Raw genomic sequence first — 140,266 nt, 5'->3', positions numbered from 1 at the left:
TTATTACCTGTCTAATTGAAGATCTGGAATCCATGAATCCCTGTAGCACGGTGTTACCATGGGAAGGATTCCTATTCCGAAAGCCTTGGTTTTTAATCTAAAGTCAAGGAATTTTGTCATCAACTGTTTAATAATTTGAAGGAAAATAAACCTTTCCTGGCAAGAATATATTCACTCACAGGAGGCCTCGGAGGTCTTTTCCCTTTAGCAGCATTTTTCTTCGACATTTTAATAATATCATCTACAATAAATGTGCGAGTCGTATTAGGACTAAGTTATTCAGATAGAATAACTTCAGATGCAACGGGAAAAAGTTCTCGGCATACCTAAGCTCATGTTCATCTTCTTCTCAGTCATTGCAATTGCCTCTTTCGTTAACGCCTTCATTGCCATCTGCACATCCAAAACTATGAAATTAAGAAGCAATGCCCCTCCAAAATATATAATATGTAGAATCAACCATAAAAAAAGAAATTACTCATCAACAAAACAATTGATAAAAAGAATTAACTCAAAGAAAAAGTCGAAAGTTTCAAGTTAGGAATCTCCAGGTATCAAACAACAAGAAAAGAAACTGTAACACCAAAACAAACTAGGGCTAAATGCATCGCAGTAGAATTGAAGGAAAACTCACCAGATCGGAATTCCTGAAGATCCGTCGATTTTGGCGACACGAATTCTAGGGAATACGGTGGAGACAGCACGGGAAGAACTTTAGGGTTCGGTCTCTTCCGATACGGGCTTTTATAGGAAGATATTGTTGCGAGTCGGTTCCTATAAAAAGGCTTACTTAAAATCGGGTCCACGTCAACCGAATCAAAATAACTTGTTCCTTATGAATATTCCCAAAAATTCTGGTTTTTTAGGAAAAATTTCTTATTTCTTTCCTAATTAAGCCGAATTACTAGATATTAGTTGGGATCTTGCAAAAATTTCTAAATATGAGACCGCTGCATAGCAAGATAATTGATTTTTTTCCTTAATTAAAAAAATATTTTACATATTACAATAGGATATATAGCGTCTTAGTTACAAATTATATATAATTCTAAATTCAATAAAAATTTGAAATGCCGATATTTGTTGTGATAAAATTTAGAGTTCAATATATATATATTTAAAAATTGATTATAAGTATCGAAACTCTATAGCACAACACTTTGAACAAAACTGGAGAGCAATGCAAGTTTATGAGTGCTAAACGGAGGTTTTTTGAACTTGGAAACGACTTTGTTAGTAAACATCAACTGAATCAGAATTGAGCAACTGGGTTGAATGTAACGTGTAAGACAGTTTGCTTAGACTGCACTCAGTTTTCTAAAACTCGTTCTAGACGCTACCTAGGCATTACGTGTCCATCACCCGTGTCGAAAACCTGCAATACGGGTGACCTAGGCGGCCCAGCCGCATAGGCAGATCTCGACGGCCATGATTTTGAGCTTTTAATTAAAAAAAAGTTTGTTTGTCCAATAAAATATTAAATTTAAAATCCCTAAATTACTTATTCGAGACGTCTCATGTAGCATCGGACACATCATAGGACGCATCTATACGGAAGGGTCGCAAGACGCGTCTTCCGGTGACATCTCGCGATGCTTCCAGCGGCGCTAGACATGTCGCACAACTCTTCCGACGCCGCTGGACACGTCGGAGGCATCGTGTGACGCTTCCGGACGGCTCTAGATGCCTCCCGCGGCATGTCCCGTGGCTCTATGACATTGTTGTAAGTTTTTAGTTTTTAGGGTTTAAAAATATTTGTAGATCTTAATTAAATCAACCAACTACCAACTAGAATAATTTTAATAATAGACTTTCATAAAATCTAATTAAATTATCTGGATTAAATATATAAAAATATATTTAAAATTTAATTTTTTTAACAAATGTTATTAATTTATATAAAACAAATTTAAATATATAAAAAATATATTCTAATAAATATATTTAAAAATATAAAAATATATTTAAAATTTTAAAAAAATTAATAAATATGATTAATTTATATAAATCAGATTTAAATATATATAAAAAATTTTAAATTTTAATAAATATTATTAATTTATATAAAGTAGATTTAAATATATAAAAAATATTTTTAAAATTTATTTTTATAAATAAATTGTATTGATTAAATTAAGATATATAAAAAGATATATTCGATTATTCTGAGACTTATTAACATTTTTGTATTGTATAATTATATTTTATATATATTGTTTTCTTATTTTGTATTGTATAATTATATTATATTATATATATATATATATATATTTTGTTTTCTTAAACTTGTTAATGATTCAAAAGTTCTTGAATTTATTCTTAAATTATTTTTAGGCTATCACAATAATAAACAATTCATCTTCGACAGCATCTGTCACTCAACCTGAATTCGAGATTCTTAGGAAAAAGTTAAATGCCATCGGATGGGAGTTTAGAACATTGATTAATCTTAAAAACCTCGACAAAATTAAATCTAAGTTGTGTAGGAAAATGATATCGGGAGAAGTGTATAGGATTAGAAGTACATTGGAAATATACTTGGAAATGTATCCGGTTGTCGAAAAGCATCTCAAGAAGATAAAAATGTTGGACCCTTGGCGGCCAATTAGAGAGGGGTGAATAGTTATGCAAAAAAAAAAAAAAAACAAACTCTTCTCAAACTTTACAGCTTAATTAACTAACACTTGCAAAAAAAAAAACTAATTAATTAGAGACAAAAAAGAGGCAAAAAGAATTATTTGGTTGAATTCAGAGGACTACTAATCCAAGGTAAGAGAAGTCCACTATGAAGATCTCCTTTGGGCAAAGTAACCTCTTACAATGTTGATGGCTCACAAACAGTAGTAGAACAAGAAAGAAATGATTTACAAGTGTTGTTTTCACTACTAGGATCAGGGCTATATTTATAACATTGGTCGGGACGCCTGGAAGGGTTCCAGTCGCCTACAGGGAGATAAAGTTTATCCCCGTCACAACTGAATGTGACACGTGGAGTTTCAAATAAAACTCTAGTCCAGGCGCCCGGACCAGAAAGTCAACTTTTAGTTAACTTTTTGGTCCAGGTCTTCCGTTCTGGTTTTGCTCAGTTGGCTCCGGGTCTTCCTCTCCGACTCTGCTCACTTGGGTGATTTCGGTCATCCGGAATAGGGTTCACTCAAACCCATTTTCCGGCCTTCAAGCAGTCTTCCGCTCTGGTTTCTCGTCTCTCAGAAACGTCGCACGCCTCCTTCTCATCCGCCAGCGTACTCTTCCGTAGTACCTCGTCCCTCGGACGCACCGAGCCCGTCAGCTCTCTCCCGTGTCATCCTTCTCGCTAGCTTCATCTTTCTCTCGACTTTCTACGCTCCTAAGTTCCTGCACACTTAGACACAAGGTATTAAAATAACAACAGGACCTAACTTGACTTAGTTGATCCTATCAAAACTATCACGGAGTACTTACAATCTCCTCCTTTTTGATATAGATCAACCCAAGTTAAGTTAAGGTAAACAAGATATTAAATTAAAGAAATTGAATGAAATTGCAAGTTTTTTAATATTAAAGACATTAATATTAAATTGCAAGTTTTGAAAATATGTAATATTTTTGAGAAATATATACCTCCCCTTTAACTTAACTTCTAATTCTTCCTCTTGATCACATTAAAAAACTAGAGGTATACCTTGATCACATTAAAAAACTAGAGGTATTTTAAAATAACTTGAAAAAAATTAAAGACAAACTATAAAAACAGCGCATTATAAATGATTTTTCAGGAATTTATTAAAGTTTAAGTTAAAAAAAAAACTGTTTTTCAAATTTGAAAAAAAAAATTTAAGCATTGAAAATAAATCTGAAAATTTTAATAGGGTTGAACAGTCATTTATAAAAAAAAATTAACTTAAGCAAATGTTTTTTGTAATATTTTTTTATAACAATTAACTATTTAATAGTTAGTCAATTAAACATTCATTTCAAAACTTCTAGACTATGACAAGACACTAGACCTTATTAGATATTGGAACAATGACCATTTCTAAACAAAGCCTTTTAAAGAAATTAAATATTTAATCTTCTTTATGCCAATTTTAGCTTTCAAAAATATTATAATTTATTATATATAGGATTTGGGAATCCAATATATGTTTCTTCCTATTAGATTGATCAAGTATCTTTTAGGAACATATTTTGGTAATTGATAGTCGTCGTTTTGCATGTCACTAGGCACTTCAAATTAATAAAATAGGGAACTCAATTGAACTAAAGAATAAAATTGTAGCAAGGAGTCCTAAGTCGTATTTTTTTTCAAGGATAACTAGTGAATGTGCATGAATTCGAAAATTGATTTAAATCGAATTACTACATCAACAAGATCAATTAAGCTTTTCCATTTGATTCACACTTCAAATTGAATTTTTCTACAATCACAAATAAGTTCAAAGAAGATTCATTCTCATCTAAACATGATTCAACTCCGCCTCATCAAGCTTACAACAACTAATTCGGATTTAAATGCACCATTGAAGCTAATTCATTAACTAACAAAACTTCAATTCAAAACCTCAATCAAGATTATTAATAGAGGTAAACAATGAGAAGGTTAAGTAATTCATTCAACATTCACACTAGTTCACAGTCATTAAGATCTGATATCTAAAGCAAGAGTTTCATCACACATTCAAGAATTTAAACTAAACACTAGCTGGTATAAACTGAAATAAGGAATTCAAAATAGAAAATAGATTGCAAAACTAAGTTAATAGCTGAACATGGTTGGAATTGCAGAAATTCAAAGAAATCAGAGTTGCAAGTAAGATATCAGAAACGAAATTGCATAAAAAATTCAAACAAGAACGAAATGGTAAGGAAAGGAATCAGATCTAATGATCTGAGCAAGGTAATGGAAAATTCAAATATAAATTGCAGGAAAAGGTAAACGTTCAACAACCACATATCCAAGCCGCGTGCTTCTTCCCATTGCCGTCACACAATGCCTCCTCTAGGAACGTCATTCGGGAAATCTCCGGAAATCAGCCAAGCTTATAGCTAGCACAAATGATGCTCATAGCCTCTGGAGAACGTCCCTTAAAGCTCGCATTCGCCTGGCAACGCAACGCGCGAGGAACAGAGGATTCGAACCTGGTAAGCGCTTAACTCGATCAATTGAACAATCGATTTGAGTGTCACGATGAAGTGTTGGTCGGAATGTATTCGGTAGCTTCTGGGAACGCCCTTCGAGCACCATTGGCTGATGGAATTCACGGATTAGGGAACACCCTCAACTCCGTGTGTGGATGAAATTGCAAAATCCAAAATCGCAAATGGGGAATGCCCTCTATCGCACTCCAATACCCTCAGACGTCGGTCGTCGGAAGCTCAGAGATCACCGACGATGAAGAAAGCTTGCTCACAGATTTGGGTTGCGGACGGGAGCATCGGAGAAGATGATGAACAGTGGCGTAAAATCGCGAGGAATGACGAGCTCAAAGGGCACTGTAGCTTCTCGTGGTTTTTAAACTCTTCTCAAATCTAATCGGACGATCCAGATTAATTCAGGTCTTGATCAACGGCTAGATCGTCTTGGATCTGGATCAAAATCTCTGGATCTTCATCAACGGACGAGATCTGCTCCTCATTAGGTTGGATGGACCAAATCCTTGACAGATGGCTCAGATCTCTCTAATCTTCAATGGACGGTCCAAATCATTCTAAGGCTTGATCATCTCGTTTAGCCCTAGATTTGACCTCAAATGTGGTCTGATCTGATCGGGTCCATGACCCTTTTGATGCCTATAAAATAATAATCAAATATTAGCATCAAATACCATGATAATAAACTAATTGCAATTAAGTCCAAGATCGAATGCAATTTGTGAAATATAAAGTAAATATGAGTTTAAGTATGAAAAGATCATTAAAAACATGCATTATGAATCAATATAATGTAGCAAAATCATGGCTATCAGTAATATCTTTCTATTTTGACCTTTATGGTATCTAAAATATCAATTTAGTCCTGAATGATATCTAGAATATGAGCGCTCATATAGAATTTTTTTAATTTTTCTTTTTGTTCCTTTAACTTAGTATTTTCAATTTTAAATTTATCAAGCTCCTTTATTGAGCATGATTTTGCTAAGATTCCTTTTATTTCTAAATTTTCATTCTTTAACTTGTCTTTTTTAGTTTTCAATTTGCACATTGATTTTACCATTGATTTAATGTCAAAGTAAAGTTGACTAGGTGATAAGAGCATACCTCACTTATCATATTAGATCTGAAGCTTGATTCTCCCCCTGTTTCGCTGCATTCGTCTAAAGTCACTCCCCCTTCATCGATGCTAGCTTCTGAGATGTTATGTTCTTTGTGGCTAGCCATCAGTGCTAGACGAACGTATGCTTCTATTTCTAACTCAGATGTTGAGCTTTCGTTCCAAGTAGCCTTGAGAGTCTTGTGCTTGTTTTTCTTGAGCCTCTTGTCTTTTTCCTTTTTGAGTTCTGGGTAATCTTCCTTTATGTGTCCTTCTTTTTGATATTGGTAGCATCGAACCTTTCTTCTGTTTCTCGGATTCTTTCTGTTATGCATTTCTTTAAATTTGTTAGATCTAAAAAAATTCCTAAATTTTCTTACCATGTAGGCTTCTTGGTCTCCTTCCGAATCTGAATCTGATTCGGGTTCATCCTTCTTTGTAGCTCTGAGTGTCAGGTTTTAGCTTAACTCTTTACTTGATCCAGCACATCTGAATTCGTGTAATCCAAAGTCAAAAATAATTCTTCAAGTGTACTTACCTCCAAGCTCTTTGAGATATAGTAGGCATCGATTATCGAAGTTCATTCTGGAGTCCCGGGAAAGACATTGAGTGCGTAGCATACCGAGTCCTAGTTTGTTATCATTTCGTCGAGGTTGACTAGTCTGGTGATCAGTTCCTTGATCTTCACGTGTAGTTGGGTTGCCTTCTCACCTTTTTCGAGACATACGTTTGTTAGTTGATTTCGAAGAAGGTCTCGTCGTACGAGCTTCGTTTCGGATGTGCCTTCGTGGAGTTCCAGAAATTTCTCTCAGAGGTCTTTGGTCGACGAGTAACTTCCGATGCAGTTGACTTCTTGAGGCGATAACACACTCAGCAGATGATATTCTGCTCTGCTGTTGGCGACGAAATCACTTTGTTCCTTCTTCGTCCAGAGATACTCATATTTCTTTATGCCTTGTTGATCTTTTGGAACTACAAAATCGTATTTAATAATTAAAAGAATTTCAAATTCAATTTTTATAAATACTTCCATTCGGCGTTTCTAATGCGTGAACTCCCCCTCGAACTTTGGTGGGACAAGGCTTGGTCCGACCATTGATTTTGCTTCGGTCGGGGATTAGTCCTTCTGAAGCGAACCTTGCTCTGATACCACTTGTTGGACCCTTGGCGGCTAGCTAGAGAGGGGTGAATAACCCTGTAAAAATAAAATGCAAACTCTTCTCGAACTTTACAACTTAATTAACTAACGCTTGCAAAAAAAAAAAGAAACTAATTAATTAGAGAAAAAAAGTGGCAAAAAGAATTATTTGGTTGCAATCAAAGGACTACTAATCCAAGGTAAGAGAAGCACACTATGAAGATCTCCTTTGGGCAAAATAGTTTCTTACAACGTTGATGGCTCACAAATAGTAGTAGAACAAGAAAGGAATGATTTACAAGTATTGTTTTCACTACTAGGATTAGTGCTATATTTATAGCCCTGTTCGGGACGCTTGAAAGGGTTCCAGGCGCCTATAGGGGGATAAAGTTTTATCCCATCGCAACTGAATGCGACACATGGAGTTTCGGATAAAACTCTAGTCTGGGCGTCCAGACCAGAAAGTCAACTTTCAGTTAACTTTTTGGTCCAGGTCTTCCGCTCAGTTGGCTCCAGGTGTTCCTCTCCAACTCCGCTCACTTGGGTGATTTTGGTCATCCGGAATATGGCTCACCCGAATCCATTTTCCGACCTTCGAGCAATTTTCTGCTCCAGCTTCTCGTCCCTCAGAAACGTCATGCACCTCCTTCTCGTCCGTCAGCGTACTCTTCCGCAGCACCTCGTCTCTCGGATGCACCGAGCCCGTCAACTCTCTCCTATGTTGTCCTTCTCACTTACTATGTCTTTCGTTTGACTTCCTATGCTCCTAAGTTCCTGCACGCTTAGACACAAGGCATCAAAATAATAACATGACATAACTTGACTTGGTTGATCATATCAAAACCATCACGGGGTACTTACAAAAAATAAGTGCAAACAAGCTATTTTAGAATAAAGGAATAGAAAGAAGAATAAAATAATAGAAGAACAAAGTTGTAGAGCAGAGGTGACTATTTCTCAAGATGAAGAAGAAGGTTCTGAAATTAAAGGGATGAATGGAATTAAAAAACCTCTTCCACTTGGCCCCCATGGATAGATATACATCGTTAATTGCTCCAGAAAATATATGTTCAAGTGGGAGTAAAGTGCTTCGTCAAAAAAATATAAATGAGACACTTTTTAAAGAGAGAACTCAACAAGTTCAACAATATATTAGAAGATGGGTTTATAAAAATACAATTCCATTCAATGTTATTGATAATGATAGCTTCATACAACTAATGGAGGCAGTGGGTCAATTGGGACCAGAATTCAAGCATCCAACTCAATATCAACTTAGGGAGCCACTATTGAAAGCCAAAGTTGAAAGAATAAAGCAACCGTTGAAGAAACATAAAGAAGAATGGGCAAAGAATGAGTGTTTGATCATGACAGATGCATGGGATGATAGAAAAAGAAGAAGTATATTAAATTTATATGTTAATTGCAAAGAGGGTACTACATTTTTAGAGTCTAAGGAGTAAGGAGTCTTCAAACGAGGCATATAGCTAAACTTATTTTTGTGTATACTGACAAGTGTAATGAATAAGTAGAAGCTCAGAATATTATTCAGATTGTCACAGATAATACCACTAACAATATGGCTGCATCTAAATTGATGAGAGAGAAAGTGACCTAGAATCGTTTAGATTTCATGTACAATTCATACTGTTAATCTCACGCTTGAAAGTATCGACAAGCTTCCACGATATAAAAAGATTATTGAACAAGTCAAGTATTTTACCATTTTCATTTATACTCACCATAAGACTTTGTTATTGATGAGAAGTTTCACGGAGAAGAGAAACATAGTACAACCAAGAGTTGCTATGTTTGCATCAAATTTCCTAATATTGCAAAGTTTGATTGGAAGAAATTCTAGTTTAAGTGTCATGTTTATAAGTGATATGTGGAAGAAATGTAAATAGTAAAAAAAAACAAAGGAAAATTGACTTACTCTATTATGATGAGCATGAATTTTTGGAAAAGTATGACATTTTGTTTGAAAATATTTGCTCTATTAGTGATAGTTCTTCGATTGATAGATGGAGATAGAAAGTCATCTATGGGGGTTTCTATATGGGGAGCTTCTTCAAGCTAAAGAAGATACCAAGGTGACCCTGAAGAACATAGAATCAAATTATGAGCCTATCATAGTGATTATTGAGTCAAATATGAAGGATATGCTTGATACAACATTGCATACTACTGTCTTTTTGTTGAATCCCTACTTTTACTATAATGATAGTTCTATTGCTCTTTATAAGGAGGTTGCGACGAGGATTTTTGAATGCATGAAAATTTTGTATGTCAATGAGTTAGATCTACAAGATACAATTATTAACAAGGAATTTGTAAAATTTAGAGACAAGACTAAGTGTTGGTGCAATTGACCTCTAGGGTTTCGATGTTTGACAATGCACCTCTAGGGTTAATTCAAACAGGACTTGATGTTTGGAAGAGAGTAGTCTAGTCAGGACTAGATGACTAGCAAGGAGAAGTCCTAACTGGAGGTTAGATAAAGTGAAAGTTCTGGTGAGTGAAGTCGGACCCTAGTGAGTGAAGTTAGACCCTAGTGAGTGAAGTTAAGTAGTGGATGGAAGTCCTGGTGAGTGAAGCCGGACCCTAGTAAGTGAAGCTAGGTAGTGGAAGTCCTGGTGAGTGAAGTTAGACCCTAGTGAGTGAAGCTAGGTGGCGAAAGTCTTGGTGAGTGAAGTCAGACCCTAGTAAGTGAAGCTAGATGATAGAAGTCTTGGTGAGTGAAGTCGGGCCCTAGTGAGTGAAGCTAGGTGGAGGAAGCCCTAGTGAGTGAAGTCAGGCAATGGAAGTCCTAGTGAGTGAAGCTAAGCAATCATATGGAGAGATAACCCTAGGTTATATGTGACCGACCAGTTTTCGATCAACTGTGCACAGTCGACCGAACCAGCGAATCTTGAATTCTATTAACACTATTTTACCTTACCATTTTTATCTATTGTGCTAACTCAGCATTGCAAGGAAGTTCAGCTAGGTCGACAGGTCGACCGGATAACTAGCACGAAGTCCAGACTGGTCGACGGGCTGACCGGATGTCTGGCAAGAGGTAAGTAAAGATAAGTAACTAGAGGAGAGTGACTATGAGGATGCATCCCAATTGAGGGATAGTAGACGTCAGTCTAGTTTAGGTCCATTTGGGATCCTTAAGCTGAGACATTGACTAGTTCTTGGTCTTGGGAGGACAGGAACTAATTACTCTTTTTATTATCTGTCTATATTTGTGCTAACACTTGTCTTGTAGGGTATTTGGACTAACACATATTTGTAGGGCAAGAAAGCAAGCAAATATGCCTTCGGATGAACAGTACCCGAAGGCGTCTTTCATGGCTATGGAAGGCACCTCGGTACTGTTCATAGAAGGCGCCTTCCACGGCTATGGAAGGCGCCTTCCACGGATAAAATTTGACCGGTTCACAGATAAGGCGCAGCGAAGTCGGGATAGATTTTATCCCATTGGAGGCGCCTTCAAGGCCTTTGGAAGGCGCCCTCCAAGCCTTTTATAAGGCAGTTTCGAGGAGGCTTTGCAACAACAACCATATACAAGTTACTGTGTGCACATTTGAGTCTCCGACTGCTCTCGATTCCTACTGCAATTCTACTGTGAAGCTGTTGAGCCCGATGACTGCTCAGAGGAGTTCCGATCGCACCCCGCAGACAAACATCAACACGAAGTACCTCATTTCAATACCTAAAGAGTATTGGTAACATTTATTTTCTGTACTTAATCTTTATAAAAGAGAAAGTACAGTTTGTTGCACTTGACCTAATTCTTTTGTACTCGATTGTCTCTTTCGAGGGTACCGAAAGAGATTTTTAGTGGATTGCCCATTGATAGGTCCACAGGACCTGAGCCTTGGAGTAAAAGTCGCCGAAGGCTCCGAACCAAATAAAAAATCACTTGTATTCTTCTCGTACTTTCTTATCTTCGAACTTCTTACTTTCTGCTGTGTACTCGTGTTTTTAAAACAAACAAAGAAGTGTTTTTGAAAACCATGTGATTCACCCCCTCCCCCTCCCAAAACGTGCGTCACGATCCAACACTAAATTATTTGACAAAAAATTGACAGCAAAAGCATTTGAAAAGAATAATGATACATTTAATCTATATGCATGATGAAGTACATATGGTGCTCATACACCTAATTTGCTAAGAGTGACATTGAGGATACTTTCATTAACTACAAATTCATCCGGATGTGAAAGAAATTGGAGTGCATTTGAAAGGATAAACTTTAAGTCTTTAATTTGTTTTAAAGTTTATATTCATGTTACTAACTATAATATTTACTTTATTTTTTTAATATTCACACAAAAAAAAAAGGTTGGATGTTAACAGGTTGAACAATCTAATATTTGTCCAATTTAATACTAGATATTTGAAAAAAAAATAAAAAAAAATGTCAATGTCCTTTTTGCAGAAGATGCTTCAAATGCACAAGATTGGATTGTGGATGGTGGGAAAGATGTTGAAGTTGAACTAGGTTCCGGGCTCATATGACAAATGGTTGATGAAGCAAGTAGGGCAAATGATAATTTACAATCCCGAAGAAACTCTAGAGTGCGACAACTTCACGAGAATGATTTTGCACCCAAAGAAGAGGAGGAGGATCATGACGATATTGAATTTGTATTCGATGGAGAACACGTTGTTATAAATTATGGAGAAGAAGAAGTAGAATAAATGTGATATTTTATTAATTGTATAATTCTAAAGTTTGAACTTGTTCTAAATTTAATGTTTTATTAGTTGTGTAATTTTGAATTCATTTTAAATTTAATATTATTGTGTTGAAGTTATAGTAAATGATATATTATGTAATTTATATGGATACCGTAGAATTCACCTAACGACACCTAGTCCCTGCCTAGGCGCTAGGCGCTCGATGACGCCCGACTAGCGCCTAACGAATTTTAGAACCTTGATTGCAATGTTAAAGCATGACTACTAAATTCAGTTTGAGAAGCAAAATAAAATTAAATGAAACATAACAAGCACAAATGTAACTAATGTACTTGTCTTTTAGAATATGTATCAATTATCTCGAGGCAGAATTCACCACATTTAATTGAAAAATGCTATTAGTTTCTAGTACAAAACTCTGATAATGAATGATATAGAATTGAGTAGTTACTCACTTGGAATTCAACTAACTTCTTGACCAGCTAATGGATGAAATCGCGTGTAAAGAAAATCAGAAGGAAGGAATTCCGATAGCTCAGCTACAAATGAGAGATTCATCACCTGATGGTCATTCAAGGTGCACCAGTGTGCGGCACCAAACACATTTTCCTTCTCTTTCTTTCAGATAAGTGAAAGGCAAGTGCACTATACAACACCCTTTCAATGTAGCATTCATGAAATGACAGTCATGGAGTCCAAACATAATTTTTACACTATGGAAATAAGCTGGTGTGTGTGTGTGTTTTTTTTTGTATGGCATTAGATGTCTGTATACTAAGAGGCCACTACGGGGACTAACTCGTACGATTTAGGCTCTATCGACTTTTTAAAAGGAGAAATACAAGCACCACCAAACCTCTGTTGAAGGAATATTAGCACTGAAAGAAAGATTCCTCCACAAGGAACAAGGATATCCCATACCAGTGAATAAAAACCCTCATATGGACTAGCATATATGTAGGATGAGTTCAGAGGAGGAACATAATAACGACTTCTATAAGCATCATAAGCATGAGGCAGTCCTCGAACAACAGTAGTTCCAATATAGAAGGAAGGGGCAAGAGCCTTTTCTCTGGAGCCCGAGTATACGTTGAAGATAACTTGAGGAAGCAAAAAACCATCAAGTATCAAGCCAGCATAGGATATTAGACTACCCCAAAGAGAATCATGGAGCTGCTTACCATAAAGAGGTCTTCTTCCATGAACTTGGTTATGAATGATGTGAACCAACCAGGCAATCAGTCCTCCAACCAAATACAAAGGCAAGCATGTTTTGATAGTATTCTTCTCAGCTGACCATAAATCCCACCAGGCCTCATTGCTTGATCTTGCAGTCCATGAAAGTTGAAGGAAGCGAAATTGCAGTAGGAAAGCAACCATCATTATGACCCTTACTATCACCTCATTTACCTCGAGCCATCCACCATTCCCCGATAAAACATTCTGATTGGCACTTGTTTTAAACAAAGCCTGAAAGTTCAGCACCAAAGGAATCATATTCCCCAAAGTGAGAATGACGAGCATAATAATAGATATGGATGGAAGTACTTCTGGATTCTTCTTCACATGGAAGAGCTGCAATCCAACAAAAACACATGACAGTGTGAGAGAAATCATAACCATGATAATTTCTATATCCATTCTCCATATTGACTGAGTTGCCTGCTCTGTATAGATAGCTGATGATGTAATGTCAAACGGTTCAAAGAATAATGGGTCCATCTTGTCTCGTGTGCTCCTAATTGTGCCAGTGATTTTATCCCCTGCCCTGCGCTTCAGAGGAGCAAATTGGATGCTAATAATAATTCCACAGTCCATTATCTCACCTCTTTCCATTTGCTGCTTAGCAACCAAAGAAGTAACATAGCCACAACCAACCATGCAAAGCAGTCAGTTTGAGCATTGTATATTCCTTCTGCTGAGATTTTTACAGCTTCATTCATACTGAAAGATGATAACATTAATTGTATCTCATAGCTTATGTTTTGGAGACTGTGACTTTCAGAATCAAATGGCACAGGTAAAGATGCCCCGTATTGTCCAAATATGTTACCGTAGACTGTCTGTCCTATTGAAACCGGGTTAAAATAGCTCCTTTCCCTTTTTCCTTGAGAATTTGAAACAGATGCACCAAATCTAAAATCACGAAAAGTTTTCCCATCAGGATATTTCTCTTTACCAGCACTTTTAGAGTTGTCACTTGCACAAGACTCCCTTGCATCTTCCAATCTAGTGTAATTGTAATTCAAACCTGGAAGAATACCTATATAATTGTCAGTGCTCCAAAATGAAACTGGCTCAAAATATCCTGAATATTTCTCATTGCTGTTGCTCCAAATTCGCCCAACAGCAGTTCTGCGATTCTCAATCGACCATACAGCAGGGAACCACAAGCAAATCCTAATTGTGCAAGCATCAACAGTAGATTCGGCCGGCAAATGTTCAATGCTCTGTATATGACAAGCAACAAGGCAAAGCTGCTGTTTTGTAAAATCCCAAAACCCTTCACTAACTAGCGCCTTCCCTGGGATCAAGCGAGTTCCCAGATAGAAGCTGCTCAAATTTGAGAAGCCAACGTAGCCATGCACCATTCCATCATCCATGCATTGCGTTTGATGGAAAGTCATGGTGTACGGAGTATAATTTGAACTCTGAGCAAACGGGCCACATGAGCTCAAGGAGCAATTCTTTTCATAATGCAACTCAAACTGCATCCTCGACAGGCTCCTCAGATAGTTGCATGAAGAATGAGATTGAAGTCCTAGAGACTCAGCATTCACTCGATTGCAAGAATTCTTTGCGTGAGAGATCTGTGTGTACTCATATTTACTAGGAGCATATGCCAAAACTGAAATTTGATCGAAATGATTCGAGCTACCAGAAGCATCTAGACTCTCCAAATTCCCCTTGATCAAGCTCGAAGTAATGTTCATAATCTTCGGGTAATCGAGCTTAAACAGAGCAGAAAGTTGGAGATTGTTACCTTGAAACGACCTTCCATGGCCGTTCCCCACCATACAAAGCTTTCCGGTGGCCTCGGACCAGTAGCCGGAGAGATCGAATCTGACCATCCCACGCTGGAGGAAGGTAGTCCGCGGGAACCGAGGTCGGACCTGGTGGAAGTGAACATCAGAGCGTTCGATCACGTGCCTGCCACGGACGGTGGATAAACCGCCTCCCGAGCGGAGAATGAGAGTGGCGGCGATCTGGAGGACGCCGGGAGTCTGTGTGGGGAGGACTAACTGACGGCGGAAGAAGAACGACGTAGGAAACACAGAAGAGTTTCCTCCGAGGAGGGCGTCTGCTCCGAAAACGATGCCCAAGGAGAGCTGGAAAGAGGCGGAGGAATCCAAGGCGCCGTCGGAGGGGGCGGATTCCGGGACGGAGGACGAACAGTGATCGGAATAAGGTATGTCGAAACAGGAAGTGGAGGAGGAGAGGATGAGGACTGCGGCTAGGGCACAAGCCCAAGAAAGAGGGGACGAGAACGAGGTCATCGCCATGGACGAAGCTGAGAGCTCGATCGAATGGTGAAAATATCGAAGGAGGCGGCGCCGACGGTAACATTTAGCATATTTACAAACCGTTATATTGGATTATAACAAACTGTTTTATCATATTACCACAGAAAGCGAAAGTCTATTCACACAAGTTTATAACAAAAACTATTAAGGAAAATTATATAACCATAATATCAAACTAATAAGAAAATAAACCTAAATATAGTGCATATAAAAGTTTTCATTCTACCTTTCAAAATCTGTTATAATGTTCATTGGAGTTCATTAAAATTTTTCAACTCAAATGATGAAACCATACAATCTGCAGCTCACCAGTATCTAAGGTATTATTTACATGGAAACTAATTTAGATCGTTAATGCAAAAAATTGGAGAATTGGCTTGATTGCAAAATTTATCACTGAATTCCATCACAATGAGCTCCTTTACCAGTGAATTCCATCAGAAGAACGTCAAACAGAGCCTTTAAAGAGTTTTTGAATGCTTCCGGGAAGAGACGCGGGGGCTCCTTGATGACATGCTCTAATCCGACCGGAACACCACTCATGTAAGTTTTGCATGCCAACAAGAAAGCTCGCCCCCGGTAACGGAAATGTCCAGCCACAAAGTCACCAAAATGCTGTAAAAACAAAAATGGCACAAGGAGGATGAGTGTAGGAATAGGTTTTGTAAAAGCTACAGAGCAGCATTGAAGATGATGCTAACATACCATTGGAGGCTTCCTCAGGGAGTACAACATTATCCTGCAGGATAGGAGGAATACGTCTTCATTATAAGCGAGGGAATTAAGCTTACCATACACTGTATTTTCAATTCCTTCATTTCCTGGTTCGTTAAAGAATGGCTTCTCGGTTAGAATTAGAGCCTGAATAGAAACTAAGACCTGCAACATTGTCGAGTTTGATGGTCTCCACATTTCACATTCTCTGCCAGGCCAAGTGTTTAGAAGGCTAAGGCAAACCTTCCCACACTCATACAGGTTTGGGTTGATTCTAAGTCCTCCAGAATGAAAATTAAGAACCTGCAAGATATTAGGATTTTTTTTTTTATCAATTTGGCTCACCTTATGTGATTCTGCAGTAGTAGAGTGAAAAATGGTACGTACTGGAGGTACATAGGGATAATTCGGAGGGAAGTATGCGTCAAAGAAGAAAAGACCATCGTGATATGGAGTTCCTGCTGGTCCAATAATAACAGCCCTCAAAATATCCATCCTATTTTCGTAGACTCTAACATATATCATCTCTGTTCAGTATGTGAAAAACACAAAAATAAGAAAGGCAACATCAGATGAAACAAACAGGCAAGAATAATAAAAGTAAAAAAGACATAATGAAGCTGGATACATGAAAAGTATATGTTTCAATTTTAATTGTCCAGAAATTGTGAGAACTGTTGATAAGAACACGTACAAACATATGAACTCTTCCGCACAGGCTTGGTAAAATTGAAGCTGAAGTCATGCATACTGTAATGAATAATTTGAAGTAGCACTGCAGCAGAATAGACTTGAATTGCCTCTGTGGTACTCAAGAGTCTTTAGTGAATAGTAGTAGCTCAGTGAATAAACATAAGATTTTACTGTTTAATATTAAATTTATAGACGCATGTGCATAGTTAACAACTTTAAGTTTGTTCTTTTTGTTCCCATGATTAAGTACAACCTAAAAATCTAATTGTGGAACTAATTTAAATAGCTATATCCTGTAAATGCATAGAATTCAGCCAAGCACAAGAAAAATAATTGGCAGTAATGGATAGAAAAAGATTTCCCTATTCAGTGAGAGGGAAAGTTTGAATTTTTTAGAATTAATTGTTTATATTATTCATCTTTTAGATTTTGGAAAAACAATGATGCAGATTTTGACTGGAAATTGTTCACAATAGTGTTTCAGCTCAATTTGGGCAGAAGCAAAGTGTGTGTGTTATATTGAAACAATTCCGCAATTCATTCCTTTTGTCCCACCATTTCTGGTTAAGGAAGCAACAAATTTGCATAGTTCGTGAGCAGCCTTTCCCCAGGTGCATTTTCTTCCGCAGGCCGGCCATGGGAATTAAGTTCTTAAAATGCTATCTATTATCACATAGGCTTGGTTATAAAATATCACAGCTATTCGGGATCAAAAAGTCAAGATCTGAAACAATGCCATACCTGATTAGGTACTTCACGTCAGCTTAGTAAGGTTTTTGTTTTCCTATAACGAAACAATGAGGAAAGTTCATTTGTCTCTTGAGTCTTAACTTTTCTGGTGTTTCCAACCTATCAGTTAATACCAATCAATGTGGGCACAAAACAATTAATGCCAGCCTAACTAACCAAATAAAAGTATTTAGGAATAAAAAATATAACCCGATAAGTCTGTATTGATTAAATTCTTACCAGAAACTAGATGGACTTTACGACACAAACGTAATGAAACAAATTGGAAACAAACACAAGAATATGAAGTTGGAATGACATATTTGCAACAAACAATCATTTAAAAAATCAACAATTCACTAAAATGCAGAGTGATAAGGTACCAGGCAAATTTTTCTGTAGAGCCTCCCACTCATACTGAATCCTTCTTACCCACTCTTTTGAATTCTGTTTGTTAGTGACGAATAAGAAAATGAATTAGGGGGTTCAACAATAAGAAATTAATACTACAAGAAGTGAGAGTATATTGATTGTACTTACATTGATGTTCACATTTGCAAAGCCGAAATGGTGATCTGAGTGCCCTTGAACAATGTCAAATTGCTTAAATGATTTATATTTCATATCAATCTCATCTTCAACAGTGCCACTCTTCTTGTTCTTCCCCAGTTCTTCACTTGCAGCATTCTTCAAGCTTGGTAGCGTCAATTCAACTCCAGTTGAAAGGTTCATATCATTAAGCTTGCTGGCCAAACTCTCAACCATGTCAGCAACATAATCAGAATCATAGAAGTCATCTTTATCAGCGCCGTCAACATAACTGATATCCAATTTTGCATCATAATTTTGGCTCGAACCACTATTTGCACCAGAAGCAGCAGCATCAGTGGACAAAACATCCTAGATTCAGAGAGAAAAAAAATCTGAGAAGTGCTTTCATATCCAGATAATTAATGGTATAGGAAGAAAAGACAAGTATCGAGTATTTGTACTTTTACTTGATTTTGCCAGTCTGTATCGTATCTCATAGGTTGTTTGTTCTTGTAGTCTGAAGTGTCACCAATTGTCATAGTATCATTGGGGTCATCGCCATCTTCATCAAGATCCAATACATTATCAAGAACAACCTTAAATGCCAACATGATGAAGGTTCAACAAGTATTAATGTTTTTCCATAGAAGATACACTTGATTATACCAAAAGTTGATCAAGAAACAAGAAGAAAAACAACTTGCAATCAAAATCGATATGCATGGTCACAGGAATGGTTCCTATCCAAGTCAGTTTTTTTCATAAAGATTTAAAATGGAATCGGAAGATGTACTTTGTATAGTGCATCAAAGAAATGCTAGTTCACAACATTATACCAAGAAAGAGGACACTGTTGACCACGCCATGAGAAAGTTAAAGCGAAGGCTAATTTGACGAAACTTAAATAGAAAGAAATAAAGTGTATGCTGTTGCTAAGCTAATGTAGACTTCATTATGCTACAAAAAATTAACAACCACTGACAATTTTAGGCATTCAAATTACGAACACAACTATTTTCTCTGAAAAAGGAAGAGATAGATATCCACTGCGAAATCTAAATTCATATCTAGAAATTAAACAACAGTACTGCAATGCCAGCCTCACTTGTTGTCATTGCATGACAATCTGACTCAATGCTAGACAAGCACGAAGTACAGCATCACAAGCTCTCTAAGCAGCAAAGTTTCCTATCAACATGAAGGTCACTAACAAAACCAATAGACTTATCCACTCGACCATTAGAAAATGCACCACCAAACATGAAAAATAATCCAAAAAGAAACATGATAGCTAGAACAATATCAAAACATATCCTCTGCTACTTTTGAATCAAGAATTACCACATATCTACCTATATGTCTTTCATCTACAGTTCTCATTAGAATCAGAAATCAGATTCATCGAAACAGAGACCAATCGCATTTATACTTTTCAAGATCAACCCGATCACTGAACAAGGAAACTACCGTCCATAAGTTCGCTCCAACAAGAAAGGAAGAGGGAACGCCAAATTCACTTCAAAGTTTTCTAGGGCTTTAGTTATCTGGAGAACCCAATCCTAATCCACCATAACCAGATAATATAGCTACGCCCTAAAATTTCATTCCGCGGGAAAAGAAAAGCACGAGGAGGGAAATCCCACACCTGTTTCTGCTCGGACTCGCTGGCGGCCGGCCCCGACGACGGCGAGGGCTCCTTGACATACAGGTTCTGTTTCGACGAGCTGTCCCCGATGGCGCTGCCATGGCTACGACGAGGTTAAGAGACCGTAAGCCAACCGGTAAAGTGGGAGAAGAAAAGGGTGGGAGAGTGCGGCTCACCGTTCCATGGATAGCAGCAATGCCGTCTCGCGGAGTTCGGGCGGAGAATCGGCGGAGAAAGAAGCGAGAGTAAAGACCGGAGAGGGAATAAATTTATAGGTGGAGATTCGGCGGAATATTTAATTAAAAATATATTCGAAAATTACTTCTTCTTCTTCATTCAAAATTAAAAAGGCATTACTCTTTTTTTCTTTTATAAATATATATAAATATAAAATGGTATTTGTAAAATCATTCCAGATATATAAATTATGTCTACGATATCATTTTCTTACCGTTATCCAAGCCGACCTATCGAATCGACAATTCAAATATTTTCCGTCTAATTTTTTAAACATTTCACAGAAATATAAAAGCTGAAACATTATCTTGAGAGTGTTCCTTGCAATCCATCTCTCAATGCTGCTGCTGCCGTTCTTGATCCCTGGCCACAATGTTCTTCCAGAACCAGTGCTTCTCCCAGAGCTGCGACATCTCCTCGATCGGCACTTGCTTGGTCTCGGGGAGGAGCAGGATGACGAAGACGGACATGATCACGATGAGGCCGGCGAAGAGGATGAAGACGCCGTACCTCAGGTGGCAGAGCATGGCCAGGAAGCACTGGGCAATGGCGGCCGTGAAGAACATGTTGACGCAGACCACGATGCTCTGGCCGGCGGACCTCGTCTCCAGGGGGAAGATCTCGCTCGGAACCAGCCAGCCGAGGGGGCCCCACGACCACCCGTAGGCCACCACGAAGGCGCAGATCGCGAGCACCAGAATCACAGCCAGGCTCTTGGGCAGCTCCGCGCCATGGCCGAACTCCAGAGCAAGAATTACTCCGACGACGACCATGGAGGTAACCATCTGAAACCCGGCCTCGATGAACAGGAACCGCCTCCCCAGCCGGTCCACGACCGACATGGAGATCAGCGCTCCGATCACCAGCATGGAGCTCGTGATGATGGAAGAGTACAGGGAAGCGCCGGAGCCCATGCCGAGGCTCTGGAAAATGACGGGAGAGTAAAACAGGATCGAGTTCATGCCGGAGAGCTGCTGGAACGCGGGGATGCCGAGGGCCCCTATCACGAGCTGCGGCCGGTTCCGCGGCCGGAGCAGGTTCCTGAACGGGTGCTTCACCGCCCGGGCCGCCTCGCTCGCCTCCTTCAGGTCCTCGAACTCGGCGTCCACCTTCAAGGTTCCTCTCACTCTCTCCAGGACCGCCCTCGCCTCTTCCAGCCTGCCTTGCTCCACGAGGCTGTTTGGGGTCTCGGGGAGGAAGAGGCCGCCGACGAACATGAGAACCGCAGGCGCCATGGCCAGCCCGAGGGACAGTCTCCAGCCCCAAGGGTGGATTTTCTCGGTGAAGTAGTTGATGACGTCGGCGACCAGTATCCCCGAGCAGGTGGTCAGCTGAAACAGTTGGTTCACTGCGCCTCTGATCTTCGGCGGCGCTATCTCCGAAAGGTAGAGAGGAACTGCCTGTCCACACCGGAGTTTCAAGCCGTCAGAAAGGATTTCAGACCGTAAATCGATCTCAGGGTTAGCAGAGTACCTGGTTTCCGAATCCAATTCCTATGCCGAGGAAAATTCTTCCGATAATAAGCGTGGGGACATTTCGAGCTCCTGCGTTGATGGCTCCCCCGAGGAAGAAGCTGATCGAGCCGCACAGAATGCTCATCCTCCTCCCTCGTTTCCTCGTCACCAGCGACGCTCCGAACGTCGAGAACAACGCGGCGAAGTAGAGCACCGAGGTGAAGAGAGTCAGCACTTGATCGTCGTACTTGCAGTAATCAGTTTCGTGAAGGTGCGCCTGCTTCCTTCTGTAGACTCTAGGGAAGAATTCCTTCAAGAAATCATCCATGGAGGTCACGCCCCCTGCAACCCCCAATTCCAAACTCAAAAAAAAAGAAAAAAAACAGATCCATGGCAAACACTAACAATTTCCCTAAATCACAGAACAAAACAGAGAGAGCTTTGAAGCGTACCGGAGACGCCGAGGTCGTAGCCAAAGAGGGAACCCCCAAGGGAACCCACCACGCAGGCCAAAATGAAGTAGCTGGTGACTCTGCCCTCGTAGAGCTCCGCTCTCTTGCCCACTTCACCTCCGACGATCCCCCCTGCCATTTCTGTCGAAGAAGGCGAAAAAACGCAGCCTGAATCTGAAGAGCAGCAAGCAAGAACAGTCCTACGCAGACTGCAAGAGTCAACAAGCTAACGATGAAATACTGACATCAGGAAGAAGACGATAAGCACAGATTTTTCTTGGTATCAAGAACAGGACAGGCACGGGAATTGACGAATTGAATAATTGGACAAGTTGAACTGCTAATAATTGGACAGATTTTATTGTATAATTTAATTAGCACTAAAAAGATGATTAACCAGATCCGAGTGATCGGTCCTGTAAAAATTTTACATCGATCATGGATAAATCGAAAAATTTACCATCCTCTTACCGTCACACGATAGTCGGAGAAAAAATTAATTAACATTGATCAGCACTAATTGTTTAGGGAGAGTGTCGGTGGATTAATGATTAAATAATTCATTATAATTAGAGGAAGATTACTTACTTCCTACCTTAATTAGGATAATTCATATTTAATTTATTAAAAATTAGCAGTAATACAGCTGGATGGATAAAGTTTATTAATTTGGAGTAAGAGGAGATTAATGGCCATATTTAGGACTTTTCGTTAATGCAAATATATTTTCTATTTATATATTTTGAGTTTATCCATCTTTTTCATCATTTAGAATAAATATACCCTTGATAGATTTATTTTTGTTGCTGTGTGTATTTCTAGTCAATACTTTGACTTTTCGTATTTTAGAACAGCTGTCATTGACTCTTCTAGTCTGATGTGACTTATGCTGTGAAGACTAGATTTTTAACAGATTTATAAAATAAAAAAAAAGCTCAATAAAAAATTTAAATAAGGTGAGATTTGAAATTTTTAATTCAATGGTAGCAGCTGCATGGAGTCAATGATAGGAGGTCAATAATTAAATTTGGCTTATATATTCATGTTAAATGCTGAGTTTAATCTTCACTGTTTTGCAGAAGCCAATAAATGAATATCATAATCCTATTTATTATAAACAAACTGTAAGCAAAGATTCAGAGATGCACATTAGGAGCGATCAACAAGATTTACAACAACATTTCATGACCAGATCATCTTCTTCCTTTTTCCTAACCATATATCATAGGACAAAGAGTGAATTAGTTGGTAAGAAAGAAAGTCATATTATTTGTTGGAACGGTGTTGCTATTATCATGCTTAATACACACAAAAATCATGTGTCCTTTTTACTTGAAAATAAAACCCCCGTGACTGTTCCAATTAGAGAGGATCGTGGATCGAATTGATTTGCTTAATACAATATCAGGACCTACATTCGACCCTATATCCGGCGGTTATTATGTATCAGATATCCGATTAGTTGTCAGTTATTTGGATATCCGTCCTTATATCCAATGATATATAAAATATAAATATAAAATAATAAAAAATAAAATATTTAAAAATGATAATAGACATTACTCATTACACGTTGTAGTAGCTATTGGCGATTAGCTACTACAACGTGTAGCAACTTATCAGCAGTAGCTACTACAATGTGTAGCAGCTTATCCGCAATAGCTACTATAACGTGTAGCAACTTATTAACAGTAGTTGCTACAAGTAGGGGTGATCGCGGATTGAGTTGGTTCGGTTATTGAGATAAAAAATTATCCGCCCCTACTAGATCGGATAATGTAATATCAGGACCCTACATCCGACTCTATATCTGACGGATTTTTTTTTCGATTCGGTTCAGATCGGTATAAGCGGGTTGGTCGGTTTGACGGGTTGACTGCTCACCCCTAGTTCCAACAACAATGTATTGCGCTATGCCCAACAAATGCGTTTTGCTTTGATTTCAAATTATGAAATATTATTTCAAGCTACAATCACATGAAAAATTACTAGTAACATAAAGAGGAACTGAGTCCGGGTTGAGATGTTAAAGTTTCCATGAAAAAATTTATAAATGTCTGTGAAAATCTTACAAAAAAGTCTATATAATTTCATGATTTTTTTTCACAACTATGTGAGATTCTATAAAAATCAATAAAAATCTATTAACTCCACAAAAATCATCATTAAAAAAAGTCAATAAAAATCATTCAATCTCTTAATTGAATACACCCCCGAAGTAAGTTCGTCTCTTTTGTAGATTTTCTTTTTTAATCCAGTTTTTTGTTCAAGGTCTAGAGCCCGTACCTTGGTTTTTCTGGTTTTAGTGGATTTATGTTGTGTTATTGAGAGCAATTTGGCAAATTTGAGGTTGGAGATTTTGTAGCTCATGCGACTATAGTTAGATTTAGCTCGCATGCGCCTAGGGTTTACCTTTTAGGTACTTCGCCAAACTGATTTATCATTTACTATACTTTTCAATGATTTTTTGGGTAGTATTTACTGAATGGCTTTGTGATGAATATGTTGTCATATTCAATTAGGAGGGTGTTTGGCTGAGCTTATAAGATCTCTAAAATAGCTTATAAGCTGTTTTGGAGCTTATAAGCTCTTTAACTTTGTTTGGTAATTTTTTTTTCAAACAGCTTATAAGCTGTCAAAATAAGTTGTTTTGGAGTTTATAAACTATTTTTAAAAAAGTATGGAAGACCCTACTTTTTTAAAAAAAATCTTATTTTAATAATTTGTTTTTCTAAAATATCCTTATATAATTTTATAAATCTCCATCTTATCCTCCATAAATTTTTATAAGCCTAATATCTTTTTATCTCCGCCGACTTTTCTTCCAACGTTGTGTCATCTTCTCCGCCAACGCCTCTTTCTAATTTTCTCTCTCCCTGTGTAGAAATTCGTCCAAAACCCTCTATTAATAAAAATCTTAAAACGCTCTATTAATAGTATTATACCCTTTTTGATAATTTTATTAATAAAAAGATCTTATAATATCAAACACATCAATATCTTTAAGTTGATTGTAATAAGTTCACCCAAACACTTTAACAACTTATTTTTAAAATAAGACCTAACAACTTATAAGCTCCTAAAATAATTTATAAATTGTATGAACTTATAAGTTGTTTTTAATAAGTTTAGCCAAAAACCCTCTAGGTCTTGAAAATCTTTACTTGTTTCATGTAATTTGTATTAACTGGATCAAAAATGTTAATCACCGTTTCATTTTGTGCTTGCATAATATAGGATGTGAAGGTTTGGCATCACTGTGGGTGTAATTTTGAATTATACTCTCAAATGAGATCTGAATTCGTGAAATGCACTCTCTCTTTTAGATGATCTATGGTGCTTATTGATGAGTGGATCATGAGTTACACTTATCTGAATTTGATTTTTTAAACTCTAAATGTTCTTATTCATCAAGATCTATTGTAGATAAAAATAACAGTCTTGAATTATTAATATTGAATGAGATTTGATTTCAATGATCTGACTTCCTAGTTTAATATTGTTTACATAATTACATTTGATGAATTTGTCTTGCTCAAGACTGTTGAATTGCATCATTATACTTCAATATTCTTTTTAATAGCTGTCTGCCTTCTTTTTGTGTTTATATAAAAAGAGTGTAATCTGCCAACTATTTTCCTGTTTGAGGGAATCGAAGTATCTTCAGAGTTGAGAAAAATTCAAACAAGAACTGTAACCTTTATGTGCTATCTACTTTCCTTATTACAGTTGGATAAATCTGTTGGATAAAATACTCTGTGTCGAAGATTTTGGAGACTGAATTTAAAATTATATAAAATTTAAATTCAATTTACAATAGAGATGACCTGAATGGATAATCTCAAGCTGTCAGTAGGGACTGATTTCTATTAAGTGATGAAGGCAGTCTGCACAGTATTGACAGAACGGGCTGATCGGCCGAGCAGCACGAGCGAGCGCAGCAGATCAGAAAGGCCGACAGAGCAGAAAGGCTGATCGAGCAGGCAGACAGGCCTGGTGAGAGGCAGGTCGGGCAATTTGGTGTCGGACGGACAGACAGGCAAATCGGGCGAAACAGACCGGCCGAGCGAAAGACAGACTGGGCGGACAGATAGGTCGGGCGAAAGGTGTTGAATTATAAAGTGATGTTTTATTTTTTTGGTTCGTAATTTTTTAGTTAAGATTTAAATATTTTATTTTATAATTTGAAAGGTTAATCATTGTCCGAGTCTTTAATTAGAATTTATCTTTGTGATCCTAATTTATAGGATATGGTCTTACGTGATCCTATTTTATAGGATCTAGCGATAGTTTGTAAAGCCTATTTATAGGCTCATTCTTTACTGAATTTGAATGTAAGAGAGTTTTTATTATTCCATCGTCAAGTTTTTTATCTCTTAAAATTTCTTCATATCAAGAGCTTCTTCACGGTAAGTCACTTCGATATTCTTGGAGTGACGGAAATTTCGTCGATTCTGGTTTTCTCTACATGGTATCAGAGCCAGGTTATTTTCGTGAAGAAGGTTATTGCTCTCTCGATATGGAAGGCACTGGTCGTGTAGCGGGACTTGGTTTGGAATTGTTGAATCAGTCCAACTACCGGATCTAGAAGACGTGTATGGAGTCGTATCTAGTCGGTGAAGATTTGTGGGATGTCGTTTCCACTAATGGAGTTGTCGCTCCGGCAAATATCATCGAAAATGCAGAAGCGTTTAAGAAATGGAAGCAACAAAATGCTAAGGCAGAATTTGTTTTGAAGAGATCCATTTCTCATGGAATATTTGAGCATATAATCGGGTGTGAGTCTGCTCGTGAAATTTGGCAAACTCTCGATCGATTGTTCAATAAAAAGAATGAGGCTCGGTTGCAAATGCTCGAAAATGAGTTGGCAGTTATGAAGCAAGAAGGTATCTCTATTTCTGAATATTTTCTCAAATTAAAAAATTTATGTTCAGAAATCTCTCTTATAAATTCTGAAGAACGAATCTCGGAAGCAAGAAAGAAGCGATATATTATTCGTGGTCTTCAACCTGAGTATACTCCGTTTATCACTTCAATTCCAGGATGGGCTCAACAACCATCACTAGAAGAACTTGAAAATCTTCTCTCGTCGCAGGAATCATTGGCCAAGCAAATGGCTACAACGAGTATTAAGGAGGAGCCAAAGAGTGCATTGTTTGTTAAAAAAGGCAATTTTTATAAAGGAAAGGGTAAGATAGAAGAAAGTACTCCAGATCATTCAAATGCACCTAAGAAGACGTTCAAATGTTATAGGTGCGGCAAACTCGGTCATATTAGAAAAAATTGTCGAGTTAAATTAAAGTCAGAAAATTATGCAAATTTGGCCGATGTGGACAAAAAGCTTGAAAAAGAAGATGATTGGAAGAATTGCTTTCTTACTGATATTGTTGATACTCAACGAGGAACATGCTTAGTAGCAAAAGAAACTTCTCACACAAAGCATCCAACCAATAATGAATGGATTGTAGATTCCGGTTGTGGTCATCATCTTACAGGAGACGAATCAACTTTTTCATGCTCTCAGTTACATGATAGCGGCAAGGGTATTATCACCGCTGATAATACAATTCATAAAATTCAAAAAGAAGGCACCGTTGTTATTGATAATAATAGTGGAGAATCAATAACACTAAACAGTGTATATCACGTGCCTGGGATACAAAAGAACCTTTTATCTGTTGCAAATGCGGTGGATGCTGGAAACTTCGTGCTCTTTGGACCGCGAGATGTGAAGTTTCTTCGGAACGTCAAAGAAATTAAAGCCGACGTTGTTCATACTGGTACACGCGTGAATGATTTATTTGTTCTATCTGCATCAAACTCATACATTGAAAAGATGAGTAGCAATGATAATTCCTCTTTGTGGCATGCAAGACTTAGTCATTTAAACATGACTAAGTTGAAGTTTATGATTCAAAGAAAATTAGTTGATAGTTTGCCCAATCTATCAAAAGTTGAGGATGAAAAAATTTGTGAAGGTTGTCAGTTTGGAAAGGCACATAGACTTCCTTTCAAAAGTTCAAATTCACGATGCACAACTCCTTTGGAACGAATACATAGTGATTCGATGGGTCCCACTCTAACTGCTTCTTATTCCGAATGTCACTATATGTTGCTGTTTGTGGATGATTATACGCGGTTCACATGGGTTTATTTTGTGAAACACAAATCAGAGGTATTTTCAAAATTTCTAAAATTCAAGGAAACTGTGGAAGGAGAATTGTGTAGAAAAATCAAGATTTTACGGACAGATAACGGAGGGGAATTCTGTTCAAATGAATTTTTCTCATTTTGTCGAAATAATGGCATTAAAAGAGAATTATCTTGTCCGGAGACACCACAACAAAATGGCGTGGCTGAGCGAAAAATTAGACACCTTGTGGAGACCTGCAAGTGTTGGTTGCATGCGAAGAATTTATCCAAGGCATTATGGGCAGAAGGCATAAAATGTGCAGCTTATGTTATTAATCGGGTGCCACTCAGATCAAGCAATAATAAGGCACCTTATGAATTGCTTTTTTATGCTAAACCAAACGTGAAGTATCTTCGAGTCTTTGGTTCAATATGCTACGTTCACGTGTCTGATTCTCAAAGAAGTAAGTTGGATGCTAAAGCAATCAAATGCATTTTCGTCGGTTATGACGAACAAAGAAAGGGTTGGCGGTGTATGGATCCTACGGCTAATAAATGTGTTGTTTCTCGCGATGTTATCTTTGATGAGATTTCTTCCCATGATTCTGCAGATATCAACAAGGAAGAAAAAATATGATAACTTTGCCATTATCCCATTTCTCAGAAGACATGCCTAAAGAAAATCAAGGAGGAAAGGAGAGCTTGTGTCCAAACCAAGATGATGGCTCTCAGGAGGAAATAACCAACCAACGCCCGAGACGAAATATTGTGCGACCATCTCGTTATAGAGATGATAATTTTGTACAAAATTTTCTTGCTTATTTGCTAATCCTATTGATGATGATGAACCTTCCTCTTATGATGATGCTAAAGGAGTAAAAGAATGGGAAGCTGCTATGAAAGAAGAAATGGATGCCTTGCAGAAAAATCAGACATGGGACTTGGTTCCTAAACCTCCTGAAGTGCAACCAGTTTCGTGCAAATGGGTCTTTCGAATAAAGAGGAAGGCTGATGGGAGCATAGACCGATTCAAAGCAAGGCTAGTAGCTCGAGGTTTCTCTCAAAAGTACGGGGAAGATTATGAAGAAACATTTAGTCCCGTGGCAAAAATGACTTCGGTACGTACTGTTCTAGCACTAGCGGCTAGCCTGGATTGGAAATTGTGGCAGTTGGACGTCAAAAATGCCTTCTTATATGGAGAGCTTGATAGACATATTTATATGGATCAACCGCTTGGATTTGTGTCCGAGTACCATCCGGATTTTGCGTGTAAATTAAAGAAGGTCCTCTACGGATTAAAGCAAGCTCCACGTGCGTGGTACGGAAAAATTGCAGAATATTTAAGATTCTGTGGCTACGCAACTTCTGAAGCAGATTCAAGTCTCTTTATCAAGAAACGTCAAGGACTCATGGTGATCGTTCTGTTGTATGTGGACGACATAATTCTAACAGGCAGCAATTTTGCAGAGGTCACTCGTCTTCAGGAAGAACTTTCGTTGCGATTTGATATGAAGAAACTTGGGGAGCTTAGTAATTTTCTTGGGTTGCAAATTGAAAATCTGGATAAAGGAATTTATGTGTCTCAGTTCAGTTATGCTAAACGACTCATTGAGAAATTTGGTTTGATTGATGGAAAGAAGCGATCTACACCACTTGATGTAAATACAAGACTTCGTTGTGACGAAGGAACATGTTTGTCGGACCCTCGTCCCTTTCGTACACTTGTGGGAAGTCTTATTTATTTGACAATAAAAAGGCCGGATATTGCCTTCTCTGTTGGTATGGTCAGTCGATACATGCAAGAGCCAAGGAAGCCACACTTCGAAGAGGCTAAGAAGATCTTAAAATATGTTAATCCTACTCTTAACTTGGGTCTACTCTATGAGAAGGGTGTAGAGTTTTCTTTACAAGGATTTGCAGATGCTGATTTTGGTGGAGACTTGGATGATCGGAGATCAACTTCTGGTTTTGTATTTCTGCGAGGAGCAACAAGTATATCATGGTGTAGCAAAAAGCAAAGTTCAGTATCTCTATCCACGACTGAAGCAGAGTACAAAGCATCTGCTCAGGCTGCTCAAGAGTGTATGTGGCTTCGTAGACTCTTTGAAGATCTGCACGTACCCATTGATCAACCCATTCCTATTCATGGAGATAATCTGAGTGCAATCAAACTTACGTCTAATCCTATCTTCCACGCGAGGACAAAACATATTGAACTTGAGCATCATTTCATTCGTGAGAAAGTGCTCGACGGAATTATTTATATGGTCGCAGTTAAGAGTGAAGACAACATTGCTGACATTTTTACAAAAACACTTCCAAAGGGTGCATTCAAAGATATGCGATCAAAGCTCGGATTAGTTCTGAGAACATCACTTTAAGGGGGAGTGTTGAATTATAAAGTGATGTTTTATTTTTTTGGTTCGTAATTTTTTAGTTAAGATTTAAATATTTTATTTTATAATTTGAAAGGTTAATCATTGTCCGAGTCTTTAATTAGAATTTATCTTTGTGATCCTAATTTATAGGATCTGGTCTTACGTGATCCTATTTTATAGGATCTAGCGATAGTTTGTAAAGCCTATTTATAGGCTCCTTCTTTACTGAATTTGAATGTAAGAGACTTTTTATTATTCCATCGTCCAGTTTTTTATCTCTTAAAATTTCTTCATATCAAGAGCTTCTTCACGGTAAGTCACTTCGATATTCTTGGAGTGATGGAAGTTTCGTCGATTCTGGTTTTCTCTACAAAAGGCAGACCGGGCGAGTAGACAGGTCTGGATAGGCAGGTTGGACGAAGCAGCCGGTCGAGCGAGAGGCAGACAGGTCTGGCGAAAGGCAGACTTGACGAGCAGACAGGTCGGGCGAACATACTAGCCGATCGGGAAAACTTATCGAGACCTGCGACTGACGTAGTTTCCTTGAAACAGATTCGCCCCACCTCCGGCAGTGTTTCGAGGTTTACTCAGGTCGTCTGTTTCCTAGGATACAACGGTTAACCGTGATTTCACCAAGCACTAGTGTCACGGCGAACTGAGAGACACCTGAATGCTATCACGGGTACTCTGCCGAATAGGAGTTGCACGATAGAGAATGAGGGAATGAAGGTGGAGAGAAATTTGTGTTGTTGCGTGTCTCGCGCCAGGATGAAGGGGGCTGGAGACTCACAATGGATGGAGGAACATGTTTGGGTTTGGTTGCACGCACAGCTGGGGATGACATAGTGCCTCTCGTGATGCCTTTCATTCAGGAAAACATAACAAAACCAGAGTGGAGGCAGAGACAAGCTGCAACTTATGCCTTTGGTTCAATTCTGGAGGGTCCATCACAGGACAAGCTCATTTCCGTTGTCAATGTTGCTCTAAACTTTATGCTCACTGCCTTGATGAAAGATCCAAATAACCATGTGAAAGACACTACTGCTTGGACACTGGGAAGAATATTTGAATTTCTACATGGATCCACTCTAGAGACTTCTGTCATAACTAATGAGAATTGCCAGCAGATACTTACTGTCCTCCTTCAGAGCATGAAGGATGTTCCTAATGTTGCTGAAAAAGCCTGTGGTGCACTTTACTTTCTTGCCCAAGGTTATGAAGATAGTCCAGGATCACCACTGTCCCCTTTCTTCCAAGATATAATTCAGTCCCTCCTTAATGTCACACACAGGGATGATGCTGGGGTCTCCCGCTTGAGGACGCCAGCTTATGAGACCCTGAATGAAGTTGTGAGAACGTCAACTGATGAGACCGCCCCAGTCGTGACTCAGTTGCTCCCAGTTATAATGTTGGAGCTCCACCCAGGCCCGGCCCTGGAGGAGGGTAATCTTGAGCGATGGCCCTGGGCCTAGATTTTGAGGGGGCCTAAATTTTTTTTTTTTAATATTATGTTTAATAATTATACTAGAGGAATGAAAACAGATTAAGGCAAAAAACTTGCTTCTGCCACCTGCGATGGAAAATTGGCCTGCAGCGCTCACTGCGATGCCGCCTCCCGCCTGCACCTACGCCTACGACCTACGAGAAAGAGAAGTTGAGAAGGACTCAAGATATGTCTTCTCCTCCCTTTCTATTTGAAAATATTAGAGGTCCCTGTCGCATCTCTTCTTCTTTCGCTCACGGCCCTTCAACGATTATTTCTGTGATTATGTTGCATCTCTTCTTCTTCTTTGCATCGTTGTCACTTCTCAAGATTTTTTTACCGTTATTTTTTATCCACAGAGATGATAAATACAACCCATGGAATTAGAATTTTCATTGTGAATTTGAGCTTTGGTTCATTGGTTGTCTATTGTCGTTGACTATTTGTGAAAAATTGCTCTCAGATTTTTGTTAGATTTGATTTTTTTGGAGGAAAATTTTGTTCGTTCAACGGTGTTTGGTGACTGGTGTGTGACAGTGTAAGCGGTAAGCCTAGTGGTTTCTGTTTTTCTTTACTCACAGCCTCACAGGTTGCCATCACTGTGCTTCCTCGCTGCCAGAAAACGTTCGTCCGCATCCTCGAATGCTCGCTTGCCTCTGAAGCATCCGGTGTTTCAATGCATAGACAGCATAGTTTAGGTATGCTAACTTGCCCTAGTTTCAATGGTTTCTATTGGCATTGGCGTGTCTGGTTGTAGAACTAGGTTATCCTCCCTACACTGGTATGGTTATAATTCTTGCTTAAAGATGATTGTGTTCCTTTTGATAAACGGGCTATAACATCTTGAGTTTCAATTGTTGTATTTGTATTTGTTGTTGAAGAATGCACTGTCTTGATAATAAAAGAACTTATTTTGGTGGAGAGAGTTTGTTTTAACAATTGAGTCATTGCAGACTTGCAGTTGGCATATTTATACCTAGTGATTTTACACAAAATGGTACAAAAAGGAAAACTGGAACACAATCTCAGTATTGTTTATTATGAAATATACTGCATGGGCCGACTATTTGCACTATCCTTTTGTCTACTTGAATCTTTGTGGCCAGTTTGTTCTCATATTGTAGATAGTGAAAGTCACAGCACTTGAAGAATTGTTATTTGCCTATTTCTTAATAATTTTATTAATTAGTTTCAATTTGATAATGAATTAACTAATCATCTATGATCTATGGAGAATTTAATTGTTTGCTGTAGCATGTGTTTGCTATTTTTTATGTAGTTATTTTTATGAAAAAATATTATTGTTATAGGAGAAATGATGCAGATTTTTTAAATCATGGTTTATCCCTTGTAATTTTGATCGCATGGTGGCCTTAGAACTTGTGACCTTAGTAGCAGTGTAGCACAAAGTAGCTACGAGTCGATTTGTGATAGAAATTTAAGATGAAATGGATTTTTTTTATTAGGTTTTCGACTTCCATAAAAATTGTAGCATGTGTTTATAACTCCAAATTGTTTAAAGTCTTAAGGCGCAAGTTGATTTGTAAATCTGCTTGCATCATGGAGATCATGGAAAGATAACCAATAGTATTGTTGTTTCTTTAAGTATCATAATTTTACTAATTAGTTTTAATTTGATCATGATTTAATTTTCTTTTAACAGGTGTTGTTTGATGAGGTGCTTAACTTAACGACCTAGGGCATTTCCTTTAATATTGAAAACTATCATATTACAGGTGTTATTATTCCTTTACTAGTGAAATAATTTGAATTATCTGTTTTTTTTGTAATTATTGTGGTTTTATACATTATAATATGTTGGCTAAAAAACATCTTTCTAGATGTGAGAAAAGGAAAAAAAGAAAAAAAACTAGAACAAGTGACTGAATCACAAAGAGGTGCTATTAATAAATTCTTTATTAAAAGTTTTCATAGAAATCCACAAAATTCAACTATGACTGTTAATGATGTTGATGAGTGTAATGAGATTCACAATGTTAATGAAAAAAGGGAAAATTTGAGTGAGCATGAAAATATTTTAAATAGGGTAGATAATGAGAATATTGACATTGATGAACAATTTATTTCTTCACTTGATATATATGATCCAAGAAATTGGGATAATTTTGATAGCAATGCACGTGATATTTTAGTTGAAAAAGGGCCTATAAGAGAAATGAATATTGTATATCCTTTGGACGACACTTCTAGGCATTTTTCTTGTGTTCATTATTCTAGACATTTAAGTAATGGAGAAATAAGAGACTGAAAGTGGTTGGTTTATAGTAAATATGTGGATAAAATTTATTGCTTTTGTTGCAAGTTGTTTAAATCTGAAAACAATAGAAGTTCATTAGCAAAGGATGGATTTAGAGATTGGAAACATCTTAGTGAACGACTTAAAGAACATGAAAATACTATTGAACATAAAACTAACATGAACACTTGGAATGAATTAAAAATGTGATCAGATAAAAATCTAACAATTGATAAAGACATACAATGAGAGATTTCCAAAGAAAAAGAGCGTTGGAGACAAGTTATAACAAGAATAATAGCAACTGTAAAATGTCTTTCTAAACGTTGTTTGACTTTTCGAGGATCTAATGAAACACTTTATCAAGACAATAATGGAAATTTTTTGTGGTTAATTGAAATGATTGTTGAATTTGATTATGTGATGCAAGATCATATTAGACGTATTCAAAATAATGAAATTCATTATCATTACCTAGGTCATAAAATTCAGAATGAGTTGATTTATATTTTAGCTAATAATGTTAAAAGTGTTATCATTAATAAAATTAAAGAAGCAAAATATTTTTCAATAATTCTTGATTGTACCCCAGATATAAGTCATCAAGAACAAATGACTTTTATAGTACGATGTGTTAAAATGTTAGATAATAAAGTGAAAATAGAGGAGTACTTTTTAGAGTTTCTAAAAGTAGATGATACATCAGGTTTAGGACTTTTTAACGAATTACAAAATGTGTTAAAATCACTTGATCTTAGTATTGAAAATATTAGAGGTCAAGGTTATGATAATGGCTCCAATATGAAAGGAAAACACCAAGGAGTTCAAAAGAGGTTTCTTGAAATAAATCCAAGAGCGTTATATATGTCATGTGCTTGTCATAGTCTTAATCTAACTCTTAGGGCGTGTTTGGTTCGGGTTATCGCTGATAACCTTAGTAGATTATCAACAATAATCTTGTTTGGTTTAAGTAATTGGTGATTCCTGGTAATGTAATATTCCCGTCACGTCAGCAATTAGGGAATAGATCCAGGAATCAGAAAACCCTGGAAATCTTAGGGGGCGTTTGGTTTGCATTTTCCATGCTGTTTTCTGTTTTCATTTTCTGAGAAAATGGAAAACGCGTTTGGTTTGCGTTTTTTACGTTCATTTTTAAGAAAATGAGAGAGCATTTTCTAAGAAAACGAAAAACGCGGAAAAGTCATTTTCTAAAAAATGAAAAATGCACGTTTTTCAGAAAAATGAAAATGAAAATGGGGCAAACCAAACGCACCCTTAGGTTTTCTACGATTCCGGGGTTATCAATATATTTTTCCAAAATTACCCTTCAAAGAGCAGGAGATGAGCAGGGATGTCCATGAGATCTTCCGCCTCACCCTCCCGGAGTTTCTCGTGTGAAGCTTCGATCACAAGCTCCGATCACGACAGCGGATGGCTCCTCACCTACAAGAAGAGGTTCCCTAGGGATTTCGTCGAATGAATGTGGGAGATGGCTCCTCATAGCAGTGATCATCTACAAGAAGAGGCTCTGTACCTGTTCGTTCTTCGTGGAGATGGTGCATCGGCGGCTTGCGGAGGAGGCGGCTCCGGCGGCTTGCAGAGGATGCGGCGCGCGGTGCCGGTTGTTGCCGAAGGAGGCGGCGTCGGCGGCTTGCGAAGGAGGCGGCGCCGACGGCTTGCGGAGGAGGCAGCGTTGCTGCGGGCAGAAGCGGGGAGAAGATGCGTAAAAAAATTGAGAAGGATTAAAAGGAAAATAAAATATATTAAAATAATTAAAAATTTTAATCACATATCCAAATGTATATAAATTTAAAATATATATAATAAGTTAATTACATATCTAATTATATTTTACAAATATATAAATTTACTTTAAAATTATAAATCAATTTTATTTATTTATTATATATATTATCAACTTATTCATTAATATTATTATAATTATTATTATTATTATTAATTTAATTTAATTTATTCTACAAAATTAATCATATAATTAAACAAGGGGTAATATAGGAAATGTCAAGTTAGATTATACCATTACCTAGTTGAACCAAACAAGATTAAGATTATGTTGTATTCTCCCATAACCTTGGTTATGTGATTACCAAAGGTTATATATGATAACTCGAACCAAACGTGCCCTTAGTGATATGACACATTCTTGTGTTAAAGTTGTTTCTTTTTTTTGGAGTAGTGCAATGCATATATACATTATTTTTCAAGTTCTCCTAAGAGATGGAAAATTTTACTTAATAATGTGAAAGGATTAACCGTCAAATCTTTGTCGAATACTCGTTGGGAAAGTCGTATTAAAAGTATTCAAACTATTAGATTTCAAATTGTGGAAGTGAGAGAAGCTTTACTTGAATTAAATAATATTTGTGATGATGCAAAGTCAATAAGTGAAGCTGAAAGTTTAGCTAATTCAATCGAAAACTTTGAATTTTTACTTGGTATGATCATTTGGTATGATATCTTATTTGCTATAAACATGATGAGTAAGAAATTACAATCAAAATCTATGTGCATTGACTCTGCCATGAAACAATTAGAAGGTGTAATCTCATTTTTTGAAAAGTATAGGAATGATGGTTATGCTACAAGTTTGACTATTGCTAAGAGTCTTGCATTAGATATGAATATAGAGCCAATATTTACAACAAAGCATCGTATTTTTAGAAAAAAATAATTTAATGAAAGAGAAGATGATGAAGTTTCACTATCATTAGAAGAGTCTTTTAGAATTGATTATTTTATTGCTGTTGTGGACATGACAATTGCTTCTTTAAAATGTAGATTCGAGCAAATGAAAACCTTTGAAAATATATTTACCTTTTTATTTGATTCAAAAACATTAAGAACTTTGAATGATGATGAATTAAGAAAATATTGTATCAAGTTAAAATCTACTCTAACTCATGACAACTCATCAGATGTTGAGTTAGAAGATTTATTTACTGAATTAAAAATATAATGTCTGCAATTGATATTCTTAAATTTGTTCAAATTGTAGATTGTTATCCAAATGTTGCAATTACTTATAGAATTTTGTTGACTATGTCTGTTACAATAGCATCGGCTGAAAGGAGTTTTTCAAAATTAAAATTATTAAAAACATATATGAGATCATCAATGTCTCAAGAAAGATTAAATGGATTGGTAATTTTATGTATTGAGAAAGATATCTTGGAAATTCTTGAAACTGATAATATTATAGAAGATTTTGCGAATAGAAATGCTAGAAGAAGTTATTGTAGATAAATTATGTATTATTAGAAATTTATTTGGGATCTCATTTTATTATTTCTCCCAGGGCCTCTTCAGTCGAAGGACGGGGCTGGCTCCACCAAACTCTTAAGGCCCAGAAGCTGTCTTCAGATGAGCGAGAGAAGCAGAATGAACTGCAAGGCCTTCTTTGCGGATGCTTGCAGGTTATAATCCAGAAGTTGGAAGCATCTGAGACAACGAAGTATACTTTTATGCAGTATGCTGACCAGATAATGGTACTTTTTCTCCATGTGTTTGCTTGCCGAAATGCTACAGTACACGAAGAGGCTATGCTTGCAATTGGTGCAGTTGCATATGTTATTGGGCGAAATTGTTGAAAAAATTGGATTATAAATAAATTACTTGTATTATATTTATACTTCAAAGACAATATAACACTTTTGAGGATCACTCATAATTTTAGAAAAAACAAAGAAAAAGAAGATGAAGAATAATTTTCAATTTGAACATGAATACAGGGGGAAGTATTTATAATATTTACCATGCAAGATGCATAGTTATCAGAAAACTAAATTCTATCCACAAAGAAATTTTATCCCTATCTATTAGATGAGAGAATAACTCCTAAACATACATTTTAATTTCTATCTATTAAATTTTATCATTTGAATGAGAAATTACTCTCATCCATGTCTTTATTCTTATCTGTTAACAGGTTGGTATTGATCTTCAACATTCTCTCTCAACACCAACCCTTTGTACTGTGCTGAGTTGATAAAGGAACATCATAAATTTGTTGGCGCTCAATCCTTTTGTGAACATGTCCACAACATGATCATCTGTACTGATTTATCTCATCTCAATTTCTCCTTGTAGAACTTTTTCTCTGATAAAATGATAATGAACTTCAATATGCTTAGTTCTTGTATGAAAGATCAGATTTTCTGCCAAATGAATTGTTGATTGATTGTCACAATGTACAGGAACTGCATAATCTACTGGTTGATGTAGATTATTCATTAGTTATATTATCCATGCACTCTCTTGAGCTGTCATTGCTACTGCTTGATACTCAGCTTCAGTGGTTGATAATGATACAGTTGGTTATCTCTTGCTGCACCATGAGATCATTCCAGAACCAAGTTTGAATACATAATCAGTTGTTGATCTTTTGCTGTCACAATCTCCTACATAGTTAGCATCGCAGTAGCCAACTAACTTGCAGTCTTTATTTCTTTTATATAAAAGGCCATAATCAATTGTGCTCTTTACATATCTTGTTAGTATTAACCCTAGTACCAATTAAGAGATGATTGTAAAGGGCTCCTTTTATATCATATTTCATTATTAATAAAAGACAAAGTTGGTTATTATATTTATTTCAGTTCAGTGCCAAATGAATAAGTATAATAATGTCATAGGTTAGTAGGTTCTAGTTTACAACATATCAATTGGTTGAATTAATAGTGGGATATTGTAGATATACATAGAACAATACTCTTAATTATTCCTAGTCAAACATTAATATACAAGGACAATATTAATACATTAAGACTAGCATGTAGGTCAATGGATGACTTAATCTCACAAGTCATGGATATGAGATATCAAGTTGACACATGAGTATATATTAAAGAATATGTACTGAATGACCCACCATGAGAATGTTTCATGGATCATTATATGAATGTTATAAACATTCTCATGTGACTATTGGTATGAATAGTCTTTAGACCTGAAGTCACTACGGTTCCTACATAAGGAGTTGTGTACTTTAGTATCGACAAACGTCACTTGTAACAAGATAGACTATAAAGTCGATCACTGTATATACAATAAGTTATGCGGAGGGATGTGAGTGATGTAGATGAGATATATTCCTTCCATATGACGGAAGTGATATCTGTGGGCCCCTTGATTAGTAGGACACAAGAATCCATGATCATGCTCAAATGAGTCAATATGTGATATTGAGCTTATTTGATTGAGTGCGTCTACTTAGAGATCAAGAAATACAAAAATTGATAAGATGATAACATGTTCTATGCCTCATTGATCAATCTAGATATCAAGGATAGAAGGATTGAGTCATACAAGATAATAGACACAGAAAGATTAGGTCAGATCTCGACATTCTTATCACTTGGGTAGCAATGATGCATTGCTAGATGTCACTCATTGCTTATGTATCTAAAATGATTTTAGATACATTGTCAATATTACGAGAGTCTATTGGGTCGCACACAAGGAACATGTTGATTTGAAGATGCATTATGGGGTTAACTTTAATCTAAATTATACACATTGAGTTAGACTCGAATGAATTTGGATTAGACTTATTGAGTAATGGGTTAGACTCATTGGTTTATTGGATTAATGACTTATTGGATTAATGGTTAATCCAATATTCTAAATCCAACACATTAAGATTAATGAATATTAATAGACATTAATATATCATTAATTAAAAGGAAGATAAAAATATAAAAATATTTTTATATTTATTGGATGAATACAAAAGTCATTTGTAAAAGTAACCTTTAGATGAAATAACCTTTTGGTGAAGTAACCTATTTGATAAAATAACCCTTTTGTGAAGTTACCTTATATAGATGAAGTGGCCTTTTGGATGATGGTAATCTTCTTGATTTTTGCTCTTCTTCCTTCTTCCACTCTTGGGCGAAACTTCCAAAAGAGGTTGCTAGTATAACCTTTGATTGTTTCTTTCTTCATTTTGTGAGTTCGTGAGACAGACGGAGAACGTGTTCGTGTGGATACTGTAGAGACACGGACGTGCTGATGATGCTGAGATCTACATCCTAAAGAATATTACCGTCAGGATTGCGAAAGGCACGCAACAAAGGTATATATCTTTTAACAAAACTTAGTCTATGGTGTCCTTCGCATGGATCTTCTGGATAGAAACTTATTTTTCCGATATGCTTTTCGGCATGTTTAGCGTTATAGTTCAGTACATGTCTTAGTATTCGTCGAACTACTTCGAAATGAGTATTCTTTGGATTTTGCATGTACCGACTTATTACACTGACTGCATAAGAAATATCAGGTCGAGTTAAGGTTAAGTAGATGAGACTGCCTACCAATTGTTGATACATAGTTGCATCTTCTAAGCTTTTCCCTTCATGTGCATACATTCTGACATTTGGTTTCATAGGTGTCGAGATTGGCTTGCATTCGAGCATTCCAAACTTTTTCAACAAGTCTTTGGAATATTTTTGTTGACAAAGAAATATTCCATTTTGTGTGCGATCAATCTCTAAACCAAGAAAATGCTTAAGTTACCCAAGTTCTTTCATTTGAAATCAAACTAATAAATTCTCTTTCATTTGAAGAATTTCTGCTTTGTTATCGCCTGTTATGACTAGGTTATCCACATATACTAGCATGATAGCTAATTTTCCTTTATTTATTTTGATAAATAAGCTGGAATTTGCAGATATTACTAAATAACCACTTTGAGTTAGAAATTCAACAATCTTACCATACTATGTCTTGGGTGCTTGTTTCAATCCATAGAGCGCTTTCCATAGCTTACACACATATTCAGGATGATGTTAGTTCTGAAAACTATTGGTTGGATCATGTAAATTTCCCGATCCAATTCTCCATGAAGAAAAGCATTCTTCACGTCCATCTGCCATAGATTCCAGTCTTTGTTGGCTGCAAGTGCAAGTAGGATCCGTACAGTTGTAAGTTTCTCTACTGGACTAAATGTTTCATCATAGTCTAGTCCATACTGTTGAGAGAAACCACGAGCTACCAATCGAGCCTTATACCTCTTGATTGATCCATCTGGACGACGCTTTATTTTGAAAACCCACTTGCAAGAAATGAGTTTCACATATTTTTGTTTTGGTATAAGATCCCAAGTTTGATTTTGCTGCAGTGCATCAAGCTCTTCTTTCATAGCTATCACCTAATTAGGACTGTGCGACACTTCTTCAAATGTCTCGGGTTCTGTTGTTTCTTCAACTATGGCTGCATTGACATATTTTGGATTTGGCCTTCGTGTTCTTATTGACCTTCGGAGTTGAGATTGTGGAGTTAATTCTTCCATTTCACTAGGCCTCTCTTCTTCATTTGGTTGTTGATATATGCTGGTTTGCCAAGGACTCTGAGCCACTCTTTGTTCATTATCATTGCCATTTGGATCTCCTGATTCATCTGAAGGTTGAAGTTGAACAATATGCTCTCTCATCTTTTGTTGCACTTTGTCTTCGAGGTCTTTAGAATCTAATAACACCTCCTTAATTAGGTTCCACCAAGAAGATGCTTCATCGAACACTACATTTCATGAAGTGTAACATCTTCCACTTATTGGATCGCAACATTTCCACCCCTTTCTTTGGCTATCATATCCCACAAAGATACATCTAATAACTTTTTTGTCGAACTTGGTTCGTAAGTGATCAGAAACAAATACATAACATACACAACCAAATACTCGAAAGTTGCTAACTGTAGGTTTTATGTTCCATAATTTCTCAAAAGGTGAAATGAATTCTAACTTTGGTTGAGGAAGTTTGTTAATGACAAAAGCTGCAGTCCTCATTGCTTCAGCCCAAAACAGTCCAGATACATTCTTGTCGTGCAACATACTCCGACAAATTTCTGCAAGATGTCGGTTCTTTCTTTCCGCTACACAATTTTGTTGTGGTGTGTTGGCACATGTGTACTGATGATATATTCGACTTTCTCTTAAGTATTGAGACAACTCTCTTGAGCTATATTCTCCCCCGTTGTCTGTGCGTAGATAACAGATCTTCGTTCCCAATTCTCCTTCGATTGACTGTTTGAACTCTTTAAACTTGAAAAATGTATCAAATTTTTTTTCATAAATAAGATCTAGATATACCACCGATTGATGGTTGCTTGACGGGTTCGAATACATCAGAGTGGACTAACTCTAATGGTTCCTTTGCTTTAAACTTTGACTCTTGATATGATAATTGGTGTGCTTTACCATATTGACATCCCGCACATACCGTGTCTGTTTATATGTCTAGTTGAGGAAGCCCCTTAAGCATCAACTTCTTCATCATCATGTTTAACTTGGAATAGTTAACATAACATAATCTCATATGTCATATGTCATATCTTTGATGTTTCACTTTTCCTTGTCTTGTCTATATATGCAGACTCTGCTGACATCACGTATACCGACTCTAGTCGTTGCTCCTCCATTGTCAGTGTTTCTGATATTTTGAGATTTCGATATACCTTTGTATTTTGAGGACCAAACAGAACAGAGTGACCTGATGATGTAAATTGAGATACAGATAATAAATTTTTCTTCATTTATGGGACATGATAGACATCTTGAAATGACACTTTGTTAGAATTATATCGATGTGTAATTATTGTCTTACCAGTGTGAGCTATTGGTCACCTTGAGTTGTTGGCTATCACCATCATACGAGCTTCCTTGTATTCAGACAAGTTTTGTAATTTTTCTATGTCACCTGTCATGTGATTTGAGTAGTTTGAATCTGCGATCCAGTCATCTTTGTAGTTAATCTTGTTTGACATTATTGTGAAAGCTACTTCATTTTCCTCTGTAGCAAACAAGGCTTCAACATCCCAGTCATCTTCGCTATTCTCCTTAGAATTAGAGGTAGCAGTATTACTCTGAACAAACTTTTTCTTGGCCCAACAATTTTTTGTCATGTGGCCCACATTCCCACAGTTGTAACACTCGCCAATAAACTTTTTACTATTGACATGATTCTTTGGGGCTCTCCTTGGGTGATGGACTCCATTAACTTGATAACTCTTCACTTTGTCACCATCCTTTTTAGATCCATCACCAGTGTGCCACTTGAAGTTGCACTTACTATTATTGGTGTAAAGCACTTCCTCCTCACCCTTTAGCGAGACTTCTCCCATTTGCTTAGCCATAGCTTCTTGGTCTGCAAGTAAATTTTCAAATTCAAGAAGCGATGGTTGTGTTGGTCATCCTTATATAGCAACAACAAATCCTTGATATTATGGTTGTAAACCATGAATAATTATTCTTTTTTTCCTGGTTTTCCCAATAGGAGCTATTGGATCTAATTCTGAAATTTCACGACATATCAACTTTACCTTGTGGAAGTATTGAGCAATTATTTTGTCACGTTGTCCTATTGCTAGTAGCTCATTCTCTAGAAGTTGCAATCTTGCATCATTTTTCTTTGAAAAGAGTGTAGCAAAAGTATCTCATACTTCTTTTGGTGTTTTGGCATCTCAGATGTACTCCAACATTTCTTCTTCAATTGTGATTTTTAAAGCAAACATTGCTTTACCTGCTTTGATCCTCCATTTTCGCAAGATGTCATTGGCATCTTCGGTCGGTTGCATGACTTCACTACTACTAACAACCTCTCAAAGATCCTGACCTTGTAGGTAGGACTCCATACATGTTGTCCACGTGTTGTAATTTTTATTGTTGAGCTTCTTGACTCCTCCTACTACTTGAAGGTCGCTCATCGTGTCGGAAAGATTTTGATTATACCGAACAAGTTTGATTTACAACCTTGTACAATATAAACCTCCTCACAATTCAAGATAACTCCACCAAGAATAATCCCTGATCGTTCTGCTTTGATACCAATTGTTGAAAAAATTAGACTATAAATAAGTAAATAGATTACTTATATTATATCCACACTTCAAAGACACTTTTGAAGATCACTCACAATTTTAGAGAGAAAAATAAAAGGAATATGAAAAACAACTATCAATTTGAAAATTACACTTTTATTTTTTGTTGGATAATTGAACATGAATGCAGAGGAGTATTTATAGTACTCACTATGCAAGATACATAGTTATCAGAAAATTAAATTCTATTCACAAAGAAATGTTATCTCTATCTATTGGATGAGAGAAATATTCTCAACCATACATTCTAATTTTTATCTATTAAATTTTATCCTTTGAATGAGAAAATTATTTTCATCCATATTTTTATTTTTATCCGTTAACATGTTGATATTGATCCTCAACGGAAATTTCATAAAGTAAATGCAAGGTTTTTATCCATATTTGGAAATGGGTTTTCAAAACTTTCAGGAATATGAGGTGTGTGCTATCACCGTTGGAGTTGTTGGAGATCTATGCAGGACATTGGAGGAGAAGATACTACCATACTGTGATGGAATCATGACACAATTACTGAAGAATCTGTCTAGTACTCAGTTGCACAGATCTGTTAAGCCCCCAATATTTTCATGTCTGGGTGATATTGCATTAGCAATTGGGGACAACTTTGAGAAATAATTGATCTATGCCATGCCTATGCTACAGAGTGCAGCAGAACTGTCATCGCACGCGGTTGCAACTGATGACGAAATGCTGGATCACGCCAATCAACTTAGAAACGAGATCCTGGAAGCATTCTCTGGTCTATTGCAACGTTTCAAAAACTGTCCAAAGACCCAACTCCTGATGCCTTAGGCGCCTCACATCCTTCATTTCCTAGATACACTATACAATGAAAAAGACATGTACGTGTTCATGTTATGTTTTTGTAATTGTGTTGATTTTGAGTGATTAATGTTTCTTCTTGCCAACTCAGTCAGTGGCTATTATATTCTTTTATTAGGGATGATGCTGTTATGAAGACTGCGGTGGGGGTCCTTGGTGATTTAGCAGACACCCTCGGCAGCCATGCCAGTACCTTGATGAACCAGTCTGTTGCAAGCATTGAGTTCCTGGAAGAATGTTTATCCTCAGATGATCCATCCATAAAAGAGTCTGCTAAATGGGCTAAGATGGGTATTAGTCGAGCGGTTTCTGTTTAATCATGGTGGTAAAAAGTGAATATGTTCATCCTAACGTTTCCGTCAATTCGTTCTGGGATTAACACAGAGAAGGTAAATTACGGATGACTATTAATCTTTGGAATAGAGACTAGCACATACGGAAGATATTTATCTCTACTTTATCGAGATTTGAACCTCATCGTGGTCATGTAAAGTCAATCGTCACCTGTTTGCGCAAAGGAATTCTTCGACGCAGGTGTGAGAACTATTCTTCAGGAACTTGCACTCCAAATGATCCAATTTCGCTTAGCGAGGAGAAGAGCTGAGACTCTTTTGGAAACTCCACAGGGCACTGGGAGTTGAATTGCCATTTCAGTTTGCCCATTCCTATCCTTTTGCAGCACGCAAGCCAGTCAAATCTTCCACATTTTTAAGTCAATATCTAGAAAGTCTAACTGTGTTCTAGCATTCGACCTTTTGCTTTTTTTTTATAATAAATATAAATTTTCTGATGGGGATTTTGTCTTCAAGTTATGATGTATTTTTGGAGTTAGACGGCTATGGGTCATCCTCGTCTTTTAGTTCAGATCCCTTGTTTTAGGATTCTCGTGTCCTTATGTTCCTTCGTCGATCAAATTGTCATGACATTCTCATGATATACATTGCATCCTTGAAATGTAATCTAATTCATTCAATCGGCATGAAAACACGGGGATACGAAAATCTTAAGACAGAATCTTATCTCCTCCTCCTCGGGAGCAATTATTGTTATAGCCATTTATGACCCTTAGCATTTAACTAAATTATATTTATATATATATATATATATATTTGTAAATAGGTTAGAATTGATTATTAGATGTATTATTTTTTTTACTTAATTAAAATTTTAGTCGAGAGTTTGATTATTGCACAAAGGTTAAACGACTGAGGGTGTTTTGGGAAAAAGAGGAAACTGCGTGAGTAATCCACGAAAAAGGTTCACGATAAAAATTGGGAAAACAGGCTTTAGGGCCTAATTGTATATCGTTAAATAAAATGGGGGAAAAAAGTAAAATCTCTAAAATTTCAGCTTCGCGATTGGGCGTGCGTATGCACACGTTTTCTGCTTCGCTTTCCCTCCCCTTTTCCTAGGGTTTGCCCACCCGCCCCTGCGACGCGGCTAGCCAATTCGATTTCCGATCGGGAGGTGCTGATTCCTTCCGACGAAGGAAGTACGTGATCTCAAAGACTCTTCTTTCCCTGTCTCCCTATCGGCCGAGTCAGGGATTCTTCTGCGTCGCCGCCTCTGGAAGTGACGAAGTAAGTTTGACTTTTTCGTTGAATTTATTTTTCAGATCCATTTTTTTTTTTTTTGGTTTGTGAGCTAGCGTTTGTTCCTAATTTTTTATGCTTTTAGAGGATTTATGCTGTGCCGTTGCAATCAATTTGGTAGATTTGGGATTGGAGTTTTTGTTGTTGGATGCGACTATGGTTAGGGGTCGCCTGTTTGAGCTAAAGTTGATCTTTTGGGTGCTTTACCAGATGATTATCGTTTACTAGTTTTTGTTTTAATGATTTATTAGGTTATAATTTACTGTATCTCGTTGTCATCAATTTGTATTAAATGATATCTGGTTTTGTGTGCGCCTGAAATTAAATTGACAATTTTTCTTTGTTCATGCAATTTATTTTAATTGATTCAAAATGATTCTTGCCATTTCATTTTGTGCTTGCTTAAGGGAGGATATGAACGATTCACATGGCTGTGGGTGTAGTAATTTTGAATTATTCTCTTACGTGAGACCTGTATCTGGGAAATGAGTTCTCTCTTTTGGATGATCTGTGGCGCATTCCAATGATTTATGGAGAGGATCATGATTTATCCTTATCTGAAGTGAATTTGACTTCTTAAGTTCTAAATTTCCCATTCATCAAGATCTAATCTGGGCGAAGATAACAGTCTTGAGTTATATCAAATTGAATGGCTCTGACATTCAGAGATCTGACTCTGTATTTTATAAGTTTAACATGTGATGAATTGTATCATTCAACACTGCTGAATTTTTCATCATACTTTGATTTTCCATTTTGTAGTTGTCTACTTTATTATTTTTCTATATTTAGAGATAGTGTGCCATATGGTAAGTCCAGTGTTGATAAAAAGTCAAGCAAGAATCATAAACTTTTAGCCCTACCTACTCGCTTTACTGCTGCAGGATAAATCCTCATTCATTGTTGATCATATTTTGATCTATGAATCAAATAGCAATCAAATTCTTGATGAGGTTGTTGGTTCTTTGATAGCTGATCTAGGTGGGTTTAACTTTCTTTTATGTGTGCACTGTAGCATGCACATTTATCTGTAAGGTTACATGATTTTAATTTCTCTATTTTGTTATAAATACTGTCGTTGTTTGCTCTCTAACTGTTTGCTTCTTACTACCATTTACAGAGTTTCAATGGAGGTCACTCAGATTCTGTTGAATGCACAAGCAGTGGATGCTGCTGTGCGGAAACATGCAGAAGAAAGTCTGAAACAGTTCGAGGAACAAAATCTTCCTGTTTTTCTTCTATCTCTCTCTAATGAGTTAGCAAACCATGAGAAGCCTGTTGATAGCCGAAAATTGGCAGGATTGATACTTAAAAATGCTTTGGATTCAAAGGAACAGCTTAGGAAAACTGAGCTTGTTCAGAGATGGTTGTCTTTAGATGTATCTGTCAAATCCCAGGTCAAGTCTTGCTTGCTGCAGACCCTTTCTTCTCCAGTACCTGATGCTAGGTCTACTGCATCCCAAGTTATTGCTAAGATTGCTGGTATTGAACTACCTCAGAAACAATGGCCTGAACTTATAACTTCTCTACTCTCGAACATACATCAGCTTCAGCCACATGTTAAGCAGGCTACATTGGAAACGCTTGGCTATATATGTGAGGAAGTTTCTCCACAAGTAGTTGATCAAGACCAGGTCAACAAGATACTTACGGCTGTAGTTCAGGGAATGAATGCTTCAGAGGGAAGTGCAGATGTGAGGCTTGCTGCTACAAGAGCATTGTATAATGCTTTGGGATTTTCACAAACAAATTTCTCAAATGATATGGAACGTGACTATATTATGAGAGTGGTCTGTGAAGCTACTTTGTCTCCAGATGTGAAGATCCGACAAGCTGCATTTGAGTGTTTAGTAGCTATCTCGTCTACCTACTATGACAAACTTGCATCATATATGCAGGACATATTCAATATCACTTCAAAGGCTGTCAGAGAAGACGAGGAGCCTGTTGGTCTCCAAGCAATAGAGTTCTGGAGCTCCATCTGCGATGAGGAAATCGACATCTTAGATGAGTATGGCGGTGATTTTACTGCTGATTCTGATGTGCCTTGCTATTATTTTATCAAGCAAGCTCTGCCTGCTTTGGTTCCCATGTTACTAGAGACACTTCTTAAACAAGAAGAGGATCAAGACCAGGATGAAGGAGCTTGGAACCTCGCAATGGCTGGAGGAACTTGTTTGGGTTTGGTTGCACGCACAGTTGGGGATGACATAGTACCTCTTGTGATGCCTTTCATTCAGGAAAACATAACAAAACCAGAGTGGAGGCAGAGAGAAGCTGCAACTTATGCCTTTGGTTCAATTCTGGAGGGTCCATCACCGGACAAGCTCATTCCCGTTGTCAATGTTGCTCTAAACTTTATGCTCACTGCCTTGATGAAAGATCCAAATAACCATGTGAAAGACACTACTGCTTGGACACTGGGAAGAATATTTGAATTTCTACATGGATCCACTTTAGAGACTTCTGTCATAACTAATGAGAATTGCCAGCAAATACTTACTGTCCTCCTTCAGAGCATGAAGGATGTTCCTAATGTTGCTGAAAAAGCCTGTGGTGCACTTTACTTTCTTGCCCAAGGTTATGAAGATAGTCCAGGATCACCACTGTCCCCTTACTTCCAAGATATAATTCAGTCCCTCCTTAATGTCACACACAGGGATGATGCTGGGGAATCCCGCTTGAGGACGGCAGCTTATGAGACCCTGAATGAAGTTGTGAGAACGTCAACTGATGAGACTGCCCCAGTTGTGACTCAGTTGCTCCCAGTTATAATGTTGGAGCTCCACCAAACTCTTGAGACCCAGAAGCTGTCTTCAGATGACCGAGAGAAGCAGAATGAACTGCAGGGCCTTCTTTGCGGATGCTTGCAGGTTATAATCCAGAAGTTGGGAGCATCTGAGACAACGAAGTATGCTTTTATGCAGTATGCTGACCAGATAATGGAACTTTTTCTCCGTGTGTTTGCTTGCCGAAATGCTACAGTACATGAAGAGGCAATGCTTGCAATTGGTGCTGTTGCATATGCAGTCGGGGGAAATTTCCTAAAGTACATGCAAGGCTTTTATCCGTATTTGGAAATGGGACTTCAAAACTTTCAGGAGTATCAGGTGTGTGCTATCACTGTTGGAGTAGTTGGAGATCTATGCAGGGCATTGGAGGAGAAGATACTACCATACTGTGATGGAATCATGACACAATTATTGAAGAATCTGTCTAGTAGTCAGTTGCACAGATCTGTTAAGCCCCCAATATTTTCGTGTTTGGGTGATATTGCATTAGCAATCGGGGAAAACTTTGAGAAATACCTAATCTATTCCATGCCTATGCTACAGAGTGCAGCAGAACTGTCATCGCATGCTGTTGCAACTGACAATGAAATGCTGGATTACGCCAATCAACTTAGAAATGGGATCCTGGAAGCATACTCTGGTATATTGCAAGGATTTAAAAACTGTCCAAAGGCCCAACTTCTGGTGCCTTATGTGCCCCACATCCTTCAATTCCTTGATAAACTATACAATGAAAAGGACATGTATGTGTTCATGCTATATTTTTGTAGTCGTGTGTTGATTTTGAGTGATTCATGTTTCTTCTTGCTGACTTGGTGGCTATTATATTCTTTTGTTAGGGATGATGCTGTTATGAAGACTGCAGTAGGCGTCCTTGGTGATTTAGCCGACACCCTCGGTACCCATGCTAGTACATTGATGAACCAGTCTGTTGCAAGCATTGAGTTCCTGGAAGAATGTCTATCCTCAGATGATCCATCCATAAAAGAGTCTGCTGAATGGGCTAAGATGGCCATTAGTCGAGCGGTCTCTGTTTGATCATAAGTTATGGCGTTTTATGAGTCTGCATATGCATAGTGGTCATGTCAAGTCTGGTCTGGGGTTGCATACATGTGTCAGTCATCACCAGTTCGCACAAAGAATTTTTTAGCGTGCAGAGTCGCATGGGCCATTTTTGTACCACAGACATGAGCATCATGTATTGCTGTCTCCCCAATTTCACAGGGAACTTGCATTAAAATGATCCTACAAGCGTCTATCATGCAGGAGAGCTGAAGCTCTTGTGCAAAATCCACAGGGCCCTATAGTAGTATGGTGCACCAGGAGACTGGATCCAAATTGTTATTGCTTCATGCCAATGCCATCCTTTTGAAGCTGCAGCATTCGCGCAAGTATATATAATTTATAGTCTCTTGGTCTATCGAGCATGTTCTGCATTTGGTCTTTTCCTTTCTGGGGTTTTTGATTTCATTATGGGGATTTTGTCTTAGTCATTTTGTACCTTGGACAGCTATTTGTCGTCCTCCCTTGGAGCAATTGTAGAAGTTACATGATGTTATTGCTTCACACGAAATTGTCATATATTTATTGCTCAGTAATTGTCCTCCCTTTGTAAGATCTTTTATTTGATTTTATTTTTTTTTTGCCTGTTTAAATTCATTGGTGCTAATTCATTGTGTAGTATTTTGTGCATAGTTTGGCTGCTTTGTTTCTGGATCACATAATGAGTATTGTTTGCTAGATTTGCCTGTTTTTAATTAATATATATTCAAAAAATATCAACTGTGTTTATGTGGCATTTAATATATTAGGTATTTTTAAAGTATATGGGAAATTATTAGAAATAATAGAGTATGTGATGCATTTAACAATTAATTCTGAGTTATATAATTTTTTATTTCCATATGTGCTCTGGAGATAATTTGATCGAACCGCTAAGCGACTTGTGAACCGGTTCCCCTCCTGCTATAAATACTTCGACCACCGCCGCACTCGTACTCGCACCCGCATCTTGTTCTCGAAGCGGCTGTGACGTTGTCGATGGAGGAGGGCGAGGAGAGTGTGTTGGACGACGTGTTCCAGGAGATCGACCTCGCTGGAGAGGAAACCCTAGATGATCCTGATGTAAGCGATGTTGAGATGCTCGACGCCCTTGGAGCCGGGGGCGGTCGCTCACCCTCGAGCTCGGTCGGAGGCGGCGACCAGACGGAGGAGGGAGGCAGGAAAAAGGCTCGTAAGAAGAGACGTAAAAGGAAGAAGAGTCGGTCGGCAGGGAATGCCAGCGGCCATAATGGTGGCGCCGATCCCTGCATCGCCGACATCAATAGGTTACGACACATCTCTCTGTTCATGGGTTAATCGGGGTTTTTTAATTTGTTTTTTCGACCTGTACAAATCTAGTTTTTCTCTGTTTATTATTAATGCTACACTTCATTCTGAATCAATTTTCTTTTCGTTTAAAAATTGTTGACAGTGTTAAAATCTCTTTTGATATTTTACAGGTTTGTGATACATACATGTCGGCATTTAAAAGAACATAAGTCCTACTTGCTCTGGAGTGCAGTTGGTTGCCTTGGTGTCTGTGCTGTCAAAGATCTTGTCAAGGAGGTACGCATTTGTAAAAAAACATTTTTTTTTTGAAGCATGTTTTGTCTTTTTTTCTTCTGGTACATGATATTGCAAAGAATGTCATTTGTAGTCTAAACTTCAAGTTCTAATTCAGTCTCAAAAATACTGTTGTAAGGTTGTGGTTTCGATATATTCTTTGCTTATTTGTCTTTGGTTTGACTTAATGCATCATAGCAAATATCTTCTCTGCACTTTTGGATTCGAAAGTGCTAGGTTTCTATTCTGTCCAGCTAAATCTCAAATGAAGCTGAGCCTGTCTAAATTAGTATGTATTATAGAATAATTTTGCAAATTCAAACAATCTACATCTTGGTGTGAGTATGCCATTCGGAGTCTCCTACAAAGTACAACAACAAAAAGTACAATCACCAGCAGATTCTAGCACTATGCTAAAATTAATCAATTAACACCATAACATTACATGATTATAGTAGAGGCTACTCTTTATCGCTTGAACATAGGACTAATTCCAACACTTCTTCATTGTCTTGGCCATAGGAGATTACTCTCTTAGTCATTTTTTTTTAATCTACAGAACTGTCCCCCAATTTGAAATTTTCATTTTGATTTTACAATTGCAATCTATCCAATTAGTTTCTAGGAAGGCCCTAAGATATATCTTTCATTGCTTATCAATAAATTTTGGTTTTTACTGTTCTTTCTCTTGCTCAAGTGCAAAAATGATAGTCATGATATCTTGATCTGTCTTTTGTATGTATGAGAGTTTGTAGTAAGCACATTTGTGTTGCCATTCTGGTGCATTTGCTTGCTAATTGTCACAACAGTGTATAGATGCTAGAGAGCTGATGATAGACTGAGGGAAAATGTGAGAGGGAAATCTGAGTACAATAGTAGTTTGGTGACAATAAGATCCTTGGTGTCTAGTACAAGTCGAGGTCCCTTATGAAGTACCGCCCTGGTATCTTCTAGTGTACCATCCCCTTTCACACACTGGTCCTTTGTGATGAAAAGATCTCTTCTAACAATTAATTTTGTAGTTGCTTAATCCTGGTAGTATGGGATTACTCCTGGCAAACAATCAGATTGTTATAATCATAGAACTCTTATCACGTCATTGTAGCAACAGGGTGACATACAAACAGGTGTGGACCAAGTAGATGTTTGAGGTCAGTTGACCCCATAAAATATTTAACAATCCCTGAAAACTAATTAAGGATGAATATAAAAAGCACCTATTCTTACACCACATTTGCTTACTACAAGACCAATGAATTCATATGAATATTAAGATTACACCCTTTTAACTAAGCATGATTTGTTTTGCTTTTCTCTTACTTTTTCAATATTGTGTAGGCAAGGGGATTTTTTAATTTTTACTTTGTTCCAAATGCAGGTTGATGCCATTCAGAAATGTGGCGGCCAGAAGACTAATGATGGTCAGCGCTACCGCACAGGTGGTGGTATTCTATTCAATATTTTAAAAACTCGTGAACCAAAAGCTTACAAGGAAATTATGGCCAGGGGGAGGGAATTTGAGGTACAAGATCACACATTTTAGCGATGCTTTCGTTTAGTAAAATGACCTTTGAAATTGGTGGATAGTCATTTGGAATACATTAGTACATGCTTATAAACTATAACGTAGAACACATTACAGAAATGTTTAACCAATTTAATTTGGTAGTGTGAAACTTATTTGAAGCACATGTTCAAGTTTATACATAACCACTTCGAGGAGCTTTTATGATCTTTCCAGTCCACTTATTAGGTACTGTTCACTTTATCCTACATTTTTGTGTTGGGGATAACTAACTTTCGAGGACAACTTTTTTTTTCAGAAACAACTGAAGGTATCAAAAAGAAAGATGATAACAAACAACGAGGATACCGTCAAGAATTCAAGTATTCCGTATGTAGCAGCGGAAATAGCAGGTCATGCTGAAGCTGGACTCAATGGTCAGCAACAAGTTGAATCATCTGAACCTGTTCAAGAACATAAAAAGTTGGCAGATAGGATGCGTGTTCCTGTTTCATATGATGATCTGTTTGAGGAAGGTGAAATACCCCAATGAAACTGCTACAGACTTGCCCAATCTTGCAACCCAAATTGCTCTACAATCCAGCTTCTTTTTATGGCGGAATTCCTATACAATACACTACCAAATTTTTCTCTATGCTGTGAGAAGTAACCTATTGAATATACTTTAGCCGAGTGGAGATGTCTCGCAATCTCAGCATGAAGCATTTTGACCAGTTTGCACTCAGAATAGAAGGCGTTCTTGATGAGTGCTGTAAACACATTTTGTAGAAATGATGATCTGTGCTTCATCTGTTTGGAGTTCTTTTTGTTGATGCAAGTTTTTGCCAGCCTCTTCGATCTTGTCTAGTGCCTCACTATTTGTGATAGTCTCTCATAGTCTCATTAATTGTGATTGCCTGCTGCTAATTTAGGTTATTTTTGTGTACAACTTAAAATGGCTTATCATAGGTTATTTTAAGTAAGATATATTTATGTTATAAAAATATTTATTGACATTTAATCTATCTCATTGATATTTTTTTTTTGTTATTTATACAATTTTTAATGTAAAAGTATATTTTGTCAAAAAATAATTCATTTAATTTATTTTTTTTTAATATAAAAAATAGCCTTATTGAACATTTAAGTGGGCTGGAGCGTACGGAACAGGGTTTAAAAGTTTAAATGGGCCTAATCTTCTGTTACAACAAACCCATAGATTGGATACGAACAGCCCTTAACCGTCGCTTTGGCCTCCGTTGTGCTGCGGCGGGGACTCCATGGAGCTGAGCGCGAAATGGCGGAAGAAGCATCGTCTGGAAGGTGACGGCGTTGACGTCGAGGATGACTCAGAACCAATCGATTACCAAGGTCTGCTGGTTCTTCTTCTGATTGCTTCGATTTTCCCAAGCTTTATCTTTCGTTAAGTCTTGTGTCTTCTGATGCTTCTTTTCCATTTGTCTCTTTTTGCAGAACAAGAGGAGATGGTTAGATCTTTTGAGATGGAGCATGATCGACAGAATCGCCTTTGGAGGGTAGAGCTCTCGCCTTTTCTATTTCTTCTTCCGTGGGCTACTCTTTGCTTTGTTTTTTAATTTTGGATTGTTGCAGCGTGTTTTCGCTGGATTTATCGTCGGATATATTGCCTTCCTGGTCTACTCAACCTTACAGCAAGCTTGGTTCCCATGGGAACTGGTAAGTATAAGTTAATTCAACCTTAACTGCGTGTGAGAAAGTGGCATTTTTTTCCCATGCAAGATGAAATAGGGCTTTTGAGCTGGGTTGGTTCTTATATTCGAATAAGCACCATCTGTTGGATCCATTGCAGCAAAAAATTAAATTGGTAATTCTATTCTTGAAGGCATTAAATCGATATAATGAGAAAAGAATACGCTTAGACCCATGTACAAGAAAAAGGAAAAAGTCATATTTAATGAAGAAATGAAAGAAAAACCAAACTAAAAGAATAAATTAGGATTATAGGATCATACAAAGTTAAACCATAACTTTCTTGTTAAAATGAATCAAATTGATTACTGATTTGAAGTCTTTCAAAGACCCAGCATTGATCTCTTTCACCAACTGATGTAAAAATCAATTATTCCACCATATTTCATATTTAGAGGAAGATAATAAGATGGACTCTAATTCATTATTTATATTCTAATGTACGAGGCAATACCAAAGTGTTTCAACAAAGTGTTAGGTTGACCTAGGTCTACAACAACTGAATATTTACTAGCTGAATTTGAGACTTTGTAGATTATCCTAAGTTAGATAAAACATCTTTTGATTTGCCGCAATAGTTGAATATGAGACTTTATACACCTTAAAGTTCATAGGGCAAAGCAAGGTCTTCTTGAGTCCCATATATTCATTTATGCCTAGCATTGAATGGGATGAGTATTTACCTTATCAACTATTATCTTAATGTGGGGTTTATTTGGCTTGGCAACTGAATTTGTGCCTAAATTGGACCAAACCAAATATTTACTAGCTATTGTTCCTTTATTCCCTTGAACCTTTGGATTTGTCATGGAGAACCAATATCAAACCACCACATATCATCACGGTACGTTAAATTTGTGAAGTGGACAAAGGATACTAACCTATGGAGGAGTTAGTACTACCAAGCCATCTTTGGTTAGGTTGACTTGAGGTTTATTAGGAGTGTTTACATTTTAAAGAGAATTCTTTTTATCTTTCTTTAGAAACATTTCTACAAAAGGTCATATGCTGACCCTGAGCACCCCACACAGTCGACCCATAGTTATCTGTAGAGAGGTAAATCAGGAAACCGAGCAGGCCACTGCATGGGAGGGTATTTGTGCTGGCTTCACCGGGAATCGACCCTTGCCCATTTTTGCAAATTTACTATGTGGTAACCAACTCGGCTAATGCCCTAGCAGCTTCTTTAGAAACATTGACACGATAGATGGTTGTGAGTCTTGTAAATATAACAGAATTTATCCCTTGATCCTTCATTGCTTGGTTATTTACTTTGTTGTCTCCTTTGGTTTTGTTTGATTTATCATTGCTCTTGATTATTTGCTTGAAATTCGTACCCTTAGCTTTTAAATTTTGGTTGAAACTCCTGAGCTTATTGGTTTGGGTTAGGGATTCAATCAAATGGATTTTAATTTTAGACTAGAAAATGTTTCCTTTGTTTCTTTCTTGTCATCTAAATTGGTCCTTAATTCTAATGGATTGGATAACCTATTTTATAGTCAAATTAGACTGAGTTCTAGTGTCTTGTGCGAATTTAGACCAAGGTAGGGATAGTTTGTCAAGGAGACAAAAGATTTAGAAGTATTCTCTAAGGATTATTTAATTTTTATGGATGTCATGGATCAAATTTTTGAATGTGTGATTTTGATTATTAATTGGGATGCCATTATCTAGTTTGAAATAGTTGAAATCAGTAGAAGTAAATCCCACAAGTCACCACACCCTCATTACCCTAACTTTTGTCTTTCAATGCCCAACAATTCTTTGCTATTATGTATGAACTATATGTTCGATATAGGTTGTTAGATAGATAGCTGAGAATGTGGTGTTTACAGAGCTATTCAATTTCCACTCTAGATTTAGCGACTAGTTAGGACTTAATGGCCTTTTGGAAGTCATGATTTTGAAGGGGTATTGGATGCGGGAGTGGAGGCATCTTTTGAAGTGGCTTCATAAGGTGGTACTTTGCTTATGAGACTGATTAATCCTAGTATCTCAAAGTGCACTTTTAGTTGGTCTTAACATCTACAAAAATTAGATACATTGAATTTTTCACGATTGAAGGATATAGTCATTGAAACCCATTCTTAGTTATCAATTTATGTAACAAAGGGATTAAGGTATTAGGGTTTGCTTTTACAAAATGATTATATGCGTTATTGGAGTATATATGTTATTTACTAATAACACAACTAGTCTAGCTAGAAAATCAACTCTCTAATTTAAAAGCAACAATATGTGAATATTTTGAAATATTAAGACTAGCTTGTTATTTTGAAATATTTAGCAACAATATTTTGAATATGTATGTTATTTACTAATAACACAACTATTCACGCTTGTTTTATGGACCTTGATTTTTTTTCTTTTCATTGCAATATTGAGGTTATTGTTGTTGAAATTATGAAATTGCTGAACTTTGATTCTGCAGCGTTATCATGCTTATTTTATGGATGAAATGCAAAGCTGGATGGTCATATCTGCAGGTCTTTTTTCTATTCTTATTCTTCTTTTTTTTTAATTTGGATAATGGACTTGGTTTCTAAACAAGTGGCATTTATTTGAGGCTGTTTAAGTTAATCTTAAGGCATTTTCAATCGATGGTTTATGATTGGTGTTTCTTCAGTAAAGTTAGTAAAGAGGTTAATAAGGATACTATAAGATCAGCTACAGCATTTAGATCTCTGTGGACACAAGTTGCAACTGTGTACTCTAACAAATCCTAAATAATTCCTAGCGGTTTACTAGTTGCCGAGCAACTTCACAGCTTCAACTAGACTTTAGTTTTGTGTCAGAGAGTTTGGGGTCTGGCTTGATGGTTGTACTCACTTAAAGGTTCTTGAGTCTCAAGAGGAGTAACTAAATGGGCAGGTGCTTTATCTATTATATATATTATGGTACATCAAATGTTTCATAAAGGAAGCAAGTTGTCAGATGGTTCTTTCGGAGTTAAATCTTACAGTTTACTTTGACTAAATGGGATGGGTTAAAAAGAAAAAGAATGACTCTTGATGTTATGTGCCTCAATTTGTGATCTCGTGTCAAAGGTGACAGAACCTCTGCAATAGAAATTGTGCTATTGCTTGAATAAACGAACTAATGGGTCAAAACCTCTTTTATTGGCTTTAAAGTAACTCACTCCTCTAAGATGCAGTGTAAAATAGTCTTACTTTGTAAAACTAGTTATAAAATTATTCCAACTTCAGAACTTTGGGCATGAACTCGTTTGTTTTACTAGACATAATAGATAGCTTGGCAATTTGGCAAGAAAATTGAGATTTAAATTTTAATCAAAATCATTGATCCACACTTGCTTTTCAGTTTAATACAATGGAAAATACGGGTTGAAATGTGTATTGCCAAAACAAACGGGGATATCAAAATGTTACTTCATCAATGACAGCCCAACTGCCAAAGTATACAAATTTTATTTCAATCAGTGATCATTTCACAAGTGACATTTACTTTTGTTTCTCATTTGATAAACATACACCATTTACTTGATATTTTATTCTTTCAGAATTTAAACCCAATGCAAGCTTATATTTGCAGACTTGGTTGTTGTCCTAGCTTGTTCATTTGCCATCAAGGGAATAGTTGATATTGTTTCTTTCAGAATTTAGACTTAGTACAAGGTTGTATTTTGCAGACTTGGTTGCTGTCCTAGCTTGTTCATTTGCTGTTAAGGGAATAATTGATAGTTCAAGATCTCTGCAGCATTGGATGTGGTACTCATGCTACGTCGGGATGCTGCTTGCCATCTTTTGGTTGTTTTACATGCTGAAGTAAGTGCAATCTTTCTGGAAATGGGTATCATTTGCACTTTAACTTGGTTTTATAAAATGCTAAAAGAACACAATTCAATGTTTGGTTAAAAAGAAAGCTCGATTCCTTCACTTCATAGAATTTTTTCGTTTGAGTAAAATTTTATGCCTTCTCTTTTTGCTAATTTTATCTCAATTTTAATTGTAATTTAGGCAATTGCTTGTCTTTTCTTTCAGACAATGCATCCCCTAATCCATTCATCTCAACACTGCATATCCTTACAGGCTCATTCGAGACCTTGGTTGCCATTCTGGTTCCTCGTGTGTTCATAACGTTTATTTGCTTGTAAATAAATTCCAGGTTGCCAAAATTTCGGTGGGATGTACTATGGCTTCCGTTGGGTCCTTTAAGGTAGTACTCTTTCTAATTTCCCATATTATTTGATTCTAAGTTATTTGGGAGAAGAACTTCCAGGAAATAAGTTATTGCCATATCAAATAAGAGCATAAATAATTAGATAAGTTGATCCACCTCACATGAATCATAAAGCATCATTTTGTGAGTGTCATTATCTAGATTCACATAGGTTTTTAATTCGTTGCAGTGGTGCGGGAGCCTGTCTTTACGTGGATCGTTTGTTACATGGATCACTGAAAGATGTAAAGTTGCTCCGTAGCTATATGTATAATTACAAGGCCTTGTAGATCTGGTAATCATGTTCTTCGACATGAAATGCAATCTTTCTTTTTTTTCTAGTTGTAAATTTATGTCTTACAGGACAGTGGTATAAAGAGATGAAAGATCTTTTAACATCGAGAGAACATTCAACTAGTTCATTCTTTAAACAATTGCTACTTATACTTTGTTTATGATGTGATATACATTCCTGATGATCATGAACTGCCAGTAGCTCGAGTTTTAATGGATATAATACTAAGCGTCTTCTACCACTCCCCTTCTAAAAAATGCTGCCTTCTCCATCATTCACGTACTTTTGATTCTCCAGCCTCTTATCTGACTATTTAGCATGATCAGACAATGGACAGTGATGCTTGGGAAGATATTTCAAGTTGTTTTTACTTGTATGCTACGCTATCAATATTTTATTCAATTGTTTTCGTCACTTGGACGAAAATTTTATATGGATTGTAACAATAGCTTATCAAGGGTTGTAGGTGACATTGACTGATAGTGTCCAGATTCATTCCTTGATAATTCATTTACCTCTCAGATTCCTCCAATTGGCTAAGGAATCTGTGTGTGTAGGGCTCTTCTTGGTCAATGCTGCTGTCATACCTTTTGATCGACATTATTGTGTATACGTGCTCGTTTGCATAACAAATACAAATGGTTTGCCCTCTTTCAATTTCTTGTCTCTATTGCTGGTTGCAGGCTTGTACCTCACACAAAAAGGTGTCCATATTCATTCCTTCATAATTCATTCACCTAAGGAATGTGTGTGTGCAGGGCTCTTCTTCAATGCTGCTGTCATACCTTCTGATCGACATTATTGTGTATGCGTGCTCGTTTGCATCACAAAGTAATTGTCTCTATTGCTGGTTGTAGGCTTGTAACTCTCACAAAAAGTCTGCTGTAATTGGAGCAGAGCCAAAATGTTCAATTTGTTTCATTGTAAGGCCGTGAGAATGACTATATCAATTTTCATTAGTATTGAATTACAAATATATTAGTTTGTGCATGCTTAAGTATCACTGGTTGCTTTTGAAGAAGGCAAGCGAAGCGAGAGGTGGATTCTAGCTTTTTGTCTGTTCAATATTAATTCTTGAATTCTAAGGTTTATAAAAACAGAGTAGGTTTGATTGTAAGATTTTACTTGCTAATTAACAAAGACACATCCCTTTTGCTAAACAACTTTGATGGACAAATTAATGTCTCTTCGGGATAGTGTAGTAATTGAAATATGGGATGTTGTCATATTAGGTTATGATATCGACATGTCTTGATCATTATACTAATGGATAGTAGTAGTCATTCATGATTTATTTTTTCTATGTTAGCCCAAGGATGGATCGATAGGGACATTGGAGTAAGTGAATCATTTTTTTTTATCACATTTGATGCACAAATTTATGGACGTGTGTGTATATATATAGTAGGACATTTAAATTGTTATCTAGGTATCTACGGTTTGATCTCTAATTAGAAGATATTTGTAGGATTTTTTTTTCTAAATAAGGTGTGCAATCAATGGTTGCTGAAGTTTTTAGGTTGTTTGTTGTGTGTATTTTTTTTTTAATTTATTCTAGTGATCCATAAAAGAATTTTATGAGACTGGATCGGTCTAGCCAATAACATTAATTGGATTTATTTTTTTCGATAGATTTTATGTCCTCCTTCAAAGTAGCATGGAGTTGTTTATTATTATCGTGATTGAACATATGGCAAGCAACGCCCTCCTTCAAAGTAACATGGATTTTGTCTGTCCAAATTCTTTTACGGGACCCACGCACACATCCAATGGCATATGGTTTAACCTCCAACGGTCTGGATCCATTCATCAGTAACAGCACGACGATGAAAGCACGAGCTCCTCTCCCTATAAAAGGTGCCCTTATTCGCGTCTTCCCACCCAAGTCATTTCCTTGATACGCTCGCGATGGGCCGCTCCGCCACCGGAGCCCTCCTCGCCGTTGTTGGTCTGCTCCTCCCGCTTGTGATTTCTGACGCTATTCGAAACCCCATACGGCTTCCCTCTGATCGAATCGACGATCCCAGGGTCGATGGCGGCGACGACGCTGTTGGCACCCGATGGGCCGTACTCATCGCCGGATCCAGAGGATATTATAACTACCGTCATCAGGTGGGTGGATAAGATGCCGTCCCTTCTCCTTCATCTCTTCTCTTCTATAATATCGCTTTATAGTTGTTTATCTACGAAAAGTTTCTTGTTTTCGTTCGGCGTTATACTTTCCGTTACTTTTTGAGGCTTTTTAATTCGAAGACAAGTTGGATTTCTACGGCTTCTCTCTCTCTCTCTCTCTCTCTCTCTCTCTCTGAGGGTTTCATGCTTTTTCTTCTTAAAATTGTTCCCATCGTTTTGAATTGAATAGCAAAGATCTTAAGATCTCCGGGATGGACATACATGTTTTCTATTGTCTGGATGAAGTTTTGGATGTCGAAGAAGTATTCTAGAAGATTTTCTAAGAATTTGAGAAATTTTCAAAACAAATGAGAAGGGAAAATTTGATGGAATAAGTTTGACAATTTTTGTGTGTAATTAAATTGGTTTTGCTTGAAGGGCAAATTTTGATTGGGATTTGGGAACACCTGGAAGTTTATTTTATCTTTTTATTGTCTTTTTTTTAAAAATCCATTTGGTCCCCTCTTGGGTATTGTTGGTCGGTCGTTGTGGTGAGACTGGCTGGTGAGATTGGTCGGTGAGACTGGCTGTTGTGGTTCGACTCCTAAACCTAATCATCTGTACAACCTAGCTAGGCGTGCGCATGCACAGAGGCCATGGAAGATGCGGTCTAATGGTCTCTGCATGCTGGTGCTACATAGCCTAATGTGGGAATATATCAAGAACAGTACACTAGGAATAAGGATCTCTGACAATGGAATTAGGAATTCCTTAGAATAGAGTAGGAAAGAGTAACGAAGGATGAGTAGGCAATCATAATTATGTAGGAAATTGGTATTTCAAGTTCATTTGCTGAATCAAAAATACCAATTCCACAAAAATTCATAGGAGATAGAATAACTATTCTTATAAATGAGAGGCACCATAAGATGTTTGATTAATTTGGGTTTTCTGAGCTCTCAGATTTCGAGCTGCGGAGCAAGTGTAATTTGAAGGAATTCTTATTGTTTGAAGTAATGAAGTTCCTTTGGTCTGTCTATAATATATCTAACACTTCAAATCATAAACTCAGGCAGATATTTGTCATGCATATCAAATAATGAAGAACGGTGGGCTGAAAGATGAGAATATTATTGTTTTCATGTATGATGACATTGCATACAATGAGGAAAACCCAAGACCTGGGGTCATAATCAATCATCCCAAGGGTGGAGATGTGTATGCTGGTGTTCCAAAGGTTTGATTATTTTTTTTATCATACTTCATCCTTAACATTATCTCGATCACCTTGAATTACTTGCCTTAGTTTGGGTCAATTCCCTGCAGGATTATGTTGGAGATGATGTTAATGTGAACAATTTTTTTGCTGTCCTCCTTGGAAATAAAACTGCTCTAACTGGAGGTAGTGGAAAAGTTGTGAATAGTGGCCCGGATGATCATATTTTTGTATTTTACTCTGATCATGGTGGACCAGGTGTGCTTGGTGAGTACTTTCCTAAATTTTTCTCATGCCATTACGTCTTTGAATATACATGATTTCGCTTTTCCCTATCTTATGTTTGATGCTGTATTTACTTTGACGAGAGGAAATTGGAGAAATGAATTATCTTGTTTGCACTCTTTCATTCTTCATGTTTATTTGATTGGAATCAAAAGAAAATAAATAATACTTCCTATTTGTTTCAGTCATCTCAGTCATTGGTTAAACTTCACTTCTTTTCCCACCTAATTTGGTTTGCATAATAAACAAGAGAAATTAATGATTTTAGTTCTCTTCCTGTCATTCCCACTCTTCAATTCAAGTAAATATAACATATATAAAAGGTAGGATGGTTTGGGCTTGTCATGATTCATGAAGTTGATCTGGCACAATAGTCTATTCTTGGAAGATGTAATGTAGCATTGAAAAGAATCAAAGAAGATCAGGGAGGAAAATTTCATTAGTTATCTTTTGTTGCATGTTGCTTTGTCTTTAGAAATGATGATACTGATGCATTGACTGTGCTGGAAATTTGTAGGGTTGCCCACCTATCCTTACTTGTATAGTGATGAGTTGGTCGACGTATTAAAGAAAAAGCATGCTTTGGGTTCTTACAGAAGCTTGGTAATCCTCTATGACAGTATATTAATTCCTAGGAGCACATAATTTATTACATTCTTATTTGTTGTTTCAGGTATTTTATCTTGAAGCCTGTGAGTCAGGCAGTATTTTTGAGGGTCTTCTCCCAGAAGACATAAACATTTATGCAACAACGGCATCAAATGCCTACGAAAGTAGTTGGGGAACTTATTGCCCTGGAGAGGACCTTAGCCTGCCTCCAGAATTCCACACTTGTTTGGGTGACTTATATAGTGTTTCTTGGATGGAAGACAGGTACATGAACTACATAAAATTTTCCAGTTTGGACTTTTTGGTAGGTCATGAATAGGATTTTAGCTGTGGAACCAAGTGATAAAAATCTTTACAACCATAGCATGCATGTCCTTGCAAGAAAATAAATGTTTCTTAATGAAAACCTTTCAAAGTTGAATGATATCTAGTACAAGCTTGCTTGGTTTTTTCTATATGTGTCTAGTTCTAAGCTATCTGTTGCTTCTATCTACAGTGATATACACAATTTACGGACTGAAACATTGAAGCAGCAGTATCAACTTGTAAGTACTTCCGGATTTGGTTTCTGTATATCTGAACGGTTTGATAGCCTTTTGGGTTTTAATTTTTTGTCCTATGTCATTTGCAGATTAAAACCAGAACTTCAGTACACGACAACTATAGACATGGCTCACATGTCATGCAATATGGAAATCTAGAACTCAATGCCGAAAAGCTTTTTTTGTACCTGGGCTCCAATCCTGCCAATGATAATGCCACTTTTATCGAAGATAATTCATTATTATCTTTTCATAAAGCTGCTGTTAACCAACGGGATGCCGATCTGGTATATTTTTGGCACAAGGTTGGTTTGCATTACATGTGCTTTCAATTCTCTTGCTGCCTTGTGGTCTTAATTTTGATGTTTAGTTGTTGGTGACTAAAATCCTCTATTGCCTTCGTGAAGTATCAAAGGGCACCTCTAGGCTCATCCCAGAAACATGATGCCCACAAGGAATTACTTGATGTAATGGCTCATCGCTTGCATATAGATGCTAGTGTAGAACTCATTGGGAACTTGTTGTTTGGCGCCGAGCGAGGTCCAGAAGTGCTGCAAATGGTTCGTCCTGCAGGCCAGCCTTTAGTGGATGATTGGTCCTGCCTCCGGTCCATGGTGAGCATCACTGTTCGATAAAATACAGAATCTAGAATTGAAACTCAATTCATTCCTTATAACTTACCTCAATTCTTTAGGTGAGGACTTTCGAGAGGCACTGTGGATCTCTCTCAGAGTATGGGATGAAACACACGCGCTCTTTATCGAACATCTGCAATGCAGGTGTCGACGAAGAGACAATGGCGAAGGTTTCCGCACAAGCTTGTGCTAGCATTCCTGCCAATCCTTGGAGTTCTCTCCAGAGGGGTTTGAGTGCCTAAAACTATGCATCATCTATTGTCTCTAGATATGGTAAACTCATCACTTGGCTATCTTCTCCAGCAATGTGAATTATAATGTAGGATGGCTGGAAGCTTTTCTTTTAATCTATCTATCGAGATTTCGTGTACAAAATTCTTATTTAATTGGTGATGAAACTGAAGCTTAAGCTGGTACAAGTAATCATAGTTAATTTAGCAGCTTATCTTTCGTTAAATTAGGATAAATTAAAATGAATATTCAGGCCCATTTGATTGTAAGGCCCATTATGAAGGCGGCCCACACGGCACCATCCCCTCAAATCATTTTTATCCTCTGTTTACTTCAGAGAGCGGAAATCAAAACTAAGGAAAAGTTTCTGTAGTGGAAAAGTTTCCATCGTTTATTTCATCGAAATTTTCAGATGGAAGAGAAACACAATCCATCCATGAATGATTTTGGAGTCAAAATCGATCACCTCAAAATCGGACGGAAAACAACGGATGGAAAAAAAATGACGCATATATCCTTTTTATTCACAAAATTACACCATATACCAAAAAATAATGACGCATGTACCCTTTTTAACTTATAAAATTACACAATGTACCAAAAAAATGATACATGTATCATTTTTTGTTTATAAAATTACATCGCATGTATCTATCTTCCTTAATGAAGATAAATAAGAATACAAAGGAAGGGGTTTTTTTGTTTTTTTTATCCTTTCTCTTCTCTTTCTCCAAGGATAATTTTTCATCATAAATTTTTTTCCTTTTTTTATCCACGCTTGAGAATAAACATAGCATTAGAGACTGAGTTTCCAATCATATGAGAGATTTAAAATAGAGTTTTTTTTTTCTTACAATCACCAAATTATTAGAGATTTACGATTTTTTATATTTCGATTTATTATGAATTTAAAAATCAAAACCGAAATTATTCAAAAAAAAAATCAAGTTTTTTTTTAAAAAAATCAATACCAAAATAACTGAACCAAAATTTTTCTTAAATTCGATTTTGTGGTGATAGTACGGGAACAAGGTGGAGAAAAAAGATTCCTAAGTTGGAATTGTATTAATAATTATAAGGAATTGTATTAGTAATTATAATTTCAATAATGCTGATTATTTATTCATATCAGGAATATTTAAATTTGATCGAAGTCTATATTTTTTATATATTGAAAATCATTTTTTTACCCCATTATAAATTACTCAATTTTTTTAAAAACAAAATACTAGAATAAAATATACATAAATAATATTATAATCAAGTTCACCATTATTCAAATCATGAAATATATATGTTAAAACATCCGCACCAATTATGAAAAAACAAAGACAAACCAAATTAATCCTGATAACCAGACTGATCTTACAAAATTTTTCATCGATCATACAAATAAATTAAAAATACTCATTGTGACAAAAAAAAGACGAATACACTCATCCCTAATGCCTCTACCAATCCGTCCTAGGATCAACACAAAGAAAATAAATCACAAACAGCTACTAACCTTTGTAATAGTGACTAGCACATAAGAAAAGTATTTACCTCAATTTCACCGAAATTCGAACCTTAAATTTCATTGTGACAACACCTCATACGCTAACCACTACACCCATTAGAAAAGACAAATAAAAAAATACTCATGACAGATAACTCACAAACCCAATATATCTGATTGCGCGCCCCAACACATTGGTTATGAAAATACATATGAAGGCCGGCCTTAACCGCAAAAATTCAAACCTGAACATTCGATAAAAGAAGAAAAGAAGTCGACAACATTTTTCTTGCTTGAGCTGTAATTTACATATACAATAGCCAGAAATTTGCCGAACGACTGAACTACATGAAGAATCTGTGGAATGAATAATCAACTTCGTTCAGTGAATCTTCAATAGCAGTTCTAAGTCGACGGTCAGAAATACACCTCAAACGTGGACAAAACTTTTCAACAAAAATGAAAGCACATTAAACCCAAATAGGAAGTGCTACCAGGTAACCTGTTTACTTTGACGATACGGTTGGAATATTTACGCACAGGCGAAGAGGCACAGCAGTGCTACCAGGTAACCTGTTTACTTGACGATACGGTTGGAATATTTACGCACAGGCGAAGAGGCACGGCAGTGGATAAACACGAGGACGACAGCTGCTACTTTCATTGTGCCAGAAATGCGAAGCCTGAATTTTGGCGAATGAAAGGCGGTGGATCAATATCTGCTATATCTATTTCTGTCATCGACTTTGAGACATCGTCTACCGAAAATGGAATGCTGCATCAAAGGAGAATGTAAATATAGTTTATAGTAACTGAAATGTGGAACAGCAGAAAAGTTTTTAGGCTTACCTGGAGTCATCATCTAACAAGAAAGAATTACTGGAAGAATCCTGGGTCATCATAAGTCTCATACTTGAAATAATCTGTAAAATACAAAGTTGACTCTACCTTCATTTGATAAAAGGCCTAGATGTGTGATACAACTATTTGAATCATTAGCAAAATAAGGTATATGCCATCAGTCTTTCACTCAATTAGATGATTGTCCTAAAGGCAAAGCTATGGGATGAAATATTTTGCATAGGAGAACATATCTATTCTAATGTGTCAATATGAAATTTATGTATGTTAAAGACTAAATTATGTGTGTATATATTATATATTCAGAAAAGTTAATTGAGAACATATCCAGCTAAGCTAAATCAAACCTCTGATGAAACACTGCGTGTGCCATATTTGTCATCCCAGTACATAGTACTGATTCTGTATAACTGTTGTATGCTAAGAACCTGAACCAAATCAGACCACATAAAGTTCATTACAGAGAATCCAAATGACTGAAACTTAGAATATTTATGAGTGGTCTCAACTGGGCATAAATCTTGAGTTATCTCCTTCAGTGCCTTCTTTGGTTTCTGATGTAAAACCTATACCACAAGATAATTTAAATAAATATCTTAAAGAGTAGTTACAAGATAACATGTATAATTATTCAATATGCTTTTGCAAGTGTGTGGTTTGCTAAAAGATAATTTACCAGGAATCCAACAGCCTGCCTAATATGTTTTAACTCATCCCATGAAGAACCTGCATACTGCATGAAAAATAATATTTTAGCTTAAGGTCATTTGGACGACTTTTAAAAGGAACGGGGATCACCTCTTCAGTTGCATCACTGCACCAACGTTCTAATTCAGTAAGTCCTGATTTAATATATTCCCCATTGCTAAACGAGCAGCACTCACGCCTCAGAAGAAGACTACAAAATTGGAAATACATATTGGCATATCTTCTTGCAGAAGGATTATGACCAGACTGAAAAGTTAAAAGCGAGGAACTACATAGTCGAATCTACTATCTACCTATTGAATAGTTGAATGTTGATGAAAGCAAATATTTGGGTAAACAACTTCCGAACTAGGAATGGAGGGACCTACAAAGATGAACAGGTTAGGATGTTGAATCAAACAATACCGAAAGAGTAAAATATTGATGTGCCAAACTCTACTCAAACTTACATAATTAGCTTTAAGTGGTTTCATGTAGTTTGTTAAACTCGTCACAATACTTTGCCAATGTCCCATAAGGGCTTGTTGGGCCGCCGCATTTCCTGGTGAACGTATTCCTTTGACTAAGCTTGCACGGGATGTCCTTGGAGCCTGCATATTTTGCATCATTAGAACATTTCACTCTCAACAACTTGAATAAAGCCAAAAGCTCTGTCAAATTGTGTAATAGTAAATAGATTTTAAGGACAAAATATTACTTGCCCGAGAGTACCTGTATACAAGAGCCAAGGACAGAAGATATCTCTTTCTTTAAGTTGTCCCTTATCATTCCATAAATTTTCTCAAGAAATGCAGTAAGTTGTTGCTTGAAAAGCAAAGCTGGATATTTAGCTTCGACTTGGTGCAAGTCATTTGATCCACCAACCATGCGACCATTCAGGGAAAGAGGCCCAGCACTATGAGGAGATGCTCGAATTCCCTCAAAAAATTATATTGAAAATTAAAATAAATCAGTTTGAAATTGAGAATATGCGAATTTAATTCCGGAAGAAACATGACAAAGCAGTAACTGTTTTACTTGAGACATCCTTCCAAATACAGGAACCGATGTTCTCCGCCTATGAGGAGTAAAACTTCCCATGCCACCTGCTTTCAGTGTGCGTTGTAGAAGCAGCAATAGGGTAGATGTATTGGACAACCAGTAAGATAATACATTGATGTTATCCTGAAACATTAACCAAAAAAGAGATACTTCATAAGATAGAATTTAATTAGAAACACGTGCTGTTTCTTTATTACGGACTAAACACAAAGAAGTAAAGAGCTGCATACACTATCTTGAGTTTGAGGTACCAAAAAACAAAATGTGACTTAACGTGCACAGAAAAGATAAGATACCTCAAGTTTTGAACCTATTGCTTGGATTATTTGATCAAAAATACCAGTCCTTTCAACTTCAAAAGATCTCCACTCGCGGAGACATTTATATACAAGACAAGCAGCAACAGGTCTACTCTTGGAGAATCCTAGCTCTTCAGAGATGCACTTAAGAAGCAAGTTCTGACTTTCCTGAAGACAACAAAAATTTAATTATCCGGTTCCAGAAAGGACACAAGGATAGTCTCAGGATAGCAACATCAATATAACATCCTAGGAATTTGATCAAAAATCTACCTGCTGCTTCTCACTCAGTGACTTTTGTGGTTTTTCATCAATTTCAAGATTCTTGGGATTTGGTAATGCAGGACTCCAATCCTACAAATATTCTCATAATTGGGGAAAGAAAACAAGTCATTGTTATCCTTTTCTTATCAGATAAAGGTAAGCCACATCTCACAATGTTGAATGAATAAAAGAAAATTTTATTTACCAATGCAAGTTTTGTTTCTCCATGCAGAACATTGTTATTCTCTGGCGTTCTCTGTGACACAAAGTCACAGACAAATGGAGGTCAGATATTAGGAGGTAGTAATCAATATGCACTAAAGTAACAGTATGTACAGGGAAGATAGTTGCTTTTGGATGCATAACCAATGCTCTGCTAGTTGGTGATATGGAAAGTGCTTGCTGGCGAAGCACTTGATTCTCCGATGCCAGATTTGATACTTTATCTTCAAGCCTGTTTTAGCAGACAGAAGGCAAGTTACTATCTCAATTACAAACAGAGATGTGGTAGAAACTAGGGAGACAAAGCATTCAGATGTTTTACTTCTACTATAAAAAAAACACTGATTTCATGTTAGCTTGCTGACGTAAAAAAGGAGAGTATGCCACTACTCATTAAACAAGAAATAGCACCTCCGAATACTATCTTGAAGCTGATTAACATTTGTTTCAGCATTTTCAACTTTCTTAATGAGTTCATTATTTTTTTCTTGTGCCTCGCTGTAAGCTTTCTTGGCTGCACTACTTTCCAGCTTTTCTGTTTGCAATAAATCCTATCATGATAATAAGAGAAGGAAGAAATTATAAAGTAAATCCTGATATGCAAACACAAATAAATTATCAAGTATCTAAAGCATTCATCATAACAAAATTTACTGATATGCTAATCCTGAATTTACAATTCCAGAAAGAAGAATAACTACAAGTGTTTCCACAAAAGATAAATATTTCTCTATATTAGTGGATAAGTTGCAAAACTTTTCTTATCTTCATCATAATATCTAACATATTCACTTTTTCATCCATGGAGTAATACTACCAGATGAAAATTGACGATTACCTTCAACCGTTCAACTTGAGCTGTCAATGAGTTGATTTTTTCCATGTCTTGAACCAGGATAGTGGTCTCTTTAATAACAGGAGGTGCTTCTTCAATAACTTTTCGTGCGGCATCACGCTCCCGAGTAAGCATTGACTTGGCCTCTTCAAGTTCTAGTTGCACCTCAGACAACACAGAATGTAACTTGGCCACTTCTTGCACTTTTGACTCTTCCAGATCAGTCTGCATACTCAAGGTAGCACTATTTCAACTTGTAAAATGGATATATTGCATTCAGAACACAACCATATCTATATCTAAGACTGTAAATAGTTGCATCTACCTGAAATCATAAACTCAGTAAACAATCAACTTTAAAGAGAATAATTACTCTTAGACGTTTCTCCAACTGTAAACGCCAAGTTAACTCCTCAACCCGCTTCTCAAGCTTGTCTTTTGCCTCTTTCAGAGCTCCTGTTTCCCTGGCAGCCTATGGAATAACCAGCTGAAAGTCAAACTATCTTGACTCCACCACATAAAGTCAATATATCTTTGATAATAGAAAGGTCAACTAAACTCTTTTAGGCAAATTTGATTTGTTGAATCACATAAAATTTGCAGGAAGATTTTGAAGGAATGTTTGCTTTGTTTGGTTCAGGAATTTTCTATCTTCGATTTTCAGATTTTGAGGAGTCTCACATGCTAGTGGAATCACACGTCCAGAAACATGGAATTACATATAAATAGGTAGGTAATCCTATACTTCACCACTTGTGGAGGTGCATTATTCCTTCAGACAAATTCTCATCTCCTTTTATATATAGAAATATACATTAAATTATAAGATTTAAGTAATTTAAATATTACTAGTGATATACCATGCATAGAGCTTGATGAGAAATATATGCATCTGATCAAGCCAGATATTATATTATATTTACTATATTACATTTTTGTATGATTGACTCTCACTATTTTATATTTTCAAAGTATGTTGTTGAAATAAAAAATAATTAAATGAAAATTTGAAGTTATCACGCAATAAAGGGATGCCAAAAATTAAAAAGATCACTGTCACATTCCTATAAATGCATTTATCGAATCAAACATATTATACTGTGTGAACCAAACATGTTATTCTCATGGCAATTTAAGATACCACTAACCAAACTCCCATTATGGTTTTAATCAGTATACATTCTAAACAGATAAATTTCAAAGAGGGCCAGAGTGAACAATAGTAAGATTTAGGAACCATACCATTTTTAGTTTTCTCAGCTCTCTTCTAGCAAGCCTTTGTCTCCATGCACATTGATAGGTAAGTGTGGCCTTCTGCAATCTCTTGTAATATAAATAGTCTCTATGACTACGGCAACAAGACTACAATTGGAAAAAATAGAAAAATACTAGATTAGCAGCTCAATACATACACAACAATATTACCCTTAAGCACAATAATTAAAACACTAAACACTCTGGACGAGAAAAAGGTACCTGAATGCAGATTGCTGCTTTAGTTTGTTTTTTTAACCTAAACACTGTGTGAGCAGACATTGCCCTTAAGCCTGTTTGCAATGTAACTGCTGAAGTTTTAAGAGCTAAATATGATTTTCTTGCAATGTAACAATGGTAATTTTTCTGAATTTTGAGTGCTGCTGCTTCACGCCTCATTTGCTCAAACAACTTACAAGCCAATTGTCCTACATTTACAAAAACAAATAATACTTCACTTAACATGACCTATACATGGTTCCACTTAGAAGAAATGCAGATGAGAAGCATTAAGAGTCAATGCAAGTTGACAATTAATAAAATGGAGTAATGGACTTAGGCATACAGAAAACTATATAAACAAAAGAACATTCACTTAACATGAGTCTCCAGCATAAACTAAGCAGCATAGATAAACTCCAAATATGCTTTTATACCTCGACAGAAAGTTTGCAATTGAATAGTTGCTTCCCGTAGCACAAGGAATTCCTTGCGAGCAATATATGTCCGAGTTTGTCTCTGTATGGTTCTGGCTGCTCTTCCTAATACTTCTGCCCTTCGAGCATCCAGTTCAGCCATCTGGCCGGCTCTCAAAAACACCTTGCTCTTGCCTAGCTGTCAAGGTAAACCATATGTTCGGTTTAGGATTTATGATAAAACAGTTAAATAATAATATAGAGGATTTTTGCTTGGAAGTAAATATAGAAAATGTTCATAACTAAGATTGTTTATCTCAAATATTTGGAGTCAAGCACATGGATCTTATGCCTCCATTGAGATTATACAATGCTTTAGCACTAGCAATATTCAAATCAATTTATCATCTTTCATTGCACTAAATAGACTTTTCTCTATTCCACCTCTATCCCTTATGCCTTCATGACATCATAATTTAGCCTCACATGAGAAATTGTTGGGTAATGAAGAGGATTTATAATCTTAGATAGATAAGCAACTATTAACTTGGCCCAAGAATTTTGGACAAATGGCTGAACCCAACACGCTAGTGGAAGATTGTTCTATGATTTTATAAAATATTTCTTTTAGCTACGGCATAAGATAATCACAGGAAACTCCAGAAAAATCATCACCTTCTCAATGAAGCACTCATTATCCTAATAATATTAACTCTTTTTTCATAAATATTTCTTCTTGTTAACATATAGTTTCTATGCAAGGCTATGTAAACAAACTTATGATGTTGATGAGAACAGATCCTCAATTTGGAGCCAAAAATTGAAACATCTCTAAGTTTTTATAAGCATAACAAATATAAATAATATTTCACTACAAATTATTGAATTTTTTATCCCTTTGAAATTTTATTCATTCACGAAAGAGAGCTTCAGTGAGATTGCTATCTGATATCCAATCAAATGAATTCCCTCTGGACAAATTGAAGAATTTTATACAAGTATTATTGATAAATGATAAACATTTATTCATTTATCAATGTTTTTCAATTGATCATTGATTTAAGTAATTTATTAAAATTCATAATGGCAATAAATAATATTATATGCATATATATATATAATAATGTTGTTTTTTTGCAAGAGGCCGGATCCTGGAAACAGCCTCTTGCAAAAAGCAGGGTAATGCTGCGTACAATGGATTCTTCCCGGAACCCGTTTGACGGGAGCTTCGTGCGCTGAGCTGCCCTATATATAAAGCCCTGTTATGGTGCTCGACTCCTGTACATGAGTCTCCCAGACATCCAAACACCTGGATCACTTCCAGGCGCCTGCACACCCATTTGGGGGCGCGTATCGGGGACAGGAGTCGGGTACCATATCAATCCCGTGTGTGTGTGGCTGAAATTTTATTACATGTCGACCAGCAAGAGTGAAACATTTGGTTTTGCTACTGACAGACATGTGGATCAGCTTGAAACACTTCTACTTTTAAATATCCCGGATAAGTTTTGATGTGATCAATCGGGTTAAGTTAGGCCGTTTTTGATGTCTTGTGTCTAAGTGTGCAAGGACTTAGAAACACAAAAACTCGAGTGGAAGGCGCAGCGGACGAGAAGGATGGCACGAGAAGTGAGTCGACGAACTCAGTGCATCCGAGGGACAAGAAGCTGCCGAAGAGTACGCCAATGGAGCAAGAAGGGCGCGCGTGACGCTTATGAGGGACGAGAAGGCGGAGCAGAAGATTGCTCAAGGAGAGAAGGCCGAAGTTGAGTTTAGGCGAGCTCAACTCTGGATGGCTGGAGAATCACCCAAGCAACCGGAGCGAAAGTCGAACAAGTCAACGTAAAGTTGACTAGTCCAAGTGCCCTGACAAGGTCCGGACGCCTGGAGGGTGCAGAAAGGGCGCCTCAGCGAGCCATTGCTACGAGGATGACGTCGAAGTCCACGTCAACAACACTCCAGGCGCCTGGACTGGTCCAAGCGCCCGGGCATGGATAAAATTTTATCCAAGAGCTGCTAAAGAGCCGTTGCGAAGGAGATAAAGTGCACTCAAATCCACTCCAAGCGCTCGGAGCTGCCACATCAGAGGGCTATAAAAGGAGAACTTGTTTTCTTGTTCAGATACAACACTTGTATACGAGCTTTTAATTTTTGTTTCCATTTTTTTGAGTTGTTAATCGTTGTATGGGGCTTCTCCGCCTTCAATCTTGATCGAAGGAGCTTCAATAGTGCGCTTCACTTGTCTTGGACTAGCAACCTCCCCAGTTGCAAATCAAGTAAATCCAGTAGCCTCGTTTATTCTTTTATGCAATTTATTTCTATTAATTAACAAGTGTGTCTTAGTTAAAGTTAAAAGAACGAGAAGGGTTTAATCTAAATTTCAGGGCAATTCACCCCCTTCTTGCCGGTCACACCGGGACCAACACTACTTACCTTCCATGAGGATGCTAATGCATCTAAGCCATCCACTATGGCACTTAAATTTGCGCAAGGTCAATAATGACTCTAAGCAAGATTCACAAGGCTTTTGCACGGTAGCGACTACCGTGAGCATCCAAGTGAGTCTAGAGATGTTAAGGTCCCATAATTGGGTGATATTCAACGACAAGGGCTTTGTAGCTATGCAGAAAAGGATTTATAGCTTCAAGGAGACAGGGCTTTGCAATGAAGATTTAACGACTTTGCAACTTCATAACAAGGGTTTGGCAACCTCACAACTTCGCGATGAGGATTTCTTAACGAGGTCTTAATGAGGCAATGAATGTTTCATAAATGACTTGCACCATTTTGCTCCTTCTCCTCCTCTCTACTAGACTTCTGTGGTGTCTCTCTCACTGTCACCACAACTTCTTGAAACAGAACAAGTATTCTTCTTCCTCCTCTCCTTCCCCTTCTCAGCCACTTGTTGTGTTTGACACACCTCACCAACACTCAGTATGCCCAACATGCCTTGAGACGACCGAGTGTCAAAACCCTGCTCAGATTGAGATTTCGAAGCTTGTATAACCAATTAAACTAATGTATTGAATAATAATGGACTTTTATTATCAAACATTCCGCCATAGGAGTTTTGAAAGATAATTCAGTAAATAGTATACTAATTTTAGATAATGCACTTCAGAATAAATGTTTTTCCCATAAATGCATTTTTGAAATGCAAATCCAATGTCAAACATATCTAACCTTTTAACAAAACTTCAATCTTCATGAATCAGACTAGAACCGAATGAGATCTCAAATTAAATAACTAGAAAATTTTTTGTAAAAAATAAACAAAATAAATGAAAAAGATTTTTGAAGCACAAGTGTTAAGTCAGGTATCATATCATATCATCATACAAGCATTATTCACAATGCATCATCTGACCATGCCTCGCTACAAGATTTTGTTTTGCTCTATGGCTAAATGCATGAGCGTTTTAAAAGTTTGGGGCACTTACTACAAAGTGTCATATTTTATCTAGATATCCACTAAGGATCGTATTCCGAATGATAAATCAAAAGCTGCTCTAGGACAGGAGAAGTGATCAAGAAAAAGAATTAAAGCAATTGTGTAAACTTGAACTTACTTGGTAACCTTTCAATCCCATTTTATCCAAAATCTTTAGACAGGCAATCTTGTCATCATAACTATTAAGAAAATTAAAAGACCAAAGCAGGCATATCAATTAAGTAGATTATAACGAGCTTTACTAATCAGTATAAAACACACTGACATAATTCAGATGGATCAAACAACATACTTCTCTTCCATGAATTCTAGTGCAAGAAGAGCAAATCGATGAAAAAATTCATAATATGATCTTCGGGTAGGATAACCAGCACAGCTTATCCTGATTGCTTCAAGAACTCCCTATAATTATAAAGCAAATAAAAGAAAATTCCAAAAGCTGATGTCAAGCACAAAAACTATAGTAATGAGAGACAGGCTGCATTAAGTTAGAATCTTACTCCACATCGCAATTGCTGGATAACATTGAAGTTCTCAAAGATAGCAGGTTTGAGAACATTATTTGGCTTCACACACCTAATATAATGTGGTTGCATAGAGCTCAAAGTTTCCATCAGAGCTTGAAGTTGTAACTAAGATTTACCCATAGAACAAAAAAGTTGAAAACTAGTTAAATCCTTGTAAATGGAAGCCGATATACATCACATATCAAAAATCATTAAATCAGCATGTGCTTATCATAACAATCATAACATATTTAGGTTAACAATGGACATTTATATAATCATACACAACAGGTATGAAAATATCAAAATAACCCAAGTATTTGAACAACTTATATCTGAACAAGTAGTTCTATTAGCAGTTCATCACTCAGAAGTTTGCTCAAATAAAGTACCAGATAAACATCTGCACAGAATTACACTCCACATCCATATTATTCATACAAAGGGTTGAGAATCTATCACTAGTACAAAAAGAAACCAATATAGCTGATTAAAAGGAAAATTATATGGGTTTTCTTTCTCTAGGTAGTCCCCTTTACATTTATATTCATTATTGTAACTTTAGATTATGCACCCTAGGACACATGGTATATACAATTAGGTTCTTAGCACTCTTGCTCAAGATTGTTTTTATTTCTCTGGATCGTACGGTGAGCATCATCGACTCACGGCATGAGATGCTTACAAAGGTAGCAAAGCACTAACTTGGGTAGTAAATATCCTTGACTCTCACAATGGTCGTCATATAGAAGCTCACACGCGGATATGAGGGTATTAGTTGCTTGTGGCGCACAACAAGCATAGATGTTTTGTTTTATGTGAGAGAGAAGCAAGTTGTGTACAAGGGAGAAGGAAATTGTGAGTTAATATTCTTTGCACCCTAGAGATCCACACAAGGAATTACTCTCAAATTGAAAAAAATGACACCAGAAATTGCAATATGGAGATGTTTACTTTCGTATCACGGATTCATAGCCATTGTGATAGTTACAGTTAACGGGTAAATTATAAGCTTGCTTTCCTAAGTAATTCTCTCTACCTTGTATGTATATCCATTATTGGAATTTTATACTTTGATCCTAGAATATATGATATTTATGATTAGATACCTGGTATAGCCCAATTATACAAACCAATTGTGACCGGATACATGTGATGCAAATGTCTTTTTTAGAATGGAAAGCAAAATAATAATAATAATAATAATAATAAAATTGAAAAACGTGATTTTGTTCCTTCCCCAAATGTATTGATGAGCTTTCGAAATTAAATCATATTTCATTCAGTGTAGTGGAATCAAGGAAGAAACATATGGAAATGGAGAAAGAAAATTAGTGGCACACACTGTTACTCTGAAAACAAAGATAAATGCCAATCTGACCAGCAATAATTTTAACATAAAATAAACACCATTGAGCACAGAAGCTACATATGCAGATTTTATTTTAGAATTTTCAAGCTCAAAAAACCCCTTCTACAGAAGCTAACAAACATAATGCAAATAAAGAAGTTATTCAAAACCCAATGTAAGACAGATGTAGAGCTTATTAAGGGAAAGTCAGTAGTTCAACTACTTCAGAAATCCAGTCGTAAATGATGAGAAAAAATATTACTTTAAACCGTGATCCAATAGAAGAGAACTTGGATGACTTAGATGTTTCTTCAGGAAGTGGAGGGAATAAACCCGACACAAAGGGACATGTTGAAGCATTGAGTAAATCCTGATGTTCTGCCACCACATAATCTTTGTTTTTGTCTAAGAAATGATTGGCTTGATATGTTACCTATCAAATGGTAACACAGATGACAATCAATTACCATGTACATTGACATGCAAGCGGGGCATGATAAGATTACAGTTACCTCGCCTGCATAATGGCAGATTGTAAAATCTGTACGAGAAAGCTTTGGTTTGACAAATCTCTTGTTGGTTTTAAATGTCTGATACAACTTCTGGGCAAATGTCTCATGTGTAGACTTGGGAAACATACTGTCTCACGTACCATTTAAAAGAAAATCTAGGTCAGTCACAAGTTCACAACAGTTAGATGTCATAAAAAAACAAGTGAACTATCACAGTATTCTTTGTTCTTTTCTTTTGAAGAAGTACCAACGTAATCAATTAATCAGTAAAGGTGAAGCATCAAAAATAGTCAGAGTCTAGATGCATACCAAGCTTCATCAAGAAGGGCAATGATACCACCGGGTTTCTGAAGAAAACAAGAAAACTTATCACCAATGGCATTAGGAATGATTGAAAGCAAGTTCAGGTAGAGGTGAAAGGTCAATCATTCACTAATATGGAAAGTAAGAATATCAGGTAATTTTCTTAAGGAAGAGGATGGTAAAACACCTAATAACTTAGAAGTTTCCCATTTTTTTGAATATGATGTCACTGGAAAACAAAGATTTAATGGCAGACTGAGACCAATTTTCATTTGAAATTAGGCCAGCTAAGATTGAAAAGCAAGCCCAAAGTCAAAGAATAAGTAAAGTGTGTGCCATCTGTCTTGTTTTGGCATGTTACAGATCCAAATTACCACACTGGAAGGCCATCAAAAACATGATAATGTACAACAAATTGCTCAGAGACAAGACTGATTAGTGACTATATCAACTTTACAACTCTTGCAGTTGTACTCACAGTTTCACCATAAAGCATGGTTACTGCAGTTACTAATAAAATCCCAGCTATTGGGATAGTTTTCTTTGATTTAACTGTGACAATCCATCATTGGTGACATCATTGTAATTAAAACAAATTATAAAAATAAACATTATTAGTGGTTGATCCTAATGGATTCATGTTGACTGAATTTATTTGTCAAGTTTGACAACATTGCATATAAACATTACTAAGACAACTATGCCCCCATGAGTTGGCGCAATTGGTACATACATGGGTGTTTGTTCCAATAGGTCTTGGGTTCCCAACCGATACAAATTGCCTCATTGGGTGTTTGACCTCCTCTATGCAAAGGGCCGCTACGTTAGGACAAATGACGCCTATCATTTACCTGCCTTTATCTTGCCATGGGGCCGGCGATACTGACCGCTTGGGGTAAATGATATCACATTTTGCTCCAATTACTAAGAAAACTATGTGCCCCCACAGGCTGGCACATATGGTTTATGCAATGGTGTTGCCACAGATAAGTCTAGGGTCAATTCCAAGCGAGTACGGAATGCCCCACAGAATGCTCCGTTGGTTGCCTCACCCCATGCATGCGCTACTGTTGTTGGGCGAACCCCCTCATAATTTACCCCTTTTAGGAAGTGTGGGGCCGCATCGTTTCACCTTTTGCCAAAGATTACTACAAAAACTACCAATGTTGGTTTCAAGCCCATGTGGAAAAAGATTGCGTTCTATCATAAATTAACAGCCAACATAAAATACTATACCGACCCTAATCAGCATGCACCTTAACCGCCAACAAAAAATAGCCTAGAGAAGGCCATTATTACTTTATAAAGTCTAATGCCATCATGAACTCAAATTGGAATTTATACATTTAGAACACATTTATTTTGACAATATTTATAAGATATGTTCAAATTTTTAACATATAGGAGATTTATTTTGTAATCTAAATTTGTCTTTGTGATGATTTTGTGGTAATGCATTGTTATGTTTCTAAGACAATAAAGATTAATGGATGGCCTTCAATGGTGATACATACAGCTTGATTTGGATAAAAAAAATTAGTCCTGAAGTGATCTCAACCTCAAGCTTTGCTTAGATATGAGGAAATAGACTCTAGGAGAGCAAAAGGCCTTCAATGATCATCAACAATGCCAATCATGTTAGCTTTTCATGTACCTTCTCAATCAAGTCGAGAACATCTTGGTTATCAACAAATTCAATGTAGCTCCAGTCAATTTCCTCCTTGGTATACTCCTCTTGCTCCATTTTGAAAACATGCTGTACAAATCATCATAGAACAAAATCACACAACTCAAGGATCTCCAAGGTATCAAGAAGTTTCGAGTAAACCTGATTGAAATGTTGTTGCAGTTTTTCATTTGTAAAATTGATGCAGAACTGTTCAAAACTGTCACAAGCAAAGTGCATGAATGAGCAATTTCGTTGTTGTTGATACTTCAGATCAAAAATTAAAATCTCAAGCCGCTAGATACATCTTGTTCCGCCCACGGACAGGCACCGGCACAAAGCCGGCACGCCGCAACGGACGCGTCTAAACACATTGCACAAGCCCAACGACGCGTCCGGATGAGTCGCATGAACCCAATGACGAGTCCGGACACATTGCACAAGCCCAACGATGCGTCCGAACGTGTCGTGCAAGCCCGACGATGCATCTGGAAGTGTCATGCAAGCCTGGAGACGCATTCAGACCCATGGTTTGGGCCCGGCGACAAGTATGAACGTGTCAAGTGGGCCGCTTGTGCCCTGGGTCGTCCAAACAGAGGTAGGAGGGTCATTTTTAACTTAGGATTTAATACATAACTTAAGTTAAATCAACTCCTAGCTATGAAGCTATAATTGAGATAATTTAAATAGACTTAATTAAAGTCTAATAAAATTATCTTTTATATATATATATATATATATATATATATATATATATATATATATATATAATTTTATTTTTTATATTTTTATTTTAAAATATTTAGATTTTTTTGTTAATATATTTTATATTTAAAAAGTACAATGACTATATCGGCACGGCATGATACAATACCGAAACTGTATCGTTCCGGTTTAGGACTGAAACTTTGGCACGACTCAAGATTTTAAACCATGCTTTAGATAATTAAAACAATGTCTCTCATAATACTGATGGCTTACCTATTACATTTGAAACTCTCAAAACCATAAATATCAAGTACTCCGATCAAATGTTTTGAATCTGGGTCCTGTCCAATTGATACATTAATTTTTTCGACCAACCTGTAAGCCACATATCAATCCAGAGTTGAATCATATCTCAGCTCAATAGAAACTTTACAGCAGAATATCAGCAGACAACAGAAGTTATCATTACCAATCAAATAAGCGAGAATAAATGGTTTTTGCTAACCCATCTCGGCTAACAATTGCAGAAGCAGGATCAAGAGTTCTGGTAATAATTTCTTCAGGTGTCACCATGACACGTTTAATCAAAGCATTTTCTAGACTTCCGGCATCACACCTGCCATAAGCATATTATAGCAGAATCTAAACATGTTATTAGTTAAAAGAATACCAGCAGCCATGCAAATAAGAATTATGGCATACATTAGGAGTTGAGCTGTCATGTTTAGATGGAATCTTGACTTCTCATCCTTGATAGCAGATGAATCTATCTCTGGTCCCTTTGCAAAATCAACATTACCAAGATGGAGTATAGCAGCAACAACCCTGAAGATTGCCTCCTAAAACAATCACCAAAGTTCCTCATTGATGCGTACAATATCCTTAACATTGTTGACTAAAAAACAAGGGAAACCTTGAGAATTGTCTCTTTAGTAAAAAAAATAGTGAACAAAAAAAAAATCCAGGCATAATTAAAATTCCTCAAGATAACAATATTTATATACCTGTTCTTGCTCACTTATTCCAACTATATCCATAGCCCTTCTAATTGCAATATACTCTTCAGCATCATCTACACCATCCAATTTAACACATTTGGACTGATTTAGATAGTGGAATGAGCTTGGGCTTCCCAATTTATACTTTTTGATATCCTGTCAAAATTAGTAACATTCCATGTATACAAAAAATAACTTCAGCGGAAAAGAGGGACTGGCCAAAAAAGACAAGATTCTAATAGCATTACATCGATGAGTTCAGAAACATAGAGAAAGTACCTCATGAGGAGCAGCGCATAGAAGGTAAAAGCAGTGATAGTTTCTCTCAGGATCATTAATTTGGCAGACACGAGATCTTTCAAGCAAGTAGGTTCTAATAGCAGCGCCAGATATTCTCCCATTTTTGTCAAATTGGATCTCAACAAACTTACCAAAACGACTTATTGTCATGTCACAGAGAAATAAACTCAATTAGTTAGATGGAAATGATATACAAGTCTAAACTGTGGAGAAGAAATTACTTCCAGCAAAAGATGATCTTTTCAAAACATGGATACTCACAAAATGGTGGTGCAATGGATGCTAGATATTCTTTGGGAAAACAAAATCATAATCTGGCATTGGAGTAAGTAAATATAAAGAAAATATACAAGTCTTACCTAGAGTTGTTGTTCCGAACAGTTTTTGCATTCCCAAAAGCCTCAAGAACTGGATTGGACTAATAAAAATAATCGAGAACTCAATTTGGATATTCATTTATTCTCTCTAGAAAGAGACAGTGAATTGTTTTAATTGTCTTACCTCCAAAACTTGTTGTTCGACAGTCCGTCCTTCAATTCCTGTCCGTCCACCTAAATATGCCAGATATCTCATAAGCAGTTTTGTTGTTTCAGTTTTACCAGCACCACTTTCACCACTGACCAAGATGGAGTTACTTTTTCCTTCATTAATCATTGCCCTGTTTCCTTATCACAAAGAACAAGTCAGAAAAACAGAAAAGTAATCATACCTTAGAAGTAGAATTAAAATAACCTATAAGCAACATCAGCAACAGCAAAAACATGGGGACTCAGCTCCCCAAATGTTGCTCCTTTGTATTGTTCCATCATATGGGTGTCATATAGATGCGGCAACCTTTGAAATGGGTTCACTGCAATCAGGATATTACCAGTGTATGTCTGTAAAGTTCAGACAATGTGGAGTTATGAAGAACTCTAATATTCCATTTCTCTGCTGGGAAGCATTTACCATGTATCAAAGAAGTAGCTTACATAGATTTCGTTAAGCTCATAGCGTGTGGCCAGGTTTTGCAAAACCCCAGGTTCATGCAGATATGATAATTTTGTCATGTCATCTACTCCTCCAGGTGGAGTTTCTGTATCTTTAGGAAATGCCTTCGAGATATTTGCCACGACCTTGGTGCAAATATTAAGTGCATCATTAGAAAAAAAAATTAACAAGCAACTTCCATTTCTACCCTGAATATCAAAGATAATATCCATGCCAATTGCCAATCAATTAGAGAATTTGAGCATAAACTAATAACAATAAATCACATGTGAAATTAAAGTGCAGTATTTAGCTTGTCCAAATTTCAGAAAAGACAAACCTTTATGCACCCTCTCACACCATTGAACAACAACCACTAAGTTTCTGATTACACCATCTAAAACTAATATGTGGAATTTTAGAAATGAGAACTCAACCAGATTCAAGACTCAGAAATCATTAGTGGACTGTGAGATGTTGATGTGGATGCTTACCCGTTCAAAATATGATAGACCCAGTTATAAAGAAAATCAATCCACGAAAAACAAACCAGCTCCAGATATAAAATAATATGTTACTTTCAGATAATCAAAAAGATTATCTAAAATAACTCATATCTTTAACAAATTTTGTCATTATTGCACCGAAATGTCTCCCCTTGTGCAATATCCAATATCAATCTTGTGATATAGCAAAGTTGCATTGCATCAGTGTACTCACCTTGACTTTGCTCCAGTTATCCTATCTCTCAAACTGAAGTATTGTTCTTTATTTCATCAGCAATTTCCTCTATCTCACATCTATCCTTTCTCTATTGGATGCATGACTTAGTGTAAATTTGTTCCTCTCTCTCTTCCAACACCATCTCATTTTCCAATTTTGAAGTAGATATTAGACTTAGTCTTTCAATCTTCTGACATCTTCTCTCTATTAACAAGGTGTGTTCGCTTCAATTTTTTTTTGTAAGTTTCGTGATTTTTAGAGAAGGGGAGCCTTGGCGCAACAGTAAAGTTGTTGCTTTGTAATCAAAAGGTCAAGGGTTCGAATCCTGAAAAAAGCCTCTTGCAAAAAGCAGGGTAAGATTGCGTACAATGAATCCTTCCCCGGGACCCCGCATGGCGGGAGCTTCGTGCACTGGGTTGCCCTTTTTTTTTTTTTTAAGTTTCGTGATTTTTAGAAAAATAAAAACTTTTTGATGTTATTGTATGATGAATTTTTGTTTTCATAGAAGATGTTTGATTTTCTCAAAAACTAAGAAAAATATTACAAAAAAAATAGAAAATAAAAAATCAAGATCTGTTGGAAACCTACTCTCTTTCATATGCTACACTCCATATTAAATTGTCACCAATTTCGCTTTTGATTCAAAATCAAAAATAAATAAGTCACTCACTCTCTTTTACTATCCTCTTTTCCCTTTTCTTGGACAGAATGTGACAACATTAATAATTCCATATCTTCCTTTGAGATTCTTGGAGTGAGAGAGAACCTTAGCGCAACAATAAACTTGTTGTTGTGTGACCTTGTGGTCACGGGTTCGAGTCGTAAAAATAACCTCTTGCAATGCAAAGGTAAGCTTGTACGCAATAAACCCAATGCGGTCCAATCGTTCCCCAGACCCTGCATTGGCGGGAGCTTCTTGCACCGAGCTACCCTTTTTTTTATTCTTGTTGCCACCCCAGTATCAAGTCAAAAAAATGAACATACAAAGACATGGAATAGATACGCAACATTTTAACCATATGGCCAACCTAAACATTCTCTATAACTTAACCATTGAGCAACAAAGAATAAATTGTAAAGATGCGGTGATGAAAGATTTTAGGAAGTAAAAAAAGGTAAAAAAATATAAACATTTGGAAAATTATAGTGATACTTGGTCAATTCTTTGTGCAACATACCATTTTTCCATTAGTTGTGCGCACATGGACCTTGTGACCACTAATCTGAAATACCTCACCATCAATCCAAGCCACACCTGGATCTTCAATCCACACATGAGAACCTACAATAATATTGTCTGGGCTTGCCTGAAAACAAGTAGGTTAAAACCATGAAATATAATAAAAAGAAATGAACTGTTAAAAATAGCAAAGTTCTACTTCACAAAGTACAGCATTGAAATCTAGAGGAAGCCAACAGATGAGGAATTTTCTTCCGGGGACATCCCATCGTACCCATCCAAGACAACAGCTATCATTGGGATACGTCAAGTAACAAGTTCCAACACCCTACTAACCAGGTACTTGCCAGTTGGGAGATAGTGACTTTCATTCAACTCATTTACTTGGACAGAATTGAAAGGAAGCATTGTGCTTATTAGACTTAAGGCTCTTTCCATCCAATTCCTACTTATTTGAAAAAGGGAAAATGGAGGAACTAGAAGGACGTAAGTACATTCCTCACCTTGAATACGCAGCAGATCTCATTTCATATTTCTCAAATTTATCCCTTTTCTTCTCGTTTCCATCACAGTAACCAGAGAATTGAGATACAAAGAAGGAAACTAGAGAAAATACGTACTGATGAAGCCTTGCATCTCCACTACACAGTCCGATTATTCATCAATTAGTACAAATTGATGAGGCAGTAAATAAAGCCCCCGCATCTGGCAACAAAGCCTATGGGACGAAGAAAACTGAAGAGGGTTGGCGATTCAATACCATCAGTTTCAAAAATTCCAAATTCAGAACTTTAGTAATCCGAATATAGAACTTTAGTCCCAGTAAACTTCCTCGTTTACCTTGATACTCCGAATGCGCAATCCTTAAGCCGACAAGTTCTTAGTCATAAGAAGCAAAGGAACAAAAGGAAAGGCCATAAAAGGCGCGTTTTTCTTGTACTAAATCACAATATTCAACGTGACTTAGTATGACGATGTAAATCCAGAATCTACCAGTCCGCTTATTCAACAACATGTACAAGCCAAAGATGCCCTACCCGCCATCCCGATTTTCCCCAAAAAACAGCCGAAGTAGCGTGAACAAAGGATCGAACTGGACATCAAAAAACTAGAAAGGAGGTCAGCGATTCAGTACCATGAATCATCCGCCCGGGATCAGCCCTAATTCTTTCAATACTGTCCTCTCCTCCTTGTCCTCTCTCCCTTCACCTTCTTCCTGCAGGCGTATGACTAGGGCCTGAGGAGGCGAGCGAGCTGGGACGGCATCAGAATCGACCCGAGGGCTCGAGGTTTTCGCGGAAGCAAACGCAGTCGTAAGTCGCAAATGTTCGACGGAAGAGAGAGAGAATGGTCGTAGAAGACATTTGATCAACGAAATTACTTAAATACCCCTCCTTCATATTTAAGTTGGCAGTTCGAAATTGAACTGAATTAAATAAAGTATAAAATTAAGTTGTTCGTATTTAATTTAATTTATTTTTTTTTAATTTGATTTAGCAGTCTATTATTTTCTTCCAAAATAGAAAGTCACTGGAATAATACTAAATCATTTCTTTATTCCTTTGAAATATTCTAATTGAAATAACTAAAAAACAATTATAAAAAATTATTTATATTTTAATAGCATTTAATATAAATAAATAGGGTGTTGGTAATTGAAAAAATTAGGGGGCGCAAATTGAGAAAACTTAGCGGCATGATATTTCTTCTGTGGGCTTGTGTGTCATTTTGAAACTTGGAGAGGCTTCATGTCAAAAGAGCACGCGGTGTCTCCCTCCGGCGTTATGGGAAGCATGGTCTCGCGCTCCGGCAGACCTTGCGATATCGCACGCCGCCTGCTACGCAGAAGCAACGCCACTTGGTCCCTCACGGTCTCTCAGACGAAGTCGATCACGGCGCACGGCAAGTCCGGTGACGTTGACAAGGCCTTGGAGCTGTTCGACCAAATGCCCCACAGAAACCTGGTCGCGTACAACGCAATGCTCTCCGTACTTATCGATTCCGGACGATTGGATTCCTCCTTGCAATTCTTCTCCAGGATGCCTCTCAAGAATGCCAGGTCGTACACGTCGATGATCACCGGGATGGGGAGGTCAGGTCGCGTCAGGGAAGCGCGACGGCTGTTCGATTCGATTCCTTCTCGCCACCGCAATGTGTTCGCTTGGACAGCCATGATCTGTTGCTACGCTCAGAACGATGAACCTCTCCGAGCCGTGAAGCTGTTCACGGACTCCTACGGCGATTTCTCCAAGTCGAAGGTGGCACCCAATTCGCATACTTTTAGCCTTCTGCTCAAGTCTTGTGGTTCCTTGAAATCTCTCGTATATGTGAGGCAGTTCCACTGTATGATAGCGAAGATTTTGGACTTAGAAACGAAATGTTGCATCTTTGTTCAGAATGCTTTGGTGGATGCATACGCGAAATTGGGATGCTTGATCGATGCAGAGCGTGTCTTTGGTAGGATGAAGTGGAAGGATTTGGCTTCATGGAACACCATGATGGACTGTTACACCCACAACTTGTTATTACATCAAGCTTTTGAGATCTTCAACTCGATGAAAGACAAGGATATCCTTTCATGGAACATTATGATGTCTGGTTTACTTGAATCTCGTCGTGGATTAGAAGTTCCAAATCTATTCCTTTCTTTGTCAAGATTATACCCGGAGAGTAAGCCCAATTCATCAACGTACAGCATAGTCTTATCTGCATGTGCTACTCATGCAATGCTCGAATTTGGAAGGCAGATACATTCTTGCTCTTACAAAATCAGTTTATACCCATATAATATTTTTGTTTCCAACGCCTTGGTCACCATGTATGCCAACTGCGGACTGATGAAAGAAATGGTGGAAGTGTTTGATGAATTGCCAAACAAAGATGTGGTTTCATGGAACTCAGTGATACAAGGTTTTGGGCAGAATGGGGAAGCTCGAGAAGCCCTGAATTTGGCAAAGAAGGCGTTAGATTCTGGTATGTTTAATGCGAACACCTTTACTGCTATATTCACCAGTTGCAGCCATGGTGGCTTGGTTATTGAAGGGTTGGATTATTTTAACTCCATGAGGAGGAAATATGGCATAGAACCAAATTTGGATCATTATGTTTGTGTAGCAGATTTGCTTGGAAGAGCTGGCATGGTGAAGGAAGCTAATGATCTGTTGGGAAGCATGCCTTTTCCAGCAAATTCTGTTGCATGGTCAACTCTTCTCAATGCATGTTCACTACATGGGAGCGTCGACATTGGCAGAGTTGCAGCACAAAAACTGCAGATGATGGAGCCTGGAAGTGCAAAGAGCTACTTAGCACTGGCATCTGCTTACAACAGGACTGGAAATGAAGGGGCTTCTTCGAAACTTCTTGATCCTATAGTAGAAAATCATACAGTAAAGGAACATGGATCCAGTTGGGTTATCAAAATGTAGAATCTTTCATGGAATTGAACTGTCATCCCACGTCTGCTGGTATATAGTTCGAGGAATGGATATAGTGTGTGATTGACCATTGTACATGTTACAAGGAATATGTATTGTTCAAACTCACAGAAGAAATTCATCTTACAAGGACTAAAAGGAGAATTGGAACGATTACTTGATGAAAATAAAGATGTTGATTGAGAAATATTTGTTTGTCTTCTGGCATGTCTGAGGAGATTCAATAGAATTTGCACTTCCACAAAGCTTGAAGTTTGGGTTTTCAAGGAAAATCAGGTTCATCTTTTGGTAGGTATGATATTCCTTTAGAAGAAATTTTTCATTAGAGTTCCATTAGGCATGATGAATGTTTTATTTCGTTGATTTCACTGTCGAACTTGCAGAGTCTCTGTTGTTTATTGTGTTTCTTACAAAACAATTCACTAATCTACAACAAATAATCATGTCATTTGCAGAATTATCTAGATTGTTATGTTAGCTATCGATTTTCTTCAGGGCTTATGTTAGTTTCAACAACAGAAGAGTAGGAAAACTGAAGTTACTCACCTGTTGGGAATTTTGATAGTGTCTTTGTAGAACTACCTTTGCATGGATGAAGATAAATGGCTAGATAGGTCTGCCAAGCAAAAGACTAACAAAGTTAATTTTGGTATTTGATAATTTTGCAGCAACACTTTGGAAAATAATGTAGTTGGAAAAACTAGAGCAACCTTGTCGTGACTTATCTACATAATTCCATGAACATTTGAAGAATGCAATGCTTTTCTGTAGCATTTACTTATTCCATCAAACAAACTGTAGTTCCAAAGGTAATTAAGTTCAAGTTTCAGCTCAAAACAATACATGTACACAAACTTGAATTTTATTCTGATTTTTTCCGGCATCATGAGGAGGAAATCCATTCCTTAGAGACCATAGCTTCCATTCTCATCATGAGCAACTCAAAGTGGTCATTTGTCATGCAGAGGTTTAGGCGAGTGTAGCGGTTATCTCCTTCAAACAACTTACCAGAACCAGATATGATGTTGAATTTCCTCAGAACAGCTTGACAATCCTTATCTTCATCCATCTCACACTTCAACCAAGCATAAGCTGCATTTTAAGAGTGTCATAAACTCTAACAATTGACATGAAACTGCATTGTATTAGTTACCTGGGGTAGGATCTCGGACCGTTTTGAAATAGCTACAATAGTTAGGAGAGAATGGATGAAGAGAGAAGCGATCAGATGTTGCGAGAAGTTTATGCAATTGGCTCCACCTTGCCTTCAGAGTAGTGTAACCAAATTTGAAGATGTCTCCTGCTCCCTTCTCTGATATCATCACTTTGATTAGCTTTAGAACTCTTAGTTGAGTGTCAGGAGAAACAATCACGGCATTCGAAGTCATATATTCTGCAGCTCTCTGGTATATTTTCTCATCTTTTATTGCTGCCCACCTGCATAGAAAATTAAAGCACAGCACAAAAACCAGTTTTTGTCATTGAATTTCTACTTACAGTCTTTGAATCACATAAACCAATAAATTTGCTGTAGCAAAGAAGTTCTACTAGTTCTTCATTTTTGTGATTACTAACAAACAAGAAAACACTTACCGGCAATCGGGTGATTGAAAAGGGGGAGATTGAACCTACCAGAATCCAATGCCGGCGTGGCCCGAGATCTTGGATATGCTAAACAGCATAATGCCTTCATCTGCTGGCGCCGCAATGGGGTAATAATGAGGCCAATAGTAGGAACGGTCAAAGATCACCGGCGATCCACCATCGCCTTCTCGAGCATTTAGCGAAGTAACATGCTCGACAACATTTGGCGGAGTTGAGGAGTTGTTGTTGGCAGAGACAGCGTGAGCCAGGGCGTTGAGGAGCTCCGCCGGACGAGAACTGAAGACGATGAACTTTCCGTCGGTCATTGCATTGGAAGCCGCTTTGTGAAGGAGATGAATGTGCCTCTCTATCTCGCCGGAGATGATCCTGTGGCCGTCCCTGGAATTCATGGAATGCCATCCCGGCAAGACCACTGAGCTTCCAGCTGCGTGCTGCTTCCAAAATGGCTCCAGGAAGAGAGAATCCTCTCTGTGGAAACAGTGAATGCCTAAATATTCACCGATTTTTAATGATTGATTAAATTAGAAAAATTAAGGATTAAATTACCCGTCGGCGTCGACGGCGCAGTCGAGCACCGGCCAGGAGCAGTCGTCGCCAGTGTAACAGGCTTCGCATTCGCATACCGGGGTTTCAGCACGGAGAACGAAGGAGCGTCCGTGGCCAGAGCATCCGGCGGCGGCGGCGGCCTCGGCCTCCGTGGTGGCGTAGCGGGCCCAGCCGGGGGCCGGCTGGTGGAAGGAGAGGAACAAGTAGCTGGCGAAGAAAACGTTGAGGAATAAGGAGAAGAAGAGTGGGAGGAGGAGCTTCAGCCCCGGACGACGACGCCTGCGGCCGCCGGAGCTGGGCTGTGACACGGCTGCTGCCACGGCGGTCGAACTGGAAGCCATCGTCAACTTCAGACGTTTGCTTGACCTTCCGATCTGATCCATTAATTACTTATTGTTTCGTTACGCAAAGTTTTGAAGAATATTCCACGTAAGGATATTCCTTTTTTTTCTCTCTACGGGGCTATTGTGCCGGGATAAGATTTCTAAATTGTTATCCAGATTTATTTTAGTAGTTGGTGAAAAAATTAAAATTAATTAAATTTATCATTTTTTTCATTTTATTTTTATATAAATATTTCATATAAAAAACTACCAATTACAAATATTCTGAATTACTTATTTACACTATAAAATAAAAAATTCATCTCATTTTTAATATGAAGATTCTGTAAATGTTTAAGGGAAAATTTGCATGTGCATGCCGTTCCCATTGGTTAACATAATTTTACATACACTCTCCAATGGAAAAAATTTTTCTTTTCATTTTATAGTCTAATATACTTACCTAATTGCCCTTGATATTTTAAGTATAAAAAATATAAAAATGAGTATAAATTCTCTTAAATTTAGTATATTAAATTAGAATCTAGTATGTTTTCTGTCAAATTGAGTACGATTCTTTTTCCACCTCAATTAGATATAAAATATACTATATTTTTTTTAAATGGTACTCAATTAGATGTAAAATATATTAGATTTTCTTTAAATGATACTCAATTGGATGAAAAATATATTAGATTTTTTTTAAATGGTACTGAATTTAGGAAGAATTATATTAAATAGGAAAAAAGTCGTACTCAATTTAATATAAAATATACTCGATTCTAGTTTAAAATGTTGAATTTAATAGGAATTATACTTATTTTTAGATTATTTATACCTAAAATATATGAAGGACAATTTTAATTAAAAATATACTCGAATATACTAGGTTTTTCTTTAAATGATACTCAATTGGATAGAAAATATACTAGCTTTTCTTTAAATTATACTCATTTTTGGACATTTGGTACCTAAAAAATATGAGGGACAATTAGGTCACAATATTTGCATGAGGGAGTTGAAGCAAATAAAACTTTACATGCAAGAAGTGGAAACAAAGTTTTTTATGAGTGAGAATTACATGTAAAATTCAAGTTGTGATTGGAGATTTTTCTCTACTTATTCAATGTTATGTTGTTTAATATTTAATTTTAAGATATAAGCGTGATGATTTTTTAATAATAAAAATAATAATAATAATTTGGAAAGCCATTCGTTCACACGATGAAACCGGATTATTTTTTAATCAACTAATAACGGCCGACATATGAATAATACGGAGATATATATAATAATAATAATAGTGAAACCCGCCACGTTAGACCGCTACCAACCGCCACCACTCGCGCTCATTAGTCAACAATGCGCACGTGATCCGCCGTCAGATCCATTACCAAATCTACCCCCTTTTCATTAGATTTAGCCATTCAGCCCCTCCCGACAGTACCTTTCGATATACGCTATTAATTTACATTTTTTCCTTCTTGTTTTGTTATCTTCCTCTTCGCCTATCTCCTATAAATAGTGCAGGGCGATCGAGATAAACCTACTGAGAATCAAGGTAGGTGATGGAGGCAGAGAAAGGGAAGCAGGAGGAGAGATCTAGGTTTAAGAGGATTTGTGTCTTCTGTGGAAGTCAACCGGGGAAGAAGACAAGCTACCAGCAGGCTGCCGTGGAGCTCGGAAATGAATTGGTAGCTCACCATTTTTTTTTTCCAGTTTCTTTTCAGAATCATTCAAATTCAATATATAGTTAACACATGTACCTAATTACGATATCTGCAGAATATATTAACTACATGTTTCCATTTAGTGATCAAATTACTGGTGGTTTAATTTTTATTTCTGAACAAAAGTTTGAGTTTATGATCTAGCTATATTCTACTGTGAAACATCATGAGTGTTTCATGCATGGTTTTTATATCATGTAGGTGAAGAGTGGCATTGATTTGGTGTACGGAGGAGGGAGCATTGGATTGATGGGGCTTCTTTCTCATGCAGTGCATGATGGTGGTCGTCATGTTCTAGGGTTTATATTCTCTCTCTCTCTTCCTTCTCTTCATGGTCTCTCTTGGTTTAAGGGTTTCATAAATTTCTTTTAGTTTGTTCTCTTTTGTGCAGGGTGACCACGAGTTCTTTGTTGCCAAGCGAGGTAATTAATGATACATATATGTGTTAAATTTTACTCTATCCTTAATATGAATTGCAAGATTAAAATTAACGATTTACTATTTTGCACGGTTGCAAAAATCTTGTTTGGATACTTTTTCTTTCATTGATTTGCCCATTGAAAATGTTCCAACTGGTCTTTTGTTTAAAGAGATTCCAAAAGTGAATGTCTTTTTAGTCAAAATTAAACATGAAGCAACGTTCCACATATTCCTTGGAAAAAAAATCACAGAATCTTGTTTTTTAATGTTGTTGGACGGAAAGGATGGTGTGAGAATTCAAATTCTTTTTTCATTTCAGTTTGTTCTTCGGCATCTATGCTTTTCTTAACATGTGGTTATTGTTTGTAACTAGCACTCTCTTAATTCATTGGTATCTATTTAATTTCGTCAGATAATTAATCAGATTTTGTCTCATTGATCCAATTGCAGTTAGCCGATCAGGCTGTTGGAGAAGTGCTGACTGTGACCGATCGGCATGAACGAAAAGCCGAGATGGCGCGCCGGGCAGATGCCTTCATTGCACTCCCTGGTTTAATCTAGTGTTCACTCTTCTTTAAGCTCCTTAATGAATTAGCCCTTTCAGGCATGCATTGATGTGGTTCTTGTTCTATAGGTGGATATGGAACGCTCGAAGAACTTCTTGAAGTCATTACATGGGCTCAGTTAGGGATTCACAAGAAACCGGTAAAGTTGATTGTATGATTTCATTCTATGATCCATTCTAAGTATGTTCTGTTTGCAAATTGGCAGGTCGGGCTGCTAAATGTGGAAGGTTTCTATGATTCTCTACTGTTGTTTATCGACATGGCCGTCGCGGAAGGGTTCATAAGCGAGGCTGCTCGGCACATCATCATCTCCGCTCCGTCGGCGAAGGAGCTCGTCGGAAAGTTAGAGGTAGCTAAGAAGTTGGTAATTCAGTTAATAAAGATTGAAATAATAAACCTTGGAATGACCTTTTGCAGGATTACACTCCTCAGTATGAAATAAACTTGGTTTGGGATGATGCTGATGACCAGCCACTGAAACTCACCCTTTGAGATACAAACTCTATTGGATCAATCATCTAGTTTTGCTCTAGCCTGTTTGGTTATGTATACACATGAGTCAACAATATGGGAATAAACTATTTTGGGAGCTTGTTAGGTTTGAGGATCTATACATGAAAGCGATATGAACACAGAATGTCATGTTTCCAGCTTTAATTATGGAGTGTTTGGTGTTGAATATTGGCAACAGATCGTTCGTGTTTATTCTTTGTCGGCAACATGATTGATTTAGCCTGGAAAACGCTTTGATTGATTTGAGGCGTTCGGGTTCCTCAGTCTGCGGAAATGGTTGGATTGATCGAGGGCTTTTGAGGTGTTCAGTTTTGGTTTTATGTTGCAGGTGGTCAAATTCTTGAACAATTACTGTTTTTGTTTTTCGTGGTTTTAGTTTGACTCCATGCACAAGAAGCTGATCAGAATGCGTAGTCTGGATAGGGACGTGGAGAATGTCTTGCACAACGTATGTTCATCTCCTTCTCCTCTTCTTCTTGGACAAGAATGATAGGTTCCGTCTCATGCATATAATTAATAGAATGCCCCATTGCGGTCCCATCTCGAGTCAGCAAGGTACCATATTTCATCATTGAAGATAGACTGAGCCAAGCAGCCGAGATAGGAATGGAAAAGGAGATTGTGAAAAGGAAAGAGAGTTTATTGTGTTGTGGGGGGAGTCTAGTCTTCCGTTGAAGGTTTTATGATATTATAATATATTATTGAAGTTGTGAATATATATATATATAGTCGAGGTAGAGCGCTTATATATAGCTTCTTTCATGTTCGAGGATATGTAAGAGGTGCTCAGGAGTATGTAGAGTAAGGATGTTGATTTCGTTCGGAAGCTGAGTCGGATGAAGGCGGACCTTGTTGTGCAGAAAGTTGACGGAGAGTCGTTGAAGCGTTGGATCTACTGGGTACCCTCCTGGAAAAGTTCACAGCACGGGCAGCTGACGGCGAGAGATGACCAGGACGATGACGTTGTCGATCTGCGCACACTCAAACGAATCCACCAGTCGTTAGAAACCAGAAATCAAGGAAAAAGTCCCCGGATCGGACCCTCCGACGCTCAAGTCAGATACTTTTTTCCCCAGAGGTCAGAGAGAAAAAACGAAAAGTAGAGACTAGTGAGAAATGACGAGTGAGCGTACCTGCATAAGGGACAAAACATCCCTTTTTATACTGCAACAGAAGCTTCTGGGTCTGATGGGCGTCAGGGAATGTCGGCTGTCAGGCTTTGTCTAGCGGTGATTGACACGTGGTTCTTTTTAATAGGCTGGCGGCAAAACCGAAGGTGTGTTGAGCCCCGACTGTTGGCATATTCCCTGACACCCTGATTATTCTCTCTGACAAGCGGTTACGATTCCTTGGCTGATTTGTCCTGTAGTGTCTGAACGAAGAGCCTGCGTTCCGAGATCTGGATTCGCCCTGCTTTTATATACTATTACCTTTGACTTGTATGCCCCGATCTGTGTACCTTTGACTTGTATGTCCTGATTTGTGTTAAGCTTGTATCCCGACATGCCTTTGTCATCTGCTATCTCCGGTCTGCACATCTCGATATGCACGCTGAGTCTGTATCCGAACTTCTGCTCCTTGTCTTGGATGTTCCGACCTGCACGCCAGGTCTGCACCCAAACCTGTGATCCTTGGCTTGGATGTCCTGACCTGCATGCTGGGTCTGTATACAGACCAGACCTCTGCTCCTTGGCCTGTATGTCCCGACCTGCACGCCAAGTCTGTAACTAGACCTGTGATCCTTGGCTTGAATGTCCCGACCTGCACGCTAGGTCTGTATCCAGACTTCTGCTCCTTGGCTTGGATGTCCCAACCTGCACGTTGGGTCTGTATCCAGACCTCTGCTCCTTGGCTTGGATGTCCCGACCTGCACGCCAGGTCTGTAACTAGACCTGTGATCCTTGGCTTGAAAGTCCCGACCTACATGCTGGGTCTGTATCCAGACTTCTGCTCCTTGGCTTGGATGTCCCGACCTGCACGCCAAGTCTATAACTAGACCTGTGATCCTTGGCTTAGATGTCCCGACCTGCACGCCAGGTCTATAACCAGACTTGTGATCCTTGGCTTAGATGTCCCGACCTGCACGCCAGGTCTGTAACCAGACCTGTGATCCTTGGCTTAGATGTCCCGACCTACACGCTGGGTCTGTGCCAGACCTCTGTGTTTGTAGTTCTCCGTCTTCAGAAATACCTGGCCCGCGGGCCCGTTTATTACCCACTGTCAGGGCTGGTCTTATAATCCCCTCCTTTGACCACCCTGTCCTCTGAGACTTTGACTTTGACCACGTAAGTTGAACTTTTGACCTCCCTGCTGTCCATGTCAGCTTGATTACTGACCGGTGACGGCGGCTTGACTTCTGACCTTCCTGACCTCCACGTCAGCTTGACCGTTGACCGGCCACGGAGGCTTGACTTCTGACCCTCTTGTGTCCTTGACTCGTAACCACATCATCCTATCAACCCCACAAAACATGCACCGTATCACAAGCCTCCCCCTCAAGTCTAGTCGAAGGAGGCTCTAGTCCGACTGACTAGACCCCCATCCTTGTGTTAGATGACCTGGTTCTCGCTTGCTTTGCTGACCTGTCTTTTATCTGTATTCTTCAAAATTTCTCTCTGCCTTGGGAGATGAACGATCCCCTTCTGCACTTATGAGGACTCCTCAACTTCTGGGCGCACTTTCTTCCTATAAATGTAACACTGTTTTCCACATATTGCCTCAAGTTCCGAGGAAATCCCTTCACCTTCTCCTTCCCTATAAAAAATCCGAACGTCCAATGCTTCCAGATATCCTCTTGTTAATACAGTACCTCATTTCCATGGAACCTACCACAGAAACTAGCGAACTTGCTTCTTTGCTTCGACAGACTTCCCATCTGTTGGAGTTATCAGCTCAAAAAGAAGAAGCTTCGCTCCAGCAAATTGCCACTTTGATGGAGTTGCTGGCTCAAAAGGAAGGCATCCTTCAGGAGATGACTGCGAGTAGAAATCTTCAGGCTTCCCTTACTCATGAGATGGAGAGCCTCTGGCTGGCCACCAAATCTAGGACCCGAGCCGAAATCGCTCTTAAGCATAAAGCTCAATCGGACTTTCAGAGTCAGGGGCAGTATATTGTTTATTTGAAGAGGAAGCATGAAGATGAGGTGGTTCTTTTGAAAGAGGAAGGACGTATCAAAGATGAAACCATTGGAGAGTTGAAACGTACCATCGACCTTATTACAGAAGATCTAATTAAGGTCCGAGATCATCTGACTAAAAAGGATCAAGCCTCCGGCTCTGGAAGCCATGTAAACCCTTAAAGAATATATCTCTGATTTTGATGGAGTAAAAGTTGCTTTTTGTCTTCCCCTCCTATTGTGGTTTTCCATTATACTGTCTATGCTTTACTGCGTTTTTGTGTAACCCCTGCATCTTTCTACCATTTCTAGCAAAACATAGCAACTGTAATAAGAATAATTTGCTTACCTTCTGAGAGATGTCTATGACTCGCGAATGTGCCTCCGAAGTTTCATGTTTAGTCAGGACCCGAAAAAATCATTGCACCGACCGGGAAGGTTGTTGAACGTGAGAGCCCTGTTCACTTATAACTCGCCCTGGGGCGAGAGTGTGGAACAGCTGACCTGGAAGGTCGTTGGGCGTGAGAGCCTTGCTCACTTATAACTCGCACTAGGGCGAGAGTCTGGGACAGCCGACCTGGAAGGTCGTTGGGGTGAGAGCCTTGCTCACTTATAACTCTCACTGGGGCGAGAGTCTGGGACAGCCGACCGGGAAGGTCATTGGGCGTGAGAGCCTTGCTCACTTATAACTCGCGCTGGGGCGAGAGTCTGGGACAACCGACCTAGAAGGTCGTTGGGCGTGAGAGTCTTGCTCACTTATAACTTGCGCTGGGGCGAGAGTCTGGGGCAGCCGACCGGGAAGGTCGTTGGGCGTGAGAGTCTTGTTCACTTATAACTCGCGTTGGGGCGAGAGTCTGGGACAACCGACCTGGAAGGTCGTTGGGCGTGAGAGCCTTGGTCACTTATAACTCGCACTGGGGCGAGAGTCTGGGACAACCGACCTGGAAGGTCGTTGGGCGTGAGAGCCTTGTCACTTATAACTCGCACTGGGGCGAGAGTCTGGGACAACTGACCTGAAAGGTCGTTGGGCGTGAGAGTCTTGCTCACTTATAACTCGCGTTAGGGCGAGAGTCTGGGACAACCGACCGGGAAGGTCGTTGGGTGTGAGAGCCTTGCTCACTTATAACTCGCGCTGGGGTGAGAGTCTGGGATAGCCGACCGGGAAGGTCGTTGGGCGTGAGAGCCCTACTCACTTATAACTCGCACTGAGGCGAGAGTCTGGGACAGCCGACCTGGAAGGTCGTTGGGTGTGAGAGCCTTGCTCACTTATAACTCGCACTGGGGCGAGAGTCTGGGACAGCCAACCTGGAAGGTCATTGGGCGTGAGAGTCTTGCTCACTTATAACTCGCACTGGGGCGAGAGTGTGGGACAACCGACCTGGAAGGTCGTTGGGCGTGAGAGCCTTGCTCACTTATAACTTGCACCGGAGCGAGAGTCTGGGACAGCCGACCTGGAAGGTCGTTGGGCGTGAGAGCCTTGCTCACTTATAACTCGCACTGGAGCGAGAGTCTGGGACAGCCGACCTAGAAGGTCGTTGGGCGTGAGAGCCTTGCTTACTTATAACTCGCACTGGGACGAGAGTTTGGGACAGCCAACTTGGAAGATAATTTCCCGACCAAGTATTATTTGAAGCTCACTTGATTTTGTCTGCAGGCCAAAAAGGTATTGTGAGGATAAAGAGATTTAAAATACTACTTAGCCCCTAGGACGTCTTGTGGACTTGTGACGTTTGAACTTCTTTCCCGCCTCTTTTCTCCGCCTTTTCCCAAGAATATCGTGTGGTAAAAGTTATCGTACTCCCGCCTCATCTCATGATTTCCTTATCACGTCCATCATTAATACGCTTCCTAGGGGATCGACACCTGTCTTATGCCTTTATTGCTCATGCAGTATGACGCCGCCGACGCCACTCCTTTTTGTACACGGTTTCCCATAAGACCATGCCCCTTGGTGATCGGACGGTTTTAGGCGCTTCACCCAAAAAGATACTCGACGTCTCTTTTCGATATTCCCTAGGAGAGCTCCCTTTATAAACCCTAAAGGCAGTCCGCCGTCATTGCCTCGCGCGTTTCGACTGCCATCTTCCTGTCGTTTCAACTTCTCCGGCGTCTTCACCCTTCCCCTTCTAGGCTCTTCCAGCCTGTTGCTCTTCTCCTTCTTCACTGATCTCTCCTACAACCTTCTTTACCTTGATAATGGCTGACGGTAAGACCACTCTTTGGTATTCGTGCTTCATTTCGGATATAGACGATCACGACCTATCCGTGATTCGCTTAGACCTGTGACTTAGTGACGATTATGAACTCAGAGTTCCTACGCCCCATGAACACCCTGCTAACCCTCTGGCAGGCTTCATAACCATTTTTAGAGACCAGCTCGGGAGTAGCAGGGCTGCTACGCCCCAAATGCCTCTGGCAGGCTTCATAACCGGGTTAGAAACCAGGGCTGCTACGCCCCAAACGCCTTATGGGAAACCAGGGCTGCTACTCCCGAGCGGGTTTGTCCTTCTCGTGATACCACTTGACCGCGGGCTTTCGCTTGTCTCTTAGCATATTAATTTTCTAACAGTAGGTTTGCTCTATTATTGATAGTCTTGTATACTTCCCTCCTGAAACGCCCCAAGACCTTGTAAATGTGTAATTTGGCCACCTATTTTAGGCCTCCTTTACCCCTGATCGGGGATCCCCTTATTGCCCCGACCTGCTTTCCTTGCCTTTCTCTGCTGATCCCCCTGACATGGTCCTGCTCCTCGATCTATCCTTTCCACGTATTCCAGGTCTGGATAACCGAAGATCGGGAAATTAAGAATTAAGTCCAGACCGGGCTCCCTCGTGATCCAGGTCTGGATAGACGAAGACTGGGGAAGTAAAAGTTAAGTCCCAGCCCGGGAAAGCAAGGACACTTTTCTAAGACAGATGTTCATATCTTTTCCCGAGATCTGCCTCTTCGTACTTCACGACGGTACTTTTTCAAATATGCCCTTGGGCGTTATTTCCGAGGAAGATCCTTCGGCTCTCTTTGTTCCCGCCCATTATTTTGCTCCGATGGATGATAGTCTGACGAAATTACCTCTTTGCCCGGCGGCTATAAATATTCTCCTCGCTTTCGACTTCAAGCATTTCATGTCCTTTTCTTCTTCCTTGTGCTTGAATCCCTCCTTACTTCTGATCCTCCTGCTTTTGCATTGATAGCTTTCCGCTTGATCTTTCTTCCTTTTGTTCCTTTTTTCTCATGGCCTCCCCTTCTTTTCTTCCTTCTTTGGTGGCAGTGTACTATCCTGGCTCGTCCACTTTCGATGAATTGGATCGAGATGACTTGCGCTATACTTACGGAGTCGAGGATAATGCGCATGTAGTCATTCCTACCGGGATACATCAATTTTTTTATCCTCCCCATGGATATTGCACTTTCTTTAAAGAGCAATTTGTGGCTGACCTTCGTCTTCCTCTTCATCCTTTCTTTTCCGACATATGCCGCTACTTCCGGATCCCCCTGGGACAACTAACACCAAACTCTACAAGGATCCTCTGTGACTTTGTAGTGTTGTGTGATGTGTGTGAACTATCCTGATCCGCCCACTTATTCCATTGCTTCTTCACCCTCCGACGCCAGGAAGAGGGCACATTCTGTTTTCAGCCCCGTCTTCGAACTACTTTTTTCTCATCCCTACCGCCTTCTGACCCGAGCTGGAGAAACAAATTTTTCTTCATTAACTTTCCTCACGAGGTGGAATGGCCCTTGCGATGGCAACAATCACTTCCTCCATCTCCCGAACTAGGGAAATTTCATCTTGATTTTTCTTACATAGAAGTCTCGTCTCGCTTGGCCGGCTGGCAGTTGAACTTAACGCGTCTACTATTTGAGGAGGAATTGTTGTCCTTGTTGGTTGCTACTCGGAAAACCTAGAGGTTCCACTGTACAAAAATTTTGTACAAAGGTCTGAACCTTTTCCTAGCTACCATGTGTTCTTTTAAATTAAATTTTGGATCGCCTGCGGAACTTAACACGTTTGATCCAAAACTTAATCTATTCGTTCTTTTAGGTTTTGACTTGGGTCTCCTGCGGAACTTAACACGTTCGACCCAAATCACCTTAAGTTATTAATTCCATTAAATATTAATTTCCATAATTGGTTCCCAGTACTGACGTGGCGAGACACATGGCCTTCTTGGATATGGGAGCAACCACCACCGACTAGACAAAACCTTTTATGGAAAGCTAATATTTAATTTCCTGAAATAACTTTAGGTTAACCGAAAAGAACAATCAAATCACAAGGGAAAAAAAAACAAAAAAACACAACATCGAAAAACATATTCGAAATACTAGAATCGCATGCCTTTTGTATTTGGTATTATTTCCAAAAATAACTAGTATGATGCGGAAAGAAAAATTACTAGTTATACCTTTTAGAAAGACCTCTTGATCTTCTACCGTATTCCTCTTCTAACCTCGGACGTTGTGTGGGCAACGATCTTCCGAGATGAGAAACCACCAAAGCACCTTCTTTTCCTTTCTTCAAATTTCGGCCAAGCACAAAGCTTCCAAAAAATGAAGATCTTTTCCACCAACCAAGCTCTAAGGGATGTAAACATTCTCTCCTTCTTCCTCAAGCTAGATCCGGCCACCAATTAAAACTCCATGAGCATGAAGAGGTTCGGCCACAAAGAGAAGAAGAAGAGAAGAAAAAAGGGCCGCCACACCACCAAGGAAAAGAGAGAGAAAAATAGAATAGAGTCTTTAGCCTTGAAGCCTCCTCTACCCCCTCTTTTATAATCCTTGGTATTGGCAAATAAGGAAAATTTAATAAAAATTCCTTAATTCTTTTGCCATGAAAAGGAAAATTTTATTTAATTAAAAATAATTTTTCTTTTCCAATTTATTTGGCCGGCCACACCATAAAATTTCCAAGCAAAAAAAATTTTAAACAAAAATTAAAACTTCCTTATTTGCTTCCGGAAATTTATAAAATTTCTCCAATAATTTTTATCCCTTCATGATTGGTTTATAAAAAGGAAATTTAATAAATTAAAATCTTTCTTTTAAACATGTGGATAAAAAAAAAGTTATCTCTAAAAATTAAAATCTCTTTTAATCTACAAATAAGGAAAGATATCAAATCTTTTCTTAATCTTTTGTAGAAACTTATAAAAGAGAATATTTAATTTTAAACTCTCTTTTAAATCATGAACATGGTTAAAAAGGAAAGTTTTCTTAAAATTTAAAATCCTCCTTTAATCAACAAATAAGGAAAGATTTCAAATTTTAAACTCTCTTTTAAACATGTAGATGATTTACAAATAAGGAAAGTTTTTACCAAAAATTAAAACCATTATTTTAAACTACAAATAAGGAAAGAGATTAATCTCTTCTCTTAATCTTTTGTAGAAAGTTATAAAAGGAAATTTTTAATTTTTAAACTCTCTTTTAAAATCATGATATCCACATAAGAAATAATTTTAATAAAAATCCTTTTTAATATTCTAGTGGCCGGCCACCTAAGCTTGGGACCCAAGCTTTGGCCGGCCATCTACTCATCCACTTGATCTTGGCCGGCCCTAGCTTGGGTTCCAAGCTAGCTTGGCCGACCCCATTGGATGGGTAAGAAGGTGGGTATGCGGTGGGTATAAATCTCTATATACAAGAGGCTACGATAGGGACCGAGAGGAGGAATTGGTTTTGGTCTCCCGATGAAATTAAGCATCCCGTGTTCGCCCCGAACACACAACTTAATTTCATCAATAATAATTCATTCCACTAAAGAACTATTATTGAACTACCGCACCAATCCCAAATTACATTTTGGGCTCCTTATTATGAGTGTGTTAGTCTCCCTGTGTTTAAAATAACAAATGTCCACTAATTAAGTAAGTTACTGACAACTCACTTAATTAATATCTAGCTCCAAAAGTAGTACCACTCAACTTCATCGTCATGTCGGACTAAGTCCACCTGCAGGGTTTAACATGACAATCCTTATGAGCTCCTATTGGGGGCATTCTCAACTTAGATCACTAGGACACAGTTTCCTTTTATAATCAACAACACACACTATAAGTGATATCATTTCCCAACTTATCGGGCTTATTGATTTATCGAACTAAATCTCACCCATTGATAAATTAAAGAAATAAATATCAAATATATGTGCTTGTTATTATATTAGGATTAAGAGCACACACTTCCATAATAACTGAGGTCTTTGTTCCTTCATAAAGTCAGTATAAAAGGAATGACCTCAAATGGTCCTATTCAATACACTCTAAGTGTACTAGTGTAATTATATAGTTAAGATAAACTAATACCTAATTACACTACGGCCTTCCAATAGTTTGTTCCTTTCCATCTTGGTCGTGAGCTACTGTTTATAATTTATAAGGAACCGATAACATGATCTTCTGTGTGTGACACCACACACCATGTTATCTACAATATAAATTAATTGAGCAACTACATTTATTATAAATGTAGACATTTGACCAATGTGATTCTTATTTCTAGATAAATGTTTATACCAAAAGCTAGACTTTTAGTATACACTGGAATTTTTAATGTTTAATTTTTAATGTTTAATTTTTAATTTTTAATTTTTTTTAACATATTAATCTTGAATCGTGGCGAACCGTGATGAACCGTGAACCTGCGGTTCTGAACCGTGAACCGTAACCGTCTTGGATGGTTAAGGTTAAGGGTCGACCTGCCTGGAACCGTCGAATCGGCGGTTCCGAACCGTCGAACCGTTGGTTCCGAACCATGGTCAGGTCTACCTGCATGCCAAGTCTGTAACCAGACCTGTGATCCTTGGCTTGAATGTCCCGATCTGCACGCTGGGTCTGTATCCAGACTTCTGCTCCTTGGCTTGGATGTCCCGACCTGTACGCTGGGTCTGTATCCAGACCTCTGCTCCTTGGCTTGGATGTCCCGACCTGCACGCCAGGTCTGTAACCAGACCTGTGATCCTTGGCTTGAATGTGTTGGAGTGTATACTGAAAGCCTAAACTTTTGTAAACATTTATTTTGAATAAAGAATCACATTTGGTCAAATTATCTACATTTGTTTGTAGTTGTCCAATTAATTTATATTGTATATAATATAGTATGTGGCGTCACATACAGAAGATGATGTTATCAGTACCTTATAAATTATAAACAGTAGCTCACGACCAAAATGGAAAGGAACAAACCATTAGAAGGTCGTAGTGTAATTAGGTATCAGTTTATCTTGACTGTATAATTACACTAGTACACTTAGAGTGTATTGAGTAGGATCATTTGAGGTCGTTTCTTTTATACTGACTTTATAAAGGAACAAAGACCTCAGTTATTATGGAAGTGTGTGCTCTTAATCCTAATATAATAACAAGTACATATATTTGATATTTATTTCTTTAATTTATCAATGGGTGAGATTTAGTTCGATGAATCGATAAGCCCGATAAGTTGGGAAATGATATCACTTATAGTGTGTGTTGTTGATTATAGAAAGAAACTGTGTCCTAGAGATACTAGGTTGATAATGTCCTCAAGAGGAGCTCATAAGGATTGTCATGTTAAACCTTGCAGGTGGACTTAGTCCGACATGACGATAAGGTTGAGTGGTACTACTTGTTGGAACCCCGAGGTGTTTTGATGTGATCAAACAAGTTAAGTTAGGTCCTGCGTTGTTTAACCCTTGTGTCTAAGTGTGCAGGAACTTAGGAACACAGGAAGTCGAGCGGAAGACGCGGCTAGCGAGAAGGACGGCACGGGAGAGAGCCGACGGGCTCGGTGCGTTCGAGGGACGGGGTGTCCGCGGAAGAGTACACCGGTGGACGAGAAGAACGTGCGCGGCGTTCGAGGGACGAGAAACCGGGAAGGAAGGCTGCTCGAGGAGAAGGCCGGAACATGGGTTCGGGTGAGCCCTATTCCGGATGGCCGAGATCACCCAAGCTAGTGGAGCCGGAACAGAAGACCCGGACCGAGACGAGCTGAACCGAAGCGGAGCGACCAGACAGAAAAAGTCAACCAGAGTTGACTTTTGGGGTCCGGGGTGCCCGGAACCATCCGGGGCGCCCGGACCCCTCCGGGGCGCCCGGACCCCTCCGGGGCGCCCGGACCCCTCCGGGGCGCCCGGAACCATCCGGGGCGCCCGGAATGATGTTTTTGACCAGATCGAGTCCACAAGCTAGAGAATGGATCTATTTGGAGAAGATATCACGATTCCACCCTTCTACGATCGCGACGACTTCGCGTTTTGGAAGGTAAAAATGAAGTACTTTCTTATGACTAACCTTGAAAATTGGAGTTGTGTTCAATTAGGTTTCAAGCCTCCTATGGACAAGAAAGGAGAAACCCTAGAGAAGAAGGAGTGGACCAAGGAACAAGTCCACCAATCCCTAGTCAACGATGAGGTATTGAAAATTTTTGAATTCTCATTACCTAACGATATCTTGTGTAAGATAGGTGGTTACAACAATGCCAAGGAGTTGTGGAACAACTTGGCGAAGTTCCATGAGGGAAGCTCCACTTCAAGTCAAGAAGGGGAGTCAAGTGAGCCAAGTAGCTCACATCATGGAGGCATGGATTTAGAAGTTGAGGGCCACTCAACATCTAAAGAAGAAGAGGAAGAGAGTTCTCCTTCAAGTTCGGAGCAAGAAGAAGAAGCTTCTACCTCCGGAAGGGATGAAGGAGAGAGCGTTCATCCATCCTCAACTCTAGGTAACTCAAGCCATTTAGTTTCTAGCAAATTACACATAATGTGCTTTGAGTGTAGGGAATTTGGACATTACAAGAGTAAATGTCCAAAGAGGGTTAGAAAGAGTCCACCGACTCCAAAGATCAAGGAAGCCGGAGTTCCAACACGCAAGGGCAAGGAGCACGTGGTGTGCTTCCAATGCAAGCGAAGGGGACACTATAGGAGTCAATGTCCGAGGGGGAGGCGATCTCACAAGGACAAGAGACCAAGCACATCGATAGGGGGAGCTAAGGCAAACCCTAAGGTAACATTTAAAGCTCATTCTTGCAATTATAGTAAGAAACATGCTAGTAGCCTTATTGCTATTGTCAATAATAATAAGCATGATAACTATAAGAACCAATACATGAGCTTAGGAGCCAAACATGATAACCTGGATAAGGATAATACTAGAAATGTCAACCCTAGAATTAACTCATCTAAGGTTAAGGGAAACCTAGATAGGAATCCCAAAACTACTAGACATATGCCTAGGAATACCTCAAAGAAAAATGAAAATTAAAAATTGAGGTATTAGAGAAGGAGAATCAAGTCTTGAGGTCAAGACTTGATACTTTGGAAAAGGCTCTTAAGAACTTGGAGAAGTCATCTCTAGGGTTTAAGGGTCAAAAACCAATGTCCAAGGACAAGAAAGGTTTGGGTCACAAACCTAAGTCCCAAATGGTCAAGCCCACTTATCACAATGTTCCATTCGATTATGGAACAAAATCTAGGACTAGAAAGACCATCACCAAGGTCACAAGGGGAGTCACCCCTAGAGTTGATCTTGATGAGTCCCAAATGACCAAGGCTTTAAAGCCTAGGAGGGTCATTAGAAGGGTTGCTAGGGAAGTCATCCCTAGTGAATACTTAGTAAACCCAATGAGCTCCAATAGGTATTGGGTTCCTAGGAGCGTGATTTCATCACGCTAGATGAGTTAGGGTGTGCCAACCTTACTTGAATAGGTAGTTAACCTAATCATGGCAAAAGGTGGCACTTTAGGAATTTTCAAGGTACAATCAAGCCTTGAAAATGAAATTGAAAATTATTCCTAAGGTGATTAGGATGTGCCAATCACATTTGAGGAGTTCTCTTAGGTCAATTTAATTGGCACATAGTGATCTAAACATTCTTGGTATGTGATTTTAGGTCTATTACACTTAGGAATATAGAACCTATGGCAAAATGATCAAAACTATCAAAAATGACAACTAATGCTAGAATTAGGTATTTTCTATACCTTTATGTGCTACTTGCCATATATTGCTTGTCATATGTCATGTCATGACATCATATTTATTTTATGATCATTTAAAATGTCATGATAATGCTTAGGTTAGTTTAAATGTCATGCTTTATTTAAGTTTCACACTTTGTGCCATGACATCATGACATGGGCACATGTTTCATTCATGATATCATTATATGCCATGTCATCATCTCTTCTCTTGCATTTAAAATCAATTAAATTGATTTAAGGACAAAAACACAATTTGATATGGAGATCAAATTGTTGTTTAGAAAATGCATGAGAACTTAGCCTAAGATGATCTAAACCCATATCTCACATCAAATTTAACTTGAATGTGTTTGATACACCTTAGATGTGTGTGAGATATTAGGATGATGAGTTAGGATCAAGGTGCATAGTTCTTGTACCTAGATGAGCCTAATTCTAATTTGGGGGATCATAGGGAAAGCTTGTGTACAAGTCATGTACATTTAGCCCTAAGATTATGGTCCTAAATTGAAGGGTTTAAAATCATTTCAAAATTGATTTGAAAAACCTTGATGAAGCTTTTCTTGTGATAGCATTCATCATTGAGTAAGTTGATACAAAGTTGGTTTAACTTTGATCTATTTCAAAGACTTTTGAACTTTGTATCAAGATTGAAAAATGGAAGTTATTTTCATAAAAAAATTATTTTTCCATGATAGTATATGTTATGAGGAATGTATCCTCAAAATTTCACAATTTTTCGAATTTTCTGTGATTTTCTAGAGGTTTCTGAATTTCGGGAAGGAAAAATTCAGAAATCTATCCATCAGTGTCTGGATCGGTCACTGGACCGATCCAGGGCTTTCCTGATCGGTCACTGGACCGATCCAGAGGAAGCTTGATCGATCCAGTGACCGATCAGGGCGTGCCAACCTGCTGAATTTCGACTGTTTGTCTGAAATTGTAGCTATGGAAGTGGTGTTTTAGGTTTCTAAAGGTTTGGAACTCTCCAATACATTGTTGGTGCAATGGTCAAGGGGGAGTTGACCTTTAAGGGGAGTTTTACCTATTAGTCAAGGAGGAGTTGACTTTTAGGGGGAGTTTTTACTCGTCGAAATTTTTGAGGAGGAGTGATATGGGATTATCACTAAGTTAATTGTTGAATTTAGTATCAAGGGGGAAATTAAGGGTTTCAATGAAGGGTATGGGACTTTCATTAGGGAGAAACTCTTGATCTTGATTCACTCCTTTTGATGTGTGTCAAAAAGGGAAAGAATGTCTAGAGAATGTTCAAGGAAGAACATTGGAGTTAGTGGGAGAGTTTGTTGATCACAACAAGTGAAGTTGTGAACAACGATAACTTACTCTTCAGGGGGAGAGTTTGTTGATGTGTGCCAATAGGGGGAGAATGAAGGGTTTAAGTTAGGCCTTCATTATTTAAGAAGGAGGTTGCCTTCTTAGAAGGAGAATGTAAGGTTGTAACTTATGCTTCATTACCTAGTGGCATGAAGAAAGTTGAGGCTATTGGATTAGCCTAACTTAAAGGTATTGTCAAACATCAAAAAGGGGGAGATTGTTGGTGCAATTTCCACTAGGTCAAGGTTGACCTAGTTGACCAAGCGTAAACCTTGGTCATGGTTTCGATGTTTGACAATACAGAAAGACATGTAGACATGGACAATGCAGGTGCAGTTGTCCATGCGGAGAGATACTGATCAGGGTCTGATCAGGTTGGATGAAGAAGAGTCAAGTAGGTCAAGGTTGACCGGATACTGGGAAGTCCTAACTGGGATGTTAGGCAGTTCAGAAAGTCCTGGTGAGTGAAGCCAGGCAGTTCGGAAAGTCCTGGTGAGTGAAGCCAGGTAGTTTGGAAGTCCTGGTGAGTGAAGCCAGGCAGTTGGAGAAAATCCTAGTGAGTGAAGCTAGGTGAAAGTGAAAGTCCTGGTGAGTGAAGCCAGGCAGTTGGAGAAAGTCCTGGTGAGTGAAGCCAGGCAGATGGGAAACCCTGGTGAGTGAAGCCAGGTAAAAGACCTAGTGAGTGAAGCTAGGCAGTTTAGAAGTCCTGGTGAGTGAAGCCAGACAAGGGAAATCCAAATGGGTCAAGGTTGACCAGACATCTGGTGAAAAGTCCAAGCAGGGAGCTTGGCACGGGAAAAGTCCAAGTATGGAGACTTGGCACGGAGAAGACCAAGATGGAGACTTGGCACGGAAGGTCGGAGAGGGCTCGGTAGCTCGTTCTTTGAACCGGACGAAGTCGGAGAGGGTTCGGTAGCTCGTTCTCCGGACTGTGGTCAGCGAGGGCTCGGTAGCTCGTTCTCTGGACCGGACGAAGTCGGAGAGGGCTCGGTAGCTCGTTCTCCGGACTGTGGTCAGAGAGGGCTCGGTAGCTCGTTCTCTGGACCGGACGAAGTCATAGAGGGCTCGGTAGCTCGTTCTCCGGACTGTGGTCGGAGAGGGCTCGGTAGCTCGTTCTCTGGACCGGACGAAGTCGGAGAGGGCTCGGTAGCTCGTTCTCAGGACCAAGTAGGGTTTAGGGCTGGGAGCTCTAAACCTGGATCGATCTGATGACCGATCCAGTGATACGCTGGGTTATCTGATCGGTCTGGTGACCGATCAGTAACCAAACAGAAGTATTCTGTTGCTTATCTGATCGGTCAGCAGACCGATCAGTGATCGATCAGTAGAAGGAAATCACCTTCGGGAGGGAAAGGACCTGATCGGTCATGGGACCGATCAGGGAAGGACCTGATCGGTCTCCATGACCGATCAGGGAAGGGCCTGATCGGTCTTGTGACCGATCAGGACCCTTGTGGACCGATCAGGATGAAGCCTGATCGGTCCACATCATCCTGATCGGTCCACATCCTAGCCGTTGCGTAGCAACGGCTAGTTTTTTCTGTGTCTTCTTCGCAGGTTATAAAAGGAGATCAAGGGCTTCTACAGCACTTCTTCTTCTGGTTCGAAGCTACTGCTTCTTCTTCTTCATTGCTGTGATTTGAGCTTTGCTGAGCTCTTTGTTTCTGAAGCTTCGTGTGAGCTTCCCCGGCTGGTCAGCTGCTGCTGTTCTTCCGTGAAGTTGCTGCTTCGTCAATGGAAACCAGTCAAAGGCAAGCAAGGTGTTTTACATTCATATTGTCTGTATTTCTTGCTGTATTTCTGTACTTCATTCTTGCTGTTGCAAGAGATATTGTGGTGAGGTTTCTCCACCCAGAAGGAGTTCTTATTAGCCGATTTTCCGGGGACTCATCCACCGACGGATTGATAGGCTTCGTCCACCTTACGGACACGCCGAGGAGTAGGAGTTTATCTCCAAACCTCGTTACATCGACGAGTTTGAGGTTTGATCTTTCCGCTTTCGTTTCTATTCGTTCTTATTTCCGCTGCGCTAACTCTAATTGTAGAAAGAAACGAGAATTTGGGGTCGGCTATTCACGCCCCCCCCTCTCTAGCCGCGATCATCGATCCTAACAGTCAGTACTGGGAACCAATTATGGAAATTAATATTTAATGGAATTAATAACTTAAGGTGATTTGGGTCGAACGTGTTAATTTCCGCAGGAGACCCAAGTCAAAACCTAAAAGAACGAATAGATTAAGTTTTGGATCAAATGTGTTAAGTTCCGCAGGCGATCCAAAATTTAATTTAAAAGAACACATGGTAGCTAGGAAAAGGTTCAGATCTTTGTACAAATTTTTTGTACAGTGGAACCTCTAGGTTTTCCGAGTAGCAACTAACAGAATGTCCCAACCTGCACGTTGGGTCTGTATTCAGACTTCTGCTCCTTGGCTTGGATGTCCCGACCTGCACGCCAGGTCTGTAACCAGACCTGTGATCCTTGGCTTAAATGTCCCGACCTGCACGCCAGGTCTGTAACCAGACCTGTGATCCTTGGCTTAGATGTCCTGACCTGCACGCTGGGTCTTTGCCTGACCTCTGTGTTTGTAGTTCTCCGTCTTCAGCTATACCTGGCCCGCGGGCCCGTTTATTACCCACTGTCAGGGATGGTCTTATAATCCCCTCCTTTGACCACCATGTCCTCTGAGACTTTGACTTTGACCACGTAAGCTGGACTTTTGAACTCCCTGCTGTCCATGTCAACTTGACTACTGACTGGCCACGGCGGCTTGACTTCTGACCTTCCTGACCTCCACGTCAGCTTGACCGTTTACCGACCACGGAGGCTTCACTTCTAACCTTCCTGACCTCCAGGTCAGCTTGACTTCTGACCCTCTTGTGGCCTTGACTCGTAACCACATCATCCTATCGACCCCACAAAACATGCACCATATCATATGTGAATATATATATATAGAACTTGTGTGCTGCGGCGTGTTTGCTGCGGCTGCGTGCGGTGAAGTTGTCGTGGCAGCGCCACTGCCATGTCAACCAAGGCAAATACAAGTTTACCGCATAATGAGTGGAAACAAAACTCGGCCTACCCTAGCCACCGCGAGTCCCCTTCTGCCGCGCGAAGTTCACCCCGACCCTGACCTCTCCCCTCTCCTTCTCCCCTCTCTTGCCGCCGCGAGTCCCCTCCTGCCGCGAGCCCTAGCAGAAGCACCGAGCTCTCCCTCTCTTCGGCGATAGGTCCTCTCTTGCCGCGAGCCCTAGCAGAAGCGGCAAGTTCTCCCACTCTTCGGTGACAGGTCCTTTCCTCGGAGCCCTAGCAAAAGCGCCGAGCTCTCCCCTCTCTTGTCGTGTCCTATCCTCGGAGCCCTAACAGAAGCACCGAGTGTTGGATCGTGAATTTCGATAGAGGGGGGATGAATATCGATAAAACTTTTCGAGTACGAGTACGCAGTGGAAAACAAAAAGAGAGAGCACGGCTAACAAAGTCGATTTATTTGGTTCGGAGCCTTTAGGCTGATGATGTCCCCTTGAGGAGCTCATAAGGATTATCATATAAACTCTGCAGGTGGACTTAGTCTGGCATAATAATAAAGTTGAGTGGTACTACTCTTGGAATCAGATATTAATTAATTGAGTTGTCAGTAACTCATTTAATTAACGGGCATATGATATCTTAAACACAGGGAGATTAACACACTCATGATAAAAAGGAGCTCATATTGTAATATGGGTTTGGTGCGGTAGTTCAATAATAACCCTTTAGTGGTATGAATTATTATTGATGGACTTGAGTTGAGTGTTCGGGCCGAACACAGGAAGCTCAAGCTCATTAGGAGACTTAAACCAATTCCTCCTCTAGGTCCCTGTTGTAGTCTCTATAAAGCCATGCATCCACCAACAAAATTTGGTTATAAAAAATCAAAGGGAGATTTTTTCTAAACAAAATTCGGATATAAAAAATCAAAGGGAGATTTTTTTTTCTAAACAGAATTCTGTTATTTTTCTTTCTTTGTAACCGATGGCAAGGGTTATAAAAAGGCGAGGTGGCACCCCCTTAACACAATTCTCTTCTCCTCCTTGTGGTCGGCGCCCCTTCTTCCCTTGCTAGGGTTGACTCCCCTCCCCCCTTCCTTGCTTAGGGTCGGTGCCCCTCCTCAGTGCCAAGGGTCAGCGCCCCTCCTCCTTACTAGGGTCGGCACCCCTCCTTGCTAGGATCTCTTGGTGGGTGGCGGATTGGAGAAGAGGAAGAAGAGGAGAAGGAAGAAGATTAGAAGGTGTCCCATGTTGGGACCTTGACGTTCGCTAGGGGGGTGAATAGCGTCTCACCCAAATCGTCGCTTTCTACGCTTGTTAGTGCACAGCGGAAACAAAAATACTAACAAACAAAAATAAAGCTAACCCTAGAAAACAATAAACAAGAAGCAAACCCAATAACACATTGTTTAACGTAGTTCAGAGATGAAGCTCCTACTCCACGGCTGTCCATAAGGTGGACGATCTCGATCCGTCGATGGATGACTCCTCGGAAAACCTCTGGCTAACTCGTGTAGCTCCTTGTGGGTGGAGAAACCTCACCACAAACTCTCACCAAGGACTCTTGAGAAGCTAGGGCACTGGTAGACTACTAATAGGGGTTAGCCACCTCTATTTCATCAACTTTAACCAAGCTTTCAATGCTTGGTTATATAGGCCACGGGTTTAAAAATCCCGCCTATCAGTCGACTGCCAAAACATGCAGTCGATTGCCCTTCGTGGAAATTCGACCATTGCAATCCAACGGCTCGATACCAACCCTCTGTTCGCTCTCAGTCGACTGATGAAACCACCAGTCGACTGATACAGTACTGCTACAGTAACGCTATAGTGCTGCTGCAGTATCGCTACAGTAAACCCTAATTTTAGAATTTTACCCCGAGTACATTCACTCAACACTCATTCTCGCCCGACCAACCTAGACCTAGCCTTCTAACCTCTTCCATCAGCTTTGCGTCCCTCGGATGTCTCCCCATCCTTCACGTCTTGCCTTCTGGAGCTTCCATCGACTTTGTCATTGTTGTCGGGTCTTTCTTTGCCAAGAGGTCGCGCCTTCGGGACTTCATCCATTGTCAAGTCACACTTGGACTTACGTTGCCAATACTACATGCTTGGACTTACACCGCCAAGACTCATCCTTGGACTTTCCTCCTTTGCCAAGATCACACTTGGACTTTCCTTGTTGTACCTATATCCTGCACACTCACAATGATATCAAATACAACAATAAACCTAATTTAAACCTTTACCCAAATATCAAAACTTAGAGTACCCAGATTGCTCCAACACCCCATCCTAGAGCTTCCTTTTATAGCTGGTGGGTTGGAAACAAAGAAGAGAAGAAGGGTGATTTTGTCTTGGTAGATCATCGTCCACACGACGTCCAAGAAGAGGAGAGGAATACAGTAGAAAATCAAGAGGTCTTTATCTACAAAGGAAAGGTACAACTAGTTCTTTAATTCTGCTGTGTAATTAGTTTTGTTTTCTTTGTATCGATCTTGAATACCAACACAAGAGGCCAACGATCTTGTACTTCGATCAAGGTGTGCTTTGATCCATCAAGAACTTGCTTGATTGATCAAATACATGTCTGATCGAACATTCGGGTTGCTAGGAAAAATTCTGTACTACTATAATTTTTTGTACAGGGAAATTTAAACAGAACGGAGTTCCAGCACCCTTCATTATCATGCATAAATTTCCTAGGGTTATGATTTACATTGACCCTATTTCTATCATGATATCTAAAGCCAAAATTTTACATGGGTAAGTAATGAAAATTATTCCTAGCATGCATGAGAGTATAAGAATTTAAATTTGAATTACACTTCAAGTTAGGGTATACCTCCCTTACCCTTGAAGCTCTCCCTTGACTTGAGCTCCTCTTCTTCTTCTCCCACTTCTTCAATTACTCAAACTTCTTGAGCTCTCCCTTCCTTAGGCATTTTGTGTGGTAGTGTCCCATTTCTCCACATGTGAAGCATCTAATGTACTTCTTCTTATTCTTCTTCTTACAACTCAAATTAGATTCTAAAGAAATTGAATTGAGTTTAGGAGATACCTTCTTCTTACCTATTGGACATCTACTCTTGTAGTGCCCCTTCTCATTGCATCCGAAACAAATGATGTGATCTTTTGACTTCACTTTGGTGGAGATGCTCACTAGGTTGATTTCCAAGACTTCTTCTTCTTCTTCACTTGTCTTGGAATCTTTTTCAATTCTTGAGGATGTAGATGATACTTCCTCATCCTCCTTCTCCTCCTCGGATGTTGAACATGACTTAACTTCCAGTTTCTCCACCTCCTCTACTTGAGAAATTGGACCTATTTCCTTGGGATATTCTTCTTCTTGTGTAGACATAAGTTCTTCCCAAGGAACCTTCCTTATCTTGCTCCACAAATCGTGGGCATTCTCATATTCAGCTACACGACTCATCACATCATTAGGAAAAATATCAATTAAAATTGATATTACCTTTGAATTTATTTTTGCCCGTGATGTTTGCTCTTCCATCCAATATCGCGGTCGGAGTTTCTTCCCTTTATTGTCTTTTGGGACTTCGAACGGCTTTTTGACCACCATCATGGTGTCTCAATCCTTATTGAAGAAGACCTCCATCTTCATCATTCAATACGTGATGTCCTCTATGCTTCCTCCTTCAAAGTTCAGAGGTACAATCAAGTCGGTCATCTTTAAAACTTGCTCTTCTTGGCAGTTAGTCCGACGGAGAGCGTCCTTGCTCTGATACCACTTATTGAAAGATTTTATATGACCGGCTAGAAGGGGGTTGAATAATTGGTGCCCCCAACTCAATTGCTTCCTATGTATTTGTTAGTGCGCAAGCGGAAATACAATACAAAATACAAATACACAAACTAAAGATAAAGAAAGACAAAGCAAATCACTACACGTTGTTTAACGTGGTTCAAAGATAAGACTCCTATTCCATGGCAGTCCGTAAGGTGAATGATCCTAATCTGTCAGTGGATAACTCTCCGGCAAATTTTGACTAGCTCACGTAGCTCCTTGTGGGTGGAGAAACCTCACCACAACTCTCACAAGAATACTTGAAACGTTAGGGCACACACAAGTAGACTACTAATAGGGGTTAATCACCTCTATTTCGTCAACCTTAACAAAGCTTCCAAGCCTTGGTTATATAGACCACGGGTTGGAAAACCCCGCCTACAAGTCGATTGGTGAAAGTGTCGGTCGATTGCCCTCTATGGAGATTCTACTATTACAACCCAACGTGTTAGATATGGTAAAATTAAATAATAAGTGTTATTGAAGAAATAATCTTATTGGATTTTTCAAGAAGTTTTAGAAATTTCTCAGGATTTAAACAGAATTCGTATGACTCGTTTTGAGAGGATGAATTGTGGACCTAGGTGAAGGCCTGTTTGGAACACCATTTAAATGAGAGTTGATTAAGGAAGTAACTTAGACTTTGATTAAATTAAACCTAAGTTCGGTTTAGGTATAGAGATTTCTTCTCTTCCCGTACCCAAGCCCTTCTCTCGATCCATCGCCGACAAACTCTTCTCCTCCCGATCTTTCGCCGCCACCACTCGATCGCCGACACCGAGCTCTCTCGACCAAGCCACGCCACACGGCGCCACCGGATCACCGAGAGTACCAGCGACGCTGCTCCTCCACTTCCGGCCAACTGTCGCTGTCCCCTTCTCTGTGCCTGATCTGTGCCCTAACTGCCCTCGTGGATGCTGATCAATCTTCTCCTCTATGTCGCTGCGATCGTGTTGACACCCGCGAGCTTACAACCGACAGCGGTCCCCTATTCGAGCACGCCTCACCATCGTCGAATCTTGGCTACCATACTGCTAAGATTCCAACCGACCTCTCCTTAGATTCTGATCGTCGCCTCCCTGATGTCGTCGTCATTCGACCATTGCTGGTGGGTCTTCAACGAAGAAGTGGAACCCAAGCCCTAGTATCGACCCCTTGATGCTGCTCTCGTGTACCCCGGCTCCGACCACAACTTGTGCACACCCTCACACTCTCAAAGACTCTCTACTGATCACTGATGCACCTTGCTGCCACATCTTGAGAAGGCAGCGACTTCACTTGGTCTCGACCACCATCTCTGGTAGTGATTTGCTCCGACCGTGAGTACTGCATTGAATTTGGAGGACTTGATTTTGGGACAAGAGTCTCGACATAGGATTTCTGGACATGGTCTATATATATAAAGCGGATACTTCTTACTTTGACTTTCTTTAGTTCTTTGGAACTCGGTACATGAGCTATTTTTTTTGGATAAGGACTGCTTTACCTTGACTCCACTCGTAATATTTCCTGTGTTTGATACTTCCACTCAAACCTTTGAGATATTCATTTCTATATCCATACAGTCTCTTGATGTCATCTATGATATTTAGCAGATATTGAATACCAACCTTGTATGCTTTGATTGTTGTTTATTTATATACCGTATTGAGCATGCTGGCTTCATGTAGCATACTTGATTCCTGTTTATATGTATATAATGATTGTTGTATTTTGTGCATCATATCATTGCATGCATGTTAACGATAAATTCTCTCTTGCGGTCGAGAGAGTCGTTGACCAGGGTCGTACGCTCGGCCACTCAAGAGAGTTATAGCTGGAGTAGATGTCACTTGTCCTGTCGTGCCCCCACTCACTCACTCAAGGGTAGTGATGGCTGGAGTTGCAGGCAGTAGAGACCTCGTCGCAGATGTAACTAGTTAGCTACAATGCAACAGCCCCCTCGGTTACTCAAAAGTAGTGGTAGCTGGAGTGGTGTACAGTTTGTCACTGACCCGACCTCTCGACCATACAGGGGTCATGGTGCAAAGGGGTGGGCGGGAGTGACCATCCGTACATACACTGTTATTATTATACTTGCTTATGTTGCTGTTTGTTTACTTATGCAGTTCTCTTGCTATATCCATGTGATATACTTACTTATATTGAGTTATATACCTGTTGCATGTGCTTAGACACTGATTTACTCATTGGTAGTATACCTCACATGATACCCTTGTAGTTATGAGATGTACTATTGCAGATCTTTGCTACTTTTGACCTTCTATTACTAGCCTAGAATATGGTTTCAGGTATGAGCATTATTATGATATCACTTTAGTATCTGTTATTTTCCCTACGAGACTGTATACCTTTGTATCTCTAGTTCTTTATTATGATCATGCACTATCTGTCTATTACCCGCTGAGTCTTAGTACTCACCGCCCCGTAAACTGGTTTATTTCACCATATAGCAGATAAAGGATTTATGGAGTCGCCTGAAGATCCTGTCCGCTAATCCCATGTCACATCGAGTGACTCTTCCGTTCTTGCTATTGGCTTTCGACTTATTCATATATTTGTATCTTTTGTTTGGAGGTCTGCTTTGTGATTTCTTATATTTGGTTTGATATTGTGGTGTCAAGCCGAGTCGGCTCACAGTTAGTTGTATTGTGATTTTGTGATTCCCGCTGTGTTTTGTGCAGCCGTGTGGGTTGTTTAATATATATAACCGCGTGGTTGTGCTTGTTTTATTCCAACCGAGTGGACTGAATATATAACTGTGTGGTTGTGTATATTTCAACTGTGTGAGCTGATGTATATGGTTATATGGATATATATTGATCCGGCGGTTAGAACAGGGGACCCCCATTTTGAGGGGTCAATGCCACGTGGCCGACCGGAAAAGGAGGGGCCGACCTCCCGGTCAGCCGACCGGTAAATAACAATGGGAAAAGGCGCCCCGACCGGCGTCGGGGTTCCGGCGCTCGATTAAACAGTAACGAAGGGCCGAGCGGAAGTCATGCTCGACCGTAGACATAAAAGTAACATACTGCTAGCAGTCCCCACATAGCACCTTACCGAGGATCTCCCCAGCATACCGATGCATATGGAGGGCCGGACGTGATGTGAGTGCCGGCCGGCTGGACGGGAGATGAGGGCCGGCCGGACGGGAGATGAGGGCCGGCCGGCCGGAAGCCCTGGCATGTAGTAGAGAGAGAAGGACAATGAACATCTTATGACAGCTGTCAAGTCCTATGACTAGGCCATACTCCAAATATGGCGGTAAGGTGTTCTGCTGTCCCATCGAAGACGTGCTTGGACTGTAGCAGTATGGCGTCAGGTAAGCTTTCTGACAGACACATACCGAGGTATGGGCTACGGACACGTATGCGCCTCGGTGGGCGTGCAGGAGCTCTTTCACCGCTCTATATAAAGGGTCCTCACCCTTCGCCGGAGGGACGCGTTCAAGGCCTTTGGAGCTACTTTTTCCACCATCTGCTTGCCTGACTTGAGCGTCGGAGGGTCGCCGCCGGGAACCCCTTCCCGGCCCGACTTCTATGCAGGTTCGCCGGAGGTTCGTACGACTAGCCGGAGGCCCACGTCATCGACTAGGAGAGCGCCACGTGCCCAGCGTCCGTTGAGTCAGCGTTCGGACAGGATCAAATTGGCGCCGTCTGTGGGAACGCTCCTGTATCCGAACGGAAACAATGGATGAGGCTGGACGACAACACACGGTGACGCTTCCCACGGAGGAACTCGACGCTCTGATCGAGTGGAGGGCCGCCACGCTTGTGGAGCAAAAACAGAAAGCAACAGCCGAGCGGCCGGAGAAGCAAGCAACGTCAGCGTCTGGTGGTCGAGCGGAAACACCACCGGCTACCGTTCTATTTCGTCGGGCCCTATTCCGGACGCCTCCTGATGCTGTAGCAGTGAATCGCAATCGGGGATCTTCGTCAGATGAAATACCAATACGGGACAACAGAAAAGGCAAGGCCCTCCGAGCGGACGCTTCTCCCGAGCGGAAGCGCCGACTGCCACAGTCCCATTTCCCTCAAAAGCAGATACTTCATATCCCGAATTCAACTTATATCAAGCCCCTCCTTCTGGAACCTCAAGAGCGGGAGTTTGATGTCAGGCGATGAATCGACCGCATACGAGGGAGTTGGGTGGACGAGCTGCCGAGCGGATGAAGATGGATTGGCACTTGGATCCACCATGAAGCGCAAATTATCTCCAGCCTATCCGGGGCAGGGTGAAAGGTGCACCAATAGAATATGTGCTGTATATTTTCCGTTTGGTTGTATATTTGAAATGCAGAAGGCAAAATGTTATAATGTGCGCAATTGGCGTTATCGGCCGAGCGGCCTATCTTCATGGTGTATAAGATCCGAGCCAAGCGCTCGAGGCCGAAGGCCCCGAGCCATTCGGCCGGAGGTATAATATCTGAGCCAAGCGCTCGATGAAGAAGGCCTCGAGCCGTTCGGCTGGAGGTATAGTATCCGAGCCAAGCGCTCGATGACGAAGGCTTGTGGAGCAACGGGAGCAGAAGGCTCAAGTAAAAGGATAACGCAGCAGGCCGCCTCAACCTCTGGTGGGCCGAGCGGCCATGGAGGACCGACCGGGGAGTTTCGCCATCCTCTTGGCCTTGATAAATTTCGACGAGTACATTGTATCCACCTCAGTCCACGGATATTTGGGAGTTGAGAAATTGAGTCAGATCTTATGTTGATCGGCAGGTTAGTCTTTCAGATATAGTTTCTTTCGGGCATAGAATTCATCGTAATTTTTCGAACGAAGGCCCCGAGCCATTCGACCGGAGGTATAATATCCGAGCCAAACGCTCGACAAAGAAGGCCCCGAGCCGTTCGGCCGGAGGTATAATAACCGAGCCAAGCTCTCGACGATGAAGGCTCGAGCCGTTCTACCGGAGGTATAGTATCTGAGCCAAAGGCTCGACAATGAAGGCCCCGAGCCGCTCGGCCGGAGGTAATAGTATCTGAGCCAATCGCTCGATGTCGAAGGCCTCAAGTCGTTCGGCCGAAGGTATAATATTCGAGTCAAACGCTTGACGAGGAAGACCCTGCGCCGTTCGGCCAGGAGTACAGTATCTGAGCCAAGCGCTCGACGAAGAAGACCCCGAGCCGTTCGGCCGGGAGTATGTTATCCGAGCCAAACGCTTGACGAAGAAGACCCCGAGCCGTTCGGCCGGGAGTACGTTATCCGAGATGGGTGAAAGGTGCGCTAAATGTAAATTTATATACATCTCGGTCGCCTATGTCCTTGTAATGCAGGAAGCAAAATTATAAAGATGGCAAATATCTTCACCGACCGGCTGTGTTAAAAGTAGCCTTAAAGACCGTCGAGCTCCGACGTTAAATATCGAGAGACGAGCCGGCGTCTATAAACGTTCGAGCGGAAGACCGTCGAGCTCCGACTTTAAATATCGAGAGACGAGCCGGCGTCTATAAACGTCCGAGCGGAAGACCGTCGAGCTCCGACGTTAAATATCGAGAGACGAGCCGGCGTCTATAAACGTCCGAGCGGAAGACCGTCGAGCTCCGACGTTAAATATCGAGAGACGAGCCGACGTCTATAAACGTCCGAGCGGAAGACCGTCGAGTTCCAACGTTAAATATCGAGAGACGAGCCGACGACTATAAACGTCCGATCGGAAGACCGTCGAGCTCCGACGTTAAATATCGAGATGCGAGCCGGCGTCTATAAACGTCCGAGCGGAAGACCGTCGAGCTCCGACGTTAAATATCGAGAGACGAGCCGGCGTCTATAAACCCTCCGAGCGGAAGACCGTCGAGCTCCGACGTTAAATATCGAGAGCGAGCCGGAAACGGCCCGAAGCGGAAGACCGTCGAGCGCCGACGTTAAATATCAAGAGCGAGCCGGCGTCTATAAACCCTCCGAAGGAAGACCGCCGAGCTCCGGCGTTAAATATCGAGAGGCGAGCCAGCGTTTATAAACGTCCGGCGGAAGACCGCCGAGCTCCGGCGTTAAATATCGAGGCGAGCCGGCGTCTATAAACGTCCGAAGCGGAAGATCGCCGAGCCGACGTTAAATATCGAGACGAGCGGCGTCTATAAACGTCCGGCGGAAGGCCGAGCTCGGCGTTAAATATCGAGACGAGCCGGCGTCTATAAACGCGTCCGAACGGAAGGCCGTCGAGCTCGGCGTTAAATATCGAGAGACGAGCCGGCTATAAACGTCGGAGCGGAAGACCGCCGAGCTCCGACGTTAATATCGAGAGACGAGCCGGCGTCTATAAACGTCCGGGCGGAAGACCGCGAGCTCCGACGTTAAATATCGAGACGAGCCGGCGTCTATAAACGTCCGAGCGAAGACCGCCGAGCTCGACGCGTTAAATATCGAGACGAGCCGGCGTCTATAAATCCGGGCGGAAGACCGCCGAGCTCCGACGTTAAATATCGAGAGACGAGCCGGCGTCTATAAACGTCCGAGCGGAAGACCGTCGAGCTCCGACGTTAAATATCGAGAGACGAGCCGGCGTCTATAAACGTCCGAGCGGAAGACCGTCGAGCTCCGACGTTAAATATCGAGAGACGAGCCGGCGTCTATAAACGTCCGAGCGGAAGACCGTCGAGCTCCGACGTTAAATATCGAGAGACGAGCCGGCGTCTACAAACGTCCCAGCGGACTAGTGTAGCGGCCGTTACTCAGTCAGATCGGCAGTCCAGTTAGTCGGACTTCGCCTCCTTCGACTAGACTTGAGGGGGAGGCAAGTGATCCGGCGGTTAGAACAGGGGACTCCCATTTTGGGGGGTCAACGCCACGTGGCCGACCGGAAAAGGAGGGGCCGACCTCCCGGTCGGCCGACCGGTAAATAACAATGGGAAAAGGCGCCCCGACCGACGTCGGGGTTCCGGCGCTCGATTGAACAGTAACGAAGGGCCGAGCGGAAGTCATGCTCGACCGTAGACTAGGGTTGGAAAAATTCCCGAAAATCCCGACCCTTCCCGAATCTCATCCCATTTCCGACCCGAAAATATCCCGATCCGACATTTTCCCGACCCGAAGGTTCGGGATTTTTCCCGTCCCGATCACTATCGGGAAAGGGATCGGGAATTTTTTTTCTCCCGACGGAAATCCCGTCCCGACCCGATTATATTATAATATTATTTTTATATTAAAATTATTATTTTTTATATTAAAAATATTAGTTTTTATATTATTTTTTTATATTTTAAGCATCTAACTATTATGTTTATTTTTTTTCTCTTCATTTTTCTCATACTTCATCATAATTTTGTTTCTAAATAATTTATTGGCAATGTGTGAAGAAGATAATCAATTAGTTTATTTTAGCATATGAAAATTGATAAAATGATATAAAGAATAATTTTTATGATCTTTTTTTTCTGTAAGTTGAATCCAAGCATTTCTAAGGACTAAGGTCACCATATCATCAATTCATTATTGATACAATGGTTGACATGACAACTTTTATTTTTGGATTTTCTTGTATTAGGTATAAAGTATAAACTAAGTAGTAGTTTTAGTTTTTTTGATTAGTTTTAATATATTTATGATGTCCTAGGAAGATATTTTAGCTTTTAATGGTTATGTACCACGAAATCATTTTAATTTATTTGTATTGTATTAAAAAATTGTTTGAGTCTCTATAGATTTTTTTTTAAAAAAAAATATTTTCGGGATATTCTTACGGGTCCCTACCCGATCCCGAATATTCGGGATCCCGAACATTCGGGTCCCGATACTTTTCGGGTACGGGATCGGGAGAAAAAAAAAATTCCCAATTCTTATCGGGACGGGTATTGGGTAAGGGGGTTACGGGACAGGTCCCGACCCTATCCCACCCCTACCGTAGACATAAAAGTAATATATTGCTAGCAGTCCCCACATAGCACCTTACCGAGGATCTCCCCAGCATACCGATGCATATGGAGGGCCGGACGTGATGTGAGTGTCGGCCGGCTGGACGGGAGATGAGGGCCGGCCGGACGGGAGATGAGGGCTGGCCGGCTGGACGGGAGATGAGGGTCGGCCGGACGGGAGATGAGGGTCGGCCGGCCGGAAGCCCTGGCATGTAGTAGAGAGAGAAGGACAATGAACATCTTATGACAGCTGTCAAGTCCTATGACTAGGCCATACTCCAAATCTGGCGGTAAGGTGTTCTGCTGTCCCATCGAAGACGTGCTTGGACTGTAACAGTATGGCGTCAGGTAAGCTTTCTGACAGACACATACCGAGGTATGGGCTACGGACACGTATGCGCCTCGGTGGGCGTGCAGGAGCTCTTTCACCGCTCTATATAAAGGGTCCTCACCCTTCGCCGGAGGGACGCGTTCAAGGCCTTTGGAGCTACTTTTTCCACCATCTGCTTGCCTGACTTGAGCGTCGGAGGGTCGCCGCCGGGAACCCCTTCCCGGCCAGACTTCTGTGCAGGTTCGCCGGAGGTTCGTACGACTAGCCGGAGGCCCACGTCATCGACTAGGAGAGCGCCACGTGCCCAGCGTCCGTTGAGTCAGCGTTCGGACAGGATCATATATGTATGCTTCAGATTATCACTGATACAAGGGAGATGTTGCCGGATTTCCTTTGGCAGAGACTCCTCTAGGGCGTGACACAACGACTTGATATCAGTCGATTGGTGAAAGTACTAGTCGACTGTTCCACACTGGTCGAGCAAACAGAAGCATTTTGTTCACTCCCAGCCGACTATCATTTCCATCAGTCGACTGATACCCCGAGTACAATCTCTCAGCACTCAAACTCTCATCCTTGCAACTCACTTGACGTTTCTTTGCAGCCTTGACCTCTTGCCTTCAAGTATACTTTCTTTGGCTTTCGTCCCTCGGATGCACTCAAGCCCGCGGCTCATCTCATATGCCTTGAAGTCGCTTCCCTCGGCCCTTGTAACTGCTGCATTGTCCACGGTCCCTCGGATTCTACATTATTCACCGGACCCCGAAGTCATCAACCTGAGTCATATATGTATCCTGTAAACCTGCACAAATCAAATACAAGGGTGAACCTAATTTTAACCCTTTGTCTAAACACCAAAACACATGGTCGCACGGACAATTGAGATTGCTCCAAGAACTCCATCCACTTATGTTCCCTTTTATTTCTCCCTCTCCGTGCATTATATTTCGCTCAGTGGTTTACCCATGATACCTTTCGGGTACAAGCTTAGTTTGTCGTGACCAATCCATGCTTGGTGTTGATCAAAGTCTATCATTATATGTTAGGAAATAGACGTTAATCATAACCTCGAAATACCGTTAGAGGGGATGAATTTATTTTAAGAAAATTACTTCAAATGTAGACCTCAATATCTCTTTTTCCAAGCAACCCATTCAAACTTAGTCAAGCCGGCACTATGCTTACTCGACAACTCGAGCGCTCAACCTCAACAACTCGACACTCAGCTGACAACGACTTAGTACTCGATCGACTCAATAGCTTGGCACTCGGCCGACTTGGCGACTCGGCAAGAACATTCGGCATCCCAATTTCACAATCCACTCAGGCGACGCTCGACTTCCCACTTAGACTCTGAAAGCACTTGAGCTGCTAGGATCTCATGGCACTTGGAACCACTCGAGTGCATTCAGTTAATGTCAACGACATCCCACTCAAACTCTGGAAGTCCTGATCGGTTTGATCAATCCAGGCTAACAATATGATATTCTCAGCTCAACTTCTCTCCATAGATAAATCTGAAATTGAATTCTTGTAAATTTTAATTCGACATATTCCCTATAACTCGGATAAACATCTCCAAGATTATGAAATATTATCCAAGACTAAGTTGCCTCTGCCTCTGCCTCTGCCTCTGCCTCTGCGAATGGAAGCTCCTACTCCTCCTCGTCTTTTTTCGCCTCCGTAACGCCCTCTTGAGCCTGCTTGCGCGTGGTCGGTGTTCGGAACGATGGTCGCGAGGGAACGACTTCGATTCAGCGCAGGAATCGATGCCATGAATGCTCTTGTCGCGCCATGCATGCCAATCGCCGAGCCCGGGAGGTGTTCGACAGTATGCCGAGGAGAGACTGCATTTCTCGGAACGCAATGATTTCGAGCTACTTCGGAGTGAGGATTGTGCTGAAGAGTTGAATTGTTCTAGACGATGCGGGATCTCTCCCTGGAGCCAGTTCCAGAGACAATGACGATCGTGAACTCTGCTTATATTAATGGCAAGAAGATTCATGGCTATGTAAGTGAGACTTTTAGCATATGATCTGTGTTAACACTCCTCAATTTATATTTGCATATATAATGTTTTTTTTATCTATGCTTTACATGAAGCTTTTTTTTTTTTTTTTTAATATCTTGCTAAAACAAAGTTATACGCAACCAATAGAACTCTCATCATTCAGTAGAAAGATAACACTACAGCAAGCATCATACTGCGCAATAACTCATCACTCTCACTACCTCACTAGTTCTTAAAATACTGGAATATCCTTATTTCTGGCTTGATAAAATCTTAGTGAGAATGCCGTTGAAAGGCTAACGAGAGCCGTCCAGCCGCAGCCTTGCAGTAAGCCACTTGCAGACAGCATCCATCTCTTCAGGCACTGTATAGTGTTCAACTCTGCAAGTGCCAGTTACTTGGTTAAGTAAAGCTAACTAGTTCAGCAATTGTTTTAACAATAATTTGTTTGAGGCAATGTTTTGAAACTAGGATTTGGACTGGATCGACTGAAAGAACCGAGAACCCGCCAGACGATAAGGCAAACCGGCACATGTTTGGTCCAATTTTCACAATATTGAACTGAAGTATTGTTGAAGAAACAGAAATGTTACCCATTGTATGCCTTAAATGTAAGATTTCTAAACCCAGACATCCTTAACATCTCTGCAGATTTTTCACCTTGTTTGTAGGGAACTACTCCATCCCCTGCAAGGAGATTTGCTAAAAACTTGTTCAGCTTGTAGATTTATGATTCAAAATAATGATCAATATTTTTTTTTTGTTTTTAAGAATTAGAGGTGACTAAAGATGGCATATGATCTATTTACCTCTTCCATGGCAGATCAAAATTGGCAAGAAGGCAGCTATCCTTGTGGCTTCTTGGGAGCTTTCCATCTTACTCTTCAAGCTCCTATATGAACATCTAGATCTTAATCTTGAGATTCTAATATCAAATTAGTAACTTGAAAATTAATGAATGGCTGGAGACTAAATTTAGCCTTTTTATTGAAAATTTGTCCTCAAAAAGTAGAACAAACCTTGAACATGGAAGCCAACCACTAAGGCTTACAATGGAGCTGAGGTTTATGGGGTAAAGAGCTCCATTTCCAAATCTTCCATATGCAAAGCAAGTAGCAGAGTACAGAGCAGTTGCGGCACCCATACTGAACCCGCCAATGCCAAGTTTTGCTGCAACAGTTGTGTTTGAAGTTCATTCGTAAGATAAATCATTTTATGGAAATGCAAATTCTTTTTTATCATTGTCGAAATTATTGCTTCAATTGATCACAGACTGACTGACAAGAAAAACACACCATCAGGTGGCTCAGATGACAAAAGATTTGCGATGTGCACTGCTGAAGCATCAATTCCCTCAGTGTCATCAGGGCCATCCTGTGCGATGTCCCAAACGTTGAACCCTGCAAATAACACATCGTTGCCTGATCAGGTAAAATCACAAATGGGTTGGCCAAATCTCTTCAGCTAAAGAGTTACAGGCTGTGCAGGAAAATCCACCGAATGCAGCAACAGGCCGAACAGGAGCTGTAGGGCATATCCACTTGATCTGAAACAGTGCCACAATTGAAACTGATGCAGGAGGACACGAGTGAAGAAAACATGTTCAGAACTTACATTCGGCAGCGGAAGATTTTCCAGGAGCTGAGAAGAGCTGCAAAGGCAAGTAGAAAACTCATGCATGTCGTTAACCTGATTATGTCTTTACTTAAATTTGTATCCGAAATAGTTAGTTATGCATAGTTTGATGGGGAAGGACACTTTTGAGCTAGAAACTCAAAAGTTATTCCCTAGAACTAGAACTGTGTAGTGAGTGCATTGACATTCTCATTCTCCACTTGTTATATTCCAATCCTTTTGTTAAAGATAGAGAACAAAATGTTTTCTTTAGGATAGCAATACTAGGAATATGTGCAGATGAGGGATTTTTTTATTGCACTAAATGCTGGGAAAAAAAAAATCTATAGGAAATGTTTTCTGTGAAAGGAACTGAACTCAGCGTAAGCAACATCACTAGAATGGATAGTTGCATATTTGCATGAGCCTGAATTTTCATAATGATTGATGCATGATGGTAGATGTTAACCTTGCTCCATTATCACCTAAACCATGAAGCCAGACAATGGTGGCTCGGTGTCTCCCCTTGGGCCTCACTACGTATGTCCTCCCGTACTCATATTGTCTCCTTGTTGCACCTCTGCCACCTGCATTTAATTTAATTAATTAAGGTCAAAATCAGACCTAGTTTCCAATGATGATGAAGAACCCTAATTCATCAGTTACCAGAAGAGTAAGAGGAGCTTCCACGATACATTTCTTGATGTTGTAGCTGCAAGTGTTGACCGCAGAGGCTGCTCTACTTATAGCGAGAAGAAATGGAACAAGTGAAGAAGTAGAGAATCAGAATATATTCAACCACCAAAAACTAGAAGTGGGCATTCTCTAGTATTTTTTTTATTTGTTTGTTTGTTTATTTGTAGAATTCAAAACTGATTAGAAAAGTATTTAGTTCAGTTTTAGTCGATTAACTATTTTGAATTTTTATTGAAAGAGCAAACCTTAATGGTTAATAAGGGTTTAAGGAAGTATCTACACTATAAGAGGGTTTAGTTGCACATTACAAGGTCCTATTTACGAAGATATTTAAGAGCTAGATAATGTCCTCACTAGATTCACTGACCTTTTACCACGAAAGCTTATATTTGTTAGGAGCTATGATACTCATAAGGAAAATTCTTAAGGAAAATTCTTAAGGATAGATACATAAATGATGGGACCCACCATTTCACTTTTTGTGGGTCCTATCATTTATGTGTCTATCCTTAAGAATTTTCCTTACGAATTTTCCTTAAGAATATCATTTCTCTATTTGTTAGTTGTAGTAATGTAAAATGGATCGGACCACCTATGGTCTATCCGTCTGAGTCTTGCCTAACACTATACATCGAATGATGGGTTTTGTCAAGCTTGACTCAGCTCGTATTAGGCTAGGTAGCAAGGCCAAGAAAGCATGAATGGGTTGAGCATAAGTCGCACAAATTTAAGATATTTTGATGATTTTTAACTTAAAAATATTAGATAATGTATCTCACTAGTTGGGATCGGCTATATAGATTCTTCTATAATATTGGACTCGAAATGCCTACTTACACCTAAATGGGCTGATTGGAGTAGAAACTAGGAAGAGGGAGGAAGAGCAAGGGACAAAGAGCACATAATAAGGTAAGGGAAGATGATATTCGCTAATTAAATAAGAAAAAGAAGTGAAGCTTTGAGAATCCATGAGCACACCATGCATGAGATCCAAAGAAGTGACTTGAGAATAAGAGGAAAGGGAGAATTAATGCTTGTGAAGTGGAGTTAGGAATTCAACCAAACAAGATATGTATTCTTCTCTAATTTAATTCCCAATTGCCATTAGTAAACTCCATGTTTATTCCTTGTTAATAACTCTGACCTCATGCATAGTTAACACACACTTGTTGCTTGTTTATACTGTGCATTAGTTAAATCAAGTGAGATGATTAGAGGGGAAGGAATGAAGGATATTTATTTAAGAAAAAAAGAAGGAAATTAGCTCCTCCTTCCTTTAGATGCATACTTGCTTGGCACCCAATTCCCTATCTTCAATAGACTTTGTTTCCTAGCCATGGCTAGTTCATTAGATACGATGAATATCATTTAGCTAAGCTCTCAACTATACGAGTATTTTACACGCTCGCGTGTGCGCGTGCAATAAACAACACTAATATTGTGTGTATATATACATAAAAAACTGATATGAAAAAGGATTTGTATTGTGTTTTATATAGTTATAAACAGATTGTATTAGGTTGAGCATAACTTGGTTTGAGCCCAAGTTGGCCTAAGCCTACGAACTATAATCTCCGTGCTCAACTTAGACTCGTCGGCATTCTATGATAGATACGACGCGGGCATGGACAATTCAACCCCTTTTACACTACTAGTTTGAAGTATAAATATGCGGGAAGTTTTGAAGTATCCTTTCCCTATGAGAAAGACTAGAGACTTTTACGAGCAGTGGAGTCCCTTTCATTCGGTTTTGTTGGTTTGGGTTGAGTGGAAGTCTGTCCTACGAGAATTAGTTTGTTCTCTCCCGCTTTACCTAGTGTGTGCCCTACTATTTGGAAAAAAATCCTTGATGCTTATTTCGTTTTGTCAACTCCTCTACGTCCCAAGGAATAGATTCCAAATCAAATCCTTAGACAACAATCTTCGCTTTCCAGAAGATAAAAGAATCTTCTTAGTTTTATTTTTTGATTTTTTTTTTTAAATTTTTTTTAATATTTTACTTTGTGCTAATGGTTTTTTTTGCATTTGAATATAAGTCCACTTGTCTTGTCTCTCTCACGAACCCCTTTGAATCGTCGATCTGCTCGGTCTTAGTTGCCAATCGACTCATCTAACTTGACAAATTGACTCGACTTATCTAGTTCTATATGTTAATATTAGCTCTTATAGTCAATTATATTGAAAAGAAAATTTTTGTATCATATTTCATTAATAAAAAATAATGATTATTATATTTACTTCATATATGTGCCTGATGAATAAGTATAATAATGTCCTAAAATAGTAGGTTCTAATGTATAACATATCAATTGATGAATTGATAGTGGGAGGCTGTAGATACATATAGAACATTACTTTTAATAGCAATATTAACGTGTTAAGACTTAGGTCAATTGATGACTTAATCTCATAAGTCATGGATATCAGATATCAAGTTGACATATAGGTATATATTAGAAAATATGTACTGAATTATCTGTCATGAGAATGTTTTATGGATCATTATATGAGTATCATAAAGATTTTCATAATGATTATTAGCATGAATAGTCCTTAGACCTGAAGTCACTACAGTTCTTTACATAAGGAATTATGTACTTTGGTATCATTAAACGTCATCTATAACAAGATCGACTATAAAGTCGAACACTATGCAATATGTGGGCTCTTTGATTAAGTAAGACTACTAAAATGCATGGTAATGCTCAAATAAGTCAAATGAGATATTGAGCTTATTTAGTTAAATAAGTCTACTTAAAGATCAAGAAACATAAAAATTGATAAGAGGATAACATGATCTAGGCCTCATTGATCAATCTAGATATTAAGGATAGAATGACCAAGTTATACAATATAATAGACATAGAAATGTTAGGTTGAATCTCGACATTTTCGTCACTTGAGTAGTAATGTACATTACTAGATATCACTCATTGTTTATTTATCTAAAATGTTATTTAGAGATATTGTCAATGTTACGAGAACTTATTGGGTCACACATATAGAGAATATGTTGATTTGGAGATAGGTTTATTTTAGTTTGACTAAAATATTATGATTTTAAGATTAGTGGGTTAATCTAAATAAATTCGGATTAGACTCAAATCAATTCGGATTAAACTTATTAAATTAATGGGTTATACTCATTAATTTATTGAATTAATGACTTATTGAATTAATGATTAATTTAATATATTAATATCCAACTCACTAAAAGGATTACTGCCCATTAATAAAATTTAACGGAGCATTCATAAAAATAAAGACCAAAAGATTAAAACTTTTGGTATTCATCCACCTTTGGTATTCATTTGATAAGTACACAAAGATTTTGCTTTCCGTGGATGATTTTTCTTTTTTTGGCCGAACACCACTTATATTTCTTATTAGCATAACATAGTTGGTGCTTCTCTGAATATTAAGTTCGTACGATAAACAAAAAATTTATTCATGTGAATACCGTATAGATGTAGATGTTCTTATCGCGTTAAGATCTATCAAAATTAACTTACTGTCAGAATTGTTTTACACATGTAATAAATAAAACTATTCTATTTGATAACTATTCTATCTGATTGAGTGGTAAAAACATGTATATTGTATTCATATGAATTATTTTTTCGCTGTATATGTTTTTTTTTTTGAAAACATCCATGTCGAAGCCGTCTTATCAAGGTCTAGAATGGAATCTCATAGTGAACAACAATAATTTAGTAACCGTAGCCAAAGAATCTATCAGATCACTTACCTCTCTCCTCTCACGTTGACTTTCTGTATATAGTAAAGAATCTGACCGTAGTGAGCACCAATTCATATTCCTAAAGCAGAAGGTTAAAGTCATGCATATTGATGACACGATGGGATGGGAATCCACTTGATGAGGCAGTGGGCCATTCGGCCAAAATGGTCCAGCCCAATAGAGAGCCCTGGCCCATCTCAGACCAAGCATAAAACCGAAAGGAAGATATAATAAAAGATGTCGTTCAACAATTGTCTTCTTGTGAGTCCAAGAGTAGGCCTACTAGCCCCAAGGGTTACGGTGTAGAGGAAGGTCGTTTGTAAGTATTTTAGGTTAATTTTGATATTGATTAATCGAGTTAAGTTAAATTTTATGTGTTTTGATATCTTGTGTCTAAATATATAGAAATTTAGGAACATAAGAAGTCGAACGGAAGATGTAGCAAACGAGAATGATGACACGAAAAGAGAGTCGATGGGCTAGGTGCATCTGAGGGACGAGAAGACAGGAGGAAACCTGCTTAAGGAAAAAGTTGAAATTGAGTTCGGATGAACTCAACTCCGAACGACTGAAACATCACCCAAGCTTGTGAAGAAGTGGATGGTCAACTCGAAAGTTGACCATCCCAAGCGTCTCCATTGACTCAACGGCGCCTTGATGCTCGAGGCGCCTCAAAAGTCAGACTTTGGAGGCACCTTCGATGCTCATGAGCCGTTGTCGAGAAGATAAGTAGTGGAGTCCACGTTAGCAGAACTGAAACGCCTCTGATGAATTGAGGTGTCTCCAAGTCACCATCCGAGGTGCCTCTGATAAACCAAGGTGACTCCAATATGCCAGATCATAAAACAAACATTATGATGAGGATAAACTTTTATCCAGTTGGAGGTGTATCCATGTGTTCGATGCGCCTTCGATGTGTCACGTCAATAAATGATCACTTCGACCAGTAAACTATAAATAGTGTCTCAAAGTTAGTTGTAAAGATAAGACACATGTTCTTAAATTCTATAATCATGTTTTGAGTTTCCAACTGTTGTAAGGGGTTTCTCCGCCTCTGACATTATTGAAGAAGGAGTTTATTAGTGTGTATCTAATTGTCTTGAATTAACAACCACCTAAGTTGTTGTTGGAACCCTAAGGTTGTTTTGATGTGATCAACCAAGTTAGGTTAGGTCATGTGGTGTTTTAACATTGTGTCTAAATGTGCAGGGGCTTAGGAACACAAGAAGTCGAGCAAAAGATGCAGTTAACGAGAAGGACGACAAGGGAGAGAGACGACGGGCTCGGTGTGTCCAAGGAATGAGGTGCTACAGAAGAGTACGCGGGCGGACGAGAAGGAAGCGCGTTGCATTTTCGAGGGACGAGAAGCCGGAGGGAAGGTTGCTCGAGAAGGTCGAAATTGGGTTCGGGTGAACCTTATTTCGGTTGGCCGAAATCACCCAAGCGAGCGGAGCCGGAGCGGAAAACTCGGACTGAAGCGAGCAGCACTAGAGCAGAGGTCCCGGACCGAAAGTCAACTATGTTGACTTTAGTCATCCGGGCGCCCGGAGCGATTCCGAGCGCCAAGAACCCGATTTTGACCAGATTGTGTTTAACCACAATCCGTTGCGAAGGGGATAAAACTGTATCCCCTTCCAGGCTCCTGGAGCCCTCCAAGCGCACCGACCAAGGCTATAAATACATCCTTGGTCCAGAAGCTTTTCAATTCAACAAGAAATTGTAACAACACTTGTGTGCTTCTATTGTTTTGTTTAGCTTCCTTATTTCTATGCTTACACTGCTGTGAAAGAGGTCTCTCCGCTTGAAGGAGAATTTAGTACAACCATCTTCCTTGGATTAACAACCTCCCCGGTTGTAACCAAGTAAACTCCGGTGTCTCTTTTCTTTTAAGTTCAGTCTTTAATTATTTATGCAAGTGTTTCTTTAAAGTTTGAGAAGGGAATTTTTATTTGTGTAGGGCTATTCAACCACTCCGACAGTCGACCACCAACGGTTCCTAACAAGTTATATCAGAGTCAGGGCGCTTCAGGAGGACTAACTACTGATCGAAGCAAAGACGATGGCCGGACCAAGCATATATCCGCCAAAGTTCGAGGGGGAGTTCACTAGCTGGAAAAAGTGAATGCAAGTATTTTTTAAAACTAATTTCGATTTACTTCTAATAATGGAATTCAGTTTTATACCACTGAAAGGTAAGGAAAAATACCAGTGGACAAAAAAGGAGCAAACCGACTATGTGGCAAATGACAAAGTAGAGTTCATCTGCTGAGCGTCCTTCCGCCATAAGAAGTCAACCGAATCGACAACTACGATTCAGCAAAGGAGCTTTGGGAGAAGTTCCTTGAGCTATACAAAGGAACGTTCGAAGCTAAGCTCGTGAGACGGGACTTACTTCGCAACTAGCTGACCAACCTACGGCTTGAAGAAGACGAGACAATTGCACATCTTCACTCGAGAATTAAGGAGTTCATCACCGGACTATCGAATCTCGGAGAAAATGTAAGTAACCGAGATTCACTAAGATACACATTAAATACATTCCCTAGGAATACAAAATGGGTTTCACTTGTAGATGCTTTTTATATCTCTAAGGACTTAGAAACTATTACCTTAGAAGAATTATTTTCTACGTTTGATGTGCATGAATCGAGATATGCAGGTGCAAAGGAGCCGAAGCACAACATCGCCCTCAAGGCAACAAGAGATGAAAATGAGTCAGAATCTTCTCTCAACAACGAGGAAATGGTAATGATGGTAAGGTGCTTTAAAAAGTTGTTTAATACAAGTAAAACTAACCATCCATAGGGTAGAAAGAAAAGGACGATTAGATGCTACCACTGCAACGAAGAAGGACACGTCAAAGACAACTGCCCCAAGCTAAGGAAAAAGGACAAGGACAAGGACAAAGGAAAGAAGTCTGTCCAAACAAAAAAGTTCAAGACACTAAAAGCGACGTGGGACGATATGTCGTCCGAATCAGAAATTGAGGCCTTCTCCGAACTTGCATTAATGTCAAGTCATCAAGACGAGGATTACGATTCAAGCTTGTCTGAAATGAGCATCGAGAGCATCGATGAAGGGGGAGCTACGTCGAAAGAAAGCAGCAGTTCAGGGGGAGCCACGGATAACGAGATCGACAAGGTAAGTCATGTACGATCTCTTCCTCCCAATAAATTATTTAAGTTTGTTAAAATATTAACTAAAGATTGCTGCAAATTAGAAAAAGAGATTAAAATTTTAAAATTAATTCTAGTTAAATATTGCCCGTTAGAAGAGTTTGACAAAGTAAAATTAGAAAATGATATTTTGTAAAAAGAAATAAATAACTTAAAAAAATCTTGCATGCTCATCTAATACAAGTTTTAGAAAATTCAATAATCTAAATTGGTATTTTAGATATAACAAGGGACAAATTATAAATATTTCAAAGAAATATGTCCCTAAGAAATACCTAATTAATCCAGTTGGTTGGAACCTATATTGGATTCCGAAGTCGTGTTTAACTTGAACCTTAATTTAGATTTAACGCTTTTAGCGAGGAAATTAAACGTTTAATTTATGTATGAGACTTTGTCTAGAAGTGGTTGATGATCCAATAATCAAGAAGACTTAGTACCTCATCACAGCCTGGAAGTCAAAATATTGAAATAAAATGTTTACTTGACTAACTGATAAAGCATTAATATTGGGATTAGTTAATGCTATAAGAATTCTTTAAATATTTTTTCTTACTTAGAAATATCTCAAAAATATTTTTCAAAAATATCTAACTTAAAGTTATTTCAAAAATTTTTTACCCTTAGATTTTTCTTAGTACCCCATTTTTATGTGATCAAAGGGGGAGAAGGAAAAGATTAAGTCTAAGGGGAGTAGATTCAATTCTTTTATTTTTTGCACTTTATTACAAAATTTATTATTTTAACTTTATGTCTCTTTACCCTAGCTTAACTTGGATTACTCACATCAAAAAGGGGGAGATTGTTAGAGCCCCAAGGTTGCTTTGATATGATCAACCAAGTTAGGTTAGGTCCTGTGGTATTTTAACCTTCTGTCTAAGTGTGCAGAGGCTTAGGAACACAAGAAGTCGAGCAAAAGACGCAGCTAGCGAGAAGGACAGCACGGGAGAGAGCCGACGGACTCGATGCGTCTGAGGGACGAGGTGTTATAGTGGTTCGGGCGCCAGGACCCAATTCGGGCGCTCGGAGCGATTCCGAGCGCTCGAAACTCGATTCTGACCGGATCGCATTTGACTGTGATCCGTTGCAAAGGAGATAAAGCTTTATCCCCCTTCCAGACGCCTGGAACCCTCCAGGCGCCTCGACCAAGGTTATAAATATAGCCTTGGTCCAGAAGCTTTTCAATTCAACAAGAAATCGTAACAACACTTGTGCGCTTCTATTGTTTTGTTTAACTTCCTTCTTTCTGTGCTTACACTGCTATAAAAGATATTTCTCTGTCTGAAGGAAAATTTAGTGTGATCATCTTCCTTGGATTAACAACCTTCCTGGTTGTAACCAAGTAAACTCCGGTGTCTCTTTTCTTTTAAGTTCAGTCTTTAATATTTATGCAAGTGTTTTTTTAAAGTTCGAGAAGGGTATTTTTATTTATGTAGGACTATCAACCCCTCTGACAACCGGCCACCAATGGTTCCTAACAGTTATAACCAAGTAAAATGTTCTATCTCCTTACTCTCTTTCATGTTATTTTTATTATTTAATTAGTATGTCCTTGCTAAGATCGTTAGCAAGAGAAATCGTAATTTTACTTTGTAGGTCGTCTATTCATCCCCACCCAATCCAATAAGGGTATTAAAGCCCAACCACCTTAGAAAGACTGATCGCCAAATAAAGCAATAAGAAGAATGGTCAGATCAAGCATTCACCTACCAAAGTTCGAAGGGGAGTTCACGCTTTGGAAGTGACGAATGAAGATGTTTTTCAAAACTTATTTCGATATTTTATTAACAATTAAATATAGTTTTGAAGTACTAAAGGATGAGAATGGAGAAGAAAATGAATAACACCTTTAGAAAAAGAAACAACAAAACGACTTTGTAGCCAATGATAAAGTAGAATTCTATCTGCTAAGCATACTACTTCCTCAGGAAGTCAACCAGATTGACACTTACAATTCTGCTAAAGAACTCTGGGAGAAATTCCTGGAACTTCATGAAGAAACCTCGAAGGTCAAAATAGTAAGACAAAACCTGCTCCGAAATCAACTAACCAATGTCTGAATAGAAAAGAGAGAAAAGGTGGCTCATTTGCACGCAAAGCTCAAGGAGCTAATAATTGGATTCACCAACCTTGGAAAAACGATAACGAATCGAGATTCAATCATATACTCTCTAAATTCTTTTCTAAGAATTCAAGAGTGGACCTCAATTGTAGACTTATATTATATTTAAAAAGATCTCGAGGTAAGTAATTTAGAAGAATTATTTTCTACTTTTAAATTACACGAATCAAGATATGCATGCCTAAGTAAAGAGGAGAAGTCGACTCAGAACCTAAGTGCACTCAAAGCTAAGAAGAATGAGCCGGATTCAGATTTATCACCTGGCGAAAATGAAGAGTCATATATGGTAAGAAAGTTGAATAATTTTTTTAAAACTAACAAGTTTAATAAGGCGCGGGCTAAGAAGCTTCTTACAGGAAAAAGGAAGGTAATTACAATTACGATGAAGAATAACATATCAAAGACAACTATCCCAAACTGAAGAACAAAATAAAAGAAAAGAACAGAGGCTCAAGAAGATCCAAGCACAATAATCTCAAGGCAACATAGAGCGACTCATCGTGTGAAGAGTCAGAAAATGAAAAATACATTAAACTAGCACTAACAGCCGACTACCAAGAGGAGAGCATCGATGAAGGGAGCGCACAACCACTGGATGCTGAACTTACGAGTTATCCGTTGTAAGTACTTCCCGATTTATCCTGATGATTGATGAAAAATTTTTATGAGATCGGATTGGTCGCCCAAGTTCGTTCGATATTACCTTATTTAATATCTTTTTTAAAAGTAGGCCTACAAGTCGTAGGAAGGTAGGATAGGGTCCCCCCAACCATAATTGGTGGGGGTACAACGAGTCAAAACAAAACTAGAATTGAAAAGTTACGATTGAATTATTGCGGGACCCGAATCTAAATGCCAACGACAATGTAACCACCACCGAAAATCCAACATCGCGTGCCCACAATTTTGAATCTGAATCCCTCTTCTTGGATTTGATGGCTTTGACCGTAACTCGATCGAATCTAGCACGCTTCTATTTCGCTTGTGAATTTAATATTTTTAATTTGGTTGGTGAATTTTGATTTTGATGTCTATTGTTAGTCTTACTATAATATATTTCATATAGCAAAATTATTTTTGAAAACAAAACAATATAAATTGCCACTCTTCGATCTTATCTTTATTAATTATATTTATCAGGTCCAATCAAAAGAACATGGCGATCAAAAATATTTCAACAAGTTGATCTCGATGAGTAAATGATTTTGCAAATCGAACAAAAAATAATAATTAATTAATAATAATAATAATAATTTGTGTGAAGATCGAGATCGCAGGCGTGCTATTTTCGAGAATAAAAATTATTGTAAAATTAAAATATTTATCCAATTAATTGATTGGCTCACAGATGACTATGAATCAAGTTGCTAGGTGCATGCGTACATGACAAAATATCATAGGCTTTGACTTTCTTCGAGCATGATGTACCCTCCGATTATTAGATTTCGACAAAATCATTAAAATATTATTGGTTGACTTTTTGTTGACATATTTTAATTCCGTAAATTTTACAATTGTTATTTTAATTGAAAAAATATTTCTTACTCTATTATACATTATGAGAATATTCGCTCGGTGAAAAAAGATTAAAACAAAATGTCGGCAAATTAAAATTTGGTCATAATAATAACTTTATTAATGTAAGTAATGGAGTAAAATCATCCCTTATGCTATGTTTACACTCAAGCACGGATAAAAAAAGAAAAATAATTTATGATGAAAAATTATCATAGGAGAAAGAAAAGAGAAAGGGTAAAGAAACCTCTTCTTTTGTATTCTTGTTTATCTTAAGATGGATACATGCGACTTAATTTTATAAACAAAAAAGGGTACATGCGTCATTTTTTTAGTACATGGTGTAATTTTATAAGTTAAAAAGGGTGTATGCGTCATTATTTTTTGTATATGGTGTAATTTTATGAATAAAAAGGGGTACATGCGTCTTTTTTTTCCCATCCGTTGCTTTCCGTCCGATTTTGAGATGATCGATTTTGGTTTCAAAATCATCCGTGGATGAATTGCGTTTCTCTTCCATATGAAAATTTCAATGAAATAAACGATAGAAATTTTTTCACTGTAGAAATTTTTCCTTAGTTTTACTTTCCGCTCTCCGAAATAAACAGAGCATTAGTCTTTCTTTCCTCCTACCAAATTAGGACTACGATACCAAATAAAAATAAATAAAATTATGGCATTAAATTGATTGTCTAAAACTCATATAAATATTACATTTGACTTGTATATTTTGTAAACTGATTCTAATTCTATTATCTATGAAATTTGTTATTTTATGTTATCCCATTAGTGGCAAAATTATGGTTTTTAATGCTATCCTATTAGTGGCAAGTTTGTTTTTTTTGGCTATAATCATCTCTAAGCTGCTGTTTGACTTTGCAAAATCGTATCAAAATTGTCTTGCGTTGACTTTAATCATTCCAAGTTGTAAAGATAGATGCTGAGGTTGATGGTAGTTGGATCGAGATAGTTGTTATTGTGTAGATTAATAATACAATAAAGCCTAAGCCTATTAAGTGATGACTTAATTACAAGATATTGATATTGTTCTTGTTTGAGATCGTCGAAAAATGAGTCATTGGATAGTCGTTTGCTATGTTGACGGAGTCTTTGAGTGACGAAGAGAGTACTAATCGCCAAGAGAGTCCATGAAGTCTTAGAGAAAAAGAGAGAAGAAGATAATTAGAAAGAAGGTTAGGGCTTATCATGATTGAGGCA

The 140,266-nt window shown here is 38.9% G+C and overlaps 14 protein-coding genes, 1 long non-coding RNA gene and 1 pseudogene across 22 annotated transcripts in view; 8 read left to right on the top strand and 8 right to left on the bottom strand.

The window, feature by feature from the left end:
• Nucleotides 1–750, bottom strand: part of LOC121979229 — a 3,255-nt gene extending 2,505 nt beyond the window's left edge. The window contains exons 1-4 of the mRNA XM_042531184.1: nt 635–750; nt 327–393; nt 180–241; nt 8–97 (exon numbers count right to left, since the gene is read on the bottom strand). Of these exons, the coding sequence (XP_042387118.1) occupies nt 8–97; nt 180–241; nt 327–393 (219 nt within the window). The 5' untranslated portion in view covers nt 635–750. The remainder of the gene's footprint in view (nt 1–7; nt 98–179; nt 242–326; nt 394–634) is intronic.
• Nucleotides 751–12,837: 12,087 nt separating this feature from the next.
• Nucleotides 12,838–13,881, bottom strand: LOC121982665. The gene has a single exon (XM_042535788.1). The coding sequence runs from the start codon at nt 13,879–13,881 to the stop codon at nt 12,838–12,840; it is 1,044 nt and encodes a 347-aa protein (XP_042391722.1).
• Nucleotides 13,881–15,566, bottom strand: LOC121982664. Its single transcript, XM_042535787.1, has one exon. It carries the CDS (start codon nt 15,564–15,566, stop codon nt 13,881–13,883), a length of 1,686 nt encoding a protein of 561 aa, XP_042391721.1.
• Nucleotides 15,567–15,808: 242 nt separating this feature from the next.
• On the bottom strand, nt 15,809–20,228 carry LOC121979227 (putative ubiquitin-conjugating enzyme E2 38). Of its 3 annotated transcripts, none has more exons than XM_042531182.1 (8): nt 20,076–20,228; nt 19,900–20,002; nt 18,722–18,850; nt 18,264–18,623; nt 18,107–18,170; nt 16,689–16,828; nt 16,293–16,604; nt 15,809–16,202 (listed from the first exon to the last, which is right to left on the bottom strand). In XM_042531182.1, the coding sequence occupies exons 1-8, from the start codon at nt 20,081–20,083 to the stop codon at nt 15,981–15,983; spliced, it is 1,338 nt and encodes a 445-aa protein (XP_042387116.1). In that variant the 5' UTR covers nt 20,084–20,228; the 3' UTR covers nt 15,809–15,980. The 3 variants fall into 3 exon arrangements, with proteins under 3 accessions (XP_042387116.1, XP_042387117.1, XP_042387115.1); XM_042531183.1 differs by having other exon boundaries at nt 18,716–18,850; nt 19,900–19,993; XM_042531181.1 differs by having other exon boundaries at nt 15,810–16,202; nt 18,716–18,850.
• An 88-nt stretch (nt 20,229–20,316) lies between these two features.
• Nucleotides 20,317–22,320, bottom strand: LOC121979226 (sugar transport protein 14-like). Its single transcript, XM_042531180.1, has 3 exons — nt 22,043–22,320; nt 21,610–21,932; nt 20,317–21,536 (listed from the first exon to the last, which is right to left on the bottom strand). The coding sequence occupies exons 1-3, from the start codon at nt 22,179–22,181 to the stop codon at nt 20,472–20,474; spliced, it is 1,527 nt and encodes a 508-aa protein (XP_042387114.1). The 5' UTR covers nt 22,182–22,320; the 3' UTR covers nt 20,317–20,471.
• An 8,902-nt stretch (nt 22,321–31,222) lies between these two features.
• LOC121982658 lies at nt 31,223–45,328 on the top strand (annotated as a pseudogene).
• A 1,034-nt stretch (nt 45,329–46,362) lies between these two features.
• On the top strand, nt 46,363–51,014 carry LOC121979224 (importin subunit beta-1-like). Its single transcript, XM_042531178.1, has 3 exons — nt 46,363–46,591; nt 47,724–50,138; nt 50,235–51,014. The coding sequence occupies exons 2-3, from the start codon at nt 47,731–47,733 to the stop codon at nt 50,431–50,433; spliced, it is 2,607 nt and encodes an 868-aa protein (XP_042387112.1). The 5' UTR covers nt 46,363–46,591; nt 47,724–47,730; the 3' UTR covers nt 50,434–51,014.
• A 154-nt stretch (nt 51,015–51,168) lies between these two features.
• Nucleotides 51,169–54,351, top strand: LOC121979225. The gene is made up of 4 exons (XM_042531179.1): nt 51,169–51,722; nt 51,897–52,002; nt 53,378–53,521; nt 53,823–54,351. Exons 1-4 carry the CDS (start codon nt 51,436–51,438, stop codon nt 54,054–54,056), a joined length of 771 nt encoding a protein of 256 aa, XP_042387113.1. The 5' UTR covers nt 51,169–51,435; the 3' UTR covers nt 54,057–54,351.
• A 362-nt stretch (nt 54,352–54,713) lies between these two features.
• Nucleotides 54,714–60,695, top strand: LOC121979223. Of its 4 annotated transcripts, none has more exons than XR_006111338.1 (9): nt 54,714–54,874; nt 54,977–55,038; nt 55,115–55,198; nt 57,663–57,717; nt 58,881–59,016; nt 59,357–59,407; nt 59,601–59,705; nt 60,263–60,346; nt 60,464–60,695. XR_006111338.1 is itself a non-coding variant. In XM_042531177.1 (9 exons), the coding sequence occupies exons 1-7, from the start codon at nt 54,784–54,786 to the stop codon at nt 59,698–59,700; spliced, it is 579 nt and encodes a 192-aa protein (XP_042387111.1). In that variant the 5' UTR covers nt 54,714–54,783; the 3' UTR covers nt 59,701–59,705; nt 60,389–60,409; nt 60,464–60,695. The 4 variants fall into 4 exon arrangements, 3 of the variants coding, with proteins under 3 accessions (XP_042387111.1, XP_042387110.1, XP_042387108.1); XM_042531177.1 differs by lacking the exon at nt 60,263–60,346 and adding an exon at nt 60,389–60,409; XM_042531176.1 differs by lacking the exon at nt 60,263–60,346.
• An 881-nt stretch (nt 60,696–61,576) lies between these two features.
• On the top strand, nt 61,577–65,520 carry LOC121979222 (vacuolar-processing enzyme-like). Its single transcript, XM_042531173.1, has 9 exons — nt 61,577–61,817; nt 62,890–63,054; nt 63,144–63,300; nt 63,836–63,921; nt 63,992–64,191; nt 64,424–64,472; nt 64,559–64,774; nt 64,877–65,083; nt 65,164–65,520. The coding sequence occupies exons 1-9, from the start codon at nt 61,614–61,616 to the stop codon at nt 65,344–65,346; spliced, it is 1,467 nt and encodes a 488-aa protein (XP_042387107.1). The 5' UTR covers nt 61,577–61,613; the 3' UTR covers nt 65,347–65,520.
• A 1,570-nt stretch (nt 65,521–67,090) lies between these two features.
• On the bottom strand, nt 67,091–86,985 carry LOC121979221 (myosin-17-like). Of its 2 annotated transcripts, XM_042531171.1 has the most exons (39): nt 86,755–86,985; nt 85,618–85,746; nt 83,719–83,862; nt 83,480–83,625; nt 83,249–83,405; nt 83,107–83,165; nt 82,727–82,886; nt 82,454–82,603; nt 82,152–82,288; nt 81,919–82,065; nt 81,723–81,824; nt 80,904–80,961; nt 80,730–80,831; nt 79,082–79,119; nt 78,773–78,899; nt 78,523–78,693; nt 76,904–77,035; nt 76,696–76,805; nt 76,522–76,582; nt 72,974–73,151; nt 72,540–72,745; nt 72,306–72,425; nt 71,437–71,535; nt 71,067–71,288; nt 70,640–70,779; nt 70,343–70,460; nt 70,212–70,262; nt 70,016–70,096; nt 69,740–69,910; nt 69,420–69,566; nt 69,114–69,320; nt 68,852–68,992; nt 68,696–68,766; nt 68,493–68,592; nt 68,371–68,427; nt 68,204–68,260; nt 68,042–68,122; nt 67,683–67,756; nt 67,091–67,608 (listed from the first exon to the last, which is right to left on the bottom strand). In XM_042531171.1, exons 1-39 carry the CDS (start codon nt 86,755–86,757, stop codon nt 67,494–67,496), a joined length of 4,569 nt encoding a protein of 1,522 aa, XP_042387105.1. In that variant the 5' UTR covers nt 86,758–86,985; the 3' UTR covers nt 67,091–67,493. The 2 variants fall into 2 exon arrangements, with proteins under 2 accessions (XP_042387105.1, XP_042387106.1); XM_042531172.1 differs by lacking the exons at nt 85,618–85,746; nt 86,755–86,985 and having other exon boundaries at nt 83,249–83,412; nt 83,719–83,860.
• A 382-nt stretch (nt 86,986–87,367) lies between these two features.
• Nucleotides 87,368–89,044, top strand: LOC121982656 (pentatricopeptide repeat-containing protein At1g32415, mitochondrial-like). Its single transcript, XM_042535786.1, has one exon. It carries the CDS (start codon nt 87,368–87,370, stop codon nt 89,042–89,044), a length of 1,677 nt encoding a protein of 558 aa, XP_042391720.1.
• Nucleotides 89,045–89,682: 638 nt separating this feature from the next.
• On the bottom strand, nt 89,683–91,633 carry LOC121982564 (tryptophan aminotransferase-related protein 3-like). The gene is made up of 4 exons (XM_042535715.1): nt 91,205–91,633; nt 90,686–91,126; nt 90,207–90,490; nt 89,683–90,145 (listed from the first exon to the last, which is right to left on the bottom strand). The coding sequence occupies exons 1-4, from the start codon at nt 91,585–91,587 to the stop codon at nt 89,937–89,939; spliced, it is 1,317 nt and encodes a 438-aa protein (XP_042391649.1). The 5' UTR covers nt 91,588–91,633; the 3' UTR covers nt 89,683–89,936.
• Nucleotides 91,634–93,037: 1,404 nt separating this feature from the next.
• On the top strand, nt 93,038–94,914 carry LOC121982563 (cytokinin riboside 5'-monophosphate phosphoribohydrolase LOG-like). The gene is made up of 7 exons (XM_042535714.1): nt 93,038–93,221; nt 93,459–93,556; nt 93,649–93,679; nt 94,128–94,227; nt 94,312–94,382; nt 94,449–94,592; nt 94,661–94,914. The coding sequence occupies exons 1-7, from the start codon at nt 93,096–93,098 to the stop codon at nt 94,733–94,735; spliced, it is 645 nt and encodes a 214-aa protein (XP_042391648.1). The 5' UTR covers nt 93,038–93,095; the 3' UTR covers nt 94,736–94,914.
• Nucleotides 94,915–125,345: 30,431 nt separating this feature from the next.
• Nucleotides 125,346–128,052, top strand: LOC121979220. Of its 2 annotated transcripts, none has more exons than XR_006111335.1 (5): nt 125,346–126,186; nt 126,464–126,797; nt 127,010–127,384; nt 127,488–127,615; nt 127,674–128,052. It is a non-coding gene; the product is annotated as an uncharacterized LOC121979220 (long non-coding RNA). The 2 variants fall into 2 exon arrangements; XR_006111336.1 differs by having other exon boundaries at nt 125,349–126,186; nt 126,658–126,797.
• LOC121979219 (acyl-protein thioesterase 2-like) lies at nt 126,317–128,537 on the bottom strand. The gene is made up of 9 exons (XM_042531170.1): nt 128,467–128,537; nt 128,270–128,387; nt 127,801–127,837; nt 127,663–127,732; nt 127,482–127,586; nt 127,206–127,356; nt 126,996–127,078; nt 126,780–126,873; nt 126,317–126,567 (listed from the first exon to the last, which is right to left on the bottom strand). Exons 1-9 carry the CDS (start codon nt 128,495–128,497, stop codon nt 126,483–126,485), a joined length of 774 nt encoding a protein of 257 aa, XP_042387104.1. The 5' UTR covers nt 128,498–128,537; the 3' UTR covers nt 126,317–126,482.
• Nucleotides 128,538–140,266: the final 11,729 nt, after the last annotated feature.

Source organism: Zingiber officinale, chromosome 5A (assembly GCF_018446385.1).
Source record: "Zingiber officinale cultivar Zhangliang chromosome 5A, Zo_v1.1, whole genome shotgun sequence".
In the NCBI taxonomy this organism is placed as follows: Eukaryota; Viridiplantae; Streptophyta; class Magnoliopsida; order Zingiberales; family Zingiberaceae; genus Zingiber; species Zingiber officinale.
This window is presented reverse-complemented; position numbering and strand designations above follow the sequence as displayed.

What these genes read in the sequence shown, in the direction of transcription:
- LOC121982656 (XM_042535786.1), top strand. Translation starts at nt 87,368, where the DNA reads ATGTCAAAAGAGCACGCGGTGTCTCCCTCCGGCGTTATGGGAAGCATG.
- LOC121982563 (XM_042535714.1), top strand. Translation starts at nt 93,096, where the DNA reads ATGGAGGCAGAGAAAGGGAAGCAGGAGGAGAGATCTAGGTTTAAGAGG. An exon ending in GTTCTTTGTTGCCAAGCGAG is followed by an intron (nt 93,680 to 94,127) that starts GTAATTAATGAT and finishes ATCCAATTGCAG; the next exon opens with TTAGCCGATCAGGCTGTTGG. An exon ending in AGCTCGTCGGAAAGTTAGAG is followed by an intron (nt 94,593 to 94,660) that starts GTAGCTAAGAAG and finishes GACCTTTTGCAG; the next exon opens with GATTACACTCCTCAGTATGA.
- LOC121979225 (XM_042531179.1), top strand. Translation starts at nt 51,436, where the DNA reads ATGGAGGAGGGCGAGGAGAGTGTGTTGGACGACGTGTTCCAGGAGATC. An exon ending in TCAAAGATCTTGTCAAGGAG is followed by an intron (nt 52,003 to 53,377) that starts GTACGCATTTGT and finishes TTCCAAATGCAG; the next exon opens with GTTGATGCCATTCAGAAATG. An exon ending in CCAGGGGGAGGGAATTTGAG is followed by an intron (nt 53,522 to 53,822) that starts GTACAAGATCAC and finishes TTTTTTTTTCAG; the next exon opens with AAACAACTGAAGGTATCAAA.
- LOC121979219 (XM_042531170.1), bottom strand. Translation starts at nt 128,497, where the DNA reads ATGTATCGTGGAAGCTCCTCTTACTCTTCTG. An exon ending in GGTTGGCTTCCATGTTCAAG is followed by an intron (nt 127,079 to 127,205) that starts GTTTGTTCTACT and finishes ATGTTCATATAG; the next exon opens with GAGCTTGAAGAGTAAGATGG. An exon ending in TTTGATCTGCCATGGAAGAG is followed by an intron (nt 126,874 to 126,995) that starts GTAAATAGATCA and finishes ATCTCCTTGCAG; the next exon opens with GGGATGGAGTAGTTCCCTAC.
- LOC121982564 (XM_042535715.1), bottom strand. Translation starts at nt 91,587, where the DNA reads ATGGATCAGATCGGAAGGTCAAGCAAACGTCTGAAGTTGACGATGGCT. An exon ending in CACGCCGGCATTGGATTCTG is followed by an intron (nt 90,491 to 90,685) that starts GTAGGTTCAATC and finishes TTTTCTATGCAG; the next exon opens with GTGGGCAGCAATAAAAGATG. An exon ending in GGTCCGAGATCCTACCCCAG is followed by an intron (nt 90,146 to 90,206) that starts GTAACTAATACA and finishes CTTAAAATGCAG; the next exon opens with CTTATGCTTGGTTGAAGTGT.
- LOC121979227 (XM_042531181.1), bottom strand. An exon ending in TTGCAAATGTGAACATCAAT is followed by an intron (nt 18,171 to 18,263) that starts GTAAGTACAATC and finishes ACTAACAAACAG; the next exon opens with AATTCAAAAGAGTGGGTAAG. An exon ending in TCTACAGAAAAATTTGCCTG is followed by an intron (nt 16,829 to 18,106) that starts GTACCTTATCAC and finishes CATACTGAACAG; the next exon opens with AGATGATATATGTTAGAGTC.
- LOC121979223 (XM_042531176.1), top strand. Translation starts at nt 54,784, where the DNA reads ATGGAGCTGAGCGCGAAATGGCGGAAGAAGCATCGTCTGGAAGGTGAC. An exon ending in AGAACCAATCGATTACCAAG is followed by an intron (nt 54,875 to 54,976) that starts GTCTGCTGGTTC and finishes CTCTTTTTGCAG; the next exon opens with AACAAGAGGAGATGGTTAGA. An exon ending in TGGTTGTTTTACATGCTGAA is followed by an intron (nt 59,017 to 59,356) that starts GTAAGTGCAATC and finishes AATAAATTCCAG; the next exon opens with GTTGCCAAAATTTCGGTGGG.
- LOC121982665 (XM_042535788.1), bottom strand. Translation starts at nt 13,881, where the DNA reads ATGGACTGTGGAATTATTATTAGCATCCAATTTGCTCCTCTGAAGCGC.
- LOC121979222 (XM_042531173.1), top strand. Translation starts at nt 61,614, where the DNA reads ATGGGCCGCTCCGCCACCGGAGCCCTCCTCGCCGTTGTTGGTCTGCTC. An exon ending in ATTATAACTACCGTCATCAG is followed by an intron (nt 61,818 to 62,889) that starts GTGGGTGGATAA and finishes TCATAAACTCAG; the next exon opens with GCAGATATTTGTCATGCATA. An exon ending in TGAAGCAGCAGTATCAACTT is followed by an intron (nt 64,473 to 64,558) that starts GTAAGTACTTCC and finishes TGTCATTTGCAG; the next exon opens with ATTAAAACCAGAACTTCAGT.
- LOC121979224 (XM_042531178.1), top strand. Translation starts at nt 47,731, where the DNA reads ATGGAGGTCACTCAGATTCTGTTGAATGCACAAGCAGTGGATGCTGCT. An exon ending in CTATACAATGAAAAGGACAT is followed by an intron (nt 50,139 to 50,234) that starts GTATGTGTTCAT and finishes TTCTTTTGTTAG; the next exon opens with GGATGATGCTGTTATGAAGA.
- LOC121982664 (XM_042535787.1), bottom strand. Translation starts at nt 15,566, where the DNA reads ATGGCGATGACCTCGTTCTCGTCCCCTCTTTCTTGGGCTTGTGCCCTA.
- LOC121979221 (XM_042531171.1), bottom strand. An exon ending in TGCAACAACATTTCAATCAG is followed by an intron (nt 80,832 to 80,903) that starts GTTTACTCGAAA and finishes TGATTTGTACAG; the next exon opens with CATGTTTTCAAAATGGAGCA. An exon ending in TCCTTGGCTCTTGTATACAG is followed by an intron (nt 68,993 to 69,113) that starts GTACTCTCGGGC and finishes CAAAATATGCAG; the next exon opens with GCTCCAAGGACATCCCGTGC.
- LOC121979226 (XM_042531180.1), bottom strand. Translation starts at nt 22,181, where the DNA reads ATGGCAGGGGGGATCGTCGGAGGTGAAGTGGGCAAGAGAGCGGAGCTC. An exon ending in CTACGACCTCGGCGTCTCCG is followed by an intron (nt 21,933 to 22,042) that starts GTACGCTTCAAA and finishes TGGGGGTTGCAG; the next exon opens with GGGGCGTGACCTCCATGGAT. An exon ending in GAATTGGATTCGGAAACCAG is followed by an intron (nt 21,537 to 21,609) that starts GTACTCTGCTAA and finishes CGGTGTGGACAG; the next exon opens with GCAGTTCCTCTCTACCTTTC.